General features: G+C 35.5%; 1 protein-coding gene across 2 annotated transcripts; it reads left to right on the top strand.

Moving 5' to 3' along the window:
* Positions 1–77,286: 77,286 nt before the first annotated feature.
* Zc3h12c (zinc finger CCCH-type containing 12C) lies at positions 77,287–143,744 on the top strand. 2 transcript variants are annotated; one of them, XM_076846440.2, is made up of 6 exons: positions 77,287–77,381; positions 109,051–109,802; positions 127,988–128,127; positions 132,899–133,133; positions 135,144–135,250; positions 135,879–143,744. In XM_076846440.2, the coding sequence occupies exons 1-6, from the start codon at positions 77,358–77,360 to the stop codon at positions 137,273–137,275; spliced, it is 2,655 nt and encodes an 884-aa protein (XP_076702555.2). In that variant the 5' UTR covers positions 77,287–77,357; the 3' UTR covers positions 137,276–143,744. The 2 variants fall into 2 exon arrangements, with proteins under 2 accessions (XP_076702555.2, XP_076702556.2); XM_076846441.2 differs by lacking the exon at positions 77,287–77,381 and adding an exon at positions 77,521–77,594.
* Positions 143,745–144,179: the final 435 nt, after the last annotated feature.

Genomic DNA, 144,179 nt, shown 5'->3' with positions numbered 1-144,179 from the left:
TTTTTTTTTTTTTTTTTATTTTGAGACGGGGTCTTGCTAAATTGCTTAGGGCCTCTCTAAATTGCTAAGGCTGGCCCCAAATCTGCAATCCTCCTACATCAGCCTCCTGAGTCACTGGGATTATAGGTGTGCACCACCACTCCTGGCTTGGAGTGAGTTTTTATGAAGTTAAATCTTTAAAAATTATTCTTTTTCTTGATATAACATCCTTCCTCTTTTAGCTTTAAAGTGGCATTTCTTTTATAATAGTTTATGATACTGTTTTTTATATTCTTCCTGGAAAAATTAAAAGTTGACAACTCTATGACCCCCACAGAAATTAAGGTCTGTGTGATCATATGGAGTTCCGTGTTCCCTATAGTTCCCTTTTTGTAGCTCTAAGGACTAGTCATACTAAAAAGACATAATGCAGCATTTCTGCAGTTTTCTCCTTCTGTTTGCAAATGCACCTTGGCTGGCAATACAAATGGTCCAGTTATTCAAGGAGCCAGATTTACTATGGAGAGATAGGGGCTTCACTGTGTTAAGTCCCACCCTACTGGAAAAAGATGCGGCCTTGCAAAGTATTGCTGAGCCTGATACTTCCTGACCTTTTTTAAATCCCTGATGAAGTCTGTCTGTACATTGTCAACTGACAGAATAAGCCTGAATTCTTGATCCCCCCACATATTCTACTGAGAAAACTCATCATAATCCCATGTCACTCCAAAGGAAAGATTCTCAGATACACATTTAGCAATCATGAAAAATTTGACCTCAATCTGTCTTCAAAATTCAAAGAAAGAAAAATAAAATTGGAGGTTATAATTTTGCCAATACCACGCCAAAGTTAGACAGGTTTCATCTTCATTTACATCATGCTTTTATCCTCCAGTTTTTTTTTTAATGATTTCTAATGTTATCTCTTTCATTTAGCAATTAAAATTTTAGGGGGTTTACTTTAAACCCATGTTGAGTTTGGAAGTTTGGCTCATCTGAGGTGGCCTAGTTAAGATTGGCAATTCATTTCTTTCTACCACAGGAAGCAACATAGGATAGGGAACTAGGCTTCATCTGATAGTAAAGATCTGGGTTTGAATCTTAATTGAAAGTTGTTTAGTTGTTTGAATATGCAATATATACACACCACCCTGTTCTGTGTTACTTTCAGCAGGTGTTAACCTCTCTCTAAGTCTCAGTTTCATCATTTGTAAAATAGGTATTATAAGACCAACAGCTTGTAGTTATCATGCTTCTGATATAAAGTACTTTAAAAAAATGCTAGTCTTATGTTTTAAAAAAAATCTGACACATCAAATTTTAATTTCAAATGAACTTATGAAGACTTTCTGCCTTTAATATTAAAACAAATTTTAAATATTTTAAATATCTTATAGTTAATATTTTATATACCTACATATTTTATATTTATTTAATATTTAAAATATTAAAACAAAACAATTGGAAGACCTTGGGAAGGCAATCTTCTTCTTAAATTTGTGAAGAGTCGCACAAATGATTCTGGAGTAAAAAGTGTCTTTTGCCAAATGCTTTGCCTACTCCAAATGCCTAATACACACCATGTCAAACAAGAACCCCAAGTGGTCTCAGCTTCAACTTCATACCACTGTTGCTTTAACCAAACAGTCTCCAGAGCCTGGTGCTCCAGTACTGAGTCATTGTTGACTCAGAGGTTTATAAATACCACTACTTGAATCACTTGGAGTTTTCTTTAGTGGTTCCCTATCTTTCTCTATAAGTTTCAATTAAGCCTGACCCTGCAAAAGGAGTGATATCTGACAAGTTCACTTCCCACATTAATGGGACTGCTAAGACTCTATGACGTACATGATACATTTATAAGAAAGAACATTCTAAAAATAAGTATAATGTATTCTCATTCAATTCACTAAATAACTGATGTAACTTGAAGATAGCAAGCAACAGTCATCAGTTTTCTCTAACAGCTTAGTAAATGTCAGAAAGAAATTGAAGTGTTCTAAATAAGGATACCACTTTAATTCCTTACAAGGTAAATTAGAAAGAAGACTTTTATCAAAAATATTTTTTATAAAGGTATAACAGATAACATTCAAAATCTAAATCTCATTTGGTGGGAATGGTTCAATGATAACACTCAGGAAGATAGGTGTCATGTTAAAAGCAGCTGAAATATGAATGTCAGTACATGGAATACTTCAGTAAGAGATTTACTGAAGGAATAGGGAGTAAGAAATTATAGACATAATGCATAAGTAGTCAACACAGAGTCAACCATGCTAACAGTAATGTACAGTAGCAAGGAGAATCCAAAGGTCCTTTATATTTGCTTTTGTATTATTGTTTGCTGTAAGTTTATCTTTCTGATTATCTTTATTACCTGACAGGTAGGAAAAGGATACCTAAATACCACCCTAAAGGGCACAAATAACCCAGGGGAATGAAATTTTGCCAAATAATCTATAAAATATGATGTCTCTGTAAGAGAATAAGGTATAACCTGGAACAGCAGCTATTAGGGAGGGCAGTCACATAGTTGATGACTCTGCGACCTGTTAGCCTCCTTGCTGACAGGTAGCCCAGGAAGAAGAGTGGTTGCAAGCACTCCTATTCACTCTAATTACTCTCCTTTTCTGCCTACACATCCTACCCCTCTAGAGCCATTGTGGTTAGAGAATTGAGGGCAATAGTCCTTATAAAAGAAGAATTTTCAAATCTGGAGAACAAGTCCAAAGGAAGCCTGTATGAATCAATAGAAAGGTGAATGAGCTGAACCACATGCTGTGAGTGATCAAACAAAAAGAAAATAAAGAAAAGAATTTGCAAAGAAATCTTATCAAGGGCCTAGAATGTTTCTGATTCTTAGGAAGGAGATGAAATGCAAAAAAATATGATTTATGCAAGATTCTCTATAATCTTTTGAATTTTAACAAAGTGACAGGTCTACTTCAAATCTTTCTCCCAGAAACAGACAAAAAAAAATCATAAAAGTAAAATAGTGGAACAAATTCTCAGCGCTGAAAATGAGCCATGTTGCCAACACCCTACCAATTGGAAAGCTGATCTGATCTATAGAAGTGGAATAAGATCAAAAGATCTCACTGAAAGCCAAACTCACAGTTATACTGCCCTGGAGGTGGCATAGCACTGCAAGACCTTAAGCAAGTTTTGACAAATTTTTCCAACAGTCCCTACTAATGAGGGAAGAGAGCAAGAAAAGAGGCAGCAACAGATGGACAGATCCACAGATTCAGAAACTACTGGGGCAGAGCAGAAAAATCAAGCCATCAGAAAACTCTGCAGCAATTCAGCTGTGTGCCCTGGTTTTTAGTAGCAGCAGGCATTATGCTGACACCCGGGCACTTTCCTAAAGTGAGAAAGGAGGTGACCCCTCAATCCCACTTTGAAAGGGCAAGAAAGACCATGAGAGAGATACAGACCATTCCTCAGAGAAGCTTTCTCTCTATTGGAACTAACTATAGTATATATTGGAGCAGGGCCACCATGAAATTCTGCTGGTTCTAAGAGTTTTCTCTCATCCAAAATTGCACCTATCTGGCCACTATTATGTTAAAGTACACTCTCAAATTAGAATGATAACCACCTCCTCAATAAAAGGACAGTTCTTCCATTTTAGCAAATAAAAGTGCTGGGGAAAATCCCAAAGAAAGTTATACTGATTTCATACACATGGAATAGAGGCTAGGCTCAGCAGAAAGCTAGAAACAAAAATTCTGGCCTCTAGTGCAATCGTTTCAGCAAAACACAATTTCTGTGGCAAATCTGTAGATTCCTCCCCTTTTTTCCTGATCCACGTGTGACCCTGGGTCCCACCATACCCTATTCAAGTTGCCAAATGTTCAAATGTATAGTATCCAACAACACCCAGCTTCCAGGTATTTTAAAGAACACACACACACATACACAACACACTAGAGTAGAATCTTCTCTGTATCATAAAATGAAATGCCAAAGATAATGGAATCACATTAATTTTTAAGGAGAATAGATATGACTCAAGAGTTCTGTCACTCAGTGAAGTGTTTTTTTCCATACAAAGATAATAGAAAGATCTTACTGGATATTCAAACTCTCAGAAAGTATACAACTCATATACTTCTCTTTAGAAAAAATGACTTCAAGTTGGTCACTTATGGCAAAGAAGGGATGCAAATAGGAAAGTTATAAATGGAAACACAATGTTATTAAAGTCCAGGTATGCAAATAAAAATGCAAAATCAAATCTAAATGATTTGGCAAATAAGGTTATAAAGCAAGATGCAAATGTAATTCTTAGAAGAAAACAATATTTTAAAACAATAGTATTTTAAAAGTTCAGTAATTATCTACTAAAGTTAAAAACTAAGAAATATTCTTTCCAATCAATTCTTCATCTTAATAGTTGGTAGCCACTAAGTACTATAATTTGGAACGTTGGAACCTAAAGATTAAAAAGAAATCATTAGCAGATGGGTGCAGTGATGCACACCTGTAATCCCAGCAACTCAGGAGAAGCAGGAGGTTTGAAAGTTCAAGGCCAGCCTGGGCAACTTAACAAGACCTTGTCTCAAAATAAAATGGAACAAGGACTGGAGATGTAGTTCAGTGATAGACTGCCCCTGAGTTCCATCACCAGTACCGAAATAAATAAATAAATCATTAGCAAAACAATATATTGGCTTTCATCCATAAAAATTACTGAAAGAAATAAAATTAAACAAAGAATAAAACACAGACCACTTATCAAGATAAAAAAATGAACAAAACAAAAAAATAGCAGAAAACATATGAGAAAAATAATAAACATACATTATGAAAATAAATATAAAGGGAATAATCTCATCAATTAAAACAAAAAGACTATTGTATTGAGTCAAAATGCAAAATCCTACTATATATTGTCTATAGGAGATATATATATATATACATATATATATTCAAAATAAAATGACTCAGAAAAGACAAATAGTGAGATAAAGATATGATAAGATATAATATTATTGTAAAAAAAGTACATTGTAAAAAAAATGTGTATTGTAAAAAAAATTTAAACCATGGGTTACAATACAAACATCAAAACAGAAATTCAGGGAAATGTTTTAAATATAAGTCACTTTGCTAAGAAATGATAGTCCATAATAAATATTGTAAACATAAGGGCCAAATAATAAGCCATAATATAAATATATCTTAAAAGGAAACTATCATAGATATGAAAAATTGATGTCATTATCCCATTTCTAAAAGATTAAAATAAAAATAAATAATATAATTATTTTAATAGCATAATAAATGCCAAATTTAGATAGAAGATAATAAGTTCAGGCTGCCATGGAATATTCATGAAACCTAATTATATGTTATGTAGCAGCATAAGTCCCCACAACTTAAAAATGTTTAATTGGTAAAGACTATCTAACCACAATGCAAAAGCCAAACTAAAAATAATCATAAAGAATCCACAAAGAATCTTCATTTCATTTGACATTTAAAAAGGTCAGGTAGGAAATAGGAGAAAAGGAAGGAAAGGAAAGAAACAAGGATGAAGGAGAAAAGGAAAGAAGGAAGGAAGAACCAGAGAAAAAGGGAGAGATGGAAAGAAAGGAAGGTTTATGTAAGTAACTGTTGAGTCAAGGAGGAAATAAAAGCTGCAATTGCAAACTACTGCGATATTAATTACAATAGAACTTTTTATATGAAAACTTAGATATAATTCTAATTCTCAGAGAAAAAATGCATCACTTTTTTGCTTCCTTACTTAACAGTTGCCTTCTTTTGTCACTTTTCTTCATTTATTCATTTTGATTGCCTTGTCTCTATTCTATTGGGAATATGTGGGGGAAAAAGAAGGAAAAGGCAAAAAGAAACTGTAGCTAAAGTAAGGTTCACATTACAGGAGGAATTATTATATTTTTTTATTTTATTGGTTGTTCAAAACATTACAAAGCTCTTGACATATCATATTTCATATATTTGATTCAAGTGGGTTATGAACTCCCATTTTTACCCCGTATACAGATTACAGAATCACATCGGTTACACATCCACGTTTTTACATATTGCCATACTAGTGATTGTTGTATTCTGCTATCTTTCCTATCCTCTATTATCCCCCCCCCTTCCCTCCCATCTTCTCTCTCTACCCCATCTACTGTAATTCATTTCTCTCCCGTGATTTTTTTCCCTTTCCCCTCACATCCTTTTATATGTAATTTTGTATAACAATGAGGGTCTCCTTCCATTTCCATGCAATTTCCCTTCTTTCTCCCTTTCCCTCCCACCTCTCATCCCTGTTTAATGTTAATCTTTTTCTCCTGCTCTTCCTCCCTGCTCTGTTTTTAGTTGTTCTCCTTAAATCAAGAAGACATTTGGCATTTGTTTTTTAGGGATTGGCTAGCTTCACTTAGCCTAATCTCTCTAATGCCATCCATTTCCCTGCAAATTCCATGATTTTGTCATTTTTTAGTGCTGAGTAACACTCCATTGTGTATAAATGCCACATTTTTTTATCCATTCATCTATTGAAGGGCATCTAAGTTGGTTCCACAGTCTAGCTATTGTGAATTGTGCTGCTATGAACATCTATGTAGCAGTATCCCTATAGTACGCTCTTTTAAGGTCTTCAGGGAATAGTCTGAGAAGGGCAATAGCTGGGTCAAATGGTGGTTCCATTCCCAGCTTTCCCAGGAATTTCCATACTTCTTTCCAAATTGGCTGCACCAATTTGCAGTCCCACCAGCAATGTACAAGTGTACCCTTTTCCCCACATCCTCGCGAGCACTTGGTGTTGTTTGACTTCATGATGGCTGCCAATCTTACTGGAGTGAGATGGTATCTTAGGGTGGTTTTGATTTGCATTTCTCTGACTGCTAGAGATGGTGAGCATTTTTTCATGTACTTGTTGATTGATTGTATATCCTCCTCTGAGAAGTGTCTGTTCAGGTCCTTGGCCCATTTGTTGATTGGGTTATTTGTTTTCTTATTGCTTAATTTTTTGAGTTCTTTGTATACTCTGGATATTAGGGGCTCTATCTGAAGTGTGAGGAGTAAAGATTTGTTCCCAGGATGTAGGTTCCCTATTTACCTCTCTTATTGTTTCTCTTGCTGAGAAAAAACTTTTTAGTTTGAGTAAGTCCCATTTGTTGATTCTAGTTATTAACTCTTGTGCTATGGGTGTCCTATTAAGCAATTTGGAGCCCGATCCCACAATATGTAGATCGGGGCCAACTTTTTCTTCTATCAGGCGCAGAGTCTCTGATTTGATACCAAGCTCTTTGATCCATTTTGAGTTAACTTTTGTGCATGGCGAGAGAAAGGGATTCAGTTTCATTTTGTTGCATATGGATTTCCAGTTTTCCCAGCACCATTTGTTGAAGATGCTATCCTTCCTCCATTGCATGCTTTTAGCCCCTTTATCAAATATAAGATAGTTGTAATTTTGTGGATTGGTTTCTGTGTCTTCTATTCTGTACCATTGGTCCACCTGCCTGTTTTGGTACCAATACCATGCTGTTTTTGTTACTATTGCTCTGTAGTACAGTTTGAAATCTGGTATATATACCTCCTGATTCACACTTCCTGCTTAGAATTGCTTTTGCTATTCTGGGTCTTTTATTTTTCCAGATGAATTTCATGATTGTTTTATCTATTTCTACAAGAAATGCTGTTGGAATTTTGATTGGCATTGCATTGAACCTATAGAGAACTTTTGGTAATATCGCCATTTTGATGATGTTAGTTCTGCCTATCCATGAATTATTTAACATAGGAAAGAACTGATAATGTCAATCATTTCAGAAGGCTTCTTCATGGGTCTCCAGGTTAGGGATGAAATAAAACGAAGATTTATGATGCAAATAAGGGTAATTTAAAAGTGACTACCAAAAACAAGCTTCAGCCAATATATAACTCCTCCCTTACTAATGATTGACAGGCTTTGGAAGCAAACTGATTCTTTCAACCAATGTAATAACAGGAAATAACTCTCATGGAGGACTCACTGTGTGCCATGCTCTGTTCTAGGCACTTCTCATGGATCAATTCATTTGATCCTCACAACATACTAGGATGCTAACACTGAATGTTAGAACCTGTTCACCTGTTGCGTTAATTACTTAAAGTTCTTATTCTTTGCCCTCACCATTTCTAGTTAAAATAACAAGTAGTCCTTTTATAATCTTGTAATCAAATAATCACCCAGAGAAGCAAGTCAGGGAATTCAACAGCCTCTTGTTCCAAAGCTTATATGTCACCTGTTTTTCCAATGTTTCTACCATGTATCTCTCAATGGACCATTCCAGAACTGCCCTGTCACCCAAAGCTAGCAACAAGAGCAACCTTTTAAAATTACCTCCTTTACGCAATCCAGCGTCTCCTTTCCAATTGACGTTCAATGATATTCCTCCTGGTTAGGACAGAGAATGGACTAGTGTGCTGAATTTATGTCTAAATATCAGTAGGTTTCTCTTTTAGGGGAAGCAGAATCAAGTAAATAGAACCAATAAAGGTTGAAAGCAGCATCCAGTTCTGATGCACAGTTGGAGCTAACCAGGGAGCAGCTGCAATGGCATTTTAAAATGAATCATGTTTTAATATTTTACAGAAAATTATTAAAATTAAAAATTAGATGAGTACAGCTTAGCAATCAAAAATCTTCCTAGGAAGCCACTACAAATTCAGCCTGGGAGGTCATTGCAAATTCTCCTAGCTCTCTAAAGATAATTAACTTTTTTGAATAATGCTTAAAGGAAAATCGTCTTTCAGCTCTAAAACTGATTTAATCTTTGGGGATCTTTTTGCTTCAAGCAGAAAATTTCTCTGAAACTATATAGTACAATCCTACAAAAAGAAAGGAGAAATCCTAGGCAAATGAACAAATAAGAATCAAAATGGATTGTTCCTTCAAATTCTATCATGCTTTTTTATCAGTTAGAAATGAGGTAGGATGTTTCTAACAGAAGCTGGAAATCTTCACATACAGATGCTTTACATGTGATGCACTGGCACATCTAGTCAGAAGGTGGAGTGGATCTGATAATAGGACCCCTCTGGCTTAGCAAAGGGACACTCAGAGATAGGAAAGCGACATACCTTACAGCAATGGTTGTTTCACCATCCTTTATACTTCAGCACACATTGAATATCAGTAAAAAATTTTGTTTGTACAGTCATTCAACATACAACATTCATTATTATTTCTACATTATTTCTGATACTAGTAAACTACTTACTATGTTACATTGCTGGTTATTATTTATTAAGTCTATTATTAGGAGGTGACTTATTTTTCACCTTTCTCAGAAGATACATCCAATCTAGAAACTCTCTCCCCAGGCTGCTGCCAGCTTTTTTTTTCCCATAGGGAGAATAGTGGTGAATGTGCTGCGTGGGCACTGAGCTGGGACAAAGGCAAGTTAGAGTCGAATCTAAGTGCTATCAAATGGAAGAGGCACTGTCTGGGATGACCAGCATCTTGCCAGGGAATTCTCGCCTGCTCGGAAGGATAAGCCTCCTGAGAAATTAAAGTCTAGAATAATTAGTGAAGAACAGCAGATGAAGTCAGAAAGATAGTTTTAAAAAATTGGAGCCCCTGATAGGTCCAGTCCACACAGGAGCTGGAGGTAGACAATTAGAAAATGGCTCCTGTGGTTCATTTAAGGAGGCACATCAAAGGCAGGGATAAGGTTTTGGGGATGGAGTCTTGCTTCCTGGTGTCTTGCAGTCAGCAAGTTGATTGGCATCTTGGCAGGTCACATCCATCTCAGAGGGGCTGTGTAGCTCGATGGTTGTATCAAGTCATCGCATATCCTGTGCTGTGTGGGACCAGGAAGAGCAGAATAGGGCTCACAATATGTCTGGGTAGTCTTACACAGAGGAAATATCCACTGGAAATTCCCAGACACCAGATTATCCTATTCACCTAAGCTGCAATGCGTAATATAGTTCACACACAGCCCATGGATGACTCATGACAAGACACAATTGCTTTTATTTGATAGTGAATAGAATAGTGATAGTGATAGTGATAGAATCCCTGGATTCTATGTAGACCAGGAAATCATTCTCTTAGTCCTAAAACTCATTTATAAAACATTTTATAAATGGCCTACTTGATTTGTGAGATTAACTCTGGAAACAAGGCTCAGAACCCACAGGTATAGTATATGGAGTGACCATGATGATATTTCTCATCATTTAGAGTTATAGCTGGCTGGTCTTCTACATCAGAAATGTAGTGTCTTTTTGGAGCCTGTGATTTTATGTCTTTCCAGGAATATTTGCAAATACAATAACAGGATTTATTAAATTTATGTGTTGGCATGGGAGAGTAAGAATACTAGAAAAGATGCAAATATAGCAAAATCCAACAATCAACAATATAAAACTAAGTATATTCATAATTTATCCAAAAATTCCTGAAATAAATATAAGGAGCAAAAAATTGTAATTCATTATGAAGAGAAAAATTCACTGATAGAAATATACTCAGAAAAGACAGAAATGATAGAGTTAGCAGGCTATTATAGGTATTCTCAATATGTTTAGGGCTATCAAGAAAAATATGAATGGAAAAATATGAAATTGAAGCTATTTATTCTTACACAATGGAATTTCTAGAGATTTTAAGTGAAAATGTTATTGTATAGTATTAACATCAGATTAGATACTGCAGAAGGAAAGATTAGTGAACTTGACAACATAGCAAAAATATATTTAAAATGAAACAAAGAAAAAAACATAAATGTACGTTTTATTTCTCCAGTTTAAATTTATATTAAATATAAATGACTATTTAAAACAAAAATAAGTGTTGGGTTTTATGATATCTTTAGATATAAAATGTAGAAAAACAATAACAGAATAGTAGAAAATTAAAATGTATTATCTAATGTTTTAATTACACATAAGGTAGCATAATGTTATGTAATGTTGGACAGTGTGAAGTTAAAAATGCATATTGTAAATATTAGAATAACTGCTAAAACTATATTATAAAAATCCAACTTCAGAAGAAGGAATCTTGACAGCAATATATTTCCCAAAGATAAATAGTTTAAATGTGTCAGCAATAGATAAATATATCAGCAATAAGACACAACAATCCTGAACATGAATTTATCCTGTAATGAAGCTTCAAAACATGAAGTTAAAAATGTAAAAAATATGAAGAACAAATAGACAAATCTCTCATATCTAAAGTTAAAAAGACTACCTGTACAAAGTGCTGGTGAGGATGTGAAGCAACTATAACCGTCCTGCCTTGCTAGAGACAATGTAATAAGGTGCAAATACTTTGGAAGAGAGTTTGACAGTTTCTTAAAAAGCTAAACATATGCCAGCTATTCACTTACCATCCCTGGTAAACATAGACTCACTACTCCTAGATGATTACCCCTGTAGACATGAAGAAGGCCTGTGTCCATACAAAGATCTCTATATGAATGTTCACAGACGATTTATCCATAATAGTGAAAATGCCAACAATCCGAACATCCATTTCCATGTAAATAAACAAGTTGCAACAAATCCATACAATGAAATTCTGAGCAGCAATAAAGAGATGAATTTCCAAAATATTATACAGAGCAAAATTGAACATACACAAAAGAGTTCATCTGCTATGTTGGAAGATAGTTCAGGCATTTCTGCCCATTTGCTGAGCAGACCCTGCCAGGCACAGATTCTCTTAGTTGTCTGTACTTGCCAGGCACAGATTCTCTTAGTTGTCTGTACTTTTCCTTGATATTATGTACCACAGTTTATATTCCTATTGTGAACCAACTGTAAGATACATTTTTGTTTGTCACTTATGCCCAATACCTGGCATAATGCTGAGGCACATAGATATTGCCCAAGTAATATTGATTGACTAAAAGAATTAATTAATTAAATGATATTATGCCACTAAAGTAGCCCCTTACTTTTTGTCTGCTATATGGCTTTCATAAAATTAAAATTTATAGTAATACTTTATCCTTTTACTATTATGTTACTTTTAAAATAAGAATCAGAAATGTTGACTTATGAGTAGATCCACTGTGTTGGTGACAGTAGAACAATATAATAAGAACAGCAGAACAAGAGAAGAAATAATAAGTTTGATTAATTTTTAAAAATCCTCACTGTGGCAACTAGATCTCTGTTATAAATGATTACCAAGTGAAACCACTTAGATAAATATCCCAGCTTCATCTGTACAATCTGCAAAACTGAATTTAAAATGCTATTGGAAATAACATTATTATAATCATAAAATCCCTTCAGTGTTTTGCCATCTATTTTATTTCCTATTATAAATAATACTACAAGGTAATTTGTCTCGCATTGATTAGACAATAGTACATATACAGATTCATAATGAGTATAGGGAGAAAAGGAATCAGTATAATAAATACCACTTGAATTTCTCCCTCCATAATGCTATGTCACTACAGATTATTGATGTTGAAATTAATATAAAAATCACAAACTAAGGCTCGGAGAAGTTACATGTTTTCTTGTCCAGTGTCATACAATGAATTTATGGAAGAGCTGGGGTTATAATGCAAATTGCATGACTCTTAGCTAAGTAGTATTGAGCGAGTTTTAGTTGATCCCAAATCTTCTCTCATTTAGAGAATCTTATATTTTCCTCCTTATAAACTAGGGTTATGCTTTCTGAAAATCTGCTATAAATCATAACAGCCTGATTTAAAAATCAAATGCCTTATTCTTCTATATTGCTATTTGCTAGTTATGCCACCTACGTATGAAAGCTAAAATGGGAAAAAAAAAAAAAACAGGTACAAATGCCTGTGCCAAAAAAAAAAGAAGAAGAAGAATTATAACCAGAAAGCTAAAAGGTTTTTCTGAGCATACAACATAAAGTAATAATAAGACAAAGCAAAATTTTGCATCACTTAGAGACTTGCCAACCAGAGATCCTGTTGTTGGTCTGTGATTGGGCACCTTGTCATGAAGATTTCCTGGGCAATTGGCAAACTGGATCCAGGGAGCCACTAAAATTCAGGTGTACAACATAAAGTTCCAAAATAGAAATGCAAAATAACTAACTCAGAACCACAACTTAAGGGCTCTTCTCCAAACCAAACTAGATGAATCCTTAGCCCCCAGGTACATTAAGAACTTGTTCTTGGAGATTTATGCTCCACGGAGTCTTCACAAAAGGGTGATGGGAAATAAGGAATGCATTTTAAGGAGAACAGACCAAAAAGGCATGTGGTTGGGAAGAGCACAGTTCCGAGACTCAAGACCATTGTGCCTGTATTTTGGTTTCAACTCTACTTCTTACTAGCGTCTGTCCTAGAGCAAGTTATTTGGCCTCCACCAAACCTCAGTGATCATAGCTATAAAATGAGGGTATTGATACTACCTACACAAAGCACTTATGTCATGGAGTAGTTGTAAGGATTAAATTAATTGAAATTGGTAAAGCACTTAGAGTACTATCTGGGACCACTAAGTATTATATAAGTGTTTGCTAAATAAGTAAAATGATCTCCCTGGCAGCATTTAGGGGACTTCTTTTAAGGAAGTGCTTTCTCCATAGTTCCTAAAAGTACTGTATGTGGGCCATTTACCCACTTGTCACTTGTGGAATGAGAGTTCCCTTGTTCCACTTCAACACATAAATGGAAACTTGACATTTAACACTGCCATTTTGCACTTAGCCTTGGGGCCAATGTTAACCTCTTAAGGAGAAACAAAAACCAGAAACATCAAAGTGTGCACATATGAACTGTTCCAAGTTCCTGACCACTGCCACTGATCAGTAATCAGAGCATTCAGTTATTGTGTCCAGTCTCTCAGATGCACTTTCAGTAAAAGCTAAGTAATAATCATTGCTTCACAGATAACTGAGCTGATACTCAGAGCGAACTTCAGTCTGAACACTTCCAAGGCAGATCAAAGGACATTGGCATATAGTTGACATTCAATGGATAACTAGCAATTGTTAATTCATATTGTGCACTTACCTAGATGGAGGATTCTTCTAAGTACTTTATAATAATTCTGTAATGTTATTACCTATTTTATCTCCACTTTAAAGTTGAGAAATGTGAGGCACAGAGAGATTTAATAAGTTTTCTAAGGTCACACAGTCAACAAGTGTTGGAGCTGGATTTCAAACCTGGACCATCTAAATCCTGAGTACATATAATGAGAGAATATGACACGAATGAGTTTAAGACACAAATCTAAAGGACAAAGTGGCAGCCATGGAAGTATACTGCTTGGCTCTCCACTCAGCTGCAAGGAATTCAATAACTCCAACTTTCAGCTTTTTGTCTTTTTGAGGGCTACCAATTCTGAACTGAGGCCACTGTCTTCCTGTGCAGTCTCCTGCCGATGACTACACAGTGAGGGCACCAGGGCCCAGCCACTTCTGCCCAAAGCAGGATGCCTGTAACATGCAGTGTTTTCTCTGGAGCTCTCTGTTGGGCTCCTGGAGACCAGCAGACCTGAGGCGCTGCCTGCCCCCTCTCCCCTTTCCCTTTGCAGGAGGTGAATCAGCACTGTAGTCTGGGGGGCTTTCCTGCCGAACTCTGCTTCTTCTCCCTTTTTGCTTTCACATGAACTTCTTGCAGTAGTATCTTCTCAGTCTCTCCTTCTCAAAAGGTTACAAATATCTGGCTAACAACACTCCAGTAAGGAAAGAATATGAAATCTGAACTGTAGGAGATGAGTCCAGATCCAACACATCAGAGAAAATTGCCCAGCGAGGTCTGTGACAAGGACAAGAAGAACACAGACCGCCTCACTGGAGCATTAAAGCATTTGCCCACACGGCTTTGTCACTCTGTTAACAAAGCTTTCATGTTCAGTTGTCAAGAACCGATTTTAATCTTGTACTAAGATACCTGCGTTCTTTTGTCATTTTCAACACCAGTAAGAGGGTGAGATCTAACTTAATTGTAGAATACTGACATTTTGGCAGATGCTAATGCTTCCTCCTCCCTCGGTTTCACCTGTAAGAGAACGCTGAGTCTCCTGCCCAGTGCAACTGTGTGATGGAGTGAAATCTTCCCATTTAAAATGCAGACAAAAGCTCTTTTCAAAAAGTTACCAATTTTTTTTTAATATATTTAGTCAAAACTTTCTTTATTGTAGGAGGGGAGTACCAGAGATTGAACTCAAGGGCACTTGACTACTGAGCCACATCCCCAGCCCTGTTTTGTATTTTATTTAGAGACAGGGCCTCACTGAGTTGTTTGGCAGCTCACAGTTGCTGAGGCTGGGTTTGAACTCAAGATCCTTCTGCCTCAACCTCCCAAGCTGCCGTGATTATAGGCATACGCCACCATGCCAGCACTAACTGCTTTCTTAATGGGTAAAAATTATAGAATTCTGTTGTAGACAGGAGAGGAAGATGAGAAAGGTTCAGATTTTTCTACCATGCATTCAGTCTTCTGGAAACTAAGACAGATGATACATTTTGATCAAATTAAAAGACAGAAGATTATTTTTTAAAACAATGTTTATTTTTAATTTTTATTTTTTTTTTACTTTATAAGATGTTTATTTGTTCTAATTAGCTATACATGACCACAGAATGTAAACACAAATGGGGTATCATTCTCATTTTTTGGATTGTACATGTTGTAGAATCACATCCATCATGCAGTCATATATGTACATAAGGTAATAATGTTTTTTTTTTCATTCTACTCTTCTTCCTATCTCCATATCCCCTCCCCTCCCTTCACTCCCCTTTGCCTAATCTAAAATAACTCTATTTTTCCCTATCAATCACCCCCTTATTGTGAATTAACATCCTCATATCAGAGAAAACATTTGGCCTTTGTTTTGGAGGGATTGGCTTATTTCACTTAGCATGATATTCTGATCCGTAGGATACTTTATCATTTTTAAAATAGTATGAATAAGTTTTGTAGAAGCAAACACAGTAGATAGATGAACTATTGTGGACAATGGTGGCATTGGGAAGAGAGAGTTATTCTTAAAAGCAATCAATAGCAACTAGCTAAAGCAAAAGCAATGTATTAGAAGGATGTGGTGAGCTTCACAGAAGCAATGGAAGGGTGGAAAGCAGGAGTTACCACAATGGCTTATAGCACAAATGGTATGACCAAGGAGCCCTACTAAAATGAAAGGGAAATCCAGTTATTTCTATATTATCATCCTGCTGAAGATTCAAATTCCAAGGAAGAAATAGCAGATTGACTTAGCATTCATCCTTTCCAGTCCTAGTAGAGAAGTAAACAGGACCAGGGATTATGATCCCAACAGACAGTATCTTAGCAGGAAAAAGATAATTACTGAAAAAAATGTTCTAACTGGAAAGAAGAGAAAGAAAAAGAGAGAATGCTGAACAGTCAAGTGACTCTAGCTGTTTAATGGGTTACATTTCCCAATAATTACCCACGAACAAATTCAGTAACATGAAAAGGACTCCATCAGCCTGTCTTTTACTCCTCTTGAGGTGACTCAGCCTTAGGAGGAGGACATGCAACAAGAGTAAGAAGTTTGTTAAAACTATTGAATCCATTCTTTGAAAGGATAGATGAAGGAGAGTGTTTTTTGAAGCAGGGAGTAAGGTGAAAGAATGCAAAAACTATGTTATATGAAGAAGAGTTGGAGGAACCAGCAATTTTGGTCAAGAGAAAAAGGTCTCAGGAGGACAAGATTAGCTGTCATTACTTATTTGTCATGTCTTCATGACCTTACTTAGAGTGACTGTCTTCCTAGGTTGTAGATTTGGAACCTATGGGTCTCAGAATCAAGGTATCAAGTCAAAGTAAACGAGAGGTAGTTGCATCTGCCTTTACTGGGTGTCAAATGAAAATGATTCATATTGTGAAGAAAAAATATAATATGAAAAAATTATGATGGAGGTCAGGAAATTATGCAAAAAGAGAATGAGCTAGAAATAGCAGGAGTAACAAGAATAGCTATATTCTGAGTGCATTTAATATATACTAAGCGCTATGTCATACTCCTTAAATATCACTGTGCATCAAACTTTCCTGTGCTAGGATCAGTTATGACAGGAAAAAACTCCAGATCCCTGGAGACAAGACGGAAGAAATCAGTGGCAATGGTAAGACTGTTGGGAATTCTAAGGTTTTACCTTAAAAATCATGGGGGTCTGGAGATGTAACTTAGTGATTGAGCATTTTCCTGGCATATGTGAATCCCTGAATTCAATCTTTAGCACTGAAAAAAAAATTCATGGGGATTTTTAAAATTTTGCTTCATAAGACAGCAGTGTATATTTTAATTTAAAAATAATATTTCTGATTACCAATTATGTTTTTGGAATTCTGGAAGTTGTATTTATCTCATAGTTTGAGGCATGGGGGGGGCTCTTGAAGATCATTGCATGATTCTGTGGGTATACATACTCTGGTTTCTGAATGAAGAACAGTCAAATATTTAGAAAGAGAGTGTTTTAATAGCACTCTTTGAAGCTGGAAAAGACTATCTAAAGAAACTGTACTCAGCTCCCAAGGGTGAGTTAAAAACCAAGCCAATGAACAAAGGAGAACTCCTTTAATGCCCTCCTTCAATTTATCCATCAGAGGCAATGTCAACCTCTTTCCCTCCAAATTCCCCCAACTCCTAGGATGTAAGGGGTGAACACCAAAAGCTCTAGGCACAATGAAAGCATATGGCCAAAAGTAGCAGAAGGTCAAGGTCAGAGACAGGTAGGTGCTTTGAAGAGGCTACCAAAATAGACTACCCAACAGAGGAAGAATTTAACTCATTCACTGCTGAATTAAATATGCTCTAAGTCCCATTTCTCCAATTCTTATAGTGGACAATAATATGCTTCTGTCATTGAGCTGGTAAAAAATATATTACATCTATTAAATTATTCAAAGAATTTTGAGCTAAAAGCAGTCTTAAGGTTAATCTATTTCAGCCACCCTCATTTTATGGTTGAAAGAAACTAAGTTTCTATGAAGTAAAGAATTTGGCCTAAGATAATACAGATTAGGGCAATTTTATTCCCAATTGAATATTCCCTTTATAAGGATAAGGCCAGCAGTAATAGAAAGAGAAGCCTTAAGACGGTACATACAGGCATGGCCATTTCCTGGCCCTGTGACTTGGGCAAGTGGCTTATTCTTTCTGAACCTCAGTTTCCTCATCTGTAAAGTGGAAATAATACTCACTTCAGTACATTCTTATAAGGGCTTAGAAAAGTGATGTTTGCAAAGCTGTTAGCATAGTGCTTAACATATGAAGATTCCCTACAAAAATACTTTCTTTCTCTAATTTCCAATCCTTCTTTGTTTGGCTGTTTGCCAAGGCATCCTGTTGATACTGTTCCCATGGTATTAGGAATAAAAATGGACTTTTCCCTCGTCTTTACAAATCACACAGTGTAAAGGTGGGGGCAGGCAATGTAGTACAATATTCAATTGGAGAAACTGGGTAAGGGATTTCTTTGTACTTGACTTGCATGTCTTCTCTTATGTACAAAACTATGTTAAACATTTTTCATGGAAAAATAAAATTCATGCTACCACAGGCTGGTTTGCTTCCATTCCAAAGCCCTATTGCCCAGCAACTAGACAGAGGTTTGTAACCCCATATGCATCATAAACTACATATTAGTCAGTGTGCCCTTCCAATCCTGCTATTCTAGAGGAAGTTAGGCTTATGATTCCTCTTTCATTTGTTGAACACGTGACACAAAGAGGAACTGGACCCATGCTCAGGTCACAGGCTGGAGCCCAAAAGTACCTTGGTTTGAGTGATAAATGTATGGTTATTCTATTTCTAACTGCTGACTGAGAGGAGGTCATGTGCTAAAGGGAAAAAGTCCTCCCCCGCCCCCACTAAAAAAAAAAAAAAAAAAAAGGGAAAGTAATTGAGAGTCTTTTGTTGGTGGTGATTTGTTTTTTATTTATAATCACGAATTTAACCTGGCAATCCAGTTAGACTAGGAGGAGAATAAGAAAAATATAAAACCTGAAGAACTGCAGTGAGAGCATAAAGATTGTAGGCTATCGCAAGCAGGTGAAGTGAAGGGGAAGCAGGTGGAGTGAAGGGGTGCTCTCCTGAGCTATAAAAGGCATGGTCTGAGAGTTAAGATGAACACAAGTCAAATGCATTAGGGTCACCCAGAGTCTGCAGTGGTAATCTTCCTATTGTTCTTGCCATTCCAAGACTCAAAAGGCTCCATGGCTTCCACAATGTTTATGCCCTCCTTCACCTTCCTAAGACCACATGTTTGCCAACTGTCTTGGTGCTGATGAAAACCCGGGAACCTTTTGTATTTGGTCCAGCACCTTCCATGGACAAGATACCATGACCTGAATGCTTTGTGACAAAGTTCTAACCATTAAATATCTCCCATTGATGGACTTGACACAGGTACCAAAAGGCATATGAAGTCATTACCTTGGCACATAAATCCTGGAATAATCCCGTGAAAGCAGGAGTCTCATAACCAAAAACTTTTCTTTCTAGAGCATGAAAATTCTCTGTCATGTTTGGAACACTGTCTTCAGATAGCTCAAAGGAAATAGACCCAAGGACTTGCTGTCAGCTGCAATGTCTAAGTATAGAGTGGTGTTGACAGCAGTGGGAAGCTACAGGTGACAGTGATATCTGCAAAGCTCAGAGCCCTTTGTGCCTAGTGGGAGAGCACATCCTTTGCATGCACAAGGTCCTGAGTTTAATCCCCAGCACCAAAAAAAAAAAAAAGAAAGAAAGAAAAGAAAGAAAGAAAAACAAAATGATATAAATATATTATAGATTCCTAATGAGAAGAAATCCAAATTTGTATGCCTTTCACAATGATTGAATGCTGGTGTTTTTTTTTTTTTTTAAACATAGTTGGAAAGACTTCCCCATTAACAACTGCACTAACAACACACTGTTCTTTAGCAAATAAAGCTCCAAGACCCTGCTCAAACCATAGGTTTAGTAAACAGAGGTGGTCCCAGCCTTAGCCTGTTTTGTGTTTCTGTAACAGAATACCTGATGCTGATAACATACCAAGAAAAGAGGTTTATTTGGTTCACAATTCTGGCAGCCATAAAGTTCACACAGCTTAGTCCAGCATCCAGTGAGAGCATCCCAGCTACGTCATAACATAGCAGAGAAGTAGAAAGGGAAATGGCCACACTCAAATGGGGTACATGTGTAAGCAAAGAGGGACCAGGCTCCTTTGTAACCATTTGCTCTCTTAGGCACTAACCTGGTCCTATGAGAATTATATTAATTCTTTCTGAATATGGTAGCCCCGTGATCTAATCATCTCTTAATACTACCTTAATACCATTACATTGGAGGCCAAACTTCTAGAACATGAATCTTGAGAAGACATACTCAAACAATATCTAAACTATAGCAGTCCTTACATGCCATTATTTTTAATTACATAGAAAGTCCTCTATGTTATGAGATATAATTTGTGGAAAGTTTCTACAAAGAAAAGAAAAATAATGATGGTATTAACCTAAAAAGAATCTTTGCAGATCAGAGTAGAAAGCCTAGGATAAATCCAAAGCAATTTCCCTTCTCCTAAACCTCAGCATATGACTCATTCATTCACTCACTTTTTAATAGATATTTATTGATTTCCTCTTAATTACCACTTACCAAGCTAGACACTGAAGATACCATGGTAAATAGATGATTTCTATACTTGCACAGAATTTACCACCTCATGGGGAAGACAAGTATGAACAAGGAGTTATGATAAATGTGAAGAGTCTTCTGGCACGATGGTGGGCAGAAGCACACAGGGGGAGCACTTACCTCTGTCTAGTGGGGCTGGGGGCTGGGGTGGGGGTTGTCACAGAAGAAGTCACATCTAAACTGAAACTCTGCTTTCAAGTCAGAATTAGCCAGCCAGGAATATTTTCCAGGCAAAAGAAACAATTACGTGCAACTAGAAATTCCAAATAGCTGAGCTATAGCATGCAGGAAGAATGGGGTAAGGGGGAAATGGGACCAGAAAACAGACTGGGAATGCCAGCACTACAGGAACATCAGTCACTCACACTCACTCTTCTCCAAGAGAGAGGCAAGGGGAAAGACCTTTACCGTTCATTCATACTGCTGCTTCCCTTGACTCTCTTCTGAGAGCTAATCTTCCCTCTAGAGAAAAGATTGTCTGGAAAAAGTTGACTTTGCACAAACCTGTTTTGTAGTATGGCTTTTCTTTGGTGTCTTCTCTGCCCCTAATTTGAGTCCCTTTCTTCATTCTTGTGTAATAGCAGAAAGAATCCATGTTTATGGAGCACTTCATACGGGCCTGGTACTCTTTTGGGTGCCGTCCAAAATATCTAATTAATATTTAATGAAATTCTCCAAGTAACCCTACAAGGTATTATTATTATCTCTATTTTACAATAAAGAAACTTGGGCTTACATACATTCTCTTAATTTTCCCAAGGTCATAGTACGAATAAATGGCATAGTTGATAATAGAAGCCAGTGCCCCTAAGTTCAATGCTCATTCTCCTAATCATCCTGGTACCTAACATCAAGATATCTAGTTTGTATCCAATTCCCTGTAGAACATTCCTCTCAGGTAGCCATCAGCTCAAAAATTAAAAGAAATCATTATGGGTTAGGCATCCAAGAGATACCAAAGTATTAACTGGCAGAGTTAAATATATTAACCAGATGTTTAAAAAAGAGTCCTCTTTACGATTGCAAATACCTTTGGACCCAAAGCAGTGAAGCTATTCTTATAGAAGGATGATTGTCCTTGATCTTTGGAGTGGTAACCATGGCATCCCTTTAAATGACACCATGGAAACAGCTGCTACCTTCCTGTTTGTTGTTATACTCACTACCTCCTCCTGGATGACGCTTCTGAGGTCTTAACAGAAACCCACTCCACCACCACCACTTCTTCCCTACGGCTCATGAATTACAGTGTTATTCACATAAATTAAGCCTTTCCCTAAACTGTACCTATTCTAGCAGCTAGGGAAGTAGGAATTTCCAACCCATGCCATAAGTGCTCTGTCAATTGGGTAGTCCAGGGAGCAGATCTATTTTTTTAAATAAACAACATGACTAGCTGTGTGATATTGGGCGTGGGGCGGGGGGGGGGGGGAATTCATCTTTTGAAGCCAAATTTTCTTCTCCTAATTTAAAAAAAAAAAAGTCTTAAGAAAATTTATCTCTATCACTCCAAGTCAACAACTCTAAGAAACAAACTGCATCTAAGATTTTCTTAATTTATATCTTAGTGCATCTAGACATAATATAAGGTTGAAAGATGTCTGGGGGACTTTCTAAGCTAACTCTGCTAGGCTGCCTAGTTTTTCCTCACTTTCCTTATCTCTGGCCTAAAAAAAAATACTCAAATACCTGCTATTGTTAGGCTAGCCCCTAATCTGCTGCATAAATCCCTCCTAATGTTATCTGACACATGACCATTATCCATTGCATGGCATTAAACACCTCAAAGGCCAGAAAGCTCGCTACTTTTGGAGACAACCCATTTATTTCCAAGCACCTCTAACTGCTATGGGCTTGTTTTTATACAAAACCAAGATCCATTGCCTATAATTGAGCTCCTCGGGAAAAAAAAAAAAATACATATGAGAAATAGGTAGGCAAAGGACAGGTTCCCTGGGATTTAACAAGCCTTAGAGTAACAAGGGCCCTTAAAGGTCATCTTTGAGCTTCCTTTTCATGAGATATGTAAAAATAATCTGTGTAGAAAAAAGAAGTTGAAAACACTGACCTCATGAACAAAAGAAATTGGGGGGAAAGTGAACCAGACCTCCCTATGAACAGGGAGAATGTTCATGCTTTTTATAAATAAAGGACGAGGGGGGACAAGGTCCAAACTATAAATGACCCAAGGGTTCTTCTAGTAATGAAAGAGAGAATGTGAAAAACTCAAATGAATCACTGTCTTGATTCAGGCCACCAAGCAGTCATGACAGTGAGAAATGTGTCCCTGGAGTCAGGGTCGTGTCTATTAAGACAAATGTAGAGTCATTTCAAACTCAGCTTCCCTGGGCTCTGATAAAAAGCCTCTTCGGGCTGCCCAGTCTCTGCAGTGAGTGGCCCATTCACTGTCTAATGCCCTGAGAAAAGGAGTAGAGGCCACATCTGAAAAGACACGTTGTCCTTAAAGTGCAATATAGACTGGCCACCTGCCAAGGGCCAAGGGTTGTGTTTAGAGGCATTTTCTTATTGGTCCCTTTTTGTCCTGTGAGGGCATGGAATGTTTTGGGTTGTACAGATGGAATGCAGTTTTGTGGAAGAAAGAGAATAATGCTTCATCTCTGTCTGGCTGCAGCCTTGAACAAATCACTCAGCATCTCTGTAGTTACGGTCGGATCTTACCAAAAGGATGTAACAACACAGGCCCATTATTGGGGGTTTGCATTTACTCATATTATTTCCTCTATCATAGATATTATCCCCCCTAAATTCTGATAAGGAATATGTAATTTTTCCTACCAGAATCATTTCCTATAGCAAGTAACCATGGTAATGATCAATACTGTCAAGGAGTACCTGGAACCCCCATTCCCCTACTAGGGCCTTTCAAGGTAAGCCAAAACCTGATCTGGAGCTGCTGAAGAAGTCAGATGGTTCCAGAGACTATGAGTTGCTCATAAGACCTATTACCAACTCCCTCCTCCCTGGGGACCCTCAGAGCTTCCAAAAAAGTCCAAAGCTATGGTCAATTTCAAAGCATATTTTGGGATGATCTTACCCTAAGTCTATGCTGGACCTGACATAAACTCCTAAAAATAGTTCTCAGGAGACTCAAAGGCAGAGGATAGATTAGTGTACCACTAAAGAAGCCTTTAAGCTTGCTGGGATTTGAGGGTATGCGAACAAATCGCTGCTAACCATCAGATTTTCAAGCAAACATTTTTCATGACTTTCTCAATTTCAGTAAGGCTCAAAAGTAATATTTGGACAAAACAAAACAACTAATGGGCTTGTGGCCAATAACTCTATCTTCTCCCCATTTTTCTTGATGTGATTCACTCAGAAAACATCGAAAGGCCTGGCCACCCTCAGCAGCCCAGATGGCTCAGGAGTGGGACTTCCAAGCACTCTACTGCCATCTGGATTGATGACGTCAGGCAGACTGGGTACATACGTGTTCATCTGCCACTGAAGCTTGGCTAGGCTGTTAGCAATAATAGCAAGGCATTTAGCTTTTATAAATCCATATTGACCATGGCCAAATCTTCTCAACTAAACCAGGCCTTAGGATTTGTAATAGAGCTAGAGGGAATGGGGTAAACTCTGCCCACAGGATACTTTCCAACCTGATATGCTACAATTTTGTGAATGTTAATATGGTAAGTAAAAACTTCTTAAAAATAAATAAAAATTTAAAAGTCTTCCAGTAATACAGAAGGCCTTGGAAAGAAACCACTTCTTTCCCTTCTGAATTTTTGTATTCACATTAGTATTAGTATACCACATGGTCTATAAGGCTGTCTGAATAATAGTAATATCATTGAAAACTCACTGATATGCCTAAGAACCTACATATTATTAAGTATATATTAATTATAGTATCTAAAAACAATTCCTTTCTTATGGATTTCATGAATTATACAAATTATATTTTTTCTGATTTTCCAGATAAGCTCAATCATGTGCTACCCCATTAAAGTTAGTTAATAATGTATTAAGTCTGATTCCATTAAAACCATTGTTATTCATCATCCTTGACCAGGTATTCCAAAGGTCCTAAAATATTCCAAGATCGACCTTGTAAGGAGTTATTATTTTTCTATTTATTGTACGATTTTCCCCCTAACCCACACTCTGCTCATTATTTCTAACTATTTTTCCATTCATCCTCCCTTCTCTGATTCATGTTCTGTTGTGCCTTTCTATTCTTCCCAATATTCTCATCTCTCCTTTGTTTCTGACAGTTCCAGCTCCATTCCATTCATCAGCACTTTCGTATTCTCCCTCACTGACATCTGCTGCCACGGGTTTCTTTTTTTGTTCCCTGGATTCAATTGCACAGCTTCCCTTCCATTCCCCCCCCCACCCCCACCCCCACCCCCGCCCTGTGTCCTCTGTGCCTGCAAGCTTCTTTGTCTTTTTGTGCTGCTGATCAGACACTGCACAGGCTTTGAGAAGGCCATGAGGAGTAGCGTTCTGGCCATAGCTAACGATGATCCAACAGCTCTTTAAGCAGCAGGCAGCTTGCAATATTCGAGCACAAAAAAGAAGCACAGAGAACATGCCCCGCCATAGTCTTCAGAAATGTCAATGTTCTAGAAATGTAATAAGAGCTAACTCTATTTAGTGTTCCAACTGGCTTGTCTCCTTCAACAAATAAATCTTGTGGTCAGGCTACTGGAGTGGGTGCTGAAGGCCTCCTCCCTTTGAAGAGAGTTTGGGTTTTGTTTGTGTTGTGGAGTTTTTTTTGTTGTTGTTTTTGGGTTTTTTTGTTGTTGTTGTTGTTTTTGTTTTGTTTCTCTCTTGCTTTTCTGTGTTCATTTTTCTAAGAAAGTAATTTTACTTCTTTGTGTGTTGCTTTGCCCACCTGCTTTGCTAGCAAATTTTCTGGTGCTTGTTTAATCTCACATGGTGGAGACAAAGGCCTATTCCTGCCTGGGTGGTACAACCAGACAAGAGGGTGTGCCAGACATAGAGGTTACAAACACAGCAATGCCTACATGTCCTCATGGGGCATTTCCCAAGCAGCCTTACCCTGTCAATCAACATGCATCTCTGTTAGGTTTTCAAAGGAGATACAGGGATTTATTAGACATATTCACTGCCCTCCTGGAGGCAGTACTGTATCTGGGGAGACAAGAGCCAATATGTAAGAGATAAAGTAACCATGCAAGACCAAGCATGATTAAGTGCCATGATTAAGGCAGATAGATTAGAAGAGCAGCAGGGGGTAAGATAAAGGCAAAAATTAGTGGCAGCCCTGCTTTGAAATGGGCCAGAAGGTGGGTCCCATTAGATAGAGAACTCAAGGTCACGATTATGACACCTATGATTCTACATGTAGGAGTGAATGCTCCAAATCTCTATCTTTGCACCATTTTGCTTCTTCATCTACATTCTTTCCCAAGGCTTTAATAATATCTAATCTAGCAGGCAAATAATTCTCCAATGTATGAGTCAAGCCAGGATCTCCTATAGTTCCAGGCTTGTACATCTATTGTTTATTCAATATTTCTAATTGGTTGTCTAATAAACATTTCCAACTGAATGACAAAAACAGAATTTTTTTTCTTCTTTTTAAAGTCTTTCTTATCTCAGTAAATGGTACTACCAGTCATTGGTTGTTAAGACTGAGAATCTAAAAGTCATTCTTGATTCTTCTTGTTCCCTTACACCCACTTGCAATTAGTAAGTTCTGTTGTTCAACTCCAACGCATTTTACACAGCCTGCCAGTCCCTCCCATCTCTGTTGCTATAACCCTGATCCAAGCCACCTTTATCTCTCCTAGACTCCTAGATAACCTCCCACTGAACAACCTGCCTCCTCTCTTTCTATATGGTACATGCCCACATAGTATCACAATGATCTAAGGTAACAATCAGGGCTTTGACCCTCCGGTTGAAAGACCTCCAATGGCTTTCTATTCCAGAGGAATAAAATTCAACTCCTTACAGGGCTCTGCATGCTCTAACCCCTGCTTCCTTTTCTGACCTCATCTCTCACCACTCTGCTTAGTCACATGGCCTTCTTTAAACCCTTCAAACATCCCAAGCTCATTCTAATGTTTCCTCCAGCTGGAAAGCTCTTCCCTTGCTCTTTGTGTGACTGACTCCCAGCTCCTTACAATCTTCAGGTGAAATGTCTCCTCTTCAAAAAATTTTTAAAATTTCCCTGACCATCCTAGCTAAAGAAAATCTATCCTCCCTTCCTCATTCTCTATTCCATTGCTGTGTTTTATTTTCTTCACAAGACTTAATCTAGAATGATGCTATATGTTTATCTGCTTTTGAGTTTATTATCCATTTCTCTGTCAGGTGTAAGCTTTGCTCATGCAAGCGCTGTGTCCACTGCACTCTTTCTCCAGTGCTTAGAATAGTGCTAACAAGTGCACAGTGAATGGTTGCTCAGTGAGGCAAGCTGATGTGGATGAGGAGAGAGATTCAGTCTGAACAGAGGTCCACAACATGGACCTGTTGGCAACAGAACACAGAGCACAGGGAGGACCTCACCGGATAGTGCATAGACACTGCTATTATCTTCTTACACAGCAATCTGACTTTTGGAGAAGTGTTCATAGAGAAGGTATTAAATAAAAAGTCATCCACTAGCATTTCCATATAGTTTTTCCTCAGTATTCTCAAGGAATTGCCTCCAGAACTCCCAGGAATATAAAAATCCAGGGATGCTCAAGTTCCATATATAAGATGGCATAGTATGTAAACATAACCTATGCACATCTTCCTGTGTACTCTAGATCATCTCTAGATTAATTATAATGCCTAACACGAGGTAAATGCCATGTAAATAGTGGTTATATTGCATTGTATAGTAAATAATGGCAAGAACAATGACAAGTACATATGTATTCAGTACAGATGCAGTTTTTAAAAATATTTTCTATCCCCAGTTGGTTGAATCCATGGTTGCAGAATCCATAGACATGGAGGACCAGCTGTACATACTGAGGGCACAAGACAGACCACCCCCCCACCCAGAAGGAGAAGGTTGTTCTTTTTTCCCACTTTTACAGGAACATAATTAAAGCAGAGAGCTACCATTCTTTGAGCACCCACAATGTTCCAGGATTTTTCCTAAGCACTTTGTACTTATCCTTATGATGACATCATAAAATAGGCATTATTATTCCTATTGGGTAGATGAGAAAAATTTTGGCTCAGAGAGGTTGAAGTCATGGAGCTGCTAAAAGGCCCAGATAGAATTCAAACAAGGGACTTCTTCATGCCAAAACTGGTGCTGCTCCCAGTCTGTCACATGCCTACAGGTGGAAACCGCCATAATGAGGAATCAAAGACTGACACGTTAGTTCAGAGCAGAGTGGTAATGGAAGGTATTACATTGCCCCCAAGGGGCAATGTAAATTTGGCCGGAATAGGGGCCTCTCCTCCAAGGCTGTGCTGCCATGGTAGACAGAAGTGAAGGAGGATTCGACTGAGAGTGAGCTGAGGAGTTGTATGAATTTCATCATTGCCTGTATCACCCAGGATGCAATAATGGTCTGGCTCCTCATCCTCAGTCTGTCCCCATTAAGAATCTTTCTTGGAACCACATATCTTTCTTCCACAGCACTTAGCTTTAGTTATAAATTTTACTTTTACATGGAATTTTATTCCATCTAAGATTTTTATCTATTTTGTTTTTATCATTATCTGTCTGTCTACTATATTACATCAAAGGGTACATGATGTCTGGGAATTGATGCTAAATTTGGTTCCTGGGTGAAAGGGATGACAGAGATCGAGATAGATCTCTTTATTATAAGGTACATTTCTCCCTTTGTGAATAGCACATGCACACACACATGCTGTGGAGTGATATTTTAGCCACGTGTGAATAGTCAGGGTGAATATGCCAGAGTTTGCAATTGCCCCCCCCCTCATTAGAAATCACCTGAAAGTTTCTAAATATCTTGACGCCCAGACCCATTTCAGAACAATTCCATCAGAATCTAAGGTAGTAAGACTTGGAGTCAGTAGTTTTCAAATGCCCTAAATGATCCCAGTGAGCAGCCAACCTTGAGAACCACTGAAGAGTTAACAATCACGGATGCTCCATGACTCTGGTTTTTTTTTTCTGTTTGTTTGTTTGTTTCCATGCAGGGTTGAACATTGGTGATTTTCTAAATCTAAAATTCCTATTCCCTGTATGAAAAAAAAAATGAGCTTTCCCTCATCGATTATTTTCCTTGTCTATTCTGAAATATAGTTCTGCTGAAAAGGTGTGGTGGGTTCCTGATTCTCTTCTCATCACCTCCTTACTTGGAGAAATTCACATGGTTACATCACTCAGATGTCAGAGGCCAATGTGGGGAGAGCCAAGTTCCAGAATTCTTTCTAGAACTCTCATCCTCATTTCTAGAATTCTCATCTTCATATATAATCTTTGATACCTGCGCTGTGCTCTCTGCTGCTCACCTTCTTTTTGGTCTCTATATTACTTTCCTGTGGCCACTGTAACAAGTTAACACAAACTTCAAGGCTTATGACAACAGAAATGTATTTTCTCATAGTTTGGGAAGCAGGAAGTCTGAAATTAGTTTCACTGCGTCAAAATCAAGGAGAAGCAGGATCATGGTTCATCCAGGTTCCAGGGGAGGATCTTCTACCTGGCCTCTTCTAGTTTCTGGTGGCTCCTGGAGCTCCTTGGCTTGCAGCTATTTCCCTTTGATCTCTGCCTCCAGGGCACATTGCCTCTTCCACTTGTGGGGGTGCCATTTTTTAGCCTATCACTGTATGATGGTTAATTTTAGGTGTCAACTTGACTGGGCCATAGGGTGACCAGATATTTGGTGAAACATCATTCTAGATGTTTCTGTGAGGGTATTTTTGGATGAAATTAACATTTAAATTGGTAGACTGAGTAAAGCAGATTGCTGTAGATAAGGTCAGTGAGCCTCATCAATCAGTTGAAGGTCTGAGTAGAACAAAAGGCTGATTCGACCCATGTAAGAGAATTCTTCTAACCCGCAGCCTTCAAACTGAGACGTCTAATCTTCCTCATTCTACGGTAGCCTGTCAGCATTCAGACTTGAACTGGGTCATCACCTCTACAAATTTTAGGCTTGCCAGCCTCCATAGTCCTCCATAATCGAGTGAGCCAATGCTTGTAGTAAATAATTAAATATCCGACTGTCTCTGGTTCTCTGGAGGACACAAATTGACTAATACACATAATGTCAGGGAGAAACTGGCCTAATGGAGAACCAATCAAGGTATGTGTTTCCTTTCTTCTCCTTTTCTCATCTACAAAATCTTAATATTACCTCTTCTCCTAAATGTTACCAGGAAAAGGGGATAAAATACATACATGCATGTACACACATACATACATAAGGATGGACAGTTAAGTAGAGATAAATAGTCTCAAGGCTGAAGATGCACACTGGTTCCCAGTCCTGCTCTGTCCAATCTAGAAAATACCTAATAAAATAATATTGGAAATGCTCATTTCCCTGTAGGTATGATAGCAGCTCAGGCTGTTCAACCTCTTTCCTTCTATATCTCTGAGTCTCTCTTCTTCTCTTCATTTGCCAAAAGACCTAAAAGCTACCTGTGTTCCTTCTTACTCTTCCATTCACAGATTTCCATCTCTCTTTTACTTCATATATATGTTGTATTTCTCAACTTTTTCCTCTCTGCCTGGAAAATATTTGTTCTAGAGATAATCTCAGAATGAGTCTTCGTACCTTCTGGTGCTCTCGATAAAGTTAGGCAATAATAGATTTCAACAGAAACAAGAATGTGATTCCCAGATAATGGCCAGCTTCAGTCCAGACCTGTGTTATGTGTAGGACAATTTAACCTTCCCTTTTCACAACTTGCCTAGGCTCTTTAGATTTCAATTGGTTCCACACTCTTTTCCCCTTCTTGAGTTCCCAAATGGCTGTATTTAACACCAATATTTCTTTCTGTGTTCGTGGCAGGTGGTAATTCATTTGTAAGTGTTCATTTGGCATTGAGGTCTTTCACAGTGTTCTGTGTCTATCAGAGGAAAGGGAAGTATAGTACAGACAACAACCAGCATGCCAAAACCTATTATACCCCAGTGCTGGGGATCCTTTCCAAGATACTTCACACCAGGTTATTTAAAACAAACAACCAGTTACTAATATGGCATTATGTAAAAATGTGGATGTGTAACCGATGTGATTCTGCAATCTGTATTTGGGGTAAAAATGGGAGTTCAAAACCCACTTGAATCTAATGTATGAAATATGATATGTCAAGAGCTTTGTAATGTTTTGAACAACCAATAAAAAATAAAATAAAATAAAACAAACAACCCTTTGCTTTCTAGTTTTCCAGATAAACTTCCTCACATCTTATAGGGGAAAAAGACAAGACCTGATATTTAACTGTGCTAATCAAAGTTCTAAGGACAGGAACATCACTTTTTATTTCTATTTATTTGTAATAACTCTAAGCCTTTCCTTCATGTCCAAGAAAGACTATTTTTAATTAACTCTTTTAGCCTTCTTATCAAGCCAAGATCCTTATTATATGATCCTCTGTTGCCAGACTCCAATTATTTGGAAAACTTAAGAAATGAGATATGAAGATAATTTAATTTTCTGGACACTCAAGAAAAAAATCATATTTGTTCCTAATCATTATGTTTTAATATATTTCTATATTGTAAATTCACTTACCAATCTCAGTCAGCAAGGAATAGTGGACATGATTTACTCTATTTTCTAGGTGACCGGGGTGTTGTGATATCCTGGGATGGTCAATCTGAAAAGTAATTAAACTAGAGTGAAGGTTGCTCATTGGGAGCTAGTGATTGAGCTTCGTGGTTTATAAACTCTGAAGTTGTACATAAAATATTGCATATTTCATTGTTGGAAAACTAGTCATACTTTTTCAAATTTTCAAAGGAGTAGTCATGAAATCTGACCACTTCTTTAGAATACAATACAATGTAGAGCACAATACTATTTACATAAAGTATTCTGAACTGAAAAAGGAAAACTAGTCCTTGTTCCTGGAGCTACATAATGTCATAGAAGTGTAAATCCTGCTTAGAATTCATAAATACATAATTCAGAAGAGTGTTTCCCTTGTGGGCAAAGTCTGCCAGGAAAACCACTATGAACTGGATGGTTTACACAACAGAATTTATTTGTTTCTATTTCTTGATGCTGAGAAATTTAAGATCAAGATTCCAGCTGACTGGACTCCTAGAGAAGGCTCTGCTTCCAGCTTGCAAAAGATTCACCTTCTTGTGTCCTCACATGGCAAAGAGAGAGGTACCAGCCACTTCTATGATCTCATTGAACCTTAATTACTTGATTGTCAGTCTCATATCCAACACATATAGGAAGTTGGGCTCAGTATATGAATTTGGTGTGTGGAAAGGAGGAGGTACCCAATTCAGTCCATAATGCTCCAAGAAAGGAAAATGAAAAGGGAATAGGATTTGGAGACTACGTGGAAAGTTTTGACATTATGTACCATGTTTTTTTTTCCTTAAAAAAAAGAATAACTAAAATAAGTATAGTAAAATGTTGAGGTCTGGCTAACAGGATGAAGGATATATGCATTTTTGTTACATAATTCTCCCTATTTAAAATATTCCTTTTAAATAATAAGCAAACAAAAGCTTTTTAATATTTCACTAGCATGTGAGCTCCATAGGGCAAGGGTTTTTTTCATTTTATTCCCTGTTATATCCCCATTAAATAAAACAGTTCCTGATCCAGAATTGGAATTCATTAAATATTTCTTGAATGAAAGGAAATGGAAAGGGAAATAGCTTGTATCTCTACTGAACCTAAAGTATTCAACAACCCTAAAAACCTTTAGCAATGGCATAATCATTTTCTAGAACTTCCTTACCTAGGTAAATATTATAAGTCACATTACTATATAGAAAATCAGACCCTAAATACCTAAAAAGGAGTTGAGGATTTACCATCTTGATATACTGAATTGATATATTGATTATTTAAAGAACTGTAGAGCATGAAAGGGCCATTTTGCCTACTTTTTCATACATGAAGCAAGCAAGCAAATAAAGATTCTTTTGAGCCTGGTGTGGTGGTGCAGACTATGTTCCAGCTACTCAGGAAGCTGAGGCTCCTGAGTCTGAGCAATATAGTGAGAGCCTGGGCAATATAGTGAGACAGAGTTGCTACATATCCCTCCCACCACATATCTCTTAGTAACATCTCTAGAATTTATTACCCTAGTCCAGCTATTCATTTGTCCTGTCATTCCTTCACAAATTTGTTATTCTTTGTCTAAAAAGTATAAAAGTATTGTGTTTTGGTTATTTCTTCAGACTTCAAAGTCTCATAAATATCCTCATATGCATGTAAATTTAATAAAACGTATACCTCTTCTCTTATTAATAGGGTCCAAAGAGCCCACATAAAATCTAAGGGAGAGGATTGAGAGGAATTCTCTCCCAGAGATCAAAAAGATAACAACAGTAAACCTGGGTATTAGGCTCAATGTCTTTTATACCATAGAAATGATAGAATCAGAAGTTTGGGGTTAAGCCTAGTTCTTTTTATTCCTACCAGTTGCATTCCCTTCTGTTGAGATTTGACTTCCCCACAGCCATGCTAAGGGGTCAGCAGCCACCTTTTCTACTACAGCACCCCATCTTTCCCTTTCCATAACTATGGTGCTAATGTGGGACGCTGGTCTTAGCATAGCTCCTCTGTTGGCTGACCCTCAGCCTATGAACTGGAGAACTGTTTGAAAGAGATGAGCTGGGCCAATCAGATTCCTCTCAAGTTTAAGGAATTAGCATGGAAACTGACAGAATGAGCAATTGACTGCAAAGGCAGAAACTAAAAATTAATAAGAACTGTCTGAAAGTGGAGAATGTTGGGACAATCTTAGTGGACCAGGTAAAGCCAAATATGAGAAAGTGGAACAGAAGAGCTTCTTCAAGAAAATGTAGATGAAGGAAACAGTAAAGAGAAGAGAATGAAACAGAACTACAGAAGAAAATATGTTAAGAGAGAAGGAAAGAGAGGAAGGCTGAGATCATTACCAAAAGTCAAAAGCAATTTAACTAAAAATCATCTTAACCTTATTATTTTATAAGTGAGGAAAATTGATAGGTTTGGTGACTTGAACTGAGGTCAACAATGTTGAGGAAAGGACAGTTTTCCTACTCTTTTTTTCAGTGCTTCTCCAACTCTTTTTTAAAATATTTTTTTTTAATGTAGGTGGACACAATACTTTTATTTTATTTATTTATTTTTATGTGGTGCTGATGATTGAACCCAGGGCCTCACATGCACCAGGCAAGCGCACTCTACTACTGAGCCACAACCCCAGTTCCCTCTCCAACTCTTATAATACAGTAACACCTGTGACAGAGGGACTAAACAACTCACATCCATGTGAGGGCATAATCTAAATCAGGTTACCCTAAGAGCAAAATTCCTCGGATATTTTAGATTTACTCAAAAATCATTCAATAGAGCATCTCTTGCTTAATGTCTCTGTTTGAACATACAATGGTATCTGATACTTCTAAAGGAAAGAAACATCCACCCAGGTAAGGAGAAGTTTGCTATACTAAATCAGAAAAACAGTTAGGCCTTATTAAACATATGAGATTTCAGCAAAGACTTGGAGGAAATGGAGTAGCTGGCTAAGAGGTTCTGTGGAAGATGGGTGTTTCTATGGGGAAGAGAAAAAAATGGCATTTCATATATATGGAATTGTTTCACTTTGATCATTGTGTTTCTTCCTGGTTTGAGAAGAACGTTCCATCTCAACCCAGGATTTTCTTCATTCCCAAAACACGTCTGGCAATTTCAGGGAATTTGAATGGTAGACTCTCTTTCTCTGAGCAGGTAACAGATATTCATTGGGGCAGGATCAGATACCTGGATTTCAGGAAACTCTTACATCTGTAGGCATCACCTATACCTAAGAGATCCTAAAGCCTGCAGCCTTCTTGGATCTACCTTTCCCATAAAAGCTTGTTCAGCTGCTTTGCCCATCATCCCATATTCTGTGAGATGGCCAGCTTCCTCCCTGAGAAAGGGGTACATTGTTCTAATGGCACCTTTCATCTCAGCTATTCCCACTAATTTTCAATCTGGGAGTCAAACCCTAAGTGCACCCCCAGACAAGACAACTCCATTGCTGCAATGTCCAGCCAATAATATACGCTTGAGTGACCTACCAAATGTTCCTGATCTTGTTCTTATTCCTGGACCTCTCTCATTTATTGCCAAAGTCCCCATCACTTAGCTAAGGAGCTGCCTACCCAAACCTTAAATTCTTCTCACTAGAACAGCTGATATCTAGTTTGATTCTGCTTACTTGCAGGCCCATGTCCTGTGAACATCAGTTTTTACCAAACAGCTTCACTTATGCATTTTGATAAGGGAAAGAAACATTGACTTGGGCAAATGGAAGCTTACAGTATTAAATTGGAAAATCAGGTAGTCCTAATTGAAAATGTGAGATTTCAGCAAAGAAATGAAGGAGATGGAGCATCTCGCCAAGAAGTTCTGTGGAAACAGAGTGTTCCTAAGGAGAAGAGCAAATGCCCTCTAGCAGGAGAGGAACTGATGGGTGCACATATAGTAGAGTGAGCAAGGAGAGAGCCACAGGAGAGGAGATGGGAAAGGTAAAAGAGTGTCTGATTGTGGCAAAGCTTGCAGCATAGTGTGGACTATGGGAGTCACTTCATGTTTTTGAACCAGAGAAGAAATATGACCTAACTTTGTTTCAAGGGACTTTACCCAAGGAGGTTGAAGAGGATGTGCTTGCTGGGGTCAGCCTGGCACCGATTGTTGAAACACAAGCTGGGAAAAGAGGGCATCTTACACAGAGGCCTCCTGATGAAAGGAGCCAGAGTCCTGGGCAGGAGAGACAGACAGGAGTCTGTGTGGGGGAAGGGTGCCCATGAAAAATAACCAGAATGTCAAGGACAAATAAATCCTATTTGCAAAACTCAAACAGGGAAAGTAAAAGATTAAACATTTATTTTTACTCAAAATCAGAACATTTTCAAAGAATAATTGGTACATGACAAGGACTCAGAAACCACATACAGGGCCCCCAGAAGCCAAATTAGGAATAATTTGAGCATCAAAATAAATAATAATAGTAATGTATAAAATAATAAAGTGTATAACATATAAAACTAAGTTGAAAGTGGAATAAAATTGGAAGCCATGAGTCTAAAAAGCTATAAATAAATATAAGAATAAATGGAAAATTTGATAAGGAACAAGATAGTTACATGGTTCCCAAGTGCCTTCATGAAAAAATATTTATTAATTATAAAGGGGAAAATAATAGCTTTATACTGGTGAAAACTAGCAGATACCAAGAGATTATACTGGGGCTGGGGATTTACCTCAGTAGTAGAGCAGTTGCCTAGCACATTCAAGGCCCTGGGATTAATCCCCAGTGTAGCAAGGAGAAGGGAGAGAAAAGAGAGATCACATTGTACCTCATCAGGAATAGAACAAGTTGAAGTTGTGTACCAAATTATAGGAAAAAACAAGAAAAATACAAGCTAACTCTTGTAATATTCCTGCCACAAAGCGTAATCTATTTATAAAGACACATTAGACAGACCCAAACTGGAAAACATTTACAAAATATCTGGTCTTTGATCTTCCAAAGTTATCAAGGTCTTGACAGTCAGGGAAACACTGGTCTTAAAAAGTCATGGCCATTTGTTTTTTCAATGCTTAGCTTTTTGAGTTCTTTATATACCCTAGAGATTAGTGCTCTATCTGATGTGTGAGGGTAAAAATTTGCTCCCAGCATGTAGGCTCTCTGTTCACCTCACAGATTGTTTCTTTTGCTGAGAAGAAACTTTTGAGTCTATCCCATTTATTGATTCTTGGTTTTAATTCTTGTGCTATAGGAGTCTTATTAAGGAAATTGCAGTCTGATCCCACATGATGATGATTAGGGCCTACTTTTTCTTCTATTAGACACAGAGTCTCTAGTTTAATTCCTAGGTCCTTGATCCATTTTTGAGTTAAGTTTTGTGCATGGTGAGAGATAGTGGTTTAATTTCATTTTGTTGCATATGGATTTCCAGTTTTCCCAGCACAATTTGTTGAAGAGACTATCTTTTCTCCAGTACATGTTTTTGGCACCTTTGTCTAAGATAAGATAATTGTAATTTTGTGGATTAGTCTCTGTGTCCTCTATTCTGTACCATTGGTCTACCAGTCTGTTTTGATGCCAATAACATGCTGTTTTTGTTACTATTGCTCTATAGTATAGTTTAAGGTGTGGTATAGCGATACCACCTGCTACGCTCTTCCTGCTAAGGATTGCTTTAGCTATTCTGGGTCTCTTATTTTTCCAGATGAATTTCATGATTGTTTTTTCTATTTCTATGAGGAATGCCATTGAAATTTTTATCGGAATTGCATTAAATCTGTATAGTGCTCACCAAAAAAAAAAAAAACAAATAACCCAATCAACAAATGAGCCAAGGGCCTGAACAGACACTTCTCAGAAGAGGATATACAATCAATCAATCAACAAATATATGAAAAAATGCTCATCATTTCTAGCAATCAGAAAAATGCAAAACAAATCTAAGATATCATCTCACTCCAGTCAGAATGGCAGCTATTATGAAGACAAACAACAAGTGTTGGCGAGGATGTGGGAAAAAAGGTACACTTTCATACATTGCCGATGGGACTGCAAATTTGTGCAGCCAATATGGAAAGCAGTATGGAGATTCCTTGGAAATCGGAATGGAACCACCAATGACCCAGCTATCCCTCTCCTCCGTCTATACACAAAGGACTTTAAAACAGCATACTACAGGGACACAGCCACATCAATGTTTATAGCAGCACAATTCACAATAGCTAAACTATGGAGCCAAACTAGATGCCCTTCAGTAGATGAATGGATAAAAAATGTGGCATATATACACAATGGAATTTTACTCAGCAATAAAAGAGAATAAAATCATGACATTTGCAGGTAAATGGATGGCGTTAGAGAAGATAATGTTAAGTGAAGTTAGCCAATCCAAAAAAAAACAAATGCCGAATGTTTTCTCTGATATAAGAAGGCTGCCTCATGGTGGGGTAAGGAGGGGGAACATGAGAAGAATAGATGAATTCTAGATAAGGAAGAGGGGAGAGAGGGAAAGGAAGGAGGCAGGGGATTAGCAAGGATGGTGGAATGTGATGGACATCATTATCCAAAGTATATGTATGAAGACATGAATTGGGTGTCAACATGCTTTATATACAAACTAAGATATGAAAAATTGTGGTATATATGTGTAATAAGAATTGTAATGCATTCCACTGCGGTGTATTTTTTTTAAAAAATCAGTTAAATTAAAAAAAAAAGAAGAAGAAGAAGAAGAAGTCATGGCCACCAAGTGTAACACCCTGGATGTAGAACTGGGTCCTTTTGCTATAAATGGCATAATTAGGACCAAACTAGTGAAACTTGAATGTGGTTTGAGAATTAAGTAATAGAGATAAATCATTGCTAGTTCCCTGATCTTAATGTTATATTGCTGTTACATAGGATAATGACCTTGTTTGTAGGAAATACACACTAATGTATTTGAGTAGAAGGGAGTGACAGGGCAAATAGGTTAGCAATTTATGCTCAAACGGTTTGATAAAAAGAAATTCTCTCTTAAACTCACAACTTCTCTGTAATTTTCGAAGTAATAATGAAAGAAAACTCAAGGCTACAATAGAGATAGAGGGAAACTATTTAGGAGGTTATTTCAGCTTCTTAAAGTTGAGAGATAGTGGTGGTATAAAGCAGATGGTAGCTAATCAGTTCATAAATTTATGTATTAGAAAGATTTTGTATAACTTACTGGTGGATTACAAGAGGGATACAAAAGAAAGAAAGAAAGGTCTTCAAAGATTCCAGTGTTTTCTGTGAACAATTAGAAAGATGGAGTTAACATTAACTGAGACAGAAAGTTACAGGAGGGCAGACTGAAGGCAGGGGCTGGAAGGAAAGATGAAGAGGACAGTATTGAACACATTTGATATGTCTATTGAACATCCAAGTGGAGGTATCAAGTAGGCCTTTGAATACATCAATCTGGAGTTTAGACAAGAGGAGTTTGGAACAAGATATAAATTTGTCAACATACAGATAATCTGAGGAACTAGATGAGATCAACATGCATGTGACTATAAAGAGAGGAGAAAAAAATTTAGGGTCCAAATTTATGTACACAACCCCCAAACTTTTATTACTCTAAAAAGAAAAAAATGTTGCAGCTTTATTTATAGTTGCCAAAACTTGAAAGCAACCAAAATTTCCTTCACTAGCTGAATGGATAAGTAAGCTATTATATCATTATATCGAGACAATGAAATTTTATTCAGCACTTAAAAATGAACTCTCAAACTATAAAAAAAAAATCAAGGAGAAACTAAAATGTATATTACCAAGTGAAAGAAGCCATCCTGGAAAGGCCACCGACTATATGGCGTTCTGGAAAAGGCAAAACTATGCAGATGATAAAAAGATCAGTGATTGCCAAGGTTCTTGGAGAAAGAGGATAAATAGGTGGAGCACAGAGGATTTTTGGAGCAATGAAAGTACTGCAAATGATACTATAGCCATGGATGCATCATATACAAATTTCCAAACTCATTGAATGTACAACATCAAGAGAAACTAGTATAAACCATGGCTTTCTGGTGATAATGATGTGTCGATGTAGGCTCATAGATTGTAATAAATGTACCATCCAGGATGGGGAAGTGGGTAGTTCAGGAGACTGAGGTGGGAGTTGGGGGAGCCAGATGACATGGGGAAATCTGTCCTTTCTCCTCGATTTGCCTGTGAATCTAAGAGTTTTCTTAAAAAAAAAAAAAAAAAAAAAAAAGCTTTAAGAAAAAAGAATATCAGGGGCTGGGGATGTGGCTCAAGCAGTAGTGTGCTCGCCTGGCATGCGTGCGACCCGGGGTTCGATCCTCAGCACCACATACAAAAACAAAGATGTTGTGTCCACCAATAACTAAAATAAATATTAAAATTCTCTCTTCTCTCTCTCTCTCTCTCTCTCTCTCTCTCTCTCTCTCTCTCTCTCTCTCTTTCTCACTCTTTCTCTCTCTCTCTAAAAAAAGAATATCAGAATCAGAGAAATATTTTGTTGCTTTTGTCACATCAGAATTTTAGTTCTGACTCCCTGAAAAATACTCTGCAAAAAACAAAATGCTTGTTTCCTACAGACACTCAAGAGAAAAAGACAGGGAAATTAGTGGTGTTGAATATAGCACTTCTTTAAAATTAAATTCTTCATTTTCTCAAAATACTTCATAATTTTAATAAAATAATCAGTGTATTATATTGGTTATGGATTTTACCTTCTTGTCTCAGGTAGCTCTCTGTCTAGCGTTATACCTCCAATATTATCTTACGACCCCTGCCAAAAGCTACCTAACTCTAGGACACAAATGTCAATATCATCTCATGAGTAAGAATCTGTCAGAAATCAAGTAAAAGGAAGGAAATATCTTTTCAGGTTTTCACAGAATAGACAATAGTAACTATAGTGAAGGATAGTGACAAAGTAATCAATATTTCATAAGAAAACATGAACGTATCATTCATATTAATTGAATGATTGAAAGAATGAATGTAGTAATTTGTAAAGTGATGGGATGCTCAGCTCACTCTCAGTCCTTCCTGTCTTATTAAATTTTAGCCCTGAAGATTGAACCCCTCAGGTTTACTTAATTTTCTATGTAAGAAGACATTTTGCCTTGGATATTTCTGCAAAGTTTTAAATATCTTAAACATGCTTAAACCTATTCTGCTTTCCAGTTTTCTCATTATTGCAATAACATCATCATTCTGTTGTGTTTATACTATATATTGTTATAGTGTGGACCGAGCCCATTGTGCCCAGACAGTGTACAATCAGTTTAATTCTGAGTTATACTCGGGAGACCCATGAGCCATACAGAACGAAGTTGTGGCCTCACCAACAAAGTTCTTGCTCCAAAAACAGTTCAGTGGATGCAATAATTCACCCAAAAGTTTCAAGTCAATTTTTAAAACACAGAATTTCAGAGTACTAGGTTGAAAAGTGGAAATTGATTTCAAAATGAAACCTTGATAACTCTTCCTGACTTCAGCGCATCCCCTGTTCCTTTACTTTTTCTGCACTTCCTCTCCAGCTAGAATTTCTCAGCCACCTGCCTGCCCTCTGCTTCTTTTAGCTGTGTTTTTAACAATTGGCTTGGAACTTTCAGGTGAATCATGCCATATTTTTCTATTCTGTTTTTCCATACTGGTTAGGAAGCAGATGAAGGACAAACACACTGAACAGAATAGACGTCCTTCATACTGATAAAAGGTTTAATCCCAACTACATAACCATTATAAGAAAACATAGGTGGAAAGCTTTATGACATTGGATTTGGCAGTAATTTCTTGGATATGACACCAAAAGCACAGGCAATAAAAGAAATAAAGAGGAAAATCAGACTTCAACAGAATTAAAACCTTTTGTGCATCCATGGACATTATCAGCAGAGTAAAAAGACAATCTACAGAATTGGACACAATCATGTATGATAATAGATTTGTATCTAAAATATATAAAAATTTCTACGACTCAACAAAAATCAATCTGTTTCAAAAATTAGTAAAAGGCTTGAATAGACATTGCTTCACAGATATTCAAATGACCAATAAACATATAAAAAGATGTTCAGCATCGCTAGTTGATAGGGAAATGAAAATCAAACCACAGTGGGTTACCACTTCACACCAGTTAGGATGACTGGTATAAAAACAAAAAAAAAAATGCCAGACCATAATAAGTACTTGAAAGGATATAGAGAAATTGCAACCTTGTATGTTGCTGGTGGGAATGTAAAATGATTCATTCATTGTGGAATATTTTATAGTAGTTTTCCCAAAAAATAAACATAGAGTTATTATATGATCCAGCAATTCCACCTGGACATATGCCTAAAAGAACTGAAAACAGAGATCCAAAGAGATATTTATACACCAATGTTCAAAATATTATTCACAATAGCTAATAAGTAGAAACAACCTAGGTGTCCATCAATAAATGAGTAGATAAATAAAATGTGATTATATAGATGAACCTTGAAGATATTATCCTTAAGTGAAATAAGTCAATCACAAAAATGGCAAATATCATGATTTCACTTATTTGAGGAGCCTAAAGTCATCAAATATATAGAGAAAGAAAATAGAATGGCGCTGTCTTGGGATGGTTGGGGGAGGAATGAGTGTTTAATGAGTACAGTTTCAGATGAGGAAGATGAAAATTTTCTGGAAACAGATGGTGACAATGGTATCACTACAATGTAACAGCACTTGATGTCACAAAACTGTACACTTACAAATGGTTAAAATGGTAAAGTTATATTGTGTGTATATGCTACAATAAAGAGCTATCATTCAACTTGACACAATGCAAGACACATCAGCCATGAAATTTTATTAATATCATGGCATAAATTAATATATATATATATAATAAAGTTATGAGAAATATAGGAAAACAAATTTTGGCCAATATAATACAATGAAAAAAAATATAGGCTGAAGGTTGAAAGAAAGGAAAAAGTGAAACTGTTTTATTTACTGATAACATAATTATTATATGCATAGAAAACCTTTCTGAATCTACCAAAAAGAAAATAAGACTGGAATTAATATGTGAAATTAGAAATGTTGACACATGTAAAAAGTTCAATTATTGTATCTGCTACCAGCAAAAGTTTAGAAAAATAAGACTTCTAAAACATACTGATAAAAATCATGAAAAACTTAAATACCCAAAAATACATCTAACAAGAACATGTAAGATTTCTCACTAAAAACTACAAAACTTGCTAATGGAAATCAAAGAACCAAATAAATGTTTATGAACAAATATTTGAAAACTCAATATTAAACTCAAATTATTAAGATGTCATTATTTCAATGAATTCTATATAATTTCTATTAAAATTAGTCAATTTTTATAGAAAGTGCCAAGATGATTCTAAATATATATATGTCTAAAAATATATATATTCTAAAATATGTATATATTCTAATATATATATATATGATTCTAAAATATATATATGATATATATGGAAATACAAAGGAATTAGAAACAACCTTCAGAATTTGCCTTCTGATTTGAATATTTACTATAATATTACAACAAGCAAGACAGTTTGTTATGAGTATAGGACAGACAAATAAATCAGTGGACATAATAAAGATTCAGTAATAGATCCTTACATATATACTCAATTTATTTTGACCAAGACATTAAGTCAACTAGATGGGTCAAATAGAGTTTTCCTTATATAGTGCTTCTGAAAAAATAGGATATTTGGGGGGAAATGAACATCACTTTTCACACTGTATACAAAAATTAATTTGAGAGAAATCATAAATATAACCATAAAAGCCAGAACTATAAGGATTCTAGAAGAAAATAGTTTTAAAATTTTTTGTGACTTCCAGTATTTACTGGAAAAGACACAAAAAGTTAAGATATTACTACATTGAATTTCATCAAAATTTAAAGTTTCTAATCTTCAAAAGACATCATTATATTGGAGCTGGGGTTGTGGCTCAGCAGTAGAGCATTAGTCTAGCAGGTGGGAGGCGCTGGGTTTGATCCTCAACACCACATAAAAAATAAAATAAAAAAATAAAGGTATTGTGTCCAACTACAACTAAAAAGTAAATATTAAAAAAAGACATCATTATAAGTTTCTACTCTTTAAAATGTGCCCTTTAGAAAAAACATAGGCAAGTCACAGTTGAGAAAAAATATATTCACTGTGCTTGTGTGTATACACATACATATATATGGCAAAGAACATATTTATATCCATAATATAAAAATATGTCTTAAAAACATATTTTTAAGACATTAAACAACAATGAGAAGACAACCAATTCTAAAATGTGCAAAAGATTTGAAGAGTCACTTCATGAAAGAAGAAACATGAAAAGTCAATAAGTCCATGGAAACGTGCTCAATATCACCTGGGAAAAGCTAATTAAAACCACAATGAAATAGAGTCCCATCCACACTAGAATGATTTACCCAAATATCAGCTAAACCCAAATATTGACAAAGGTGAGGAGCAACTGGAACCCTCATACATTGTTGGTGGGCATATAAAATAGTACAACCACCCTGAAGAATTTTTTGTTAGTAACTTATAAACAGATTTTTATCTATGGACTAATAATTATACTCCTAGATATTTACCAGAGATATGTGAAATATGTTTACAAAAAAAATAAATAAAGAGGAAAAAAAGAAAGAATAGAAAAAGCAACCAACCGATAAGAATATTTATGGAAATTTTATCTATAATAATCAAACACTGGAAACAAGCCCAAATGTTAATCAATTGGAGAACAGATAAACCAATTGTGGTATATTTATGCAATTGAATATTACTCAGAAATAAAAAGGAGTAACTGCTTATACTCACAACATATATGAATAACTGCCATTTGGTTTATTACAATTTAAGAACAGGCAAAACTAAATTAATGGAGATTGAAGTTCGGAAGTGGTTGTCTCTGGGCAGAGGAGAAATTGAATAGAATTGGGTGTGAAAAGTTATATTAATAAATATTTTGTATTGGGTGGTACTGAATCAGGTAAATGAAGTGGTCAAAACTCAATAAAGCACATATCTGATAAAGGGTTAAAGTTCAAAATATATAAGCAATTCAAGCAATTTGATGGCAGGAAAACAAATAATAAACCAAATTTTAAAAAGACAAAAGATCTGAGTAGACATTTTTCAAAAGAAGACATACAAATAGCCAAAAGCTATTCATAAAAATGTTCAACATCACCAATCACCAGGGAAACAGATTAAAACCATAATAAAAAAATGCCAAATACCTGTTAGAATAGTCATTATCAAAAAAAAATTAAAGATGAGTGTCGGAGAGGATGTGGAAAAAGACATTCCTGGGAATATAAACTAGGATATCAATATGTTCAACTGTATGGAAGTTCCTCAAAAACTTAAAAAAGAACTACCATATGATTCAACAATCCCCTGTTAAATCAATATTTCAAAAAGATATCTGTTCTTTTGTGTTTATCACAGTACTATTCATAGTAGCCAAGAAATGGAAACAACCTAAATATCAACAAATGATGAATGGATTAAGAAAATATTGTATACATACACAATGGAAATACTATTCAGACATTTAAAAAAAAAAAGAAATCCTGTCATTTTTGGCAACATGGATGGAACTGGAGATCATTATTTTAAGTGAAACCAGCCAGGCACAGAAAGACAAGCACTGAGTGATGGCACTTATATGGGAAAGTTAACAAATTTCATTTCATAGAAGCTGAGAACAGAATGTTAATGACCAGACTCTGGGAAGGGAGTGGGAAGGGAGGACGGGGAAAGACTGATCGATCAATGGGTACTGAGTTGAACAGGAATAAGAAGTTCTGGTTGCTATTGTACAGTAGGGTGAATATAGATAACAGGTATGTATATCTCAAAAAGCTATAAGAAAAGATGTTGAATGTTTTACCACATGGAAATGATAAATGTTTGAAAAAAGAGAGGCATGTTTAACTTGATATGAACATTATATAATGTGTACATGTGTCAAAACATCACTTGGTATTGCATTAATATGTACAATTTGTATGTCTATATATATATATCAGTTTTAAAATTATTTGATTTTTAAAAAGAGCAACAAAAACAAATTAAACTCCTAGAAGCAGAGAGCCAAATGTTGATAACCAGGGGCTATGGGCAGTAGTTGGAGGAGGGTTGAGAAAATACAATTTCAGTGAGATGGAAAAAAATAAGTTTGAGATTTATTGTACAACATGATGATCATAGTTATTAACAATGTATTATGTTCTTGAAAGTTTGAAGATGGATGTTAAGTATTCTCACTACAAAAAAAAAAACTTTCAGGTAATACAAATGTTAATTAGCCCAATTTATCCATTATACAGTACATATGTATTACAAAGCATCATGATATATACAATTTTTGTCAATTAAAAAAGTTAATTTTAAAAACACAATGAACTGAAACTTAAGATTTGTGTACGTTGGTATGTATCCATTTTACCACAATTTTTTTAACTTAGAAAGCTAAACTAAAATTGGAAGAAAATGTCCCTTACTTGATAAAAAAGATCTTCCTGATATACCCAGAAAACATCATTCTTACTAGGAAAAATAGCTCTGAGTAAATCTGTTAAGAAGAGTAAAAGAAAACAATTAAGGAAGCCATAAAAAGAAAAGGGGACTTTTTCAAAACATCAAAGTATAGAAGTAATACATTTTAGATGGAAAAAACTCAAAATTGTGAGTGTCCATTTTTCTCCAATTACTCTATAAGTTTAATGTGTTCCTAGTAAAACTTAATAGAAATTGTATTAATTTTAAGCTGATGCTAAATTTCATACAATTAAAAATTTATGGAGGAACAGGCAAGATTATTTTTTAAAGAATTATAAAAAGAAATAACTCTCTTAGATATTGTAAGAATACTTTGAAGTCCCCAGGTCCATCCATTTTACTAGCAAATGCCATAATTTCATTCTTCTTTATAGCTGAGTAATAGTCCATTGTATATGTATACCATATTTTCTTTATCCACCTCATCTGTTGAAGGGCACCTAGGTTGGATCCGTGGCTTAGCTATTGTGAATTGAGCTGCTAAAAACATTGATATGGCTGTTGTCATTATAGTATGCTGATTTTAAGTCCTTTGGGTATATACCAAGGAGCAGAATAACTGGGTCAAGTGGTGGTTCCATTCCAAGTTTTCTGAGGAATCTCCATACTGCGTTCCTGAGTGATTGCACCAATTTGCATTCCCACCAGCAATGTATGAGTGTACCTTTTTTTCCCACATCCTCATCTACATTTATTTTTACTTGTATTCTTGATAATTGCCATCTGACTGGAGTGAAATGAAATCTCAGGATAGTTTTAATTTGCATTTCTGTAATTGCTAGAGATGTTGAACATTTTTCATATATTTGTTAATGGATCTTATTTCTTCTTCTGTGAAGTGCCTGTTTAGTTCCTTTGCCCATTTATTGATTGGGTTTTTGGGGGGAAGGGGTAGGGGATAAGTTTTATGAGTTCTTCATATTTCCTGGAGATTAATGATTTATCTGAGATACAAGTGGCAAAGATTTTCTCCTATTCTGTAGACTGTCTCTTCATGCTCTTGACTGTGTTCTTTGGAATGAAGGAGTTTTTGAGTTTGATACCATCCCATAAGCCAATCCCAAAAAACCAAAGGCCAAATGTTCTCTCTGATATGCAGATGCTAACACACAATAAGAGGGGGTAGGAAAGAACATAAGTACTTTGGATTAGATAAAGAGGAATGAAGGGAAGGGATGGGGGATAATACTAGGAAAGACAGTAGAATAAATCAGACATTCTTTTCCTATATTCACATATGAATGCACAACCAGTGTAACTCCATGTCATATACAACCATAAGAATGAGAAGTTATGCTCCATGTATCTATAATATATCAAAATACATTCTACTGTCATATATAACTAAAAAGAACACATTTTAAAAATTTTTTAAAGAATATTTTGAAGTAGAGTAATTATATCAGTGTGAAATGGATGTGAAAACATATGATATATAAAGCATAATTTAAAAGTCCAAAAACAGATCCATATATAAGTAATAATTTAGTATAATCAATAAATTTAGAATTTATAATCACTAAAAGGTATACTTAATTAATAAATAATATTAACATAAATATCTATTTGGAATAAAATAAAACTAGACCTTTATGTCACATTATATACAATAAATAATGGAAAGTGTATTAAAGAGATAAAAGTAAAAAACAATATAATACAAAAAAATGTGATCTTAAGATTGAAAAGTTCTTCCTAAATTATAAAACTCCAGAATTCAAAATGAAAAAGATTAATTGAACTATATAAAACTTAAAGACTATATGATTACATTTACCATAAATTAAATTAAAAGATAATACTGGTAGAAAATAAAAATACAAAATGAATAGAGAGCTAATATTTAATCTACATACAAATTAAAGATTATAAAAAGGAATTGGCAAAAGAAATATAAATGAGCAGTAGAAGTTATCTAAAGTTTTCTGAAATCATTAATAAATAAGAAAAAACATATTATCATAAGTTATATTATCTTGTGATAACATTAATAAGTTATAAGAATTTAAAAGATTTATAACGCCTAGTAAAAGCAAGGATACAAGAAAATAGACACTGTTAGTTGGTAAACTGTCAAATCATTTTGTAAGAAAATCTAACAATACTTAATAAGTTTTGAATATATGTACCTATGACTCAGTTATTCTATTTCTAGGAATCTGTTTTACAGAAATTTCGTCCACATGTTCAAATAAATATGTATAGTAGGGGCTGGGGTTGTGGCTCAGCATAAGCGCTTGCTTAGCATGTGCAAAGCCCTGGGTTCAATCCTCAGCACCACATAAAAATAAGTAAAATAAAGCTATTGTGTCCAACTACAACTAAAAAATAAATATTAAAAAAATACATGTAGAGTATTGACTAAAGCATTAAGAATACACATGAATAAGGGAATTAACAAATGAATGATTAAATAAATTATGAAATAATTATATGAAAAGTTATGCAGCTATTACCAGAAGGAGGCAGAACACATTCTCTAATATAGAAAAAAATCTCACATCCATTGAACAATGTATACAACAGTGCAGAGAGAATGAGCCCACTTGTGTATATCATATAAACATTTAGAAAAAGAAGGATACCATTCAAAAAAACCTAACATTGTTTACCTTTAGAAAAGGTAGCAGGAGTAACATTTTGTTCTGTATTTACTATTGCCTGAATCTTTTATAAGGTTGTACCTTTTTAAATCATATTAGACTATGTGACATTGCTGCTAATTCAGTTATTTTAACCTACCAAAAAATGGCAATTTCATAATATTTGTTTTAATAGAGTAAGAATTTTGTATACTGCTTTTGTATCCTAAATAAATAGATAAGGAGACAAACAGACTACAAACACTGCCTTGAGATGGGATTAAATAAAAGGATTTATGTGAGTCTGTCCAAAAAGAAGGCAGCACTCAATTCTTTCTCACCTAAAATGGCTGCCCATCCATCACGTTGAGCTCTCTGCCGTTTGTCTGGGAGCTTTACAATGTTCTCAGCTTTAGAGAGACAGGCCCTCCTGCCTTCTCCTTGACCCTGTGACCGGAACTACTGAATGCAATAGAGGTTGCATAGCTCTATACTCCTCTTTGGGCACATGGTGACATCTTTGCATGCTAGAAATTAAAAATCCAAATTTACCAGGAGCATTGAGAATTGCAATAGCCACTATTTCTATTATTACATTAATAATTTCCTGAAACAATCCTGATTTCTTTCAAAACAATGACCCAGGCATCTTTTTTTCCCCATTACTGAAAATGCTATTAGCAATTCTATATCAATAAAATTAATAGGTTATTACTATAACCTCTGTGAACAATTTTAAATCAATCCACATTTTCCCTGAATTTAAAATATAGTTGTTAGAAGCTTTATTAATTTGAAGAAAGAAGAGCCATGCTTTTTTCTAAAAATATATGGGCTGGGTTTGTGGCTCAGTGGCAGAGCACCTGTCTTGCACATGTGAGGCACTGGGTTCTATCTTCAGCATCACATAAAAATAAATAAACAAAATAAAGATATCATGTCCATGTATAACTAAAAAAATTTTAACATATATAATAATCTTAGTTAAATTTTTTTTTTTTTTAGAGAGAGAGAGAGAGGAGAGAGAGAAATTTTAATATTTTATTCTTTAGTTCTCGGCGGACACAACATCTTTGTATGTGGTACTGAGGATCGAACCCGGGCCGCACGCATGCCAGGCAAGCGCGCTACTGCTTGAGCCACATCCTCAGCCCTAAAAATTTTTTTAAAAATTTCTTCTAATCTATTCAAAGATGGCAGATGTAATATAATTCACTTATTAAAATTTCATCAAAATAAATTTAAGTCATAGACTAAACAATAGCATTAGATTGATATTAATTTCCTGGTTTTGATAATTGCACTGTAGTTTTATAAGAACACGTTTCTGTTTTTAGGAAATATACATTGAAATATTAGAGTTAAATGTAACTATCACAATTTATTCTCAAATATATCAGAAAAAAATATTTGCATACTTATAAAAAGAGAAGACTATAAGACAAATAATAATCAGTTTGGTAATAGGTTGACATCTAGTAAATATGAGTCAAGGGAAAAACAGGAATTTCCCACTGTTTTGCAACTTTTGTTTTTTGCCTGTTTTGTACAGTACTGGGACTAGAACCTAGGACCTTGAGCATATTAGGCTAGTGTTCTACCACTGAGCTGCACCCCTAACCCTGTTATGCAACATTTTAGAATCTGAAATTATTTTAGAATAAATTTTTTAAAAAAAAATCTCCCTCCAAGTGATTCATGGATTCAATAAATGGCCCCTAAGTGCCTCTGTATGCCAGGTAGTAGGCCTGACCTCTACATTTTTAATTCTAGGTCCTATTAATTATCCCCGTGACCCACTTCGTGAGGGTCTCAGCCAAGAGTTCCACCAGGCTTGCCTGTTGATCTGTTAGGGGGAGGTCTAAGCCTTCACCTCTCTCTTCAAGCCTCCTTCTTTCCTTGTTCTCTCAAAATCCTTGATTCCCTCAGTACATCAATTCCTTTCTTTGATCATTCTTCATTTCCTTTCTTTTTCTTGTATTCTCAAATTCGTCCTCTCCACTCACACCTCTCAGGCCATACATGTGGTAAGGTTACTCCTAGCCTATTTCAAAACTCTATTCCATCCTCTTTTCACAATCAAGCTTGAGTGAAGAGTAACTGGAACCACCAACACTTATTTCACATTCACTCCAGGAAAGAGAGAGTCTCTATACCCACATCCTACTTTGTGATTGAGTTTTGCCAATGTTTCTAGTAAATAGAGAAAAACAATTAAGAAAAAGACAGGCAGGATTATGCAAGAGAGAAAGAAGACAGACTTTTTCCCTGGTAAGCAAGAGTACACAAGGAATAAAAGAGACTGCCACTGAATATCTATGTACAAAGCACTCTGGGTAGGTATTAGTCACTGAATATTGAAGGGAAGATTCCTGTTCATAATCTATTTCCAGCTGAAAATATAAATCTTACCACCAGAAATAAAATATATGCTAACCAAAGACAGAGATTCTTAAAGTAGTAGAATATTGTCAAAATAATCTTTCAGTTTTTAGGTCAGATAAGACATTAGCAACAAAGGTTAGGGAATAAAAACTACTGTCATTGAATTCGATATCTAATTCTTTTTTTGTAAGATGATAATCAAGCAACATCTCCACGTAAGGACGGATCAAAACACAGCTTTTCTTGTTGCTAGGTTCAAAGTGTTATGTGAATAAGATAGGATACCCAGCAGAACTCCAGTCTCTAGTTGAATGATCCCCTCCTAATTGCTCCCTCCTTCCAGGAGGGGGTGCAACAAGTTTTTTCATCCACCACGTCCTGAGGCCAAGCCTCTGCTTCCTGCATCTGGACCCTAACTACTAAATGAAGATTTCTTGAAGATGCATGAACAGGGACAACATTTAGCTTTGTTGAATGAAAGGATAAATGTATGCATTATGTCTCTAGAGTCCAGCACATAGATGAAATTTTCTGAATATTTCTTGAATTAAGAAGTAAACTCACATTCCAATAGACTGAGTCAGGCAGAGTTATTGGTCCTGCAGTTGTATTCCCAACCCTTCCCTATTCTCTTACCATTTCAGGCTTTCCTCCTCTCCTCAGGTTCACCCCCATCCTTTGGGAATCACACTTGGCATGTTTAAAAAATAACAAGTTGAGCAAATGAGAAAAGAGATGAGGTGAGGAGAGAGGGAATCATGTTGGAACTTGTTGTCCATTTTTAAGACTGAGCCCTCTACTCCAATTGAGATGAAAGACACTGGGAAACAGGAATAACATGATATGACTTGCTGCTGGGTGAGAACGGGCTATAGAATGTCAGAGAAATAGTGCTGTAGTAGGGGAATTTTAAGATGCAGAAATATCAGCATGTTTGTAAGCTGACTGTCATGGTCAAGTAAAAATGGAAAATTTGAGTTGGCAAGAGAGAAACACTTCCAATACCAAGTGGAAGTGTGTTCACTGAGAGTCCTATGGCAGGCAGAGTTCTGGGCATAGATGAACATAGGTGAACAAATCGGCTGGTGAGAGCTTGTGCTGTTTCTTTCACATTTGCCTTAATGTTCAGTGAAGTAGGAAGCAGGCAATCAACTGAGAGAAAACAGAGCAGCAGGTATTACAAATTTGAAAAGAAAACATCCCTACATGAATGTATCTTTAAATAATTCCATGAAAATCTCATAAAACTATATCCTTAGCTATAGGTTTGGTTCCAGAAAACAGTTTTACATATACAGCATATGCCAAGCCATCTGAAATACTATAACATGCACAAATGAAGTGATATGATTTGGCACATTTCCATTAAGAATGAGAACTGCAAGTCAGTTGTCTAAGTGCCATTGAGATTTATATCAGGTAAATATCTCTTTATTACTGGAAGTCACTTAAAATTAGGTCACTGCATTAAGAGTGAAACACTGTGGTGTAAAACACACATCCAGGGTTGCATGTCAACCAGTGTGAGACACGGGTGAGCAGAGTTTCACCACAGGATCTTTCTCATGCCCACACTGAATCCCAGTCACTAACTGCCTTTCTAATTAGATTTCTGTGCTGCCTCACCCTGCAAAGTCTGGGAATCTGGAATTTCCAAGAATTTTTCAACCCTCCTTTCTCTGGTATTAGTTCACCCCAATAGGAAAACATGCTTAGAATTAGTCATTTCCACCAGTAGATTCGTTTGTCTGTTGGTTTTGTGGTGCTGGAGATGGAACCTAGGGCTTCACACATGCCGGGCAAACCCTCTACTACTGAGCTGAACCCCCAGCCCTCATTTCCACTAATAGATTTATCACGGGGTACCACAAATTTATGATGCTGCATGTAAAGGTGAATTAAAAACCTCAAACACATCATTTGATTTGACTATTTTTAAAGTTGAATCATTTTGAAGTATATGGGGCTGGGGATGTGGCTCAGTGGTCTGAGGCCCTGGGTTGGATTCCAAGCATGGGGTGAGTGGGGTGAGGGGAGAGCACTTCCTTGGTTTCTTGGAAGCTTGTCCTTTAGTCCAGCCTTTGGCAACACCGTCCATCATCCTGTGGCCAGTTGTTTGTGTGCCAGGTTGAGCTGTGCAGAGCTGCTATGAAAGTTATGTAGACACAACTGACCCACAACACCAAGACTGCTTAGCCAAGGGAGGCTTGGGTGGGGCCCAGCTGTTCCAGGGGAGACAACAGGCAGCAGTCCTGGTTCTTCAGGGATAGCTTTCGGTGGACTTAACCATGGCCTCATTTTGGAAATCTTAAGAGATTTGTCCCCAAATTGCAATGTTAAGCCCTAGATTTTTTATCTGATTTCCGTTTTTACTTTCACTTCTAATCTCGCGAATTTTTACTTTTTTACTTTATTGAGAAAATGAAAGGCTTGGTTGAATTATTTTTATCATCTTGTATTGTTTTGTATAATTTTAAAAATATCTTTAGAGATGATAGTTTATTTTATCTTAAAAGATTTTTAGACTATTTTGTCCTTCTTTACTACTTAATTCTTATATTTTTAACATTTTTAATGATCTAAAAATCTGTTTTTATCTAGTTTTCTAGTCACTTTCAATTCTCTATTATACTTATTTTTATTCAATTTTTATCTTTAATTAGATGTCTTAAGCTTCTGCTTTCTTTTCCTCGCCTCCTAACTCCCCCCTTTCTTCCAGTTTTTTATGGAAGTGGCATGGAGTAACATGGGGCCACTCAATCTTGGACTGGAACCTCCAAAACTGTGAGTCAAAATAAACCTTTTATCTTCATAAGTTAATGCCTCAGGTATCTCATTACAGTGACAGGAATGTGACTAACACATCTTCTAAGCAGAACAAAATGAAAGTCCGTCAATATGGGAGGTAAGGGAAAGATGGCTGAGTAAATTGTAATATGCCCACAGAATACAACCCAGCTATTAGATAGATAAAAGAGCAGTTAATAATTTGCAAGAACTCCATGAACTGTGGTTGAAGGAGAAAAGCCAGATGCAAATAATAGACCTGTATAGAATTATATAAATGGGGATAAAAATATTAAAAGGGGCCTGGAGTTGTGGCTCAGCAGTAGAGCACTTGTCTAGCACATGCAAGGCACTGGGTTGAACCCTCAGCACTACATAAAAATAAATAAATAGAAATTTCCAACTACAACTTAAAAAATTTTTTTTAAAAAAACACAGACACTAGTATGGCAATATGTAAATCAATGGATGTGCAACTGATGTGATTCTGCAATCTGTATACGGGGTAAAAATGGGAGTTCATATCCCACTTGAATCAAAGTGTGAAATATGATATATCAAGAACTGGGTAATGTTTTGAACAACCAACAATAAAAATTAATTAAAAAAAATATATAGAATTTTAAAAATCCAGAGCAAAATAAAATTAAATATGATACTAAAAAAAACACATTTAAAAAAATATATGTTAAAAAGGACTCACTAGGTCTTAACATGAGTCACATGGAATAGTCAAAGATCAGGCATGGGAATCTAAAGTTTGGACAATGTATAAAAATAGGTGTCCTTGATAAAAACAGAATATATGATATGATCCTATTCATAAAATGTATGTATAAATAAATATATAAATATACCTAATATTTAATATGTATTTTCTTATCCTAGCCTCCTGGCGTTCTTTACTTTATCTGAAAGAGGAAAGCCAGATACAAAAAAAAAGTGTTATATACCTAATCCCACTTTTCAAGAAATAATTTTTAAAAACGCTTATGCAATGAATAGATAGAGATAATAGACCTCTGTGGCTTTATATAAAGGTGGATAAAAATATTAAAAGGGACTCACTATGTCTTAACATGGGACGTTAAAGTTGAAAAACACAAGGAGATTGGGGCAAGGAAATTAACAAAATGAGTCAAGTATCAGAGCAGAGCATTTCAGGGTCCTTATAAATAAACTTGGGGGTAACTGGAAGTATCTTTCCTTGAAACCTGAGCAAGTCAAACTACACATGTGGCTACTTGATAAATAATTGCATTTGATTTTTTTTAAATGTTTCATCAAATAAATGTTATAAATCAAGATAGGGAGAAGCCCTATGCCTGTTTTATATAACCAATGATGAAGATTTCATTATTATGTACAGTTTTCCACTGAACATCTTTCAGAAAAAGTTTTGGAAGCACAAATCAAAACTAATGTATGTAAAGTCTATTTCTTCTGATTTTATGAATTTAAAATGATGTGATGTGCCTGAGTTCCTTAAGTTTTGTATACTTCAAGCTGTTCTCAGACTAGACCTGGCCACTAGTTACTTGTAATTTTATTTGAATAAACTCCCTAAGGAAATAATATTTAGGGTAACTATCTTTTGTCACAGAACCATTTAGTTCCTACTCTACCGCTGATTTCTAGTAAAGAAATCAGAAAACAAAAATTGAACACATTGAACACCTGCTCTCGAACAAGATTGCATTTTTCTTTCCTTGTTCTCCCTGAAGGTTCCCCTTTAGAATAGGTAGGTAGTAATTTAATGTAGTCACCTTGAGATGAGGAGGAACTGTAAGAGTTAATGAGGGAGGCCTTATGTGGAGGGTAGTTTTCTTTCTGCAGTGGTTTGGATAAGTGTCTCCCAGACGTTCATGTAATGAAGGCTTGGTCTCCTGGGAGGTGCTATTGGGGGGAAGGGTGGACTTATTAGGAGGTAGGTCACTGGGGGCATGCTCTCAAAAGGATTATGGGACCCCAGACTTTCCCTCTTCCTCTCTTGCTCTACTTCCTGGCTTATGAGGTGAACAGTGTGCTCTGCCACAAATTCAGGCACTATGGTGCCCTCAGAAGCTATTGCAGCAGATTCCTACAAAAGAGGAATTACCAGAAAAGGATTTCTATCCAGCTAGTGCTTGAGTCTTCATACACCAAACATTTGGACATATTCAGACAACCTCCTGTCTTAGTTCAGTATATTCATAAAGCACTACATACCTAGTTAGGTAGGAAAGGCAGAATCTCTCATACCCAGATTTTGGAACCAGGCAATGTTTCACAGGAACCACCCCAACAGGGGAATAGCAGAGCAGCCCCCTCCATTACAACTATTTTTATCTTTTAATGCCCTGTCATTAGCCTTTTCTTCTTGAGGCAGGAAGTGGCTCTGGGCCAAGCTGTGTGGGCTCAATATAGGCTGTGGTTATTTATGTCCACACAAAACCAGGGTAAGCTCTAGTGGTCTCCTGGCGAGTCAGATGATAACCTCCAAGGGTTATCCAGACCCACTTCTTTCTAATTTCTAGGTTCACATTTTGAAATTACTTTAGATGACCTGGAAAACGTCCCCTACCATACAAAGAAAGGAGATAAGTATCCTTCTACATGATATAAATATGATTTAGTTATGAACCAGAGAATGAAGGCCATAAGCAATTGGTCTATGAGTCTATTGCCAGAAAAATGATCTCTATTAATCACATTGAAGTTAAAAACATTATCTTTGACAGTCCTCAAAATTAAAGTTCAAATTTTAACATGTAATAATGCCTCACTATATATTAGTATACTCTGTTATCTAGAGGTACATTTAGCTGTTAGTTTATCCTGGAAATTTTCCCAGAAAAGCAACTGAAAGCTCTAAAATCCATCTCTTTCTCATCAACTTTGCCACTGTCTTGGTTTGTAATGTTTCTCGGCTGGACAATCACCACAAACAGTGTTTTAACAAATCTCTGGTGTGTCACACACTGGCTATTTCTAATTAACCCATTCTGCCCACACAAATGTGTGAAAATATGCAGCTGCACACAGGAACATATAAAAGCCCACTGCAGGTGCTGGTTCCTCTCCTGGAATTGACTCACCCACTTCTGTCCCATCTATTCTGTTCTGACATTCTTGTCTCTTCAGGGGCTCTGACTCCAGTGTTAATGTTTCCTTCTAGACAATGTACCCAATTCACCCCCCACATTTCTTCCAGACATAACCCTTCTAGAAGGCATCATATGCTTAGCCATTGGGTAGGGGATACTGTGTGGTGTGGGGAGGGGGATTTAACCCAGAGGCACTTAATCACTGAACCACATCCCCAGCCCATTTTTATATTTTATTTTGGGACAGGGTCTTGCTAAGTTGCTTAGGCCCTCACTAAATTGCTGAGACTGGCTTTGAATTCATGATCCTATTGCCTAAGCCTCCCAAGTCACTGGGATTACAGGTGTGCCCCAGGGAACCTGGCAGGTAGGGGGTATTTTAATGCTCTGCATACCAGCCTTTCAGCACTCTGGGGTTAGCCCAGGGAACTTAGAAAGTTCCCAGGCTTACCTCCTTACAATTCACTGTCTAAATTGAATTGTACTTATCTCTCTACAATGACATTCTTACACTGCCTCTTCCCTGCTTATAATTCTTAATAGTTCCTATGGCTTTTAGGCAGTGATGGCAAAGTCCTTCATGTTGCTCCAGCCCCCTCCCTCACTCCTCCACGTTCACCTCTTGTCGGAACCATTATGATATACTTGCATTTTCCCCAGTGTACCTCAGGCACTCGCCCTTTCTGAAAAACTTCCTCCTATATTGTTTACCAAGTGAATTCTAACCCAGTCTTCAACATTAAATATAGATGTTTTCTTCCCCAGAAAACTTTCTTTAATTTTTCTGAGCAGAGCTTGCCATTTCATTCTTCTTTTTAATGCTTAAGTTTTAATTTTTTTAGTTTTATTGATTTTATTTTTTTAAATCCACGACAGCAGAATGCATTACAATTCTTATTACACATATAGAGTACAATTTTTCATATCTTCATTCTTGATCATCCAACTGTATTATATATCACTACAATCATTCATCTTCCCACTAAATCACAGACTCTCAAAAGACAGAGAGGACTGTGGGGGTTGGTTTGTTTGTTTTTATTAATCTTTGTGTCTCGAGCCACCCACGGGCTGTGTGTATGAGCTATGCGCATTTGAGCGTATGAGGGGACTGGCCTGACGTTACTGCCTGATTGGGCTGTGTGACATATGTGTGCCTTTTCTCTCACTCTGCCTTTGGTCCACAGAGCACCTGAGATGGGTGTGGCTTTCCAAGATGTCAATCAATTGGTAGAATATTCTATGAATGGCTGTTCTCCAATAAATAGGGGGATTGCAGATGTGCTCTCTCTCTCTCTTGCTCCCCTTGCCCTCTTTCCAGCATGGGAACCAATATTTGAGGTCACAGAGTCATCCTGACCCTGCAATTGAGAAAAAGGTATTTTTGTGTGTGTGTGGTTTCTTTGTCATTTTTATAGTTATTGATACAGCCAACTCCTTTGAACCCAGGTCATCTCGTCAGCCTGGCCAGCTGGCGACATCTTTGAATCCTTCATTCCTCACGAAGCATCTGACCAGGCATACTTGCAGAATTATGCGAAACTAACAAATGAATAAATGTCAGAGAGGATCCAAAACACATTCCTTGGAAATCTTAATGTTACCTATAGATGTGTAATTCTACCAGAGCTGAGTAATGGTATTGATTTATTTATGGTGAAAGAGATGAAGGACAAGTATGTATCTGATTGTTTGAGACTGAACATGTGAGAGAAATCACAGGTGATTCTCTGGGACATTGGCGATTCCTGCCCATTCTCCATCGATTCTGAAATAGAAGAGGTTATGATGGGAAAGAAAAGAAAGAAATTCAAAAAGTAGCTGATGATTTTACCAGGTTAAAAATAGAAATGTTTGTTTTGATATCATTGTCAAGTGAACTATATTTACGAGCTATATGAAAAGAAACTGTGACCAACAGATATTGTACAAGTTAAAAGAGAAGGAAATTTGTGTCTGAAGATAGAAGGCTGTATAAGTGATGCTCTGAAAGAATATCGCGCTGGCCAGCAGACAGGACATCAGCCAGGAAGAGATGATGCCACTCTCTTGTCATTATCATGGACTTATACCAAGGCCTTCATAACTGTGTTGTTATTTTTGCTTTATATCTTAATGAAGGAGAAATAAGACTTTTCATGTGTAATGTCAGAGAATTAATAGAACCCAAAGATTTTCTTGACAACTTGTTTAATAGATGTGGATGATTTTCATGGTTTTATTATTATTATTATTATTATTATTATTATTATTTGAGAGAGAGAGAAGAGAGAGAGAGGGAGAATTTTTTAATATTTATTTTTCAGTTTTCAGTGGACACAACATCTTTATTCTATTTTTATGTGGTGCTGAGGATCGAACCCAGCACCCCATGAATGCCAGGCAAGTGCGTTACTGCTTGAGCCACATCCCCAGCCCCTGATTTTTTTTTTAATTCTTATGATTTTCTAATTTATTTCCATATATAGGAAGAAATGATCATCCAAGATGATACTGAATCTTCTTATATATTAATGACAAAATGACAGTCTGACCTTTACTGTTTTTACTTTTAAAAGCATGTATTGATCTCAGCCAGCCATAGAGACTGTTGACACATAGATCCTGGACAGAGAAGGCAACCTCTACCTCACTGAGAGTGATGTTATTTAGAAATTATCTTTTGTGACATGCAAATGCTCTGTGCTTCTAGGTGCTATATTATAGCCCTAAATCAAAACAGTCTGTCAAGTGAGATGTTTATCAACATAATCTACAAGCAATAATCATAAGAAATTTGCTATTTGATTTCCTATTTAAAAGTCATTTAGATCATTAGGACCATACTTATGTATTGCATAACATTTCTTTTTAAGAAAGAAAACAGAGCTATGAACACCTTGGCTACTTCAAGAGAAATTTGTGTATACTCTCACCTTTATTATCATGTCAATCGAAATTGTATCCCAGAAGCTTGCTGACTTCTCTGGGTCTTCCAATTCCTGTTCAAGTGAAAGTTCTGAACATTATCAGACAATATAGCCATTCCAGTCCTTATGTCTTATTTTTTTTTTTTTAGCTTATAAGCCCAACTTCCCTAGTCCTTTTTGTTTTTCCTCTGATTTCCTTAAGACTAAGCTTTTCTTAGTGATAAGTTCTCATTTCTTATTTTTTTGTTCATTCATGCAACAAAAAGCATTGGGAGCCCACAATATACCAACTATTATGCTATATATTGGAGATTGTGATAGGATAGTAGCAACCCATGGCATTTGTAATCTGTATTAGTCAATTTTTTGCTATTATAGTGAATGTCTGAGGCAGGCTAACTTTATCTTAAAAAAGAGGTTCAATTTGCCCACAGTTCTGGCCAGATACATGACCATCAAGAATCTGAGTAGCAGAATTAAAAATCCCCATTCTATCTCCTGCAAAGCCAGAGGCTACTGAATTTTGAGGATTTACTAATTCCCATTATAGGTTGTCCACTCTTCAACCTCTTTGTGCCTTGCATGCTCTGCTTTAATCAGTACCAAAGTATCTCATTTCCTTGATCACACTCTGACTTTAAATTGTCCATGTCTTGCAAATGCTGTTCCCTCTTGGCTCCTTTGCCAACCCATCCACCTGATGTCTTACCATTTATAATTCACAACTTTATATTAAAGACTATGCCCTCCTTGATGCTTCTTGGCATCCATCCTTCCTTCCTCTTCTCCTTCCCCAAAGTTACCCCTCCCTCTTCTGTACTGGAGTGCTACAATGCAACAGTTTCTAGTTTGGTTTCTGAATTCAAAATAATCTGATTGATCCCCTCGCTCAATCACTTAGTCACTATGTAATCTTCAACAATTTTTTTAAAAATCTCTCTGGATCTCAGTTTCCTGATCTAAAAAGGGATGTTATGATTTTGGTATGAAGTGCCTCCCAAAAGCTCCTGTGTTGATTCAGGGTACAATTCTGAGGTAAAATGATTAGACTGTGAGAGCTGTTCTGTAATCAATCCATCCTAGTTTAAATGGACGGTATGGATGGTAACTGTAGATAGGAGGGGTGTGGCTGGATGAAGTGGGTCTCTGGGAACATGCCCAGGAAGGCTGCATCTCTCCTGGGGCCCCTTTCTGTCTTCCCCCACTGCTTCCTTGGTGTCATGAGGGGAGCATCTTCCCTCTACCACACTCTTACCCCATGAGGTACTGCCTCATCTTGGGCCCAAAGCAATGGAGTCTGCTGCCTAAGGACTGAGACCTCTGATACCATGAGCCAAAATAACCTTTTCCTCCTCTAAGTTGTTCTTGTTGGATTTTTTGGTCACAGTGATGCCAAACCTGACTCAAACAGGGGACAATAGCCATATTAATCTAATAGAATTGTTATAATTAAATGATGTACTTAGAACAAGTTTTAATACAGAGTAAGCACTTTTACTATTGATTATATTGAGAAACTGATGTGACTCCATTTTTGAGAAACCAGCCTCTACCTCAGAGCAAAGCCTGTCCTAAGGAAGGGGGCATGACCCTTGTCCTTGGAAAAGCCCGCAGAGCCTTTCTAGGCAGATAACCACCCTGCTGAGTTGTTTGTCTGCAAATAACAGGAGAGATCTGCTGTGCCAGGTGTCCCTGACTCAGTTAGGCTAGGTGAGGACCCACAGCAACACCCTAGCAACCACCAATCAGCATGAGACAGGGAAAATACCTGAGATGCCAGATGACCCCCCAGAAGTTTATGGTGGTTGATAACATGTTGGGAAACCATGTAGTTTAGCATGTACACCCCTCGTGGCCTAAACCAATCAGTTCAAAGGAATCCCCCTCTTGTACTAATCAATTACCCCTACCCAACTTTTTCCCCCCAGTGAATGTGCTAACCAATGTTAAGAGTTGTTGTTTGATTTTCCCGCGGTGTGGAATGATTTGCTGTGTGATATTGTGACGCATAGAGTATCCCCCCAAAACCTATAAAATCTCACTGAACAAAGGACTGGGACTCACTCCCTGGGACAGCTGCATCGGAAATGGTTGTGAGTCCAGGCTCGAACTTGCAATAAAGACTCTTATGTGATTGCATTGGATTCAGCTCCTGGAGGTCTATTGGGGTCCCACGAATCTGGCATTACAATATGACACAGGGTTATAGTTATTTATTTAGGTACACTCTACCTGTTTTAGTCAGGTTTACATCACTGGGACAAATATACCCAAGAACAATTTAGAGGATAAATTTATTTTGGCTCATAATTTTAGAGTTCAGTTAATGATCAGTTGATTTCATTGCCCTGGGCCCAAGGTGAGGTAGAACATCATGGCAGAAGGGTGTGGCCAAAGGAAAACAGCTCAGAACATGGCAGTAAGAGAGCCGAGAGCTCTGCTCACCAGGAACAAAATGTATGCCCCAAAGGCACACCACCCAGTGACCTGCTTCCTCCAACCACATCCTACCTGCTACCTAAATTAACCACACAGTTAATTCATTCGAGTGGATTTATCCACTGATTAGGTTGCAGCTCTCATAATCTATTCATTTCACCTCTGAACATTCTTGCATTGTCTTACACATGAGCTTTTGGGGAACACCACATATCTAAACTATGACATTACCCCACAGACTGCTCCATAGGAGTAAGAACACTGTCTTACTCATCACAGTACCCAGTGTACAATAAATGCACAATAAGCGGGTTTAAAACTAAACCTGATAATATATATCTTAATTCCTGCAATCCAATAAATCAAAGGCAACAAATTTTAAATAACAACTCATGAACAGCTTTGCCAACTGTAATTGGAGATCCCCTCCCATAGCATTCTTAAAACTTCTTGTTGCTGCCATGTGTGGTGGTGTATGACTGTAATCCCAGCAGTTTAGGAGGCTGAGGCAGGACAATGGCAAGTTCAAAGCCATCCTCAGTAATTCAGTGAGGCTCTAAGCAACTCAGCAACATATGGTCTCTAAATAAAATTTATAAAATGGCTGGGGGATATGGCTCAGTGGTTAAAGGCCCCTAGATTCAATTCCTGATACAAAAATAAAAAATAAAAATCCTGTTCCTGTATGACTTAACTTCAGTCATTTCAACAGTTATCTACTAAGTGCCTACCATGTGCCAAGCAACATTCTAGTCAGTGAGATAACTCAGCATGGGCAGCCCACATACCTCTTGAAGAGGTAAACATATAATCTTACTTACAAAATCTACTCCTGTTGGGAGCCACAGTGGTATACCACATAAGCTGCCATGGGAAAACATAGGAGCCACAATTAACCTATTTTTGGAGTCAGAGAAATGAAATCTGGCTGAAATTAGGAGAACAAGGGCTTTTGGAGATGTGCTGTTTACACGCTAAGTTAAAAAATGGATCAACCAGCTGCTTTGTGGAGAGGTACCCTTCTCTTACTAGTAAGGACAGTCTCTAGAAAACACTGCAGAACAGTGTCTTGGGTCTTGGGCAACTCCCTCTTCCTTGCAGCACTTATTCCCTAAAGGATATTCAACTCTTAGAAGTTGATACAGTTTAATTCAAATATGTTGTAAAAACTATGAGATTCCGGGGACCATGCTAACTATAGACTCCTAGGCCTCCTAGAATTCACCATAATAACTCTTTCTGCTCTGTGCAACCACATGTCTCTTCTTGAAAGAATCCACATATTTTTCAAAATGCTTGTTAGAATTCTGCAGTCATAAATTACTGGTGTTAGGATCTGAAAGTCCTTAATTCTGTTTGCATGTAACCTGTGCTTTATGTGTACAGCATTCTGAGACAATCTCTAAATTCTTTCATAAATAAAATATTTATTGAATATCTACTGACAGCTCCATAGTTGTTCTCACTAGCCCCAGGGTTAACATATCTTGACATTTCTAATTCTTTATTTCCTCTCTTCATTATCACACATCCAGTTTCCTATGCCTGCAGGATTATTTATATAGTGAGTAATTTGAGAGAGGGTGTGACTACACTGAAGAACACAACAGTCAACAAAATCCCTCATCAGAATGTTAAATGGCTTTGGGCCAGACCTGAGTGACTCCATTCTGGAGCCATGTATGAGAAGTCCTTTCTTTAAACATCACATTAGGGCAGTTCTGTTGAATTCATACTTTTTCCTTTCCATGTGTAAAATATAACACTTTTCCTCCCCTGTTAAAAAAAAAAAAGACTATAATTCTAGGTATTAGATTGAGTTAACTTGTAACCAAAGCTTTGGATGTAGGCAGAACTGGGTTTGAATTCTGACTTCACTGTTTTCTAGCTGTTTGATTTTGGATAAGTTATTTAATATCCCTGGCCTGGTTTCCTTATCTGAGTTGTTATAAAGATCACATTGTTGTAATAAAGATACAGCAGACATAAAAAGAGAGTCTTGATAACTAAGCATTATTTGAAGTGCCATGAGTGTATTAACTCATTTACCCCTTATAAGATGCCTATCCCACAAGTCACTTACAGGATAAATATCCTGGGTGGCACTCTTTTACAAGGAGTTCTATAAGCCACATTCTCTGTCTCCCAGATACAATGATAAGGGCCTATTTTTTTTTTTTTTAACAAAGCCTGAGATGTTATTAGCCTCAGGCATCCATCCTTCAAGCCCTCCTTAAGGGGACCTATAACACGCTCAGTGTGACTGTTTTTCTGAAACTGGCAGCCTGTGACACTTCGCACTAGCTGCAAACATGTGTCTACATTTAGTTCAACAGAGCTAGCTTTGCTGACACAAAGATCGTGGTGCAAAGCACAGCTCTTTAGTTTCCAAATGAATGAAAATGACATATTTAAAGCAAAGCTGGCCACAGCATATAGCTGGAAAACAATAATGACTCATAGGAAAGACAAAGACTGAGTAAGAACCAATGAAAGGCCACTCATTCCTTCATTAACAGCACTTGGGAAATGTGGTCTCAGAATGGAACAACCGAAAGCATATGGACAAAAAACTCCCAGGTTTTTGAGGATAGTCTAATTCCCATCTTGTTTATACATTTCCTAACTCCTAAATTAGTTACACTAGGAGTTGAGGGGGAAGTACAGGAACCAGAGATATTAGAAATTTTTACATGAGGCATGCATCTGCGTCACAACTAGCATTGCTGAGCATTGTGAAATGACTATTAGATAGCTTTGATAAGAGAACTTGTTATTACAGTCTAGATGTGGGACCACAAAAACATTCCAGCAGCAACTAAAATATTAAAGTGTCTTTACTACATGTGTATATTATAAGAAGTATTAAAAAAAACCTAACAGTAAATAAAATATTTCATGCTCCCCTTCCTTGTTTAATTTTTTAATTATTATTATTGCTATTATCAATGTTTTAATGCTATCTAATCTTGGCATATCTGAGTGTGAAAGTGTCTTACCACAAGCTTTTCTGCCAATCTATTCATTATTTCTATGGGTGGATACTGAATATATCAACAGTTGTATTTGTATAATAAAAACCATTTCTTGATTTTTAATGCTAGTAAATGTTCAAGGTTTTGAACTAAAAATACTATTGGCATATATTTGAACTAAAAATACTACTGACTATTAGTATAATATTATATACTAATTAATCCTCAGAAAGATATACACTCGGGTGTGGCTTAAAAGAGGGGTTATAATCTGAGAAATGCCTCATTTGGTAACTTTATTGTTGTGTGAACATCATAGAGTACACTTACACAAACTAAGGTGGCTATGAGGTTACTAAGTGATGTTATCTTATGGGACCACCAATGTATGTTTAGTTTATTATTAACCAAAAGTTACACAATCAGTACTGTCTTCACTTTCTTGGGGATTTCTCAGAAATTGCCAAACAGAATCGAGAGCTAAAAGATAATGTCTAGGATTTTAAGAGTTGTGCATCAAAATATCTCATATAAATTAAATGAAGGATTTATTCATCAAAGTCAACCACTCTCAGAGACAAACCTTATGTATATTTTGAATGTTTATGTCCCTCTCCCAAGCATTTAGAACCCTTTGCTACAGAAGCTGACCATACCGGGTGCTAGCACATGGCCTAGACTCCTCTGATGGAATGCTTTCACCTCAGATTTGGGGTCAGAAGTTAATGATAAAAAAAAGAAAGAGCTTCCTAGAGTCTGTCTGGCAAGGATAAGAGCAGACACAGAAATTATATTTATTTTCCAAAGGCAAGTGGACACAGTGATTCTAGTGGTCACTTCTTGATTCTAGTGCCAGAATCAAGCTGGAGATGCTACAGACTGTGGTTTCTGCCGATCAGCGGAGACACGGATTCTTCCTGGGAAAGCTGTATTAAGTAATGTTGAGCATGGTGACTGGCTCCATAGTCTCCAAGTCTGGTTCTCCAAAACTTCTAGAGATAATGTCAGATCTCCAATAATCTTTAACAAATTCTACCAGAATCCTGGGAACTTTATTGTATTTACCTTAAATAATATTGGACATGTTACTCCAGGTATATATATTATAGTTTGAGATGAAAGGCAGTTTCTCCTAGGTTAAAAGAGAAGATAGCCTAAAAACATACATTTTGGCCTACAAGGTAATGGTTAGCCTTGCAGCAGCCAAAGCATTTAACTTTAACAGTTTGGGCATTCTCCTTCTGAATTCCAGAATCTACTTTCCAGGAGGCACTGATTGTATTGATGTGCATTGGATATCAGCAATCAGCTGTTTGCTCTTACTTGTCCTACAGTCCCTGCATCATACAATGGCTTCCAGCCTGTTTTTTCTTCACACTGACTGGCCTGTCCAGGGAGTTTGGTTTGGGGAATACTTCCTATCCACTAAGAACATCTGTGAAATTCTAGATCAACCTGTTCCATTGGATTTTCCCTCCTTTTATTCATTCTCTGTTTTCTTATCTGATTTCTTAAGTGTTCTGCTTCTTTAAAGAGGAGCCTTAACAATGTACTGTATGCTTGAAAATTGCTGAAAGTAGATTTTATATGTTCTCACCACAAAGAAAAAATGTATGTGAAGTAATGAATACATTCACTAGTTTTATTTAGCTATTCCACAATATATGTGTATTATAAAATATCACATTGTATACCATAAATAAGTACAACTTTTATTTGTCAACTATACAACTAATTTTTTTAAAAGAGAAGTCTTGGCTAGTCTACTTCATTTCATCCACTTCTTAGGAGATAAAAATCATCACAGTAAATTGTGCTAAACATAGCAGATAATTGAACAGTGTAAATTCTTCTTGCCGGAATTGGCCCATATTATTTCTTACTAGTATTAAGGAATTCTTTTTTTCTTTACCTATGAGAGAAGAAAAAACCTTTAGTGGGAATTATATTTTTGTCCTATTCCCAGAGAGTAGTATCCCTTCAAGCAATATCTTAGCAAAGAGTTTTAGCAATTAGCTTAATAATGCAATTAAAACTGTCTCTCCTACTAAGCAAAAAAGGTTATTCAGGACATGGATGCTTCAAGATGGTTACACTTATCATAATGCTTTTAAAACCAAACACCTCTGAAAATATGAACATATCCATTTTTCAAAAGAAAAATCATGTAATAGAGAAATGTATTTGTTTATTCACATGGTGTATCACATGTGAACTGAATTGGTTGGCCTCAAAACTAGTCATTTGACTTTAAGCATCATGCTTTTTTTTCCTCAACAGAACTGTATCTCTAAATTGTAAGTGCCAGTCATGGTTCCCACCACACCCAGGGCCCACAGTCACTTCAGAGGAGAACCACTCCATCTTGGGTCCCCGCTGTGAAAGCTGCCCTGGCCAGCCATGGTGACTCAGTCACATCTCTCTCTGGCCTCTGCTGATTCAACAGAAGTAGGAAACTGACCTCAAAGGAAGCCTGTCCACAGACTTGTCAGCAACCTACAAGGAGGCCTGGCAAATACAGTTTTGACTCAATAGAGGTGGTTTGTGTCAAGCAGATTCTAGCTGAGTCTCCCGTTGACTCAACCTTTCTGCAGATAATGGTTGTGTACACTCTTCTGATGAACTGATTGGGTGGAATAACCCTGTTCAACTTTCTATTTCACCACTCTTGTGTAAACATGTCCTAACAGAACAAAACATCACGTGTTTGGAAGTTCCCAATCTTCTTAACCGCTGATAGCTACTTTTCTTCTAGAAACATTTGTTCCTTGTATTCCATGGTCCCATACAATCTTGGTCTTTTCTTTACTTTTTGCTCCCTCTTTTTTTCTAATGCTGAACAGCACTCTGAATGCTTTATATAAATTATCTTATTTAAGCTTCACAACAACCCCATGAGGTCAACACTATAAGTATCCATATTTTACAGATGGAGTAGGCAAGGCACAGAGATGGTGAGGCTTGTGATCCAGGTGATGGTAGAAGAGAAGAGGGCTTATTACAGAGATCATTTAAAGGTAGACAGGATAAGGCCTGGATGTTGAATTAGATGTGGAATTGAGGGAAAGGAGGAAACAAGAATAATGCTTGGGCTGGGGATGTGGCTGAAGCGGTAATGTGCTCGCCTGGCATGTGTGGGGCGCTGGGTTCGATCCTCAACACCACATAAAATAAAATAAAGATGTTGTGTCCACCGAAAACTGAAAAATAAATATTAAAAATTCTCTCTCTCTCTAAAAAAAAAAGAATAATGCTTAAGTAATGGGGTGAATTGTGCTGCCATTTGTCTAGTTCCATTGGACATTCCAGAAACACCTTTGAGTTCAGTATGTCTAAAACTAAATTTGTCATTTTCCCCACAAGACCTGCTCTTCCTTTTAATATTTTCTTTTTCAGAGAATGTCACCATCACTTGTTAAATGCAGGTACTTTACAGAAAGGGATACAAATGACAGTAGTTAGAACTATACTAAAGATCGTTCTAGGTATTCAAATTGTTTTCTCCAACTTATTTGGGGTAAAGTAAACTAGACTTTTAACCCTGGTTTAACCATAAGTTTATTGGGGGCAGAGACTGTGTCTGGAATTAAAGCTTACTTCTATTGAGTGTTTTTCAAAACTCAAGGCTCATACTCAGCATTTTACAAGCATCACCCCACGTAATTCTCCCAACAGTTTTTCTGAGGCATGATGACTATGAACATAGGTTTTAATCCTGGCTATATTGTATAATTTGGGGGAAACACTCAACTTTTCTGAAACTTATAAGTGGAACTCTAAAAGCACAGAAGAGAGACATCTAACCAAAATAGATGATATCTAAGAAGGTTTTAGAATGGAAGGAGATGCTGAGCTGAACCTTTTCTTACACAGTTATTAGGGGAAAGGTTTTACAAGCAAAGAGAGCAGACTATCTACGGAAAGGCCAGGAAGTAAACAAAAGTACAAAACCTTTTTCTAACTGCCAGTGCAATTGACCAAGAACAGAAAAGGGTTACAAAAGCACATGCCTACAAGGGCCAGGCAGGTCAGGTAAAAAGGGAGGATGGCCAGGGGTAAGACAATGGGAAGAAGTGAGGTCCAGAGCAAATAGGAGAGCACAGAACCAGCCCCAAGGTGCCAGCCTACCTGGGTCCAGTGCCTTCCCTCCCTCACCATGCTCCAGGGCACAGCCTTCTATTCTCTTCTTTGAGCCACCAATTTTTACTAATCTAGAAGCTCCTCTTATACCACTGACTCTACCTGCAATGTGCTTTGCATGGCTCCTTAACATCATTTCAGCTCAAATAAGGTTTAAAAGAGGTCTTCTCTCATCACCATCCACAAACCAGCCTTCAGCCAGTTTGTGCTCCACTTTATTCCTTTATTTTAAGTGTGCCACATAAACTGTATCAGAGAGGGAAAATTTTCAGTACGTACAGCAATAGTTGACACAGAGTAGGTACCTAATAAAATCAGTTTATTCATTTTGAACAGATGAATGATGTTTTTATTGTGTGCCCATTTATTGTCAGGCACTATGGACTGCAGAGACAGATTTGGCAATTATCAACCAGAATATAGGTAGTAGTTAATGCCAAAGGAGAAACTCCAAGCATCTGTGTAGAGCCAAAAGACAATGAGCCTAAGGGAAATTATTTGTACAAGTGAACAGAAGAAAAACCCCAAAGAGACTGGTCAGGAGAAGTAAGGAGGGGACCAGGAAAGAAGTGACATCACAGAAGCCAAAGGAAACCAAGGTCCCTGGTGTAAGTTAAGACTTGACTAGAAAATCCACATCTGGCTGGTTATGATGGGCAGACACCTGGGGAACTACAGACTTCTCACATTCCTTTGTCTCCTTGTTGTGCTCACTGGGAACCTCTGAAGAAAGCTTCATCTATGTATCTACACCTGTCTGTTTCCTGTGCTGTATCCCAATAGTGAGGACATGTGTGTTTTCTTTTTACCTTGTTCAAATAAATTTTATTTCATTTTCACCTTCAAGTAAACAAATTTCCATTCACATATTGCTACCTCTATAAAGCCATTTCTTTATTAATAGGACATAATCTACAATTTTTATATTCTGATCCTGATCCCATTCCCCGACCCTCAAAATCATGGTAATATTATAAGCCTATAGTTTTTATTCTGTGTTGAGTGAACATTAAAGCCAAAAGCATCCTCCTGGCCTCCTTGTAAATACACACACACATACATATTTCTATATATATAGGTATATATATATATATATATATATATATATATATATATATATATATTTCTAGGAGCATATATATATAAGTATATATGTAATAAAAAATGCTAAAAAATGAAAAGAAAAACAGATTTAAGGGAAATGGATAGTGACCAAAATGTATATCCAGAGAGATATGACTAATAATCTAGATGGGGTGTTAGCTTCCCCAATAAAGCGACATTTGGGCAGAAATATGAAGGACATTAGGAAGAGAGCCTTGTAGATAGTGTGGAAAGAATGTTCTGAGAGAGGAACAGCAAGATCAAGAAGATGTGTGTGGCTGAGGGATGAGAAGAGAATAGAGTAGTAGAAGATGAAGAGTTGGCAGAATAGAAGAAAGCAGCAACTGCCTTCAGCTTAGGTATTCTACAAGTCTGCCTAAGGAAGGAGTGGTACATCCAAACAGTGCCTGGCACTTAGTAGTGCTCAATAAACATCATTGATATTTGAATCTCCAAGGTGCACAGAAAATTCATATCCCATCTAGGCCTTTGGCACTTGCTTAGGGATTCATGAAAATATTCTTAACATCTCCTCCCTGGCTGGAATTCTCATTTCTATCTTCTGGATAGTCTTTGAATATCTTCCAAATATTCAGTGTTCAAACAAAAACAGCCGATAGTATAAATTTCCCATTGACTTCCACTCTATGGTTGAAAGTCAGTACTTGAAATTATCTAGATTGGTTGTTTGCCCAATAGCCATTTGACCTCAGTCACAAAATTTATTTGTCTTCCCCCCTCCTAGACTCTGAAGCCCATCTTGACCCTACATCAAGGTGTCTGAGTCCATCCCAACTACCCAAGTCTCTAGCAGTGCAGTGACTCAGCAGCAAGCCTGCTCTGCTGATAATCCTGCTCTTCCTGTAAGTTGCAGCCTTTCTTCTTATAGGACTCACTTTGCTCTTTTATTATTGCACCATTTGTTGTTTCTTTGTTCATAAGGTTGTTTTATTTTTTCATTTAAAGTTGGTAAAATCCTCCTCCATGAACCCTTGTTTTTCCTTTTTTCTTTCATATATATATTAGTTGTCAATGAACTTTTATTTTTATCTATATGCGGTGCTGAGAATTAAACCCAGACCCCCACCCATGCTAGGCAAGCACTCTACCACTGAGCCACAACCCCAGCTCCCTTTTCTTTCTTTTTAAAACCAAGCCCATTCCATTTTCTACTAGTTTAGTACTTGACTCCTTGACTTGTTCCCCCATGCCTGGAGTATTTTTCTTTTTCTTTTGCTGTGCTAGGGCTAGAAGCCAGGGCCTTGCAAGTGCCAGGCAAGTGCTCTACCACTGAGCTACATCCCCAGCTCTTGAGTACTTTTCTAATTTCCCAGTTCCTTTGAGATTTAAAGTTTACCTTGCTCACTTTTTCAGAGACTGGAGTCCTGAATCCTGGCCCTATCTTTACTACTTTTTAACAGAATTATGCCTAAACAAGCAATCAGAGACTGGAGAGTCATTGGGTGCTCCCTTTGTCCAAAGGCAACCTGAGTTCCTTCTACCCACCAGGCACAGAAGACCTGAAGACAGCACAGGGAGCAAGATAGATCTTGCATTCATAGATATTAAATTGTGGGAAAACAAACACATAAGCAAATATAAGTCTAGGTGATGAGTATTTTTCCATACTTTTTACTGGTGCATTACAGTTTTACATAATGGTGGGATTTTGTTACATATTCATACATGCATACAATATTAGGGGATGAGTATTATGAGAAAGCATGCAAGCTCCATCTGCCCCATTCTTACAGCTTACCCATGTAGTACCTCCAGCTCATGTGAATTTCCTTCCTGAATCTGTCCTTGAGAACATCCCTGAACATTCCCCTTGGTTAAAGCAGTTCCCATCAAAACTCTTCATAGAATCTGAGTTTAGAGCTTTTGACAACTAAGTTGTAAAGACAGTGACTAATTTTATTAATGCTGGCTGGGAATCCTTGAGCAATTATGGGATCTCCCCTTCTACATGGTCATGGGAATCTTTCCCTTGCTTGGGAAGCCCCGGACTCTACAGTACAACTCACAGGATTCCCTTAACTTCCTCTTCCAGTCACCAAAAAAAGTAACAGCTGGTTATTTATAGAAGCTATCAGAAAGGCATGGACAAAACACATGTCATCAATAAACATAGTCTTTTAAAAGTGTTTTTGACTAATGAAGCCAAAACACCAAATTTTAAATTCAAAAACTAGGAGAGAGTATAGAGTAAAATGTGAATCTCTCATATAATCTTTCTTTCCAATTACCAGTTCTCCTGCCCATGGACAACCAGTGTTACCAGTTTTTTAAGTGTTCATTAGAAAATTATATGATTATGTAAGCAGAGATTTTCTTTAACACAAATAGCAGCACAGTATACTGGTCCTCAGTAGCAAAGTGCTATCTCATATGCATTTTTTCTTCTATTATTAGGAGTTCATTGTTCTCAAAATTCGTCTGTTTACCAAATGTGGTGAAGTTGGGCAGCTATCCTATCAGGCTCAGGTAGAAAATCCAGCACATGACTGTATGACACTAACCTTGCTATTCTGGCTCTCTGGTGACCTATCTGGTGTCCTCCCATAATTTCTGGGGGAAAAAAGAGTCATGATGCTAGTATGGAATCTTGTGGTTAACCATGAAAAGAAAGAAGCCCTGAGATTGGTCAACAGAACATATCTCATGTCCTCTAGTTTCCTTTCCCTTAGAACTCAGCAGCTCTAGCCAGTCATTGAAGTTCATGGGTAAAGTATGTGTTTCATCTCTCTGTGTCTTTCCTCTACACAGCATGTGCTAAGGCTTTTGTTGAATAATGATGATAAAAGAAGCTAGACATGTCACTGATTGTGGGAATTAACCAGAACTTCTCTAGAAGACACTGCATGGAACATCATAATATTCACCTGGCTATGTGTGTGAAGCACTTCTTTGACTAGAGGAAATCAGCTGCTGACTGAAGAGCTGGAGATGGTACATCGAGAGGACTGCTGGTATTGTTTCAACTAAGGTAAGTTTTGGTAGAAATGGTAAAAGCATGAGGCTTGAGAGTAGGAGAAATAACTCTTCTGCAGCCCCAATTGTAGCTATACTACATTGACACATTTCCAATGAGAAAATTCCCAAGGACACCACCTGGAAAACTCTGAATTGAACTAGAAGCATTTTCTTGGGCTGTATAACAGTTTTGAACCTGAGATAATGAGCCATTTGAAGCACCTAGGGTCTTAGATAAGTTGGCTGGGAAACTGGAAGCCCCAGACTAAAGCAGCCACAGTGGGATGGGACAATCATCTATTGTCTTTTATGGCTCAAGTGTGAAACCAGATGTGTGGTAGTCTACTGGGGAGCTACATTTTAAAAAGCAGAAGTGTTTTATTGCAACCATTCTCCCCCGTATCTGTTCTTTCCAATGTATGTGCTTTTAACTAGTGAGGCTGTCCCAAGATTTTGCCTTCGATGGAGTCATGGCTATTTGATTCCTTTAATCATAGGCAATTCCAAGTTGCAATTTAAGATCCCTACTTGATTATAAAACTAAAATACAATTTTTTTTATCCAGAATTGGTACTAGCAAAAGTGCCATATTTGTCTAATACCTATTGTGAAGCTTTACTATCATTTTATTCTCAATTTTGCCTTTTGCAAAATGAAAAGTGGGATCACATGAAATAATTTCTAACTTTCCTTCCATCATCTTAATATTGTCAGAACTCATGAAAACTCTTTTCTATATATTCCCTTTTCCTTATAGATAAATATTAACTGGCAAAAAAAGAAAAAGATAATATAAGAGGAATTCCTTAATGTTCATTTAACTCAAGAGTCATAGAAACATTTTATTTGTATCAGAATTTTTTTCAACTCTGGTTTACAAAGATGAACAGTCATACCTGGTTTTGTTATAAAAGAGACCATTTTAAAGTTTCATACTTACTCTCTCAATAGCAGATAAGGGCATCATTTACCGAACTATCTGCTTTTCCTACATAATACTGTAACATTTTCATGTGCACATCTCAATATTATCTCAAGTTTCTGTCTTAGGCCAAGTGATCTAAATACAAAAAGAGTAGTTCCTCTACCTTGCCCTCCCACCTTTTTTCCCTGTCAGTAATACTTCAAGTTTCACATTCACAACCATTAAGTCATTTTGGACTTCTCCCTTTTCCTAAGGGCATTCAATCATTCACAAAGCCTCTGTGATTGTTAAATCACAGTAGATCACTTACCTGTCTCTTCCTTTCTTCTCTCACTATCTATACCATAATTTTAGGTCAGTTCTGCCATATGAGCTTTCAAATTTGTTTCCCACCCCTTTCCAAACCATCCAATAACCAACAACTATTAAAGTGTTGGTCTTCCTAGAATAGGATAGTCTCCACATCATCTCTTGACAAAACCCAACACAGATTCCCAACGATATATAGGATACATAATCTCTTTCTTAGTGTGTATGTGTTTCCCTCTTTCATTTTGCAAATCTCTGTAATTTTGTCCTACTTTTCCTCTGTACCTTTTTCTTATTCCTGTTCCCCATATTTCCCTGGCATTCCTTGTTTATGCTGTCAGTTCCACAGATCTGACCTTCTTTATCCTCCCACTTATCAAAATCCTATTCATATATCACAATCCAGACCAAATCCTCATTTTCAAAGCCCAGATTCATTTTCTTCATTTTTTTACCTATACCAACCTGATGTGATTCTTCTGTTTTCTGTTACCTTATAGATTTATTAAGCATGACACATATTTGAGACTTTTATAAATTATTATATTTTCTTAGTTTTCTTTTAACTTCCATGTGCTTTCTATCTTCCCAACTAAATAACAAGGTAACTAAGGAAAGTTACAGTATCTTATTCACATAATGGGTCTTGATTCTGGAGTCAGAATGCCTGAATTTTAGTTCTTATGCTATTGATCATTTATTGAGTGTAATCATGGTCTCAGTTTTCTCATCTGCAAAATGGAAATAAGAATGAGTTTTCCCCTCTAGGAGTTTTGAAATAAGATCACACACATGCAAAGTACTTAGAGTATCTAAAACTTGGTAAGTATTTGTTAAATGTTAGTTATTGACTACTATTATTCATCTTTCTTACCTCCAAAGGACCTAAGCAGAGTGCCCTGATCTTTAACCATGCTTAATCAATATTGAATGGAACTCAGTTGGACTGAATTGTAGGATAGAGGGTACTGTGTGGGTGGTATTTTGTGGAATGGGGAAACTATCTGCCATTACTAAAATCATGCCATAGGTTGTCACTTACTGTCAAATCCAGCCTAAATCCCTGCTACTCTCTAATCCTGCTCCAGAAACTTCTGAGAGTTTGGCCCAGTGAACAGAGGCTGTTTTCCTAGAACATCCTACCCTTTCTGGCAATAAAATCTGACCCTGCAGCAGAGAGCAGGTTGCTAGTTTTCCCAGGGTCCTCAAGGTGCTACGAAAGAATGTAAACCACAAAAGTCAGCCTCCTGTCTACAATTTTATTAAATAAGCCTCAAGATTGGCCTACTAAAGTGGAAAATGGGCTCCATTCGACACTTTCCTTTCATCTTACAGGTAGAACCAGTATGCTTATGGGCATCAGTCAGAAGGATGCTCTACCTGGGCTCGCATCAATAACAAAAGAGCAATACATGCTAATCAAAGAGATGGAGGCATTCGTGCTGTTCCACTGAGCCATATAAAGTCATTTTTTTCTGTAAAGAATATTAAACAGGAAACTATAAAGTTTGGGTCCCCATAAATATCATGGATACCACTACCATTAAGTAGCCAAAATTCAGGCTTAAGCCATCTATTAAGCCCTGTTGAAAACAATGCAGAGGCAAGAAATGATTCTAAAGATGAAAAATGTGATCAAAAGTGGTGTAATCTCAGATAAACACTCCAGTGTCGATTTTTTATTTTATTACAATAAACTGGATTATAATATCCAGCTCACCTGGCTGTGGTGACAATTAAATGAGATATAAAGCAAACTATGGACCAAGTGGCACATGGTAGCCACACAGTCCACGAGGATCCTCCCTTCTCTCCAGAGGCAGAAGCATCCTGCCCAGAGCTAGAAATGATGATCTTGGTAACTATTCCACAGGCAGGTGAATAAGATTATTTGAACATTTCTGAAATGTTGACCTAGATTGTTGGGTTCATAGAATAGGAAGGCTCTGGGCTCTCAGAGTTGTTCACACTTGCAACTTAGGTGCCCACCTCAGTACAGAAGGCTGTTTCTTCTCAATCTCCTGAAAGAGATCTGAATTTATTCTGGGTTTAACCTTGATTTTGACATGATTGCCATTTCCAACAAGTCCAATTTCCTTGTTGAAAGAAGTCCTTCCCTAGGGTGAAATCCCAATAGCCTCATTTGCTTAAATTTCCTTAATGGTCTTGTTTATGCAGGGTGTGGTTTTTCCCCCCTCGGTGCAGAATATAGATAATAAATAAACAACCACGGGAAACATGCCCTAAGAAGGGAGTTCGTTGATTCCCTTGATGCCCAGGGCATGATCCGTGTTGCTGGGCGGAGAAGGTGTTGACCACCCCAGGCGCACCCTCGGGACAGCTCTGCGGGAGCGGCGAGGGGAGGTCGGGACCCCTGGGTTGGGCCGGGAAAGGGAATGGGTGAGAGGGTAGGAGGCGCGGGAACCTCGGGCAGCCCCAGCAGCCGGGTAGAGCCCGACAGGTCCCAGCAACTCCCCTCACCCTTCTCCACGCCTCCCGGGTTTTCCCCCTGGCTCGGGGTTTCCTGTTTCAGTTCTCGGCGATCTCCAGCAGCAGGTGCTGGTTTGCCAACCTCGGCTCCAGAGGCGGCGAAGGAGAAGGAAAAGAGAGAAGGGGAGGAGGAAGCGGCGCGCGGCGGCGGCTGCCGGCGGGCGGGCGAGGAGCGAGGCGGCAGGCGGCCGAGGCGAGTTCTCTCTCGCCGGCGGAGCAGCGGCGCGGGCGGCGGGCCGAGCCGAGGGCCGGGGGCGCGCCCGAGCCGGGGCCCCGGCTTGCGGCCGGCTGGCCGGGCGGGCGGGCGGGCGGGCGGCATGGGGGAGCCTCCCGCTTGCCCTGCGCCCTAGCGGCTGCCGCGGCGGCCCAGGGCTGAGGCGAAAGGCGGCCGCCTGCCGCAGGGCCCCGGGGCTGCCCCGGCTCCCAGAGCATGTGATGGCTGCTGAGAAGAGACTGCAAGTAGGTTGAGCAACAGATCCCGGCGCGCGCGACTGTGGGGTGTGAGCTGTGCCAGCCGGGAGAGGGGGGCTCCGGGGCCGCGGCCCGCTGAGAGGGCGAGCGGACGGGCGCGGCTCGGCGCGGGGAGGGCCGAGCTGGCCGCTGTGGCCGCGGGCCCCGCCGCCCGCTCGCCGCTTCCTCGCGGGATTGGCCATGCCGGGTAGCGGCCCCCAGGTTTGTCCTCGGGAAGGGGGTTGGGGTGCCGACGGCGGCGAGAGGGACGCTGAAGGAATGGACGTGGGGAGGCCAGGGGGCCGGGAGGCCGCGTCTGGACGCCGGGCTGGGACCCGAGCGGCCGAGCCGGTTGATCTCCAGGCCCAGGCGGGTCGCACTGCCCGAAGTCGAGTCGCCGAGCTCCCGCCACTCAGGTGTCACGGAGCGGAAAGCCCAGCGCATCCTCCGCGGGCGGCTCCGGTCCCGCCGGGATTTCGGGCGAGGTGAGGCCGGTGTCCAGCCCCGCGGCCTAGGGCACTGGTCCGCTCTCTCCCGGCCGGGGGCACGGCGGCCGAACATGGAGGCGGGCTCCGGCGTCCGCGGTGGAAACGGACCCAAAGCTCTGCCGCTGCGGCTCGGACCCTCGCGCGCTCTTGGGGTGAGGCATCAGCCGACATCTCGGATCCGGCCCCAGCCGTTCGCTTTTATTATCTATCGCTCCATCCTACCACCCCACTCGGCCGGTCCTGATGAAGACCCCTCACCCCTCCCGCGTCCCTCCTTCTCCCTCTCTGCTCAGGCTCCAGCCCAGTTCCCTCTCACACCAGGCGTTCCTTTTAGCTCGGCTACTTCTCATGTTTAACTCCTTACAAAGAGGTGCTATAGATATAACTTGGAGAAATGAATCCCGCTTTTCTTCCTTAAACTGTTTCATCCTTTACCGCTTAAAGTCCTGAAAAACAGAGGTAGCTTCCAAGTACTGAGTTCTCTTAACTGCGCCTCTTGCCTTTTGGGTACCGGTTAACAATCCTGCATTGTGTTTTGTGGTAAAGAGATGAAACACTAATCTCGATTTAGGGAAAGTTTTCCCATTGGTTGCAAGACAGTTGGACTATCTCCAGGCCCACCAGGCGCTTATTGATTCAGTGTTTTTTTTGTTTTGTTTTTTTAACCACCTTAGAATAGATGCAGATATCCTTGGGCCTGAGTACTGTATATTCAGAAATTTGGGAAGGTTGTTCAGTTCTTATTTCCTCACTGAGTTTTTCATTTTCTAATGTTAATGTAAACAGAAAATAGGAAATATGCCTCAAATACATTTTTTGGACTTTCCAAAAACCATAGAAAGTCAGTACAGAGGGTTTGAGTTCCATTTATTTCATCTCTAACATAGGCCAAAATTCATTTAGTTTTAGTACCATATTCTTGAATTTTTTTGTGTTCTCTGATGTTTGAATATATACATAGCTGACTAAATATTTGTAAAATAAATTTTACTGTGACAAGCTCAGGAAGATGACTATTTTAGATTTGCCCCTCTATACACCTTTTTTCTAATGTGGCCTGCTTATATTAAGTTACCTAACTTAGTCTCCTTGCAGGTACCATAAAAATATCATAGTTGACTATGAATCCATAATTCAAAATGTTTGAATATCTTTATTTAAAGAATGGTTTTACTTTCAAAGTAAGTTGCAGTTCTTCTAGCAGCTCGTCATTGTAAATGTACTTAAACATTATAAGCGAAATAAAGTGAAATTTTTTTTTTCTGGGTATTGAACCCAGGACCTCCCGCATTCTAGGCACTCTACCACTGCTCTACTCCCATAGCCCAAAGTAAACTTAAAACAACAAGGAAGACAATTATTTTACACACACGCACCCCATTTAACAATCAAAGTCTGATGGAAAGTAGTATAATGGAAAATATTAATGGATAGAAAACAGACACTTGGAATGCTTGTATGCTGATGGGAGTTTTATTAGTCACTTCCTTTTACTAAATTTTTTGTTTTAATTACCAGAATAATAAAATATTCTATATTTCAGGCTTCTCTGGATCTATGTTTTGATGGGTTGCATCTGCCAAATTGGACCCCAAGTGATTAATAGAAATTGTATCTTTAAAACATTTTTTTCTCATTTTTTACTTTGCCTTGATTCTAGCAGCCCACAATGGTTTCTACATTTATTTTTTAATTAATATAATATATGTAAAGGTGTTATCATTTTATATCTGCTTAGTGGTTTTCATATATAAACTAGAAAAATTCTTTGATTCTGATTACATAGCAGTTTTTTAAAAAACAAGAAAAGTTTTGTCTTTTTAGAGTTGGAATATATTATTGTAAACTAATCTGCCAGTTACTGCTCATCTTGTTCCCTTGGCAAATAATTTAATATCAGTATAGTTGCTGAGTAAGACCCCTGACATCTAAAGGGATAAATTACAAGGTAGGATTCATGTGCATATACCTGGGTGGGAGCCATTTCCAAGTAAGTAATTGAGTCAAGGAGCTGTAGCAGGAAAGCAGATAGTGGATGGACCTGCATCTGAAGCTTGTGGCACATTGGAGTAGTGGGTGATTAAGAAGGCGAGTCTTGGGATATAGTTTGTAAGATGGTCAGCAAATAATATAAATATATTAAATCACTATTCCACATTTACACCTCAAATGTTGAGATTCTGGTTTCTGCATTTGATCTTAAATCTACCAAATGTTCTTTAAAAAAAAAAAAAAAAAAAAAAAACCTTTAAATGTTAACATACCTTATGGGCCTGCAGCATTTGTCCACAGTTATTACTAGCAGAGAGTCCCAACTTTATTCTCCTTAAAACAAAAATTAAGGTCTCTATAACAATAAATGTTAATAGATTAATCTTTTATTGTAAGGTTTAAATAATAGAATAGAATGATCTTACATGGGAGTTTGTTTCTAAAAAGATATAACATTTTCCTATATACTTGGAATTTTATTGTTGATAGCATTTTGAATTCCACCTTCCCATTCCTATATAACAAACTAAGGATTTTCTTATGACATTCGAAATATTTCAAACATTTCCTTCCTAACAATGGATTATTTTTATCTAATCATTCTATTGCAGTTAGACATGTGTGCTTTTCCCCCAATATTTTAGTATTATAATGATTTGAACATCTCAGTAAAAATTTTTTTCTTTAGTATATTTTACGGATGGATTCCAAGAAGTATGATCAAAGAGAATAAGCCTTAAAGTTTTTGATGGCTTTTTAACCAAAAGTTGTATTGATGTGTATATACCCATTAGCAAAGAGTTAGAGTGTTGATTTCATCCCATGTTTACACTCATTAAGTACTGACTTTTAAAATCTTTGACAATGTGTTAGATAAGCATTAATCTCTAATTGTAATGCTTACTTTTGTACTTATATTGTAAAGTACTGGCTACTGGCGTGTGGTACTATATTTTAAAGTACTGATGTGTTAATTAAGAAAAGTAAAGTATGGAGCAAACTTAAGTTCATGTGAAATCTCCTCACCCAGAAATAAGTCATGTAAATATTTTAGTCAAGATTGTTCCAATTATTTGCATTCATATTTATATAGTTTGCAGAATTTGTACATGAACTTTAAAGTAAAAACAAATGACAAGCATTTGTTTTTCAAATTAAGCAATTCAGAAGTAATTGCTTAATTCCCCATTTTCGAAATACTATATATTTCTTCATAATACTTGCAGATTAGATAAGAGCTGTTTCTTCCTCATTTCTGCTTTTTGTGTCTCTGCTCTTCATCTATAAAAAAAAAATATTACCCAGTGTATAGACTTGTCCTGAGGATTAACCAATGATCTATTAGTGATGGTTACGATGAACAACAACAACAATAATAGATGGATAAGAGATGGTTACGATGATCGTTACAGAGCAAATACACAACTGATAGTCAGGCATTTAAAAATTAACTTAGAATATACTATGTGATTGCTTGAGGAGGAATACACATTTGCCTTTTAAGAATATAATTAACTTCGATTACCTCCTTTAGCAAGGTAAGAATACTATAAACATGAATTTTCCAAAATACCTGTTTTTAAGAGGAAAACATTTTTCTCTGTTTTAAAAGGAAGAATAATTAGTTCACATTGTATTTTCCTGTTTTCAAATAATATATAGCCTGTGATATAAAATATTTTGAAAGGTAACAATAGCTAATATTTATTGTTCCTTAACTCTATGCTAGGCACAATTTAGAACTTACATTACGTAATATAGTTTGATAACAACTATATAAAGTGTATGCTGCGGTTTTTTATTTTCCTGCCTTGCAGGTGATGGAACTAGAGATGCTAAATAACTTGACCTAAATTATTTAGATTTCTAATTTACCCTAAATTAAATAACAATACTTCTATGCTGTTTATTTTAGGTGATGAGGTAGCAGGAATCAATTATTGATATTGATTCATAGCAATGATTTTTGTTCTCTCCTTGATATTAGCTGTTCCTTGCTGACATTGTCATTCCCTTCCTCTAATTTGCAGATGATATCTGCTGTGGATTGTGAAACTGGATGACAAGAAGCTAATAATATATCTGAAATAAAACTTCTAGGCAGTGATTATAGGAAGTTCAAATAGTCTAGATTGAGAAGTGAATGTTCACACTGTATGGAGAGAGCAGGTTAAGGCTGTGACCTAAGGTAGATACTCAGTTGAATTCTGGCCCTGCCATATTCTACCTATAACTCTAGGCAAGACTCTTAATATCTCTTTGATTACTCGCCTATGAAACACATTAATTTTGCAGAGTTGTTTTCTCATAATTCAAGATAATGAAAGTAAAAGTACTTAGCACAAAGAACAATTCAGTATTATGAAATGAATTAGCAGTATCCATTCATTTGATTGGACAGAGATTTTATTTATTTGTTTTGTTTTTCTACTTATTCTCTGGCTCTCAGTTATGTTCTAAGTGCTTGGAATTGCCAATAATGAAACTTCTATAAAATCAAGTTTACTTTTATTGTTACTAAAATGTCAGCTTATATTTTAGGTTTTTCAGAGGGCTTTCAAATCTATTACTTTGTCTTTTAGGATAAAGCTAAAATTAGTTTTTGTTCTTTGTTCTTAGTCATCTGTACTCATTTCCCATTCAAAATTGGTGGGCTTATTTTATCCTTATTCTGAGATTTAGTCTGTTTGAAATCTAGGCTTTTACTTTACAATTTAGTTTTATTATTTTGTACATCTACAGGGAAGTTTTCCCATATAATTGAGGCTGTCTCCTCATTGTTGACTTATGCTTTTTTAATGTTTGTTTTCTTGTTCTTTGGCCCCATTGAGTTAGTGAATTAAATACTTCTGAAATTTTGCTTTTATTTAAAATGACTAGTGCAGATCTATGTGCAATAAATGATCTGTTTTAGATAAAATACATTATTTCTATTTTTGCTAAGATAGAAAAGTGGCTTAAGTAATAAAAATCATGGGCATAATTGTGTTAAATTAGCACTATCATGCATAGGAAAAATAGTTTTAATGAGGAGGTGTTTTCTAAAATCCATTTTTACCATTTTGACTACTTCATTTTATCTTTTTAAATTAGATTTAGAATTTATTATTTTGGCGCATTTTATCACATTTATAAAATACAGGAAAAGTACAAAATGATAGTGAAATAATCTATATTTCTTGCTTAGATGTAACTTAAAATATTGGTGTTCTTGTTTTCATTTTTAAAAATTTCATTGTAAAAACATCCTTGTGAAAGTGTATGCATTGCTGGGCATGATGGTGCATGCCTGTAATCCCAGTGGCTAGGGAGGCTAAGACAGGAGGATCATGAGGTCAAAGCCAAGCCTCAGCAAACTCACCGAGTGCTAAGCAACTCAGTGAGACCTAGTCTCTAAATAAAATACAAAAGAGGACTGGGGATGTGGTTCAGTGGTCAGGTGTTTAATCCCAGGTATCCCCCCCAACCCCCTGAGTTTAATCCCAGGTATCCCCCAACCCCAGAAAAGTGTATGTATTATAGTTTTATTACTTGCTTTTCATAAGAATTTTCCTATGTCATTCAGTATTCTTTTAAGAGATTGTTTTTACTGGCTGAATGACATTCAGCATATCTTAAGTATTATAATTTGATCAAGTTTATATTGTTTTATATTTAGGTTGTGAGCAAACCAAGAAAAAAAGAGAAAGAAGACCCAAATAAAATTAGAGATGAAAAAAGAGATATGTTGCAGCTGTATCACAGAAATAAAATTATTAAGGCCTACTATGAACAACTATGCACAAACAATATAAGAAATCATTGATCATAACCAGTATTTTTTAGTTGTAATAAACAGTGTGATAAATGTCTGTGTATAGAAATCAATGTCTACCTAAGTATATTTTTAACACATTCCAAGATGTGATCATGAAAATTGCCCTCTAGGAAAGTTAATTAGTAATCTATCAGCAGTACATGAGTGTTCACTTCTTAGTTCTCATCACTATTTCTCCACAGTCTTTTTTGTTAATTTGATATACCATCATGAGTATAGTGCTGGAGTCAGAGAAATTGAATTTGCGTGCCTGTTAGGACACTTACTGGTTATGTATGTGATCTTGCGAAAATTCTCATTAATTTCCCTAAGCCTCAGTTTCTTTGCCTATAAAATGGTTATAGTAATTCTTATCATCATGGTACTACAATGATTGATTGTGGGTATTGATTAATAATGTATATTGAAGTATCTAATTCCTTAGCCATCCTTATTGTGATTTTCACTTATCATGTATGTAAACTAAATATGAAACATAAATTCATTTTATGTTTAATCTTGGGTCCCATCCTCAAGTTATCTCATTATGTGTATACAAATATTCCAAAATTCAACAACATTCAAAATCTGAAACATTACTGGTCCCAAGCATTTTGGATAAGGGATATTCAACTGTATTTTATACCTGCTAGTGGTTGATTTTTAAAAAGTTATTTATTTTATATAACCATTTGGTTACCTTACAGAATTCTTTTTAATATACTATTAGATAAATTATTAAGACGTAGTTCCAACTCTGTTTCAATTGTGTCTCTTTATTTTCGAGATACTTAATGACCCATTAATATGTGGTTTTTTTCAATATTTTTATTTTATACTTTTTTCTTGTCTTACTGCATTGGCTTAAATCAGAGACTAGTACTGATTAATTAGAAGCATTTAGGACTGCCTTCTGACTTTAATGGGACTTCTACTTTTCGAAATGCTTGTGACTATTTTCTAGTTCAGGTGTCCTTTGCTTATATATATATGTTCCAACAATATCTATAATAGTTAAATGTAAGAAACTTAAAAATAGCTTTGCATGTAATGGGGATTACCTTAAATTATTAAAGCCTTAAGGTCTTTTTGTTTTTATTTTGGTGGTGGTGGTGATTCTTGAGATTGAACCAGGGCTTCATATGGGTAGGTAAGCATTCAACCACTGACCTATACCCTAGCTCCCAAAGGATCTTTTAAGAAATATCTGCAACTATACATTTCTAATATTTAGTTATTATCTCTTCATTTTTAATTGAGCCAAATAGTCAACTATTATAACTCCAGTAAGGCTGAAAATTTACTAGTTTCATTCCATTTAATTATTCTATCCTTGTCTCAGTATTTTAAAATTTGAGACTTATTGTTTTCACAGTTGTCCACTTGTTATGTCATATCTATAAAATTTGGTTAAAAGTCAGTGACAACAGTTTATATCCTCTGGGGAAAAAAAAAGCTCTTCATTCAACTAAAGTCTTAAAGTGAGAGTTCCTGTGTCCCCCCTTATCAATTTCCTTATGCATCTTTGCAGAAAGCTGTTTGAAAACTACTGCCCTTCCCTCAAAAAAAGCTTCTAATAATTTACAAGCCTCCAAAATGCAGTGAAACCGAAACAAAAATTTTAAGAAACTGTCAAATCACATTGTGATACCATGAGATTTTTATTAAATATTTTTTGTGCTGAAATCCTAATTTAGCTTGCCAAAAAAATGATTAGATATAGCAAATATATACTACAGTAAAATATGGTAGCTACTAATCTAGATGGTGCCTTGCCTTCCTGTCCTTAGATTATTAAAAGTGTGCTCCTATACTTTTTTCTGTACTCTTCTAAAACAAGTCCATCCAATATTATATTTTAAAATATCATCTGTGAACTGATAATTACCACATTATCTCTTCAGTCTTGACTTCTGTCTTGTACACTGCTGCTTTGTAGAGAACTCTATTGGTATCTGAAACTAAAACTATCAACAAAACTTTTATCCCAAATCTGTTCCTTTCTTAGGAAATACTGTCTCCTTCTCAGCTGTGTAAACCAAAAATCTAGACACTCTTGATATAACATCTTTCACATCAATCCAATAAAAGCATTTAACCATTGCATGTAATGAGTTGGTTAACAAAGTTGTTTAATGTTAGAAAAATCTCTTAATGTATATTTTAAAACTTTCAATATACCATATAATTTACTTTTGTTAAATTTAGGACTTTTTTATATAAGTAAGAGTATATGTATATTTGATAAGTTTGGGTGTTACCTGTGGGGTTTTATTCAGAGTTATGCTAGCCTCACAAACTAGTTGGGATGCCTTCCATCTTTGGTGCCTTAGAATAATCTAAGAAACAGAAGAGAGGCTTGATGCTTTGAGGTTTTGCTAGAACACATTCATAGAACCTATTGATATAACATACTTTGACAGAAATGGAATGTCATATAGAAATCTTAAAAAGTTTTTATTCTTCCATGGTTATTCGTACTTGCAACTGCTTAAGTCAACTTTGATTATGGATTCTTAATTTATTAACATAATGTTTTATGCAGAAATGTTGACATTTGACCCATTTCATTGAATATTAAATTTATATTATATATTTGTAGTGTTCTCTGACCTCTTGGCTATACTTTTCTGAAGTTATTCACTCATTCATTTGTTCATTCATTCAGCATTTAGAACCAGCTCTTCATTTTATTCACCAAATCACTTGTTTTTGATTCTGAGTGTTGAACCCAGGGCCTTTGCATACTAAGAATGCATTCTGCCACTGAGCTGTACCTCTAATCCTTATTAACCAGTTTTACTTATTTTTGCTTCCTAATTTATTTATTTCTGCCTTTAATTTTATTCCTTTGTTCAGCTTTATTTGAATTATTTGCTCATATTAACCTTTCTGATTTAAACGTTTAATTCCTTTTTATATCTATTAAAAAATTTACATCATGGATTATCAGTTTGGCCACATCACATAGGTGAACATTTTATTATGATCCATTTCTAAATAGTCTAAAATTTTATTTTTTATAACAATAGAGTTAATTGGAATTTTATGTGAGTTATCTGTCTGCTTGTAACTTATTTTTTATGTATCATGCCCTACTCTCAAGGTTTAAATTTTTCTCAAGGCTTTGAAAAAATTGGTCTAGTGCAAATATCTGTATGTCAGCTTTGAAATCAAGTATTTCATGGTAAATTATTAAGTCAGTACTTGAGTAAGAGTCATTTTTTTTTTGTTGCTGTTGTTTAAATATTTATGTACCTTAGAGTTTAATACCATCATCATCACTGAAGGCCTGTGAATAAGAAAAATAAATCTTATGCTTTGGATTGTCAGGGCTTTTGTTCTCTTTGTGTAAGGACAGAATGGTATAACTTTCAAAATGAACTGATTTCCTAGCTTGTATTTAAAGCATTTGAGTCCTTAAATGGAGTTTCCCTACTAATCTACACACTTCTGGCCCTGTTGCACTCCCTTCTAGAGGTTTTCTGGGCATTAGAAGTTGAGAAGGTACCTGTAACTTTTCCATGATGACAACTATGCTCTCTTTATTAGTTTAACAGTGTATCAGTGAGTATTTTTTTAAAACTCCCACCCTTACTCCAAGATGGTTAGCTTTGGAAGTACAAATTAACTTCTCTTTCCTGTCCTGATTATGTATGGGAAAAATAAACTGACCAAAAGAATCAGAATTCAGCATTTAGAACCAGCTTCACATCTTGAGAATGGAGATTGGTAGTGATTCTAGTGACTCCTATAAGTAACACAAATAGCAAACTCCTAATGCATCACACACTACCCTTTTATTTCCCCATTAAGTTATGTACTTTTTAGTATTCTTGGAGGTCTTCTGATATATTAATGAGAGAGCCTCAGACTGGTCCTAGGGTCTTTAAAACCTCCCTTTTGAATAAGAACATCAGCAAGGAGCAAGAGGCAGCTAATGTTTGAAGTTAAATCCTGATCTCATAAATCAGAAAGATTTTCTATGCTGAGACTAGCCCCAGAGGATAGATGGTATATTTTTTCAAGTGTGATTTTTTTTAAAACAATAAGGAATCACCTTATAAGGGAAAAAAAAACTTCAGAAAATTGATTTTGTGAATTTGGTTGAGGTAGGATATTTTTCTGCTGGCCTGGCTGGCTGTGAAGCATGTACCAGGTTGGCAGCTGCAACTTAGCTTCTAGACCCACACATGCTGTGAAAGCACCTGAATGAAGATGTGGCAGGTGGAGAAAGCACTTTGGAACTCCTGAGTGACAGCCAGAAACCAGAATGTTAATTTGGCAAGTGTGCTACTGGGTGCTGAGTCTTGGGCCTACAGAGTCTTCAAAATAACAGGTAGATCATAAATGTTTATTTCCTACTTTGATAGCAAATGAGTGCTTAACTTTTATGTGCATTTTAATAGATTGAGTACTTACTTGATAGTATGCACCTAGTGTAAGCAAGGCAGTTCAACATAGATATACATATGTCATAATCTTGAAATGATTTTCATTTGTAAACCTATAGTATATAGAATTCTCATACTTCTCAATGTGCAATAGTCTCTTATTCAACTTTTTGTGTTACCTCTTAGAAAGACATTCAGAATTAGAAGGTCAAATAAAATGGTCACTTATTTTTAGAAATTCTTGTTTTGAACATTGATACATTTAATTGCCAAATGTTTACTTCCCTGTTAGTTTTTTGTTTACCAAACCCAATGATTTAAAATTTTCTTCCAAGAATGAGAAGTGGGGTAAATTGGTTCTAACTCCCAGCCTCTTAACTCCTGCACACATGTGCGTGCATACACTCATACACACACACACACACACACACACACACACACACACGGGAAGTAAGGTGCAAGGATAAAGAAGGAGGTTGAGACTAGTAGATACTAAAATTTTATATTTAACAATTTCCGCAACCATTTTATCAAAGTATCCTTATAATATCCACAGAATATTCCTTATCTCAAGAATTCTTCACATTTAAATGTTTAATTATTTTAACCATTTAAGTGTCTTAACACTCTCACTGATCTTTCTTTTGGAGTTTGGATTTTTGGTGGGAAAGATGTTGGAAGGAGTAACAAGAATGGAAGTAAACTGCCAAATGGCAATGTGAAGCCTCTAGGAATCTGCAGTGCTGGGAAAGAGTAAACAGGCTTAGAAAAGGAGGTGGAACAGCAGCAAAAATTAACCTTCTGCTCCCATGACTGGTAGTTCCCTGCCAGAGGCCTTTTTCCTTTCCTCTCTTTACTCCCATTCCATCTTGGCCTACTGAATCTTATGGAGATTAGGAAAGAGTACAGAGTTGAGGGTTGAAGGCTGGTTAGTTTTACCAGAGAATTATAGGATAAAAGAAAGTCATTGGTTTCCTGATAGAACCAGGTCTGTTGTTTTCCCTACTTTACTGTTTTCCTTTCTTTTTAAAGTTATGGTCTATTATTCTTTTTTATACACATATGTGCACACACATATCTTTCATCTCCTGCTGCACTGAAACTATTATTTTAAAGTTTTTATACCCAAAAAAGGGGAGAAAAGACTTCTTTTGAAACTCTTCTATTGCTTTCTACCACCACCCAAAATATCTTTCTGTATCTTAATCTTTTCTTGCCTAACATATGCCATCATCTCTTTTTCAGCAAAAACTTATATCTTTACCAGGCATTTTCAACCTGTGTTCCATTGGTTCTGTGATGCCTGATGGGAAAAATTTACATCTTTATTTTCATATCCTCTAATTGAAATTTAGCATTTCTCTCAATTATAAATGTAAGCAACAAGCCCAATATTAATAGCAGAAATCATATTCCAGTTGAAGTAAATACCCTGAAGTATCATTTGCATTTTTTTAAAAAAATTTATTTGTAGATGGACACAATACCCTTATTTTATTTGTTTATTTTTATGTGGTGCCGGCAATGGAACCCAGTGCCTCATGTATGCTAGGCAAGTGCTCTACAGCTGAGCCACAACCCTAGCCCCTCATTTGCATTTTTAACTATTTCTAAATCGTGATAGTTTTTTAGATCTTCTGCTTCACCTTTTTATTTTAATGTGTTAATAAAAAGGCATATATTTCACTGTTTCAGTTTTTAATATTTTAATGGCTATACTTCAGTATAATTGGCTTCCTTTGAAATGCAACCCTGTGTTTTTGTTTTACATATTTAAAAGCATTACTTTGAAAAGAGTCTGTCAAAGGTGTCTGTAGCACAAAAACATGGTAAAGAATAATTTCCCATTCATTCCACCTCTTTTCACTTCATAGAAATAACTCCCTCAATATCAAGATCATTGTTCTGTCATGTGTAACTAATTAAAACAAATTAAAAAAAAAAGAAATAACTCCCTCAATGTCCATTATAGCCTTTACTCAAGACCTCTTCCCTGTCATTATGTAATATATTTGTAATGTTTGTCTCATTTGATGCCATCAGGTGTTTTTTTTTTTAAATGACTCCCCTTTTTCTTTGGTATCAAATCCTAACTAGACTCATTGACTCTATCTTAGAAAGAATCTCATTTTTTCTCTGCATAAATTTAGCTATTGGTCACCTTTTGCCACCCCAAAACTAATAAAAAGTAATGCAATTGGAGTTATTATCCTAAAACATTTTAAAAAGCACATCTCAGAAACCTATAGTAGTTCCCCATTACCTTTCTGAAACATGGGTAGCAATATACCATTGCCCTTTTAAAAAACTTAGTAGTTCCCATTACCAAAGTTGAAATTCCTCAGTATAGTATTCAAGACTTACTATGAACCAGCCACATCCTGACTTTCTAGCCACTTCTCTAGCTATATTAATCAGTGTTTTATATGTTTTATCATCTCTAAGACCTCTGGATCTTTGGTCAGTGCTCCTCTGTAGGCAACAATTCTTTTATTATTGCCTTTCCCTATTCTTCTCTTCCCCTTCAAAAGACACATCACCATATAGTGCATATAGGAATGTGTCATCACTGTCATTTGTGCATATATCGCCTTGCAGAACCTTCCTACATCTGAGGCTATGTCTTTGTCTCTTGTACTCTATGACATATCTCTATAAAGAATACTAATTTTGGCATACCCTGTATTATGCAGATTTTCATTTATCTGGTTTTCCTAATTATGTGCTCCTTAAGCATAGCAACTGTATTCATATTTGTAATCTCTCTCCTTCACTTAGCAGTAATCCTTTCTCATGGTTACCATTCAAATAAATGTTTCTTGAGTGAATAAATGAATTAGTTTTCATTTAACCGCTCACTTGGTTTGACCACATGATCATTCTATAACTGCCATTTTCCTGCCTTTCTTCCAAGTATTACATTTAAACTGGATAGGATTTTGAAATAAAATCTGATTAACTAGCTAATATCTATAAAATGCTCTGTATTTAAGTTATATTACCATCAATAAGATAAACTCAATATAGGAATCATTTTTTAACACAAGTAATTTTGTCAAGTGACAATTATTTTAGGGGAAAATTGTTATAGCTTTAACTTTTTTTATTCAGTATAATATTTTTAATGTTTATTCAAGTTTTTGCTTATAAAACTAGTTCCTTTGTATACATTACAATTCTTAATACACACATATACCACAATTTTTCATATCTCTGTTTGTATATAAGGTATGTTGATACCAACTTCAAATCTTCTTACATATATTTTGTATAATGATGACCATCACATTCCCCTATCCTTACTATTCCCCTTCCCCCTCCCTTTTCCTCCCACCCCTCTTCCCTATCTAGAAATAATCATCCTCCCATGCTCTCCCTCCCTATCCCACTTTGAGTCTCCCCCTTTATATCAGAGTAGCTTTAACTTTTTAATTGTTAATTTATAGATCTTTGCAGGAAGCTAACTTTGAAGAGTATATAAATTAAGAGTTTTATTTAGGAAAATTCTGTGACTAGAAATTAAAAGATTAATGAAATTATATTATGGGAGAGGTAGAGAAAGATGGCTGCTCTGTCTACAGCCATGTATTTTAAAATAATACACACTATCTGTATTGTTAAACCAAAATCAAAGTTGTAATATTTTTTCTACAAAAGAAGCTCTTTATTTTCTTTCAGGTGTTTATTATATTCTCTTATTATACTTACATTTTTGTCTCTTCCCTTCACTCCTGTCCACCATTAAATTACTATATTTTTTTCTAAATCACTATGGTCAACAATTTTTATATTCACATTTTTAACCAGTTGGTAACATTTTCTAATTATTTCATAAGCCAATATATTTTATGGCACTTATTTTCCAGTAGATACGTTTCGGTTTTCTGAACTAGATATTATGTCCCCTTCCCTTTAATAAACATTGTTCTACATTATTTATTTTGTAAATTCATATGGTAAATAATCATGAACAAAGGAATAGAGTAGGGTATTTGAGTTCCCAAGTCACTTGATTTCTTGTTTCTATTAAATGTGTGATAAGAAAAGTTAGTGGACACAATTACAGCTTCTGCCTGCACAATATTCTTTCTTCTAGAGGATGTGGGGAAAAGGGTACACTTGTACATTGCTGGTGGGACTGCAAAAGGGTGCAGCCAATATGGAAAGCAGTATGGAGATTCCTGGGAAAGCTGGGAATGGAACCACCATTTGACCCAGCTATCGCCCTCCTCGGACTATTCCCTGAGGACCTTAAAAGAGCATGCTATAGGGATACTGCCACATCCATGTTCATAGCAGCACAATTCACAATAGCCAGACTGTGGAACCAACCCAGATGCCCTTCAATAGATGAATGGATAAAAAAAATGTGGCATCTATACACAATGGAGTATTATGCAGCAATAAAAAATGACAAAATCATTGAATTTTCAGGGAAGTGGATGGCATTAGAGCAGATTATACTAAGTGAAGCTAGTCAATCCTTAAAAAACAAATGCCAAATGTCTTCTTTGATTTAAGGAGAGCAACTAAGAACTGAACAGAGGAAAAGAGCATGAGGAAAATATTAACATTAAACTGAGACGAGTGATAGGAGGGAAAGGGAGAGAGAAGGGAAAGTGCATGGAAACGGAAGGACACCCTCATTTCTATACGAAATCACATATACAAGGTTGTGAGGGGAAAGGGGGGGAAGGGAGAGAATGGAACAACAACAGATGAGATAGAGAGGGAAGATGAGAGGGGAGGGGAGGGGGGATAGTAGGGGATAGGAAAGTCAGCAGAATACAACAGTCACTAATATGGTATTATGTAAGCATTGTGAATGTGTAACTGATATGATTCTGCAATCTGTATTTGGGGTAAAAATGGAAATGCATGACTCATTTAAATCAAATGTATGGAAGATGAAAAAATAATAAAAAAAAAAGAAACAAATACTAAAAAAAAAAAATATTCTTTCTTCTATATTAAAAAGGAGAGAACTTTCAGAATTGTATCAAATAAAATAGTGTAAATTGAGTTTTCTTTTTTGAACTACAGTTTTACTTATAATCTAAATATTTTTAAATATACACTTTTGCATTTCCTATGTGATGGGTACATTTCTAAATTATATATTTATTAACTAATTTTATCCTCATAATAAACCTGTGCTGCCAGTAGTGTTAAGGAAACTGAGACAGAAGTTAATTAACTTCTCCACTTGGTTAGTTTAGGGGAGAGGACGTGGTATGGTATTGGTTCTTATATCCATAAATTATAAAATCACCCTCTTGCTCATCTCTTTCCTTTGGAATCCATGTTGGAATAAATTGTACTATAAAATTAAGTATTTTGGGAAAGTTCTGAAAATATCAGTAAATCATGTCTTAAGAAATAGTGATGCCTATAGAGGAATAAGAAGACTAAATTAGTTTAGCTCTCTTTGGCAGTGACCATTGAGAAATAGTTTTGGATGAAATATTGTGTACCTTTTAAGTCAGCAAAATAATAGTGTATTGTAGCAAAGCAAATAAGTTACAGAAAATGATTTGAGTTTTAAGATTATTGATACAAAAATTCTCACTAAAATATATATTTATGCTGATATTTCACTAAAATGTCATCATGTTTCTATTAATGTAATTCACAGTAAGAAAAAAAATTATGTACTCCATCTTAATAGATCATTTTATTGTAATCCAAATTCCTAATTTTTTTCTTTAAATCATGTAGAAAAAATTTTTTGTACATGAGGGGCAGGAAAACTCATTTTAGCCTCCTTTATAAGGACATTAATCCCATTCATTGAGGGTTGAGGCCTCATGATTTAATCACTTCCCAAAGGCACCAACTCTTAATACTATCCCATTGGGTGTTAGGTTTTGACATAAGAATTTTGCAAGGGTACCAACATTTAGATCATAACCCTATTACATGTTTCCTTTCACTTCATTAGGTATTTGCACAAGTATCACTTTATCAGTAAAGCTTTCTGTTATTCAAAGTTGCAGTCACTCAATATCTGTTTATTATTTACATTCTCTCCCATGCCCCTCCATACACACTTAACTGTAACCTTGGTTAGAGAAGGGGACTTGACTTTGTTCTTGTTCTGTCCTCAATGAGTGGCAACTATGATGTTCCTGTTTGTTGAATGAAACTGATGTTAAAAATTATGGATAAGATGTATATGTATTTTGAAGAGAGGGAGAAATTAGTCAATTCTTGTGATTCTTTATAGCTTTGACCTATTAAGTTCCCACAAACAATGAATTAATGAATACTGAACCATTTCTGCCAGAGAAAATATAGCAGTTCTTTTCTTAACCCATGAAAGATATATTCCAAGACCCCCAGTGAGTACTTGAAACCGCAGATTGTACTGAACTCTATGTAAGAATTGTGATACCATGTCAATTAATTTGATAACCAAGTAGCTAAATGGCTGAATGGTGGGTGGTGTATATAGAGAGGATACTCTGGACAAAGAGATAATTCACATCCCAGGTCCAACAGAGCAGAACAATGCAAGATTTTATCACACTACTCAGAATGACATAAAATTTAAGATTTGTGGATTGGGGGCTGGAGTGTAACTCAGTGTAAGTGCACTTACCGTAGCATGTGTGAGGTCCTGGTTTTGATACCTAGCACCACCAAAACAAACATCATCAAAAACATATGTCATATTTTTAAAAATGTATGAATAATTTATTTGGGGAGTTTTTTAAAATACTTTTTTAGTTGTAAATGGACACAATATCTTTTTTTTTAATTTATTTCTTTATTTTTATGTGGTGCTAAGGATTGAACCCAGTGCCTCACATGTGCGAGGCAAGCACTGTGCACTGAGCCACAACCCCAGCCCTTGGGGAGTTTTTTAATCTAATATTTTCTAATAGCAATTGACCATGTGGAGGTAAAACCATAGATCAAGGGCACTACTGTAGAGGTCAGAATATTTATCAGTTCATCAGTATATAACCTTGTTATATGTGTGTTTCTTGTTATATGTGTGTTGAAAGATACTATATTGATGATTCATTAACATTGAACTCATGGCCAACAGCAGCATAAATCATGCCTGAACCAAGTTACACATGTATTTTTCCATAAGGCACCTCACAGCCTTTTGGCTCTTCGGAACACTAGATAATATTTCAGCCCAGTTCATCATTTTAAATAGCCTGTTTACTAACAAGAATGGGGAAAAGATAGCACTAGATAGACCATCCAAAAAAACCCTTCCTTATAGTGTAAGACTTAAAATATGAAAGCATACCTTCATGTTGCTCAACCTTTGCTGGAGGTCTGTTGACCACCTCAAATTTTTCACAGTTGTGCTTGTGTACAGTGTGACAGCACCACAAGTATGTATTTGTGGGTTGCAAGTAAATTTTAGCAAATAGGCAAATTTGCAAATAGTGAATAATGCGGATCAACTGTATGTCATTCTCTCAATAAATGTTAGGTGCTTTGTTTCCAGAATTATGCACTAGTAAACATATACGAGACCCTGTAAGAAAAACAAATAATTTAAAGATGAATTTGCCAGTGTTCTGGGAATGGCTTCATGACAGAGTTGGATTTTTAGCTAAATATTCAATAGTAATGAATAGCATTATTGACAGGTGAAACTGTGGAGAAAGAAACTCAAAGTCATTATTCTTAAACTTGACTACATATTAGAATCAGCTGGGAAGCTTTTAAAATGCCTATGCCCAGACTTCACCTAAACCAATAAAATTAAATATTTATAGGTGGGACCTTGGCATTAGTATATTTTAAGTTTCCCAAGATGATTCCAGCGTGCAGCCAGAATTTACCACATCACTACTTTAATTGCTTGAGTTTGGCTGAAGTGTAGGATATGTGAGGGAAGTAAACAAATCTGGAAAAAAAGATTTGGGCTCAAGTATTGAAATGGTGTCACTTATTTAGCACATATTTATTTATAGTACCTACTGTGTGCCAGGCACTCTTCTTAGTGTAGAACTACATAGGAAAACAAAAGAAGTTTATAATTAAATTACATTGGTAGCTCTTCAAGATGATTCATACTTTAGATTTAACTTCTAGTATATGATGCTTTGTATTTAGAAGGAATCTTGTTCTAAATGCTCACAATTTTTAATATCTAAATTTTGACATATAACAGAACTCTATAATGAAAAAATTTGTTGCAAGTTTTTGTGCTAACTTCATTGAGTGTTTTTCGAAACAACCATTCATTTTTTAAGCCTCTTAATGCTTTTTATTTTTCTTGTACAATAGGACACTGGTCTAAAATCAATAGTATACAGTTATGTAGAATCAGTATTATGAGGCCACAGACATTTCATTTCCCCATCTTATAAGAATTGATATAGAGGGAACTGGTTTCTATGTTGATTCTTAGTAAGAATTATTATTTAAATCAAGCTTATAATTAATGAAGTAAATTTATTGGGTTATAGTGTGTTTGAAGTTCCTTTTGGACTGTTTGCTCTGTATCATATTTTTTTCCATAGTCACTTTACAAGCATTTAATATACTACTTGCACTCTCTTCTAGACCATTAATAAGAACAGACAGACCTACTAATGATATAGCCCTCTTTTAAATGTGATATAATCATTCTTTGTAGCCTGTCAGTTTCCTTTTTAACAATGCTTTGGGTCTAGCTGTTTTAAAGTAGTTTGTCAAGTTCAATTATTGAACACTTAAAGAACAGTATGTATATATGAATCTTCACATGATAGCAGCAGCCTGAAGATACAATGTTCACAAATGAATGCATACCAGGTGGAAAGTAAGGAATGTTATTGAGTGGCATAGGAAGGAGAGATGAGACTTATTCTTATGTTCTTATTGGGCTTTGATGATGATGTTGTGAACATTATCATTAGTAAAAGCAATATGATGTCATGTAACTACCATTCTATTATTTTAAAATTCAAAGAATGTCTTATGAACATTTTATTTTTTATAAAATTTATGCATTTTGTTCATCTTTTCCCCATGGTTTCAATTATACTCAATATAATTATGAGTGTTTTGTTACCATGCTTTCTGCTTCTTTTAAAAGTATATATGTTTTTTTTTTCCTCATGGATTTTCTCCATTTCACTCCTCCCATATATTACTACTTCAGAAATCTGCATTTTGTATGCCATTTGTACTCCCTGCACATTCTAGAATTCCTTGTTTCTTGGGCATTTACAGATATTATTAGGAATTGAAGGTCCTCTTTTTAAAAGGTTTATTTACTTAATGAATTTTTTAACCACTAAGTGGAAATATAAATATTTTCATTGGAAAAAATATTTAAATTAAATTTCATAATAATGGATTATATTGTCATTGTAAATGATTATAGAAGAGTTTCTTTATCTTTAGACCAGAGGAAAATAACACTGCCTTTGTGGATTTATTTTATACTTATCTCTAACCCCCAAACAGAGGGTTATCTACTCTTGACATGCACTGAAAGGTGTTCATAAACCTTAAGAATTTTGACTTTGAGGAGCATTATCTACCTTTCTGTGACTTTTTTTTTTTCTTTTAAGTACTGGGGATTAAACCCAGGGGTGCTTAGCAACTGAGCCATAGCCCACTTTTTCTTTTTTGTTTTGAGACAGTCTTGCTGCATTACCTAGGGCCTTGCTAAGTTGCTGAGGCTGGCTTTGAGCTTGGGATCCTCCTGTCCCAGCCTCCCAAGTCACTGGGATTACAGGTGTGCACCACTGCACACTGTCAGTTTTGTTACTAAATTTTATCTTCCTTTCTTCTTTTTTTACTTTCTTCATATTTATTATCAAAGTGGTCTAAGTTCATGTATATAGTCATTATTTACCCCCCTTTTAAGAGTTATTTATAACAAAACTTTTTATTGTTTAGTATAGAGTTTGAGGCAGTCTTTATCCTGCCTTAGTACTGAACCAATAAAGAAATAAAGGATCCATAGCAGGAGACCAAAATAGCAGCTGTTTTTGTCCATAGAACTGTTAGGGAATATGACCTAAGAGAACAGGATAGAGGATTTAGTAACACTGAGCCCCAGAATCAGAAATATATAATCATTTAGTCTCAGGGAATGCTAAAGAAGAAATCAACCATGTATTGTTCTTCCCACTGGTGGCTTATCCTGAAGAGAAACATGCAGTATAAGGAGCTGAGCTTTGCTTGCACACATGTTCTTCCTAGGTTACCCATCAGATAAGTCACACTCAAGTGAGGAGGCAGAAGCTGCAGTGTTATTCTTATGGATGTTTCTGTAGTTGGGAAGTCAAATTCAAAGAAGAGTACAGGAAAATACCTGTCCTCTTTTTGAAACGCTTGAGCTTCCTTGAGTGTTGGAAGCAGCTCTAGTGGCAGCACCAGGGCTACAGGAACCCAGCCTTAATCTAAAGGCTCTTTGATAAGCCTACCTTGTCACACAGAAAATAAAAACTAGTGGAATAGCATTTTTGTTCATATGAATGCCTGCATTCATATTTGCAGGGGCTTGGTTTTTTACTGCCCATATTTTGCACTGAAGGGTCTTCCAGAGATTAGCATACTGTGATCATGGAAGAGTGAATGTTTCTGTTCTCAAAAAGCTTGTAGCCTGCACCCAAATGCTAAATTGTGCCATATAGACCACCAATGTTACAGAAATTCAAATAATTGGAGATAAATAAAAACTAGACTAACCTAAGCAGGATTTAAGGAAAAAATAAGCCTTGAGCCAGGTTTAGAATGACAGATATGGCTGGGTAAGTGGGACAGTACAAGAGAAGACTTAATAATAGGGGAGAGTTTAGCATCTTTGACTTCCTTTTGCTGTTCTTTCCCCTAAGTAAAGTGAGAAGTAAAATTATAGGGCCAGAGGAGTCTCAGGTTGTGGAACCTTGAAAACAGAACACAGAACCAGGATCTTGGGATTTGCAAATGAGTATTTGTTTAGCATAAGAGTGATGTCATTGAAAATTATTTTGTCAGGGAAATACTTACGAATTATTTAAATTATTCAAAAGAGAAAAATAGAGAAACAAGTAATCTAAGCCTGAGGAGGGAATGCATATATACTCTTAGGGATGCTGTAAGAATGAGAAATGCGAGAAGAGAAACATAATCGGGATTTGATTAACTGGAATTGATATATTAAATCGATGAAGCAGAAACATACAAAGGTGAATGAACATTCAAGAATGTGCTATTGCAACAGTGATGGGGTTCTTTAAAGAAATTCAGTCTTAGATATGATATAGATCAGACATGAAAACTGAGGCCAAGCAGTGCCTGTTTTCTGCCAGGACATGAGCTTATTACATACTTTATTTTTATAAATGTGAAAAACTAATCAGAAACAGGGATTTCATTTTGATTAAATTTTATTGCTCTTTATTTTGTTTTGTTTTTTTATATTTTATTTCTTCACTCCTTACACATTCTTTCTTTTTAAAAGTAATTTTGATGGATTTTATGGGACCCATAATCTCCCTGTAATATGTTTAATGTTATTTAGTAGCAGATACCTAATGTTTTTGTCCACCTACCTTTTTCTCCCTCTCTGCTTTTGTTAATTTCACTCCATGAAATGAACCTCCAGTCCATCTCTATATCGTTCTAGTAAGATTGCCAGTCATGGCCCCACATATCTCTGGCCACAGTAATTGGACAAAGAAGTGAGTGTAAGACCTAAACTGTTCTGCTCAGATTCTTGTCTCAGAAATTAGAATTGTGAATGAGAACACAAGAAGGCCTACAAGTAGGTAGTGCTGAATCATCAGATGGAGGTATTCTAGAAGCTCCACAACCAAAACCTTTAGTTCTGACCTAGTCTCTGGCCTTCCTAGAACTTGAATGTTGAGTTCTTCCTTTGATCCTGTGAACTCTTCTGTATCCTTTCAATAAATTTTCCGAGCCCTGTAAAAAAAAAAAAAAAAAAAAAAAAAAAAAAAGAGCTAGTCAGTCTAGGTTTTGCTAATAAAGAAGTATTAAATTAATATTTAATTTACCTTTTTTTCCTTGCCATTTTATTTATTATTGGCATTACTTAAGTATTTTTAGGAGCAAATATAAGTTCTACTAAAATATGATTTCTGATATTTCTTTCTTTTGTTGTCTTTCTTATTATCAATTTTTAATATACTTTTTTTCTACCCAATAAGAATATTTTTCAGATTATGGGCTTGATTTAATATAAAACCATTTATATTTGATGATTTACTTTAAATATATGATTCTAGTTACAGTTGAGATCTTTATGATTAAAGATAAAACTGTCTTTCTAGCATATATTTGAGTGGATCAAATTCAGGGCTGGATCCAAATATGGGTTAATGTTGGAACTTTCATGTCTGCCTCTTCTCTGAAAAGTGGTATGGTTTTGAGTGGCAGAAGGAAATTAAGAAAATATCTAATTTTATACAGAATATCCTGGAATTAGCATATTACAGATGATGGTCCTTGACACAGCTGATCCTATGACTTTCTTTTAACTAGTGCTATGGGGTGCTATAGATATCTACAACAATGTGTCTAATTCATAAAAGCATCATTTTGTGATTTAAAGTTAACCTTTAACAATTTTCAAATAACAGTCAGAAAAGTAGTTTTATATATGAAAGATCTTATGACCCATCTAGCTGCCTAATATAATTTCTGGCTTTGAGAATTAGTGCTCAGTTGATTTTGTTCTATTCTTTTACTCTATTATGTGTATGTGTTAGCCTTTTTTTTTTTTTTTTTTTTTGGTTGGCTCATTCAATTTTTTTTATCTCAAAAATATTAAGATTTTGTTTAAAACCTTTCAACCTTTGGAGGACAATTGGGAGGATTTAATGGAATAATCTTAATTCCATGGTGTTATTGTTAAAGTAAAAAGAGATTCTATGTTAAAGGGAAATGATTCCAATCTTAAGAGAGAGGTACCAGAAAGCTTGTGTCACCACTGACAAAAGAGAATTGATTTCAAACACTAGTCTCAAACTCACTTCTTAACATTCATGCCTCACAAAAAATAGAAAACCCATGTTAGAACCACACTTGGCATTGACAAATTTTAATAAACTCCTCAAACTACACTAGTTCCTTTCTTTTTCTTTCCCTGTCATAAGTGTGAGCTGTGTTTAGTCATTTATTGCAGTGACCCAAACAGAGCTCAGTACAGCTGTTTGTACTTGCCTGTCAGTGGGAAGTAGACTAGGTCCATGTGACTAAGAAAGCCCAAGGAACCCTTTTTTTCACCTACAGATGTTTTAATGTGCTTAACATTATCTAATACTAGCAACTGAGATGGTCTAAATACCACAGCAGGATCTGATTAGCTTTTTCAGATCGCTGCCTTTATTTGCTGTTTGCAAAAAAAGCTTAATCCAGTGCTATAGATCAGGCTTCCTGCTGAGCTCTTGGGTAGTTTTCTCTCATTCTTTGTGTTCACTGTGGCAGGCTGAGAAGATTCCTCCTCCTCCTGAATTAAAGCTATAAAGTAGTAACTATAGTAGCAAGGAATAAAGAGAAGGAAGAAACCCCAAGGGAAAAGAGAAGACTGTCTATTTGTTCGAAATAGTTTCCTTTTTATATACAAAAGAAAAAAGTTTTAATATGAGTTTGTAAATGTGACCTTATTGTCTTTTCTAGTCAGTATGTAACTACTTAGGTTTTTAGGTTTTGGTTGCAACTAATTTCCATGTAAACTATGTTTTTCATTTGTATTTTATTTAACCACATTAGTATTACGAAGAATTACAGTGGACTAGTCACAGCATTGACCTCATTCCTTTCAGGGATGACACCTTTTTTACTCATGAGATTTCAAGAAGAACTACCATCCCCATGGGGAGGAGGGAGAAATAAAATTTTTTATTTATTTCTGTGATATGCTTAGCCCAAAAAGGGAAATTTGAATTCTGTGTAATTTACCTTGTAATTCACAATAAACTATAATGTTAGAGATGCTTTACCCTGATCTTTAATGGCGTATGATATGGAGCATGGACTTAAGTATTTCACTAACATTAATTTAATGCTTGGCAGAAAAAGATCAGTTCTTGCTTTAGAAATTAGTTTGACATTCGGAATCTAGTAATTATTGAGTTCAAAAATAGTTTTGCAGACTTAAAAATTTTCCAACAATTTTGGAAAGGCATTACTTCAATAAAATATTAAGCTCTTTTGCAGAAAAATAATCTATAGGCAAATGGTGATCTACAGTATCATACTTTATATTTTACTTTTCTTTCTGGAAAAAATAATTTTTAAGGTTTTAGTAGGCATAAGGAATGGTTTTTTGAGATCACTGGAAAATCTTAACCATATAGAACAGATTTTCCTCCTGTTTACTAAATACAGACCATGTGATTTGCATTTGAGTAAACACAAAAAGGTCAGGAACAGGAGTCCCAAACAAATATTACCTTTTCCAAGTATTCACAAGTGATCATAATTGTGAGTAACGTCTGTATTTTATGTGATAAAGTGAGATTGATGTAGATCCTCAGGATGTTTTGACTTAAGTTTTTGATGTTTAGATAAGTTCATGGGTCATTTAATGAAAAGGTCTGGACACTACGTAAATCAGCCTGTATCAGAAAATTTTATGTTAAAGGCAGCTCTTTGTCTTCACTCTTTCAATTTGTACTGGATTAAAAAAGGAGTGTGTGTGTGTGTGTGTGTGTGTGTGTGTGTGTGTTCATATCGCATAAATAAGTAGTAAGGCAGCTATAGATTCTTTTTTCTTTAATAGGGAAATACCCTCATAATGCCTATGACATTTACATTTTAATAGAATTTTTCAAGCAGGCCTCAAAAGCAGGTAGCACATAGTGTTATAAGTGCTGTAATATGAAACAGATATGAATCAGAGATAACAAGCTTCCTCACCTTGGGGACATTTTTGTACACTTTAGACCCTTCAAAAATATCACAATATTTCTTTTTAGTGTTAATTTATTCTAAACTGAAATTTGAATATTACATGTTATAAATGTTATGAAATATAAATACTTTCAACAGGTATACTATGCTGTATATTAAAACAATGAAAGATTTTGCATATAAAATTATATGTCTAACTAGTATCCAAAATAAAGAATTTCACAGTGTTACTTGACCTAGATAAAATGGGCCATTTCCATGATCTTAGGTTGAAGTTAAATGGATTTGTTTAAATGTATAGTATACATGACTAATTTTACACAAAGGTTTCTCTCTCTCTCTCTCTCTCTCTCTCTCTCTCTCTCTCTCTCTCCCCCCCCCTCCCTCTCCCCCTCTCCTCCCTCCCCCCACTTCTCTCCCCTCCCCCTCCCCCCTCACTATTCCCCCCCTCAGCTTTATTGTCTTGCAACACATTAGCAAATACTTAAAAATACAGATTTCCCACTATTGCCAGGGAAATAGGTTTACTATAACTTTCTGTCTCATTTCACCACTACCTCATTTATTAGAGAAAAGGGTTGCTACAATAGTTAATTGCTCCTTTGACACACCTCATTTTCTTTATTTCTGAAATAAAAATGAAAAGCTAATAGACTAGTGTATAGCCTCAACTTTTTGGAAACATGCAACTTTTACTGCTTTAAAACACAATTGGTTTCTTTGTTTCATGCATTAAAAACAAGGAGGAAAAGCTGAAGTCTGCCCAAGCCAGGTGTTTCTTGTTGGCAGCCTGCTCCCTAATGACTCTGCTCTCATATAGCAGCTGCCTACTAGTCAGTTTTGTATGGCCTATTGTTGTCGCACACCCCTTGTTAATACACATGCTGCCCCGGGCAGACCCAAGAATGACATCAACTTGCTTATCTTAGAAACCTACAAACCTGACGCAGGGTGCTGAGGTTGTCTTGCATCTGCCTGGCCAACTAATTGTGAGCTTTCTGGCCTATGATTGGCTGTTACTCCACTCGGTAATAGGTTAAGCAAAGACATTGCCATTCCATCTGTTCAACCATTCATTGTTCTTCTTGCCTGCCTGGAAGTCTGCAGCTAAAATTGTGTTAAAGAGTTACTGCTGAAGCTGCTACAGAAACCAATGTCTTTGTATTTTCCTGCTAACGTGAGTATCTGTGCTACTTAATACCTTGGAAGTTTAACTTTGCTAAAGAGATTATTAATTTGAACTTATGAAAGATAGAAAAGCACCTCAAATGAAAACCTATAAACTATTACATAGAGCCAACATACAGAAAATTCAATTCTTTAAAATATGTCAGTGAATCAGATTTTTACATTTTCATATTATGGAATTTTGCAAATAATTATAGCTTCATGGATATTTGCAAGGCACTAGACATGGCGTGGAATCATATGGAGCTTAAAGACAAGTTATAACAAAATCTGATATTGTGATAATTGTGAATTTATATTTTATCTTCTTGTCAGATTCTTATGTTTCTTAAGGAGTTACTGTCAAACCTAAGTGCTGTAAAATGATGCCCAGATTTGGTAGATTTTTCCATTGTGTTAAGTCTAGCCTAGGGAGATGGATTGACACATGAAGATGTTTCAAACAGCTGGTTTTAAATATGATTGAGCATTTCAGTTGCTTTGTCAGCACTTTCAGTATTCATGTACAGTTTTCATTTTCTACTCTCCTACCTTTTTTCCTCTTTTGCATTATTTTCAGATACTAGATTAAAGATGTCATTCCAAGAACTATTGATTTCAAGAGTTCTGTAATGGGGAATGGAGGACAAAGACTTTTCATCTATCAGTTAGGAGAGAAAGAAAGAGTATAAAGGGTTAAAAAGAGGTTTTCATTTCTACCACATGCCCTATTGTGTGAACATATGCATAAGTCTATTGAAAGTTTTCAGAAGATGGGCAGGCCACCAGTTGCTGGTCTCCTGCAGTTCCAGTAGACATCTGTTGCCCCAGAGCATTAACCAATCTGTTCAAAGGGACATCCTTCCTTTGTTAGCTAGGGGGATGCAGACAACAGCACTCACTCATATACAATGGTAATTAAATACACAGAGGCTACAGCAGTCGGTATTTATTACATATTCATTATTTTATTTTTATTGTTCTCATAGTATTACCATTTGGATAACAACCAGAACCTACTTTTATGGCATTGTAACTTTACATTACCAACAAATAAATTGATTTAACAAGTTTATGGTCTAATATTCCTGATTAATATGAGACTCTTTAGAATATTAAAAAAATAATATTGTTACCTGGTTTAAGATGAAGTATTATCCAAGTTGTTGAATGAGAAATTTCTGAAAATCTCTTCACTAAATGGGAGAATTACAGTATGTGTGATAAATTTCTAATAAGTAACCTCCATATGTTAAATTGCATTCAGCTATTACAAAGTTTCTTTTTGGTAATTAAAACAATTTGTTATACTTCATCATCATCTACAGAATTATCATGATAATTTAGTTCTTTTTCAACAAATACTATTACTTAGGTTTTAGGTAGCCTTTAACAAGAAAATTTGAATTTCCAGAACAATATCTGGAGGGAATCCAAAGATTTAAAACTGTAGAAATCTGTTTGGGATTATTATTTTTTGCCTAATACCTTTTTGTGTTCAAGAATATAGTATGTAGAGGCCAGTTATAATAGAGCCTGATATAAAGTTTAAGAGTAAGCCATGTTTCTTAGAGTTTTGTGATAATCTAGGAGTGGGGTATAAACTGGTCTATGTTATGTGTGAAAACTTTGACTATACTCCTTCTCCATGAAATAAGGAAAATCATCCTTATGTAATATTAAATATTAATATTAATATTGGGTTTTGCATAAGTGCTGTTGTAAGATAATTCTTGGTTAAATTTAAGATGACTTACATAAACTTGCATTTGAGTAAATGCAGAGCTTAAGTAGTTTAGAAATGAGGAAAGTATTTTTTACTTAACAATAATTATATTTAAGTTTTACATATCCCATTATATTAACAAATGTCTATGGAAATATTTTAAATCTTTAGCATTTAATTTTTTTGCTGAATGATTTTAAATATTGCCAAATTCTGAAATGTTCCTTATTAAATTAAGAGCACCTTTTACTAATCATGAGTAGAAAAGCATAACTTGAAGTTTTAAAAATCAGATCTTTATCAATTGGGTCAATACAAATCAGGTTATTTTAAATAAGTGTTTTATGATGGAGAGTATATATGTGGCTTGTAGGCCTGGAAATTGAATTCATTTTCCCTTACATTTACTACTTATATTTAGTCTTTTTGCTTTATAGGAGCTAAAAATCATTTTAACTGCTTGTTTAGTACAAGATGGCATTAGATAACTTTTTCTGAGCTAACTAATGAAATCTAGATGATGAAGAGGGACCTAGCATTACAGAAAATGTTCAACCAAAAATATATTTTTTAAATTATGTTATCAAACTAAATTGAATGTTCATTTTAAAGATTAGGACAGTTTACATTATTAAAAACTCTTTATTAAAATGTACAAATGACATGTATTATCACAAGTTAAAAGTACACATTGAGTTTTAAGTGGTCTAAAATTTTGAAAAACAACCCCATTTTTCTCCCTATCTTTTCATTATAGCCATATAGTAGTACCATTTGTACTTTTTAAAATACTAGATTGAAGATGAAATAGTTTAAAATACTTTTAGAGTATTTAATTTACCATTTAAAAACTTTATAGTATCTGGTTTTATTTCTTTGAAAGTCAAAAATTATGAAAATCCGCAAACAAAATTTTTTATTCTAGTGTTCCTCACTGTCTGTATTTTTCATAAGATACTCCTTTTGTTTGTTATCCCCCCCAAAAAAAATTAAAAATCAACAATACTGTTGCTCAATAAAATAATATTTCCTACTTCAATTCAGGAGTTTGGTCAGCAAGTCATTATCTTGAAGAATTATCTCACAACAGCACTTATGCAAAACCCAAACTTTTCAGGAGAGATCAAAAATGTTGCCCATTAAATGTACTTCCTGCAGTCAGAGCAGATTGTGGGGTTTACAGAACAATGATGTCGGAGCTTCCAGATTGGTTTGGCAGCTGCATTGTTCTCAGAGGGTAAACCAGACGCACTTAAGTCCCAGTCTCTTTTATAGGCTTTTGTTCATACCAAATTATTCTTTCACTGTGCTAGCATTCATGATGGCATGTTAAAGGAGTGCAGCTTAGCAACCAGCTTCTGGTTGCCAGGCAGCCCAGCTTCCAATAGGTTTTCCTTGTTTAAGATACTTTTGGTGGGAGCTCTACGAAGGCCACAGTGTAGATTTTTCTTTTAACTGTATCCCTTTATTAGGATGCTGTTGTGATTTGTTACTTACATTATGGTGTTAGTATATTACAGTAGTTAATAAATCACAGGGTGTAAAGATTTGCTTTCAAAATCTCTTCCTTAATTCTAAATAATAATATGGATATGCATATCCATATTAACAGAAGAAATTGAAATGAATACAGCTCACAATGGAGCAAATGTATACAGAGCTCTTTTAAGGAATATCCTTTTACCAGTTGAGCAATCAGGACTAGGAAAGTTTGGTGTTGCTTTAAAACTAATGAATGTTCTATTAGTAGAACAGTGCTATTAAAGTTATCTGTCTTCTCAGAATAAACTCTGAAGAAACTCTTGTAGAAGTGTGTAGGAGTTCTACACTGAGGGAATTTTAAGTGGATTGTAAAGATTCCATGTTCTCATCTATAGTGTTTACCAAAGCTAATAAAATTTCACTTTGTTGAAATACTTGACTCATGAAGTTTATAAGATATGTTTTCATATTTGTGACTTGTCAGAAAATTACTTTGCATTTTCTTTTAACATTTATATAATAGCTCTTTTCTTCTATGTATGTTATGTTGAAAAGCCTTAGAATAAATGTTTTCCCAGTTTTATTAGGTTATTTAAATAGGTGTTTAATGACAGTCTCAAATTCAGCTACCACTGGTTTACTAATGTTGCACCTGGGTAGAACACTAGAATTACTTTAATCAATAAACCACTGATGTTGACGTAGTTCATACAGTGAAGCACTAGAGAAAATAACTTTATTTTTCTAACTCATCCCTAATAAAGAAATGGAAATTGTCTCCAAGGAAAAATTGTATAATAGCAAAAACATTTTAATCATTAAAAATATTCCCACAGGGAAAAAATTTAGAGGTGATTTTTTAATGAAATGCAAGTTAACTGTTAATCTGATGCAATACAGGAATATTTTCTGCCATAAAATTCAGGAAATTGAGATAAGATTATTTATTTGGTGTGCTTAATTATTTGCTACTAACTTTATGTGAAGTATTTAATTTCTATTCTTTCCATAAGTGCACATAGGCTAAAAGAACTCTTTCTTTTTTCTGGAATGAAACAGAATGTAATACCACTGCCACTTAATAAGAATAGCATAAGGTGAAAAATTATATTTTGTTACCATGTTCAATATTCACAAAATCATGATTATTAAGGCAAAACTATATTCACCTCCAAGTAGAACATAATTAACTTTGTAATTATTTAATTCCTTATTGGCCATTTTATAAAATGTGAATATTTTTCAATATATAAATTATTTTGAAAATGTATTTAATTTACATTAGTAAGCTTCATCCAGGTTAATGATAAGTTTTCAAGTATGATGAACTAATGTTCTCCTTTCTTCCTACATCGCTTTTTTAAAAAATGATTTTTACAGACTTTTAGGAATTAGGGTTAGGAAAAATGTACTCAACCTGTCATAATATTTTGAAAATATGCTTTTTGATAGTATTCTGTAGGTCATTCTAGAAATATAAAGGAGAAAATTTCCGCCATTATGGTTGAGAAGCATTCTGGTATAGTGGGAAAAGGATGGGTTTAAGAGTTAGGAAAAAACTGAATAAAATATCCAGTTACATTACTAATTGTTGCCTTGGAGGAAAATACATGGCCTTTCTAATTCATAACCTCTTCATTTGAAAAATGGGGCATGAGAGGTCTTGGCAAGCATGTTATGAGTGATGAGAGGATATAAACAGAATACAAACTAGGAGTTCTATAGTTTGACAGTTCACTAACTTCTCCATTAAGACTTAAATCAAACAATAAGTATGAAATTCTGAATATTTTACATTTTTCTATAGGAATACGGTGTACTTTGCATTCAGGAATACAGAAAAAACAGCAAAGTGGAGTCAAGTACACGTAACAGCTTCATGGGCTTGAAGGATCACCTGGGGCATGACCTCGGCCACCTGTATGTGGAGAACACTGACCCACAGTTAAGTGCAGCTGTACCTTGGCCAATGGTAGAAAAATCAACAATGGATACAGTTAATGCCGGGAAGGAGGAAAAAGAGATATCTGAAGAGAATGTGAGCTCTGGTGACTCTGAAGAAAGCACAAATTCTGATCATGAATCAGAACAGTTGAATAGCATTTCAGTAGAGCCATGCTTGTTAACCAAGACTCACAGACAATTATGTAGGTCTCCCTGCTTAGAGCCTCACCTACTCAAACACAATGAAATTTTGCAAGACTTTAAACCTGAAGAGTCCCAGACTCCGTCCAAGGAAGTGAAGAAACCCCCTGATGTGGTGCGAGAATACCAAACAAAACTGGAGTTTGCACTTAAGTTGGGTTATTCTGAAGAACAGGTTCAGCTTGTATTAAACAAACTTGGTACTGATGCTTTAATCAATGATATTTTGGGAGAACTTGTCAAACTGGGAAATAAAAGTGAGGCTGATCAAACAGTTAGTACAATTAACACTATAATGCGGGAAACTTCTTCCCTGGAATCTCAGAGGTCTGAATCACCAATGCAAGAGATTGTAACAGATGATGGTGAAAATCTAAGACCAGTTGTTATTGATGGCAGCAATGTGGCAATGAGGTAAGTAAGAAAAATTGTACTGAAAATTATTAGTAAAAAATCTTTAAAAGTTTGTTCTACTTTTGCTGCTGTTTCCCTTCTCAGGCTCATCAAAGTCAATAATCATCTGCATTCCAACATTACCTTTAGAAAATATTAGTTTAATGTTAATTAATCCTTCTTCAGCCATCTTTTTTCACGCATCCCTGAATAAAGACCCTCTTTTCTCATATATGTCTTTTTCTTTATCTGACTAAATTACTATGGCATAAGAAATATTGTACATTACTGGTTTAGTGTTATCACTAGTTTTAAATGAAGAACTTAAGTATGATGACATTAAACAGTTTGGAAATCTCCTGTACATGAAGTTAAATGACTGTAAGGAGAATCCCTAATTCTTCTAGAAAGTAGTATTGATTTGGGAACAAATTTTTTGTTCAATTAAGAAATGTAATTCAGAAATAGTTCTCTAGGAATCACGAGGAAATGAAAAGTGAAACTTCTAATGAAGTATTCTAAATGAATTTAAAGGCCTTTTTTTGGTTTGTTTTTTAAGGCAGAGTCTTACTATGTTGCCCAGGTTGCCCTCAAAATTACAATCCTCCCACCTTAGCCTCCCAAGTACTAGAATTATAAGCAATAGCTACCACATCAAAATTTAAAGTATATCCAAATTCAATCAATATATAATTAATTGCCACAATGTTCAGTACTCTAGAGAATAAAAAGACATATAAAGGCATCAGAATAGAGAACTTGTCAAACTTGTGGGGAGTAATGACTCACAGTACCATGGCCAATGGTAGAAAAACCAATAATGGGTTCAGTTAATGCTAGGAAGGTAGAAAAAGAGGCATTTCAAGAGAATGTGAGCTCTGGAGACTCCGAAGAAAGCACAAATTCTGAACAATTGAGTAGCATTTCAACTTATAATTTCATACATGGTTTCTCAGAAGGAGAGCCTAGAATATTAACCAGGAGAACTTAAAAGTGCTGTTCACTGGAAATAAAATGTGTCATTTTAAGTTTCCTAATACCTCATTAAAAAATAAAATGAAACAGGTTAAAATGATTTGAAAAATATATTTTTATTTAGTCTAACATAGCTAAATATCATTCCAACATATAGTCAATTTAAAGTTATTACTGAGACATAGCATAAATTTTTATATTGTCTTTGAAATCTGGTGTATATAGTGCATTTCAATTTGGAATAGGCACATTTTTAAGTGTTCAGTAGCCGCATGTAGCTGTTGACTACTATAATGGACATTGTAGCTCTGAACTTTGAGAATTACTACAGTTCTTCCACATAAACTATAAGGAAAACAGATATGTTGTCCTCCAGACAATCTTAAGAGGGAGACAGAATTATCTCTCTTTCATTTATAAACAAATTAGATTTATAGGATTTAAACTATTTGCCAAGGCTAAACATTATTCAAACCCAAATATGTCTGACTTCAAAGTCTATACCCTTTGACCTATAATAAAAGAGGAAAAACTGAATTGCACAGTTTCTAGCCAGATCTTACAAGTCTTTAATGCTAAACTTTACAATCCAAGGGTAATTGAGGGTTTTTGTGAAGAGGAGTGTCCTGTATTGATTAGTGCCTTATACCCATAATCTGGTGGTGCTGAATAGAAGGTTGGAGATCAATTAGAATCTAAGCAACCCTTCCAATGGAGAGATTAACAAATGTCTTAGAGGTATGAATTATACATATGGCTTTGAAAAGTCTTTCAGTAAGGTATTAAAGGTTATATGTCTACAGAATGGCTTTTTCTTTCTTGTAATAATCAAAAACTACTAAATGATTACTTAAAAAATATGGAAGTCCAAAAACCATGAAATTGCCAAAGCAGAGAATATTGAAGGAAGGATGTAGATCTTTGAGAAACACCTACAACCATAGATATATACCAGAATTACAAGATCAGTTGTTTAAAAACATACTTAAAGGAGTATCATTCAGTTGAGTGATGGTAGGGCCAAAATAACTATATATTTTGAGGTGCCACAATTATTTCTTCTGTATAGCTTATTCTGAGAACCATTAAACATCAGAAGTATTCATACATATATACATACATAATACACATATACACACACATATAAACACACATATATATATACACACACACACACACATACATACATATAGGTCAGGACACAGAAGAAAGTGATGATTTAGGGAAACAATAGAGTTAGAAAAAATCCTAGTGCTAGAAAAAAATCATAGTGCTATAGTAAACCAACAGACATTAAAATTGTCATTAAACTGAAAGAGGAAGGAAACTTTAAGGAGAGAATATCCTGAGTAGTGTAAAAACATCAGAGGACATGACAGCCAGGAAGTTATCGTCTTCAAAAATGCATATGGTATTAAAGATAGAAGCCCAGTAGCTGAATGTCAAGAAATGACATTAGATCTAGACTGTTATTCTAAAAGGTTGACAGAGGAAGAGAAAGATAAGGAAAAAGAAGTGTTAGGAAAGAATGTTGTATGGTTTTCTTTTTAAGAATGAAACTGTCACTGAGCATGGTGGTACAAGCCTGTGATCCCAGCAGTTCAGGAAGCTGAAGCAGGAGGATTTTGAGTTCAAAGCCAGCCTCAGCAACTTAAGGAGACCCTGTCTCCAATTAAAAAATAAAAAAGGGCTGGGAGTGTGGCTCAGTGTTTCAATTCCCTTAGGTTCAATACCTGGTACCAAAAAGAAAAAAAAAAAAAAATAGAGAATGAAGCTATATATAAACAGGAGAAAGGGAAGGAGTATAAGAGAGCAATACTGTGAGAGAGGAGTTTAACCCATTTTGCCCCATTGTCCCAGAAGTGAAACACCTATAAAAACCTATTTATACTATGTAATGTTTAATTATGTAGTAGGTAGTATAATTATAATAATATAATTATAATAGTAATATAACAATGCATATGGTATTAAAGATAGAAGCCCAGTAGCTGAATGTTATATTACTATTATAATTATACAAGCTCTAGATTTTTCAACCTATTTGAGTGCAACTTATGCCAATTTCACTCACAGAATTGAAAATTTGGGACTTAATGGGTCAATTTTTACAGTGAAATTATGAAGGAGGAAACCAAAAAAAAAAAAAAAAAAGCACAAATGCAGAATTTGGCATTGAAGGGAGTAAACTTTTGGATGGACAAAAACAAACCTTTTGAGGGGAAAAACAGTATAAGACTTACAAAAACCGAATTTTTAAGATGAATGTCATTTAGGTAAATGATGTCATATTGGGCCAGCCTCATGAACTCACCTAATCAAAACCTAGTTCCAAATTGAAATATTTGATACTGAGAATTGATATAAAGCTCTAAACTATGCTTATCTGACAGAATTTTTTCAGGAAAACTTCAGCCCAAAAGTAGATGGCATAATTAAAACATTTCAAACAACCTTTCTTATGTAATTATGAAAACAACCTCTACTCCCATGTTATTTTGGCTTCATTCTGTGTCCTTTGTTATACAGATAGGACTATGCAGATTCATTTCTTCTTTACATAGTATATTTTAATCTGACACTTAAACTGGAGAGCCTTAGGCATCTCATGAGAGAAGTAGTTGACAGGAAAGTTTTATTATAGCAGCATTATAGTGTCAAGTCACAATAAAATGTTGCACCATGTCCATAATTTTGAAAGTGCCAGAGCTCATGAAAATGTGTAGTGAACTTTTTACATTATGCCATTTATAAGGTAACAAAGTCATTTATATATACTTCAGGTCCCAAATCTTAATGTAACAAAAATACAGAATTTCATCCATTTCATGTTGCATAAATATAATATACTTTTGAAATTAATTTTCTATTTATGATAATCTTAGCAAACCTATATTTTAAATATATAATAAATTTATACATACAAAAATAGATTACACATACAATAGATTATATATGATAAGTAAATCTGGAGTAAGTTTAGAACAAAGTACTATTTTCTTTTCTGTCTCCCAAACAGATATATGATAGATTTTATTTTCATTTAAATGCTAACCATAAAATTGATATGCATGAGTCTTAAGATAAAAATTAAAAGTTGGAAGGCAGCAACATTTTATTACAATTACAAAATAGTATTTTTAAAATACATTTAATTTTCTGCATATTATCTTGTGTTTCTCAGGCTGTTTAAACTCTCCAGCCTATGTTTTCAAAGGTATAAAAAGGGATATTCTTGTTTTGCAACTTTATTAGGATTACAGATGATTAATACCAAATGCTTGGCATGTAATAGGCACTCAATAAAATATACTTATTATTACATTAAAGAGCTAATTTCCAAATGCAGAATATGGTAACAAGTATAACAAAAACTTAGTTAAATGTTAATAAACATTTAACAACCTTAGTGAGTTAATAGTCCATCTCATTCTTATGGTATATTTCAATTTTTACTTAAGGTTTGTATCATCATTGTTTTCAGTGGTGATTTCTACAATGTTATAAAAGAGACTAGGGCTCTTAAAGCTAGGTGGACTCCAGAATTATCCCCAGAACATATAAACAGCATAGGTCCCAAAATTGCAGGGATCTTATATTGCCTTAGGGAACATGCTTCTCATCACTATCATGTATTAATGTCATTTATTGGTTGGTTGATTGGTAACAGGGATTGAACCCAGGGGCACTTAAGCACTGAGCCACAACCCCAGCTCTGTTTCTCTTTTGTTTAGAAGCAGAGTCTCACTAAGTTGCTTAGGGCCTGGCTAAATTGCTGAGGATGGCTTTGAACTCTGCAATCCTCCTACCTTAGCCTTCTGGACCACAGTGCTGGGATTACAGGCATGTGCCACCATGCTGGGCTCTATTAGCATCTTTTTAAAAATGTGTCACACTGGTAAATTGATAGTTTTTTGAATAAGCAATTCACCAAAAATTGACAATACCTGCAATTTGGTCTAGCATATTTGTGATAGCCAATTCACTGCTAGATATAGAATCAGCAAGGACATAATTGTGCAAAACTAGAAAAGAGAGGAAACTATTTATATAAAGCCCTGAACTTACATATAAAATGTTGGGAATTCAAGAAGTGCTTGGGTTTCTCAAATATGGGACAGAACAGAATTTGTATTTAGTGGAGGTAGAATAACAAATTCTGACAAAAGGCAGCAGCTAATTTGAATGCCTAAGAGAAAAAACATTTCATTAATTTGGCAGATAGGCTCTCTTCCTTAAACAAGTTTCTTTCCTTAATAGAGCAGAATCTTCATACTATAGATATGCCAAGAACTTTGTACTTCCTATATAAAGATACAGAAGCAAAACATGCTTAATAGTTATCATATTGCCAAAATTAAATTCTTCATGATATTGTGATTATTTCCTCCAGGTAGGTTCACTGCTCTTCAAAATCTGTGGTTCCATTAAACTTGGGATAGCCCAGCAGTGGAATATAGAATTAGTTTCTACCCACATGTACTCATTAGTTTAAATTTCATATATTTTCTTTCAAAAAATCAAGTGCTTTTAAAATTTCCCTGTGGTTTTAGGTTTGACTTGTCTTGTCATTAAGAAAGTACCATCTTGTGAGCCATTAGGGGTAGGAATATAAATTGTCGTTATAGCCCTTTAATCCTAAAAGTGTTTGATTTCTTCAATATGCTTCCATGGCCTAGTCGTATAATTGCATTAAAATTAACTAGATCTCCATATTCTCCTTCAACTTCTTCCAAATTTTATGTAAAATGGGGATTAAAAAAAAAAAGCCTCATCACTGCCTACACATTTGTGGTGGAAGTACAGATTATGTAGTTGAATATTGGGATAGAAACTGGGTACACTATTATTCTATTTTATTTATTTGTTTGTTTGTTTACTTGTTTGTTTATTTATTTATTTATTTATTTTAGTGTGAGGAAGTGAACCCAGGGCCTTATGCATGCAAAGCAAACACTCTACCAACTGAGCTATATCCCTAGCCCTTCTTCTACTCTTGATTTGAAGAAACAACTGTCCCACACCCTATCATTGCAAGGTTTCTATCTTGGTCTGTGAACCTTGGCTTCTGGGGTTAGATTAAGTCTCCTGACTATTGGTAGGCCTTCTTGGTGCATGTCTGTGCAGATTATTAGGATAAATATTTTGTTTCCTAATAATTCATGTGACTATTTTTTGCCAATAGGATCTATCTTATATTATCTCTCTAAGTGATAGAGAATCACCAGAAGAATTTAATCAGAGTGGCATAGAAAAATTTGCTTTTAGGAAAGATCATTTTTAGAGAAATTTAGAGCATGGATTTGATCAGTTAGACTGGAGACAAGAAGACCTAGTTGAAATATATATATAAAGGTTAAAAATTGTAGACAACTCCTGAGAAAAGATGCACTGAAAGTATGATTACTTTTATATGCCAGTGAAATGGCATAGAACAGAGAAATAAACTGGCCATTTGCCTGAAAGTTTATACTCAGCCCCCCCAAAAAGACTCATGTTGGAGCTGGTGTTAATATAAAGCTACACATTAGCTGGAATGTAGAAAAGCACTTCAGGTGAATCATTGAAGTAATTTTCTTAAGGTTTGAACACAAATCAGATGAAAGTTTTTTAAGTTAGAATATGACAGACAATACGCAGAAGTTATAATAACTTTCCTTCATATCAAAAATAGTGATCTAAGTAAGCCCACATATTTATAAAATATAGAATTTAGGAATCTGTATAATCAGGATTTAAGCTTCTGATTCATCTTTTAAAAAGCACAAAGCCTTTCATATACCTAATCTGTTTTGTGAAGGTACATGAACTTGAGAACTCTTAAATTTAAATATCAGTATTTAAGGCCATCTTGCCTAGTTTCTAAAGTTTATTTTTATTTCTTTGGTTTACTCAGTGTAGCACTGACTTCTAGTGAATAAAATCATCCTGCACAGGTGTCCAAGTATTTGGTTTAAATTACAGGAGAAACTAAAAATTGCTAGATTTCATTCAAACTTGTTTTTGGCTTCCTGAACAAAACTATATTAAGTGCAGTATACCTGCATGACCCAGTATAGTAACCACTAGCTATAAGTGATTATTGAATTCTTGATGAAATTTGTCAAGTCCAAATATGTAGTAAATGTAAAACACATGCCAGATTTTAAGGATTTAGTACAAAAATAAACAATTTCAATGACTTTTATGTTAATTACATGTTAAAATAATTTGATGGTAAGTGAAATATATACTAAAAGTAATTTCAACTGCCTTTTATTTTTTAGTAATGTGCTATGCTAAGTAACTTAAAATTATAGATATATATGGTTCAAATTATGTATATCTTTCATTGTAATGATTTTTGAGCCCCAATTTACTACAAGTAGCATTAAAGGACAGTTTATTTCCCTATACGTGGCTGTCACAGATATTACTTATAGGTTAGTTAGCACTGCCCCATTTCTCTTACTGGTTTAAAGAAAATATTTAGAGGCTATGAATAGAACCAAAACTAAGTTTTATATTTATTTATTTATCTATTTATTTATATTTAGTTGTAGTTGGACACAATACCTTTATTTTATTTATTTATGTGGTGCTGAGGATCAAACCCAGTGCCTCACACATGCTAGGCGAGCCCTCTACCACTGAGCCACAGCCCAGCCCCAAAACAAGTTTTCCTTTTGGTTACTTAATTATTTCAGTGTAGAGTCTGACAAACGCAATATTAGTTACATTTCATTATACCCCTTTATAACTTGTTTAAGTACATAATTCTGGTTGTCATCAGTATCACATATTTTATTAGACCAGTGGGCAATCAACTTTCCAAAATGTGCTTATTTAAATTTTAATTAAGGAAACCATTACCTTAGTAATCCTATTGCATGTGAATAATGTTGATCACAGACCTTCACCTGAGTAGTGTTACCAATAATAAGAAGTGGAAAAACATAATCAGAGTCCATGTTTTCTACTTTTGATAATAGGATATTTTTATTAACAATAAAAATACTCAGATATGTTTTCCTTGTCAACATCAAGCCAGTGACCTACTTGGATCTGGGTGAAGAAAAATCTGTGCCATACCATGAAATTTCTTTTTGTAACATGACTTGATAAAATTGATTTAAATTATCTGTAATGACATGAATTTATTGTTCTGATGGTCTGTTTAGTATTTAGCTTTCTGAGAACTAGATTTAACTTCACAGTGATCTTGGTATATTGGATAAGATGTCAGAGACAATGAAGTTGAGTAGCTGTAAAAGCAACAAAATAGGCATGCCTAAATAAATAAATGAATGACTATGAGCCTTCAATTCCAGAGAAAATACTCTAGATGCCCATGAGACAGCAACATGGAAATAAGTATAGGTTCTCAAATACAGTATGAATTCCAATGACAGAAAATAAAATGTTATCATATTTCCTTATTTCCATGTTGAAGGTGGTAGCCAGCTTTCTGTACCCTTTCTCGCTGCTTAAGGCACATAGGATAGGTGTAAGAGAATTTCTTTTTCAAAATTATTAACATTGAAAAATGCATTTGTGAGGTCTTAAAACCACTTTTTATACACAAAATGCTTTCTTTATTATCAGACCTAAAAACTGAAGAAAAATAATAATTCAACGAATATTTGAAGAGCACCTGTGCTTTACTGTCATTAAATACTTTTTAATATTATATTACTATCATTTTATCAATAGCATTCAGTGTACCTTTTCCCTGTTATTTTTTTATTTATTTTTGAGATGGGGTCTTGCTAAGTTACTGAGGCTGGCCTCAAACTTTTGACCCTCCTGCCTCAGCCTCCCTAGTTGCTTGAGATTACAGGCATGCACCACTATGCATCACTGTTTCCAGCTGCTGTGACTTTCCTTAATTGTTTATATCTGAACTTGAAGAACTTTGTTTCTAAAAATTAAAAAATGATTTTCTAGTTTAAACTGACACTTTTTACTTTATATGTTTCATTCTAGGCACTTTACTGACAAACTCTGCTACTTGTGTCATCATGATAGGTGGATTAATATAATGACTTATTAAATCTTTGAAGTTTTATAGTTATATTTCATTCTCCAGTGGACAGTATCATATAGAGAAGTACATTTTAGAATATATCAAACTTATAGGTCAAATTTTTATTTAAATAGATGAAATAAACAGAGGTTTATTAAAAAGAAGTTTGTTTTCTTTTTAAGCCTACAAAGTACCATAATCTTTTGGTGGTTTCTTTTGAAATCTAAAACTGTTTAGCGATCTCCACACATCAACCATATTGCCCTACAAGATAGTTTACTTTCTGGTGAAAGTAAAGCTATTAAACAGAGATTTATTTTATTGGTTTCATTTTTATTCCAAACCAAGTATTTTACTATTTTCTCACATTAAGAAATAATGTTTTTTTTCTTTTAAAATAAAATATTGTTTTCTGGCACAGATGTCAGAATAATGTACAAAAGAGATGCCCAGCAAATAATTTGAGGATAAAGAAATGAGGAGGAAAAAGTAAAATAAATAAATAAAAATAAATGAGCAGGAATTTTAATATAAGAATAAAAGATAATACGATTTATTATACTATTCACTGTAAAAATACTAAAAATTCACATGAAAAATCACTGGTATTATAAGAACAGGCTGTTGATGTTTTTTATTTATTTATTTGGGTACTGGGGGCCACCATGCCCAGATGTTAATATATTTTTATTTATTTATTTTTGATTTTTTTATTTATATGACAGCAGAATGCATTACAATTCATATTACACATAAAGAACACATTTTTTCATATCTCTGGTTGTATATAATAATGTTTCTTAATGTTGGATACTTTGCTAGGTTTTTTATGTATATTACTTTGTTCAGTTCTTACAATCCTATAAGGCAGATAGGATTATCCTCATTTTGAATATGAGGAATAGAGGTTTGGGTAAGAAATTGCCTAAAATCACAGAAATGTGGTAAAGAAAAGACTTAAACTAATAAAGAGATTACATAATGTCTAATTCTAGACGGTATGTTATTTTCACTGTCAGTCTACTATTGAAAAGCCATCTCTATTTGGAATATTAAAACGTGCTATTCTAGATACAGTTTTAAAATTAGGTTATAGATGTGAAAAGGACTTACTTTTTAGGAATAGCTTTTCTTAGATCATATAAATAAAATTATGTAAATTTTAGACAATAAAGAAGCAAAAAAAATCACCTGTAATTTCCAAAGCTCTTTAAAACATTATATGGAAACTGTAATAAAATGAAATTTGATGAAAAAAAAAGATAATTGATAAGACACCTTTGTTCTCCCCCTTACCCTCACCCCTGTCAAGGCCACATAAAGTATTAAAAGAGGCAGTCTCCTTTAATAGATGCCTTCATTCCTTTTTTAGTTTTCTCCATGTTTTTCTGTTTTTCTTCACATCTACCACTAGTAGATAACATTTTAATTCTAAGATAACACTTCCTGTCCTGCAATTCACCTAGTTAATGATATCTGTATATATAACTGAATAAAATGTAATACGTGAAATTACATTTTCTAGAAAAGGCAGATAGAGTGGTTGGCCCAGCTTTCCCATCTTCTAGATCACAGAATGAAACAGATTGCATTAAAATATGTGGTTCCTTGAATTTTTCTCAGCATTACCAAATGCACCTTTATCATCTATTAACCATTGTAAGTGACTAATATGTTGACAATAATAAGCAAGCATATTTTAATTGTATAGTGGCAGTTATTTATGGTCTTACAGGAGATAGCAAATACTATTTTATTTGTACTTATTATGGAATTACCTTTTTCTTGAGGACAGAAAAGTAGAATTTATATTCTTTTCAGATATATTACAGTAGTCAATATGAATAAATTAAAGATAATCCTATTAAGTTTCTGAAAAAAATAAACTTGCAAAATAATAAAAGCTAATGAAGAATTTTTGCCAAGATAATTTGTGTTCATTTTAGCTTCCCTTAGTTTCCAGTTTTCCACGTCATAAGGAAGTGTGCATATGTCTGAAACCTTGAGTAGCCATCCCTGGATAGAAGTAACTGGGCTCTAGATAACCCAGTTCAAAGTTCAGCAGTCCTTATCACAGCTTAGTCTACAAATTAATTTCACCTTGCTACCCTGCATGAGTTCTACAATGAAATACAGAAATTTCTTTGGGAAGTTGTAATGATTCAAATTAATGATTCATTTCTCATGTGACATTGTAGTTACCAATAATGTTAGAAAGCCTCTTTTTTTCAAAATTTGGCCCATAGCATGAAGGCATTCCATATACTATACTTACATATAAGTTTATATATACCATACTTATATATACTTATACTATCAGTATAAAAGAGCACATATTCACCAACTTCCAATTCAGAAGCACCTTGTTCCTCAGAAGCCCCAACAATACTGTCTCTGGAGTACACTAACTATATGGTAGTCCTTAGTTTACACAGTAGGTCTCACAAATTAAGGACAAGAGAGAGACATGCTCTTCTAACCAGTTCTTATTTGCTTAGGAACCTCAGAAGAGAAAGTACAAGTAGAATAAACTATCAAGAGAAACAGATTATTTTTCTGGCCAGGATAAAACAAGAAAGGTTAGCAGAAATTGCAAAATCCATGACTCTAGTATTCACAAGAAGACAGACAAAGATCAAGGCAGGAAACACACTGAAATATATGAGGTTGTTTCATTCCCAGCTTTGAAACTCCTCCATTACGCCAGTTTTGCTCAATGGTTTGCACCATTTGCTAGTTACTTCCTGTCCTATTTCCTGAGGGGAAGAGTCTCCTGGAGGAGTGATAAAGCTTCATAGTTGGGTTGCATCTCTTGTATCCTCCTCAGTCTTTCACCGTTTCTTTTCCCAATGTCCTGGCTTCTAACAGTAGTGACCTTTTGACTTTTCATTAAGAGGTCTTCTCTCTTAAAAGAAGCAGGTGTCTTAAGAGAGAAGAACTTGGTAGCCCCCCAAAAGGGTTTGCTCCCTTTGTACATAATTTTAATTGGGCAGGTGACATTGTAGTCTTAAGTTTCTTTTTGTCTTTCTACCTTTATCTCCAGTTTTTCTCCCAAACTAGATTGCTGTTGCCAGTACCTTAAAACTTGTCTGTCATTACCATCTAAAATACCTCTCCTTCACTTATGCTTTTATTCCCTGTAATAAAACTGCCACAAAAGTGGAGAAGACTGACTCTATTCTAATCTGCTCTAAATCCATCCTCATTAATTTAGAAAATGCTTCAGTGAGCAACTGAGGAAAAATCAATGCAAGACTTATCCAAAAGCAGCAGGGCAACTTCTCCCCAGATCACCTCCTGCAGAAAGATTTCACTGCCATCTGTAGTGACTCACAATGAGTTTTAAAGGCATGAGGAGCAATCAGATGTTGGAGGAGGTAGTTGGCTTCCTGCAGCCATCGTACAGCTATGTGAGGGGGGTTATCCTTTTTCCCATCATGCCTGTTCTCTAGTCAGGCAGTCAATCAGAAGCAACACTCCATGCAGCAGCCAGTACACATTCTCACATGTAAACTAAAAACATGCCAAAGACCCCTTGGCAGATTTTTGCAGATCTTTCCAGAGCAAAGGAAATAACATTTTAAGATGGGTAATATCAGCTGAGAAACAGGGCCTATGTAACCTTATTACATCATATGGTTTCTCTGATAGTCCTGGATCACTTATAAAAGGTAATTGAATCAGTGGAATTTCAAAGGGTTAGCACTGGTGTTCTTCACAACTAGATGAAAAAGCAGTTGGTTTGTATGGCAGTGTAGTTTCAGGCTCCTTTGACTGTTTGATATCCTGACTTTTGTTTTCCTTTTTGTCCAAGTTACCAGTGCAACTACTTGCCAACCTAACTCTAGGACAATCTCTTATGCACATTTTCAAACTCCTTGTTCCTTCCTCTTCATCATTTCTACTTCCCTAGCTATGTTTTCCATGTTGGGTTTAAAGGAGTCTGAGAGATGAAATTCATATTAGAATATTCTAATAAGACTGCAGTTCTGCTTTTTCAAGGGGAAAGTTATCCCCAGACACTTTAGTCATTGGGAACCATCCATCCATCCAAAAATTCATCACCCCACTCTTCAAGGTCCTAGATTGATGCTAAGAAGCAGCATAGAAAGGCAAATAACTTAATCTCCTCTTAGTTTATTCCTCCATTTTCCTAAATTGTTTTGTGGATATCCAGTTTACTCTTTCTTTTATCTCCTGAGAAATAAAATAGATGCAGAGACATCAGTAATTCTTTTGAGTGGAGTTTTTCTAAGAATTTTTGTAAATACACGAAATTTTCTACTTCAGTCAACCCTTTCTCTGGCCATTGCAAAGTGATGTTTTTATAGGTGAACCTGTCCCAAACAGCAGAGTAAAATAAGCCTTTTTTTTTTTTTTTTTTTTTTTAAGGGATCTGCTGACAACATTCGGGACTTCTCATATTTTTCTACTATTAGCCAGTATCATAGTCAGATGAGATCTTCAAGCTCATATTACCCATTTTGATCAACAGTAACTCAAAATTTGCTGTGAAGATTTGGAATTTTCCCCCAGAAACCCTATCCCACTAAACCAAAACAGTTGGAGGGTAATTTTTTAGCATATATTCAGGGTCTTCTACCTAATTCAAGGTAACCACAATGTCTTCCAATGAAATCACCCAACAGAGAACTTACTTAAGGTTTACCAACCATCCTTATTGTTAAATTTTTAGGTTAAAAAAAGAAATTGATATCTGAAGGAATATACTAATTCATAAATATAATATTATCTAATTTCATTACTCAGGGGAGAAAAATCCCTGAGTGTATGCAGATAGCCCATAAGTGGCTACAAAGTTATTGTGAATTTTGTTCTTATATAGAATTAAAGCTGAGCTTCTTTTTAAATAAACAGCCAACAGATAGTTAATTGCATCAGTAACATTATACTTGGACATCCTGTTTTTCATAGTTTTTATCAGACTTAACTCTTGTCATTTTCTCATTAGTACCTCCTATAGTTGTCCCTTTTACTATATCTAGCACATATCATTCATTAATCACATCTTTCAACATGCCTCAGTAAGATTTGATTAAGTTCAGTCTCCCCAAACCTCTCCTGATATGTCCAAGTCCCCTGCAAATTACCTCTGTAATTTGGAGCCACCTGGTGGTTGTCTGCTTGGACTTAAATCTTAGTAGGAATAATTCTGGGTCTTGGTGTTTAACAGGGACTTCCAAAATAACAGCCATTTTAGGAATTTCTTAGTTAGCTTTTAATTTTTTTTCCTAATCAGGGAGGATTGGCTGTGAAAATCTTGGAGACTCAGGGACCTACCCCTCCTGCATGCCTTTCTCTTCCCTTTAGCAGTGAGGAACATTTGCCTATCCCATGTAAAAATCCAAGGCTGGGCAGAGGATGAAAGCCAATGGCTAATTGCATTGAATCTAATTTTAGGTTACTGTGTAGTTTTACTAAACCCGGATGTAGAATTGCTATGTTTTAGAGAAAGCACACCTTCATCTTTATAGAGTATTGCCAAATTGCTCTCCCAAATAGTTACATCAATTTATACTCCCACCTGTACAGTAAGAGTTCCTACTTTCACACATTCTTGGCAACATCTGGTGTTTGCAGACTTTATTTTTACCAATCTGATGGGTGTGAAGGAGTATCTCACTTTGACTTTAATTTGCATTTTTCCACTATTGAACATCTTTTCATGTGTTTATTGGTCATTTGGGTTTCCTCTTCTGTGAATTGACTGTTCATATCTTTTACCTTAAAAAAAAACTGGGTTACTGTTTTTGATATAAAAGAATATTTAATTTATTCTAACTATTAGAATCTTGATTGTTTCTACAAATTGCAAGTCTCTTTTTCCAATATGACATTTCTTTATAAATTATGAAGTTTTGGGTAAAGAACTTTTATTTGTTCAAAGCTATGATAGTATGTGGTTGTTTGTCTTATTTAACAAGCACTTCCCTATCCTACTGTGAATGTCTCTTGTCATTTCTTCTAAAAGTTTTACAATGTTTCTTTTCATATTTAAATCTTAGATCTGCCTACAAATTACATTTTGCATATGGAAAGAATTAAAAGTACAGTTTTATTTTTTCCATATGAATAGCCATTTGCCCTAGTATCATTGGTTCAATAGTCCATCTTTTTCCAATTTTGATTTGTAACATCACCTTATTTTTTTTGTAGTTGTCAGCGGATCTTTTATTTACTTTTATTTTGTATTTATTTATATGTGGTGCTGAGAATGAGCCCAGGGCCTCACACATGCCAGGCAAGCGTTCTACCACTGAGCCCACAACTCCAGCCCCCAGCATTGTTTTCATTGTTTTTCTATATCAATTTTAGGATCAGATTCTCAAGTTCTGTAAAAACTTCTCTCTGTAATTTGTTTGGTAATATAATGTACTTTTATATGTTAACTTGATAGCCATCTTTATAAATTGGGTCTTACTGCTGCTGAAAATGTTATATTGTTTCTTTTTTTTTAGTTCTTGTGTTCTTTAATACAAGTTTCTAATTTTCATTTTTTCTATAAAGTTCTTTTTGTTTAGATTTGTTTAGCTTTAATTATTATTACAAATTAAATAATCTTTTAAAGTTAAAATTTTAAATTGGTTTTGTTAGAACCTCATATCTGTAACATAGTAACATATTGTGGTCAAAGGATATTTTATGTATGATTCAGATTCCTGATACCTGTTGAAATCTGTTCTATAGCCTGGTATACAGCCAATTTTATGAAGCTTTGATGTGCTCACAAAAAGATTTTCTATTCCCTGAATTTGTGCAGGATTTGTATATGTCCATTAGATCAAGTATTTAATTGATTGTTCCTATTATCTATATTCTTATTTAATGTTTTCTGCCTCACCTGTCAATTAGTATGATTGTGAATTTGTTAATTTCTTTTAGTAATCCTGTGAACTTTTGCCTTATTGACACAGATTATGAGTTCATAATTACCATAGTTGCCTGTGAATTGTTCCGATTTTACTATTATGTAATAGCTTTTTTATCCCTAGAAATGTATTTGCCTTAAACTATGAACTTTTCCCTGGTATTGATTGAGCTGTGCCAGTTTACTTTGGTTTATAGTCTGCCTAGTGTGGAAGTTAAGGATGTGTTCAACTGCAAACAACAGAAAGTTGCACTACAGTTGCTTCCATAAATGTGGAATTATTTTTTCTCATATAACAAAGATTGAACATAGTTTGGGTCCATCTGCTCAGAAATCCAGGCTCTTTTTATGTTTCTATTTACCACCTTTCATCCTTATTCATTCCTTTTTTTTCCCTGTGATGCTTTGTGGAGGGTGAGGAAAAGATAATGAGGACAAAATTTATTATTGGAATTGATACAGTTTCCTATTGTTGAATCTATAGAATTTGTGTCCCATGATTGTAAATGGTCTGGGGTCTCACACATTTTATGAAAGTTTTTTAATGAGAAGATGGAATCTTCTATTTGTACAGTGAGAAAATGTGACAGTTACCCTTATTGAATGAAATCACCAGGAAGAAATTGCTTATGCATGCCAGTCTTTAGAGGCAGAAACAATTGTCAACTCTCAATAAAACAAATATCATCATTTTACTAGCAAAGCATAATATAATAGATTTTAAAACAATAAAGTAAAGCAAAAATATAATAAAGTTTTAGCAAGTTGAGTGTATTTAGAAATACGCTCTATGTGTTCTCTGAAGAGATACCTTCATTTTCTATAGTTTTTCGGAGACTGGTTAAATTTCAGGATTTTCCATGAAACCAAACATCACTTTGTTCCTTTCTTTCTGGAGCATTTGCAGGCTAGTAGGCAGCCCTTCTTACCTAGAAAATGTGACCTCACACTCTTCCTTTCCTTATGCCATTCTTTGAAACTTCCAGTGAATCTGATTTCACCTCTAATCATTCCCTGAACCAACAGGTCTGTGAAACCATGAAACACAATTTCTTGTGTTTGTATTTGTAGTCTTTAACATCTATGAAGCAGATGAATCAATTTTTGTTTTGTACTGAAAATGATTACAGCATGTTAGTGGTTCTTGGGTTTCCTAATGGTTGATGTCTATTAAAAGTTAACAGAAGCATTTACCTACATAATTTCATTCAGCCCTTCTTTGTCCAAAAAATAAAATAATATGTAAGAAAGGGAGCCCTCAGAATTTAAGCTGTAAAGAATGCAGTTAATTACATTCAAAGCAGAAACTTCTTTCTTTAAAATGATTGAAATTAGTGTTATTTTAATTATTTGGTTAATATGTATAAGTAGAACCTTGTGCTAGATAAATACTTACTGAATGACTCCTGAGTTGGGCATTTTCTTTTAGACACTAAGACTGCTAATCCAATTTTGAATGCCCTTTTGACATCATTAATCCTTGTCCAACACAGTATTGTTCAACAGAAACTAGGTATCTTTTCATTGCAGGATATAGAAAGTATTTTTTTTTTTTTTTTGGTATGGGATTGTGAACGTGTTTTTCCTTTCCATGACTATGCGGGGTTATTTTACATTGGTCACCTAAAAATTTTTGTGATGACTTAGTCATTATATTGAAAAATATACATAAAAACTATTAAAAAGGAAAAGTTTTTAGAAACTGAAGTATTCCATTTCACTGTTTTTTACAGATTTCTTTTTCTGTGTGACTTTTTTACATTTGATTAAAATTCTTTCTATGGTTGAAGCCTTTTCTTTATCAAAAAGAACTTGTAAACTTTTTGACTAGTTAATCTTTATAACTTTACATTTGGAAACCTATTTTTTCTTTATTTTCTATACAATAATCACTTCAGTTTTCTAATTGTTTTCTCACCGATCTTGATTTTTTCAACTAAGTTATCTTAATTTTTCTGAGGAATGCAACTTTATCTTAACTGTCTCCCCCTCCCCCCTTTTTTTTGCTACTGGGGATTGAACTCAGGGTCGGGCACTCAATCACTGAGCCACACCACCACACCATTACCCTGTTTTATATTTTATTTAGAGATAGGATCTCACAGAGTTGCTTAGCACCTTGCCTTTGCTGAGGCTGGCTTTGATTTCGAAATCCTCCTGCCCCAGCCTCCAAACCACTGGGATTATAAGCATGTACCACTGAGCTCGGCCTTCACCTTAACTTTCAAATCTAATATTGCTATTATTATTATGCAGTTGTTTCTGTTTATAAACTTGAATTAATTTAATTGAACTTAGGTTTTGTTGTGTTTTAAGTATTATGAAATAATCTTTCAGCCATGGAAACAAAGAAGTATTTTCCTGCCGAGGAATAAAATTGGCAGTGGATTGGTTTTTGGAAAGAGGCCATAAAGATATTACAGTTTTTGTTCCTGCTTGGAGAAAAGAGCAGTCCCGACCTGATGCTCTCATTACAGGTAAGCTCATTACAGGCAGCTATTTGTTCCTATCTTCTGTATAATATCTATGTAGATCCCTTAACACTCAGGTATTCTTAATCCCCTTCTGTTTATTCTATATGATTGCGGTTGTCTTGTGTGGGACATTAAAATTGTTCTCAAGTTTGAAAATTATCTAATTAACTGAACACTAATCTTTACTACATGAATCAAGGGGTTTTTTTCATTTATATGGAAACTTTGACTTTTTAAAAATATTTTTTTAGTTTTCAATATATTTTATTTATTTATTTATTTATTTATTTATTTATTTATATGAGGTGCTGAGAATTGAACCCAGTGCTTCAACAATGCTAGGCAAGCACTCCACCACTAAGCCAAAACCCCAACTATGGAAACTTTGACTTTTTAAAAATATTTTTTTAGGTTTCAATATACCTTTATTTATTTATTTATTTATATGAGGTGCTGAGAATTGAACTCAGTGCTTCAACAATGCTAGGCAAGCACTCCACCACTAAGCCAAAACCCCAACCCCTAAAATTCTGACTTCTGGAGACATGCTGAGACAAGAAGCCTTCTCTACCTTTGCCATTTACTTGCAACAGAACTTGAGCAACACACTGAGCCTCTGAACCCCACTTTTCTCATACGCTATAAGAAATTAAACTAGATGCCAGTCAAGTTCTAATGGTTAAAAGTTGAAAAAGACCTCTAAGACCACGGAATATACTGTCTGGTCAAGAAAAAAATGACTAGTCTCAATAAACTATTTATATTCATACTTTATATTAGTTCATAATTTTTAAATGTATGAGTTTCAGGTAGAGATATCCTTTGTAACATCAGCATCCAACCCTTCCTGTCCTGTTTTCCACCTCTAATATTAACAAAATCTGTGAGGCAACTGCGAAGAAAACCATAAAACTTTTCAAATCAACAACAAATGACCACCTATCATATACCCAAAGAGGTAGATTACTTTAAGTGTTCTTTTTATTTACAATTATTAAAGTCATTGTCAAATTATGATAAAATGTGTAGGCAGCCAAGGGTAGGAAGTCCAAAGCTATGGACTCACATAAAAATGTGAGAGCTGGCATAATTCTGCTAAAAGATGTTGGAATAACTCTGGAAAAAAACATACTTGTTTAGATTTTTATCTTATGCCCTATAATAATAAATTCCAGATAGTTGAAGAGGTAATTGTCAAAAATTAAACCATCAAAGACTAAAAGTAGTCTTTGAGTGGGAGAAGGCCTTTCTAAATTTAAAAATTTTAGAAGTAATTATGAAGGAAAAGATAGATGTAATTACATCAAACCTTTGCAGAAACGTTCTTAAGAACTCATCCATTATATAAGAAAAACAGCAACAAATAAAGAATTCATGTTCTTAACGTAAAATGCTCATGCAGTTCTGTTATGAATGTATAAACAGTTCCTACGTTTAATTTGTTTAATTTGTGCACTGTTCTGACTAGTGTGATGAAATCTAATGCTGTCCTGCTCCATCCTATCCAGAACGTGAATCACATCCCATTGTTCAGCATATCAACACTGTTTGTGCTGCCCACCCATTTCTTACTTAGTAGCCTTCTTGGGTTATCAGATTGACTATTGCAGTGCTTGTGCATAAGTAACCCTTATTTTTCTTAATAAAGTCCTAAAGCTCAAGAGTTATGCTGCCAATTTGGGTATGCTAGAGAGAAGCTATAAAGTAATTCTTCTAAGTGAAAAGGTGAAAGTTCTTGACTTAACAATATGCTAAGTTACTGAAATCTATACTACAATAAAATATTTTGAGAAAGACCACGTTCAACATAACTTTAACAGTATATTGTCATAGTTATACTATTTAATTATTAATTATTGATTTTTACTGTGCCTAATATATAAACTGAACTTTGTGGGAATGTATGTACAGAAAAGTACAGAATATAGAGAGTTAGGTACTATCTGTGGTTTTAGAGATCCACTGGGAGTCTTGGAACATACATATTCAGGATGGGTGGGTGTGGCTACTGTATTTTTAGACCTACTAGTTCATCTTTTAGGAATAATTCCCCGTCCCCACCCCACCTCCCTAAAATAGCAGAGCTCACAGGCAAAGATTATAACCAAAGATATTCATTGCTATATTATCTTGAATAGAAAAAAAGAAAAAAAATTATAATTTCGTTAAAATAATCCATAAATTAGGATTGATTGATATAATAGGTGGAATATTTAGGCAGAAATTTTAAGGGGACATATTCTTTTACATTAACAATCTAGGGTTTTGGGTTGTTGTTTATATGTTTTGGTACTGGGGATTGAACCCAGGGATATTTTACCTCTGAGCTACATTCCCAGAACATTTTAGTTTAAAACAGGGTCTTGCTACTTTGCTGAGGCTGACCTTGAACTTGCAATATTCCTGCCTTAGCCTCCAGAGTCTCTATGATAACAGGCATGCAGCTACTATGCCTGGCTCAATGTTTAAGTATATAAATGACTTGCAGGCTTCTTAAGTAGGAAAAGAATTAAAATCAAGAAGGAATAATGATAATATACATGTGAAGTGTGACTGAGTTTGGTTTAAAAACACCAGCATACCAGGTCTCTGAAATTCAATATGCACTTTACTTAGTAAAATGCCAGAACTGTTATTAGAGGCTTTTAAGTGTTTTCTCTCCAAATATAATAATTTTCTTGACTAAAGCCCTCATTCAGGTAACACCTGATAAATTGAATAGTCCAGTGCTCACAGTGCACCAAAAATAATGCAAAAAAATTAGGTTAAAAGTTTCAGATTCAGAGATTCAGGCTAGCACTTTTGCCAATCTTCTCCCCCCACCCCTCCCCGTCTCCTCCCATGATACCAGGGATTGAACCCAGGGGCACTTAACCACTGAGCCACATCCCTAGCCTGTTTTTTATTTTTTATTTTGAGACAAGGTTTACCTTAGTTGCTGTGGCTGGCTTTGAACTTGGGATCCCCGGCCTCAGTCTCCTGAACTACTGGGATTACAGACATCTGCCACTGCGCCCAGTTCTTCTTCCATTTATTTTAACAAATACTTACTAAGCACTATCTATGTTAACTTACCAGCTATAATGAACCTGTATTGAAGTTAGGATTATTTATGTATCATCCAGTTAATTGTCCCTTCAACCTCATTAGCTATTCTATAAATTCAAATTAAGCAAGATTGTGTTGATTATTAGGCTGCCACATTTATTCCTGCAGTCTCTTTATCAAGGCTTAAGGAATATCAGATGTCAGTAAATACCCTCCTGAATAATAAGGTACCATGGATCACTCATGCACATAATACAGTGAATACACTGGAAGTTTTCAGAGTATACATCTTCAAGTAGCTCATTTAGTCATTCATTACGTAAGTATTTATTTCATTTCAGGGGCTTGGTGCTAATGCATACAAAGATAAATGAGACATGGTGCCTGTCCCCAAAATCTTTATGAGGGAAACACAGTAATTGTGATATGGTGAATTTTATAATTGAGTCTGGGCTTTTGCTTTCAAATTGGTTTTCTCTGATTTTTTAAAAGAGATCCGACAATTACATGTCTCTATTAAGTTGAAGAGCACAGTGTTTATTAAGAATTTGCCAGGCACTATGTGGTGTCCTTTACTCATGTTAACTCGTTTACTCCTCATAGGCTTGCCACTGCATTTGCAGACATAAAGAAACAGTCTCAATGAGATTATGATTGCCAGATGTAAGAAGTGAGAGAATCTAAGATTTATCCATGGTTTGCTAATTCTAACACCCTCATATCTTCCATTAATGCTTTGCTGATTTTTTAAACCAAGTTCTGGTCTTAATGAATTCATTTGTGAGAACCATCATCCAATTCATATGCCAGTATTAGAGCTAACCATATCACTCCTCCATTTCCTCTTCCTGTAGAGCCTGCTCATATTTCTGCAATGGCAATTATACTTTTGCTTACCCAGTTTCATGTTTGTCTGATCCAGTAAGATTGTGCCCTCTTTGAGGAGATGACATTAACCTTGGTGGTTCTTGATACCTAGCACAACACATGCCACAGAGTAGGCGTGTAGTAATTGTTGAAAAGATTTTTTTTTTTTAATTACTAACTGGCTACTTGTTGCCATATTTCAGAGAAAAGGACACAGAACATATAATAGCCAATATTTCTGACCTTATTTCAACTTTCTTGAGCTTTCTGCCTCCTTTTATATTTTAAGGTTTCCCTTGACTATCTCTACTACATGTGCTACTACTTTTCAGATTCTCCTACCATCACACCAACCAGTTAGAAAAACAAACAAACAACAACAACAAAAAAAAAACTACAAAATACACAAACTTGGGAGGAGAATACCTTCTGCTGTCTCTTAAATCCAACTCATATGCTTTGTTAGAGTGTCATTGTAGCAGAATGTCTAAGAAGCTGTATTGTAGCAGTAATGCTGCTGGTTCTAGAGCTTAGCTGTTCTATAAAGTTGCTAAGAGCAGTCTTTTAGTAAAAGCTTCATGGAATGAAAATCAGAATTTTCTCAATCACATTGAGGTTTATGCTGATCAGGTTTTGTTGTTTTATTTTGTTTTACTATTCTTAAAGCCTTAAATTCCTGGGAAAAAAAATATTCTAGGGAGTTACAAATTTTGCTACACCTACCAACTATGAATCATAATCTCTAATTAAATGATTACATATATTCCAGTTCATTAAAAACTCACAATGTATGAAAGTTTTTATTCTATATGTTATATATTTATGTATTCCTCAAATTCTGCCCTTACTATTCTTGCAGATCAGGAAATTTTACGCAAATTGGAAAAGGAGAAAATCCTGGTGTTCACGCCATCCCGGCGAGTCCAGGGAAGGCGAGTGGTGTGCTATGACGACAGGTTCATTGTGAAGCTTGCTTTTGAGTCAGATGGTATAATTGTGTCCAATGATAACTACAGGGATTTGGCTAATGAAAAACCAGAATGGAAGAAGTTCATAGATGAGCGGTTATTAATGTATTCCTTTGTCAATGACAAGTAAGTAAACCAATGCTCTTGCTTCCTTGAAAATATAACCATACCTGGCAGCTGTTAAGAATCCTTTTTATTTTATGGTGACCAGACCTGAGACAGGTTTCTTCCAACAACTGATCTCCCACTGATCCTCAGTGGTAGTCAGAAAAACTGCAGACTTGTGCTATGGAAGGCTTTGCATGAACAACAGGCCCCTGCCCTTCCCTGAAACCTCTAACAGAGCACCTGAGGCCAAGAAAGTTTAAACTCTGAGGGTGAAGAACTCCCATCTTCACCCTAAAAAAGATACTTTTCACAAGTTAACTTAGAGCATTGATAGCTTAAAGTTTGCAAAACCAATATAAGACTCTAGTCATAGTCACAGTCTATAAGTTGATGAATGGACAAATGACATGAACCAGCATGTTACATAGAAATGAATATATTTATAAATATGAAAAAAATATCATCTTTGAATAATCAAAAATGCAAACCAATCTAAAAAGTATTTTATTTCTCATCTTTTTTAATAATTTTATTTTTTTTATTTGTTTTTAAGTAGTGCTGAGGCTTGAACCCAGTGCCTCACACATGGTAGGCTGAGTGCTGTACCACTGAGCCACAACCCCAGCCCCTCACCTATTTAATTCACAAAAAATATTTTTGTGTGTGCCTTATGCTTTTAAAAATGCATGTAAACTGATGCACATTTTAGCAAAATTTAGCAGAAGCTTCAAAAATATGTTTGCCCTTTCAATCCAATATTCTCATTTCTTGGAATATATAATGAGGAAAAAAGAAAAGACCAGGTATGTTTGTTTTTGTATTGTTTATAATTGCAAGAAGTCAAAGGAAACTAAAGATGCAGTAGAGAAAGCAATCACGTTACAGTGCATATCCTACTGGAATATTATTCATCTGTTCATAATTATTATTATGAAAGCTATTAAGAAACATGGAAAAATATTTTTATGTTAAAAAGATAAAGCAACAAAAAGAAACAAGAAAAAGAAAACAAAACAAACAAAAAAGACAAAGCATGGAAAATAATTGTATTAAAATTGTGTGGTTGGTGTGACTTGGTCTTTTATTTTTTAACTTTTATGTTGATACATTGTTTTCATGATAACAAACACTGTTTTTGCCTACTGTTTATTACTCAGTCATTTTGTCATTTCCCTAAGAGTTCATACATTACTTGCATTATTCTTATTTTATAGATAACTACTTAGGCTTATTTCAAGTTCTAGCAGTATCATGACAAGTAGTATAATTCTTCAATCATAATTTCTTTTTATCATGCACACTATAATTTTTTTTCTCCATTGTACAGTCAATCCAAATAATAATAAGTTTACTTCCTTAAGATTTTTTATCCATTTCATCTAAGAAGTACATTTACTATAGGAAGAGAATAGACTTTGAACAGTCAGTCATAATTGAATATTTCCTATGTTACGGGACACTAGATAAAAATTACTTAATTCTTTTATACCTAAATTAGAAAATTTTATTAATCTGTAAAATGGAGCTAATACTTCATGGGATTATTGCATGTAAAGTATCTGACACATAACTGGTATCAGATACTTTACATGCAGTGTTCTCACCGCATTCTCCTCTCTTCCCCTCCCTTCCTCAGCTGATCCATCTTACTCCCCACCTGCTTCATACAACTTCACAACACAGATGTTTACAGAACTCTCATAAAATTTCGTTGTAATCACTTTCTGAAATCCTTAAAAAAAAATCCCAGCACTCCTCTGAGAAGAAGAAAAAAATTAAAAAGACGCTAGACTCAAAATTTGTTTGAATTAAAAAACATACAAGTTCAGCTTAAGATATTTTACTTTAGTTTCTAAGAAAGGAGAAATTTGTGTAGTGTTTGTCATTTTTTTACTCTGTAAATATTGAATCAAAAACTTGGATTAAAATTTCAAATTATCTTAGAGTAAATAAATCTTTGTACAGTATCTTTAGAATTAAATTATCAACCTCCTATTTAAGTATCATTTTTTACTGTCTCCATGTTAGGTTTATGCCCCCTGATGACCCTCTTGGCAGACATGGCCCAAGTCTGGATAATTTTCTGAGGAAGAAACCTATTGTTCCTGAACACAAAAAGCAGCCTTGTCCATATGGTAACTTTCTTTATGAATACTTAACATTTATATTTAGAACACAATATATTGTTAAACTTTTGTTAATAAAAGTCAGCATTTAAAATTTTGGATGGCATAATATGTGGTTCTTTTGATTGTAATTAAATTTAAGAAAATCCCTTAATTATTTTTACCTATTTGGCTTCAATACATATGAATTGCCATGAACTAAAATATGGTTTGAAAACTCAGTTAATTCTATATGATGTTTTTAGGTGGGTAAAAATTTAGAATTAATCTATCTAGACACAAATTAGATAAGCATGGCTTTATTATAATATAGCAGCACAGTTATTCTTCTAAACAGAATTTCCTACCTGATTATATACTCCCACTGGAAGAGAAGAGGCAAGTGTGAGTTGAGAACATGTGGTATTAGCCAAAAGCTGTGAGGTCATCACTAAGCATTTGGCCAACTTTCTTACTGCTCTTGCTAATAAGGAAATGAAGACTAAAAAGTGACATTTCTCATGAGTATGGAACAGAGAATAACACTTAGCACATCTCCCATTTCTGCTTTCTTTCACAAGTTAAAATACTAGTGCCATGCTGATTTTTCAGAATCTGATGGTACGCTACTTTACCTAACTAATTTTACTCTTCTTAGGAAAGAAGTGTACCTATGGACACAAGTGCAAATATTACCATCCTGAAAGGGGCAGTCAGCCTCAGCGGTCAGTGGCTGATGAACTTCGTGCCATGTCTAGAAATACAGCAGCCAAAACTGCAAATGAAGGAGGACTGGTGAAAAGCAACAGTGTTCCTTGTAGCACAAAAGCTGATAGCACTTCTGACGTCAAACGAGGTGCTCCAAAGAGGCAATCAGATCCAAGCATAAGGACTCAAGTCTACCAAGACCTAGAAGAAAAGCTTCCCACCAAAAACAAATTGGAAACCAGGTCTGTACCTTCCTTAGTTAGTATACCGGCTACTTCTACTGCAAAACCCCAAAGCACTACATCTTTAAGCAATGGCCTTCCATCTGGAGTTCATTTCCCACCTCAGGATCAAAGACCACAGGGACAATATCCTCCAATGATGATGGCAACCAAAAATCATGGAACGCCAATGCCTTATGAACAGTATCCAAAATGTGACTCACCTGTTGACATTGGATATTATTCCATGTTAAATGCATATTCAAATCTGAGTATCTCAGGCCCAAGAAGTCCTGAAAGGCGTTTCTCATTAGACACAGACTATAGAATAAGTTCTGTAGCTTCTGACTGCAGCAGTGAAGGGAGCATGAGCTGCGGGAGTAGTGACTCCTATGTGGGGTACAATGACCGATCCTATGTCAGTTCTCCTGACCCCCAGCTGGAAGAGAATTTGAAGTGTCAACACATGCACCCTCACAGCCGCCTTAATTCCCAGCCTTTCCTGCAGAATTTCCACGACCCCTTAACCAGAGTGCAAAGTTACAGTCATGAAGAACCAAAGTTCCATCACAAGCCTCCTCTTCCACACTTGGCTATGCATCTGCAGCACCCTGCTGTGGGTGCCCGGTCTAGCTGTCCTGGTGATTACCCCTCTCCTCCAAGTTCAGCACACTCGAAGGCACCACACCTAGGAAGGTCCCTAGTGGCTACCAGAATAGACAGCATTTCTGATTCCAGACTCTATGACAGTTCTCCTTCAAGACAAAGAAAGCCTTACTCCCGTCAGGAAGGGTTGGGAAGCTGGGATAGGCCGAGTTTCGGAATGGATGCCTATGGGTATCGGCAGACTTATTCCTTGCCTGATAACTCCACACCACCATGTTACGAGCAGTTCACCTTCCAGAGCCTACCTGAACAGCAGGAGCCCACCTGGAGAATACCATACTGTGGAATACCACAAGATCCTCCAAGGTACCAAGACAACCGGGAAAAGATTTATATCAACTTGTGCAACATCTTCCCACCTGACCTTGTGAGAATTGTCATGAAAAGAAATCCTCACATGACAGATGCCCAGCAGCTTGCTGCAGCCATTTTAGTGGAGAAATCACAGCTGGGTTATTGAAAGATGATGCATCATTGTGGTGTTTAGTAGTTTTTTGTTCAGCTCAAATGCTGAGGGAGGTTTGCTACAATAGCACATGTGATCTCCTTCTCAGCAAGGAGGTTATATAGTATCCATTTATGTGAAATACTGTATCATGGAATCTGTATGTATAGCCCCACTTGGTGGAAGTATCACGGGATTGCTTTACATTCAAACTTTTTTTTAAACATTTCCTTTTTAAAGCTATATCCTTGGCTGGAAAAATTTCCAGTTTGATTTAATAGATGTATCTGTGATCTTTGATATTAATCTTTGGTGCATCAGGGGTTTATATGCAGCACTTTTTATCTTTGTTTCATGTTTTATTAACTTGGTGTTTATCTATCAATCGCAAGCAATTATAATACCTTCAGAATGTGGAAACTTTGACTAGACCTAGCAAACTATTTTTTCAAGCCAAGCTTAATTAGAATCTTTTACAGCTTTTTAAGTTATTTTTATTTGGGGAAAGTGGGCTTCTTTGTGCTATAATCATTATTTATAGAAACAAAGATATACTACAGCACTGACTTTATATTTTAGACAAAATGTAAGTTACCGATTTATGTTGAAAAGGGTAACAGTATATATTAGAATGATTTACAATATGGCACTTTTCACTGTTGTATTTTTGTTTGGATTTTTTTCTGTTAAGAATTAGTTAACTTAATATGGTCAGTTTAAAAGAAAGCAGATGCAATCAATGGAAAAATCATTTCCATTTTTTTATTTTTATTTTTTTATGAATAAGGCAAAAGCCGTAACTGTTACAGGTTAGAGCTTTGTTATCCAGCTATGATGTGCTTCTAGACAGTAGGAATGGAATTGAATTCCTCGATTTCCATTGACCCGTATTTTTAATGTCTGTCTATTTGTTTGGGGGGCACAACAATACTGGATAAATAACCCTTTCTCAATACTTGCCTGTTTTTAATGAATCTAATTATTCTCAATGCAACTTTTATATTTAATATACTCTAGCTTTCCTGCTATTTATCAAGGCTGGCCTGAGATGGTTTTATGTGTTGAGGATATGCAACATTTATTGATACTGCACTATAGATGTGGTGATGGAGGAGTGTAAATGGTAACTTAAAATTTTTGTAAGATACTGTATATTTTCCATTTCCTGAAGGTAGTTTTTTTGGGGGGCCTGTTATATTATTAAGGCCAGACTCTTGCCACAAATAGTGTAGTTTTAGATACAGACTAAAGTCTGTTCTAGTATTAGTAAGGGATATTTCTGGTTTCAAAGTCATGGGTTTTGCTTGTTGCCGTTACATTTCTATGGACTAGAAGATAGATTTTGCAGTCAGCGGCAGTCAGTCATGTGATTGACATAACTTGACTGTTCCCTCCAGATTCTGGATTTTACTTAGTGTAGCAGACACATTCAGATCTATTTCTACAGTCTGCCTGGATGCTCTGGTCATTGGGATTATTCTACATGCCATAGTTTGAAGTAAAGCCCTGAAAAACCAGAAAGTACCTTTTACTGTTGATACAAATTGTATCTTTTTAACTATAAGAACTATTTTGATTTGTAGATCTAGTAAAAAACACAAATGTGTAACTATGATTAGACTTTTGGGCAACATTTTATCCCTTATTTAAATACAAATTTTTAAAGTAAAATTGAGGTCTAGAATAGGGTAGAAAATAAAAGTAACAATTTAGGTAAATAAAAGTGTCTGTCTTAGTTTTATATAATATATTAAAATATATTAAATAAATTTATTGGCATTTTCTTTCTCCTAAAACTTATATAGTCTGAACTTAAAATAAAGGTAAAATGCTGCCTGAAAATAATGTCCAAGCATCTTTGACTAGGATAACATTTTCACTACTTGTGTGACACTGTGTGTTGCATGAAGTAGGATTTGGGTATACAGTAAATGCTTCTAAAAGGCATTGTGCATTATTGACATATCCAATAATCTGAACCATGTTCAGCAAACTTAATTCAGGAAAGTGATGTTCTACACAATTATTGCTGTTGTGTTTGAAGTGAGTGTGGCATGCATCTGTACCCAAAAGTAATGCAGGTGACGCCACACAGACCATTTTGAGTGGTGTCTGAGCAACCCGTACTCACTTGTGAAGTTGTTTTCCTTGATTTTGTCAGTCATTATCTACAGAACAAGTTTAAATACAGAGGCTAAATGCGTGCCAAAAGTAGGGTTACAGATGTGTAGTATGTTTTATGTTAGTCATAATCTAAGATTATATAGTATAAATCACTTTTAAATTATTCTTGTAGGTTTTGCTTCCATTTTCTTTGTAGCATTTTAATTATTTGAAGATAGCCAAATATTACTAAATTGTTTTAAATGAGATTTTAGGTGAAATGGATATAACTTTTTAAATTTGGCCTTTTAATATTTTTAGCTGGCTATTTGTCATGATTGTTTTGGAAAAATAATGTACCCTGCCATCACTTGTACTGAAGTGAGTAGCCCTGAACTACCCACAAATCTTCCAGTATAATTAGTTGTAAAAAATAGCCATTTTCTCGGGGTTGGAGTTGTGGCTCAGCAGCGGAGCACTTGCTACCTGGGTTCAATTCTCAGCACCGCATATAAATAATAAAAATTAATAAGGATAAAAAGGTCCATCAACATCTAAAAAAATATTTTAAAAAAAGAAATAGCCATTTTATTATATCAAAAGGACAATTTGTTCCTATTTTTTTTAAACACCAGTGTTGCTTTCAGAGTTTCAAAATGAGATAATTGGCAGACTTTGGGTATAGCAAACTCTTGTTTATCTTAAGTAATACCTAAAAGCAGTCCATTGTCAAATTAAATCTACAGCTGATTCCAAACCTTCATTTAAGCAAAAACTTTTTCCCTAATTCATAATCCCTATTTATCAGACTTGCTAATAAATAACTAGAAAGAGGTGTGTGAATAAGTAGTGAAATTGCCAATAATGGTCAGCTGAATAGGAAAAAAAAGAATTCAGACTGGAATATTCTGCCCCTGAATAATTGTCAGTTGACTGTACTTTATACAGTAATTAGCCAGTCTGTTGTCTCTGTGTCTTAGTCCAGAGGGAATAGTATCCAACTGGCCATATACTGGCCCTTAGTATTTCCTCCTTTCTTGCATGTGATGCAGACATTTTTGGTCTCGTTTTTATGATCTCTGTATCCTGATAGAGTTTGTCATTGACTTAAACATTGAAAGAAATGCTCACCAGTATAAAATATTTGATACTGGTGGAAACTTGAATTTTGTGTTTTTATGAAAATGCATTTATGAGAATATGTAATATAACTAAAGAAGAGTGTTTTATATATATACATATACACATACATACATATTTGTTATGAAGTATTAAAAATGGAAGGGGGGTTCCTTTGATGGCTAACATTTCTGTAATTGAACTGTTTCACTGAGTTGTAGATGACCAAGTCTAGGGTCTGGATGACCAATGATAGGATTTAGAACCACTTAAAAGGAAAGCAACTCTTCACTGGTTTTATTCCTGATATTTTTAAAGAATTATTTTGATAATTTTAATAGATGTGTAATTTTAAAATACACAAAAAACTTAAAGTAGTATTGATTATACAAATGATTATTTAACATGTTTTGTGGATGTAACTATATGTATATAGACAGTAATATATTTATAAAACAAATCTACTTTATGTTGTAGTTCTTTATGGTAAGTGGGAAGATGCTTCTGTGTGTGTGTGCATATGTGTGTGTTTTAAAAAGTCTAAGCCTTTTCATGCCTGATTTAATGGCTGTTATATATTTGGTTTTATTATTCTTTCTATCCAGCTTCCTTATTCAAAATAAATAAGATGTACAGTTTCTGGTCATTCTGTTGGCACGTGGCCCATCCATTTTTTTTATTATTCTGTAATAATTCGTAAAGAGTGCCTGAGTGACCTGAAATAAAACAATTTTTTTTGCTAGAGATAATGCTTATATTCCAAAAGACAAAAATTCATCTGTGATGTTGAGCTTCCAGTCCGCCAATAAATATGATGAAGTATAAAAACAAGCTAAAATATACATATATATATTAGAATTAGAGAAAGCTGAGTGTTAATAAAGGCAAAATAGCATGCATTATTTTATTTGGTTTAGGAAAATGTCCTAGAGCAAGTGTTGACAAACTTTTTCTATAAAAAGAATCAATTAGTAAATAATTCAGGTTTTGAGAATTAAATGGTCTCTCTCTCTCTCTCTCTCTCTCTCTCTCTCTCTCTCTCTCTCTCTCTGTCTTGTGCGCGCGGGGGTGTGTGTGTTTGCGGGGGGTGGGGGGGAGAGAAAGAAAGAGATAGACATACTAGGCAAGTGCTGTACCACTGAGCTACATCCCCAGCTTTCAAATGGTCTCTTAAAAAACAAACAAACAAAAAAAACCCCTGCGCACCTTCATCTTAATAGCAAAAACACAACCAGGGACAATATGGAAATAAAAGAGTTGGCTGTGTTCCAATAAAACTTTATTTACAGAAATAGGCAGCAGGCCAGATTTGCCCTGTGGGCCATTCCTGGTTCCTGCCTTTGAGGGAGAAAAACAGACACTGTGAGTAGTAAATCCTGATATATGTTAATATTAGAAATAATAATTTATTTCATCTGACATTCAGAGAAAAATTAGATAGTTATTAATGTTCTTCAAAGGATGATTGATACAGTCATATTAAATAAAGCACCTTAATGCATTTATGTTTTTAAGATGTTCACACCATTATTTATTAGATATTTCTTGTGTTTAAACACACATACACACAAACAAACTGTAAAAAAGATAATAAGTCTTGAAATTTTTTTCATGAGCTTTGTATTTCTGTTGATAAGTGTGAGTCCTTTACGTTATCTTTTGTTAAAAAAAAAAAACTATTGTATTTTGAAAATTAGCGTATAATTAGCTACAAAATTTTTAAAGACTGCATTTATCAGTTTTTTCTGTTAGTTTTGGCCTCTAATAATTGACGGATCTGTGCTTTAAAAATGATTTTAAAGAAGATAAACAGGCTGCAATTTCACGTTTTAGTTTTTCTCTGTAAAATTAAAAATTGTGACTATATAATGATCTATAATGTGAATGTTACAAGTGACTATAAGAAACAGTGTATCTCTGCTTTCTCTGTCCAAATGTTTAGATTTTTAGACACCATAGGGCTATCCATGATGAATGATATTCTTAATGTGATAATGTGTAGTTCTGAATTCCTTGGAAGTACACACTGCTGGGCATCCTCATTCACAGTGTTCACATTCATGGTGTTTCAGCAAAAGCATCATAAGAACATTAAATTGATGTGAAAGTTACTATTCACTTAAATAGTTATGCTTTATTTTAAAATTGGAATACAATGCTACCTTTTAGCAGTGTTTATTGTTTTGTCTATTTTTGTTTCTTTAATGCTTTCTGTGAACTTACTTATTGTTCCTATTATAATAGTACTGTTATATTAGAAGTGGCTTTTTCTCTAATAATCTTTAGATTTAAAAACAATTTAAGGCTCTCTATTGACCATTTGGCAGAGAAAATATCTGCATGTTTTAATTTAGTTAAAACTTGTAAAGTTTTACTTTTTAAATCATGTAATAAATTTTCTGCCTGGGTATTTCAGGAAAAAAAATGTTGACCATTAAAGCCTTGGCCACCTGTTTTTCTAAAGCAGCTTATGTCTCAAAGAAAAAAGATATTGAAGAGTAATGTTTTGGTTTTATAAAGAATATGTTTTCGATTTCCTTTGGTTTTTTAAATCATAAAATTATAAATTTTCTACCTTATGTAAAATAGTAACAAACATGCAAACTTCTGCAGACTTAGTATTTTGTTGCAAGTGTACCAGGTTAGTTTTGATTTTCTAACCCATAGTAGTATGCTGATAGTGGAATTCCCTATTTGATTCTGCAAACTTTTCTTACAGGAAAAGTAAGTTAAAGAATATGTTTAGGGGCTGGGGATGTGGCTCAAGCGGTAGTGCGTTTGCCTGGCATGCGTGCGGCCCGGGTTCGATCCTCAGCACCACATACAAACAAAGATGTTGTGTCCACCAATAACTAAAAAATAAATATTAAAAAAAATTCTGTCTCTCTCTCCCACTCTCTCTTTAAAAAAAAAACAAGAATATGTTTAAAGCAACCATTTGATAAGCTGGTGTGATTCTATTTATCTCTGTCCTCTTTGTTTCTGTAATGGAATTTTTACAATTCCAAAAACAATTTATTAGAACTACTGGAAATCCTTGATAAACAGATTTATGATTCTGCCACTGAGGGAGAGAAATTAAAATATTCGTTTTTCTTACGGTGGTTTGTTTTTGTTTCATGAAGAGAAATTGGTCTCCTATGGCAGCATAGCTGCTAATGAATAAAAGCATTATCCTTCTGTAGTCCACAGCTTACCTGCATTCAGTGGTTAATAACATTATGAGCATTCTGTAAAGTAAGCTCATATTCAGTGTCAATGTAAATGTTAGCACCAAAATTAATTCCTCTGAAAACTGAAATTAAACGTCAAAGACAACTAGTCATAACTTAAGATGGTGAGAGTGTTTTCTTTCTAGTCAGTCACGAAGATGTGTGTATGTGGTGATTTTGAAGTGTCATCAGGTATCTGGCCAAGACAGAGTGATTGTTAATAGTGTCCTTGTCCATAGAGTTTTTAAGAAATGTTGGGTGACATTGGTGTCCTTTTTCTAATTTTGAGGGCTGGCAAGTGATTAAAAAATATTGCTAAGGCCCCTCTTGTGGGATAATAGGTACTGGAATTTTGCATCAGGTTTGAGCACTAATGTATGTGAAGCCTCAATACATGCTTGGGATTCACCTTGCAGTAGGGCTGGAATCTGCATAATCAAAAGTTGACTATTTTTTAAAAAATAGTCTGAATAGATCTCAAGGAA

The sequence above is a fragment of the Callospermophilus lateralis genome, chromosome 2 (genome assembly GCF_048772815.1).
Source record: "Callospermophilus lateralis isolate mCalLat2 chromosome 2, mCalLat2.hap1, whole genome shotgun sequence".
Classification (NCBI taxonomy): domain Eukaryota; kingdom Metazoa; phylum Chordata; class Mammalia; order Rodentia; family Sciuridae; genus Callospermophilus; species Callospermophilus lateralis.
The sequence above is the reverse complement of the archived record's forward strand: the minus strand, read 5'-3'. Positions and strand labels throughout refer to the sequence as shown.

Coding starts and splice junctions, on each gene's coding strand:
- Zc3h12c (XM_076846440.2), top strand. CDS start 77,358: ATGGCTGCTGAGAAGAGACTGCAA. Junction 133,134..135,143: donor TATTCCTTTGTCAATGACAA/GTAAGTAAACCA, acceptor TCTCCATGTTAG/GTTTATGCCCCCTGATGACC. Junction 135,251..135,878: donor AAAGCAGCCTTGTCCATATG/GTAACTTTCTTT, acceptor TACTCTTCTTAG/GAAAGAAGTGTACCTATGGA.